The 144,179-nt window shown below is 35.8% G+C and overlaps 1 protein-coding gene across 26 annotated transcripts; it reads left to right on the top strand.

Annotated features, from left to right (window-relative positions):
- The first annotated feature begins 35,328 nt into the window (after positions 1–35,328).
- Positions 35,329–140,147, top strand: CSNK1G3 (casein kinase 1 gamma 3). Of its 26 annotated transcripts, XM_070569388.1 has the most exons (16): positions 35,544–35,680; positions 37,562–37,701; positions 39,884–40,100; positions 70,394–70,819; positions 77,375–77,415; positions 81,863–81,932; positions 96,089–96,237; positions 97,777–98,011; positions 110,709–110,794; positions 110,915–110,999; positions 113,158–113,306; positions 114,586–114,681; positions 118,606–118,701; positions 128,327–128,433; positions 128,939–128,962; positions 137,728–140,147. In XM_070569388.1, the coding sequence occupies exons 4-16, from the start codon at positions 70,642–70,644 to the stop codon at positions 137,780–137,782; spliced, it is 1,371 nt and encodes a 456-aa protein (XP_070425489.1). In that variant the 5' UTR covers positions 35,544–35,680; positions 37,562–37,701; positions 39,884–40,100; positions 70,394–70,641; the 3' UTR covers positions 137,783–140,147. The 26 variants fall into 26 exon arrangements, with proteins under 26 accessions (XP_070425510.1, XP_070425504.1, XP_070425501.1 ...); XM_070569393.1 differs by lacking the exon at positions 39,884–40,100 and having other exon boundaries at positions 113,161–113,306; positions 118,606–118,695; XM_070569390.1 differs by lacking the exon at positions 39,884–40,100 and having other exon boundaries at positions 113,161–113,306.
- Positions 140,148–144,179: the final 4,032 nt, after the last annotated feature.

Here is a 144,179-nt window from a genome sequence, read left to right as displayed (position 1 = left end):
ATGGGTGATTTAAACATCCATATGGATATCCCATCCAACATTCTGGCCTCTTGGTTCTTGGTGATATGCACATATTCCATTAGCTTTTTCTTCAGTTCATCTCACCCACCTGCTCCCACAGCCATATCCTAGATCTTGTCGCCACCCCCAAAACTGTTTTACATTCCAAGTCATTAACTCATATTTCTTGTTCTCTGACCACAACCTTTCCTCTTTCTAGCTTGCTGGTTTACTACTCTCATGTCAACTTCTTCTTAAGGTTCTTTAAGGAATCAAAGCAATTCAGAGTTTTCTCACAGATTCTTGTAGTCATTTTCTAAAGATTTTTACTCATCCATCTTTCTTTTTTTATTGTGGTAAAATATACATAACATAAAATTTAGTATCTTAATCATTTTGAAGTGTACAGCTTAGTGGCATCAGGTACATTCACATTGTTGTGCAAACATCCATCTCCAGAACTCTTTTCATCTTGTAAAACTAAAACTCTGTACCCATTAAACGCTAACTCCCTGTTCCCTCCACAACCCCCCACCCCCAGCCCCTGGCAATTGCCTTTCTACTTTCGGTCGGTATAAATCTGACTACTCTAGGTTCTTCTTGTATGTGGAATCATACAGTTGTCGTCTTTTTGTGACTGGCTTATTTCACTTAGCATAATGTCCACAAGGTACATCTGTGTTATAGCATGTGTCAGAATTTCCCTCCTTTTGAAGGCTTAATAACATTCCCTTGTATGTATAGACTATATCTCGTCTATCCATTCATCTCTTGATGGATACTTGGGTTGCTTCCACCCTTTGCCAACTGTGAATGATGCTGCTATAAACATGGGTGTACTCATTCATCTTTCTTGTTGCTGGCAGTCTCTGAAAGGCTTTATAACTTACTCATTTACAGAACAAAACAGTGCTAAAATAATTCTTCAAATATTTGCCATTTATCTTCCATCCTTACTTTTTCTAAAAATGATAGTGATAATTCAAACCCACCTTTTGATGGTGCTTTTGACTAAGCTATTTTATACTTCTGAAATGCTATTCACTGATTGGTTATGCCATCAATAGATATGGTACTCTATTTATGCTAGCTAGCTAACATATGTTTATTGAACATGCAAAGGTATGTGGAGTACTTCCTTAAGAGGGTTTAGACTAATAATGTGGCTTTCAAATCTAGTTTTTAAAAGTATTTTTAATTAATTGCGTAGCCAGCTTTCCTCTCCTTCAGACATATAGGAGATTTTTATTTCCCTCCTTTGCTTGCAGTTAGGAGAGGCCAGAGACTAGTTCTGGCGAATGGGTTGCAAGAAGAGTGTGTGCATCTCTTTCAGGCTGCAGCAATGTAGGTTTACTTCTGGGTCAAATCTCTCTCTGCCTTTGCTGCATCAACTAAGAAGGCCACTTATTCCAGATGGTACAGCTATAGGATGGTGGAACCACTAACAAATGATCACTGAGTAGCCATATGGAAGGAATTTGCCATGGACAGTTGCCCAGAACCTCAATAGATATTTTGTAAGCAAGACTGTAAGCAAGATATAAACCCCTGAGATTTGTGGCGTTACTTGTTTAAGTAACATAACCTACTCTATTCCAACCAATACAATAGTGGACTCAAACATGTAAGAGGAAGACAAATTGCTTAGTGTGGGGGGAACCCCTTTACGTGTAAGCAGCCCAATTCTTTCTCCAAATAAAGGTGGAAGAGGTGCTGAGAGTCCTCACGTAACTTGATGAGGCAGAGGGGATCACCTTTCTTGTTCACAGGCAAACATAGCCCAGTGACCTAGAAAGGGATATAGGAGGCATCCCCCGGTCGCAGAGCTCTGCCTCCCAGCAACTGTGCCATGGGCGTTGGTGCAGGAGAAAGCCTACCTGACTCTGTGGATTTCTAGGTTTGATAATTGCTGATGCCTGGGCTGAAATCAAGAGGCTTTAACATGCTAAGCCGCTACCGTTACTCAGCCTCTCTGCTCTGGTCCAGAAGATTTCTGACTAGTGCCTGGTCCTGCATGGCTTCAGTGTTTTCTGGGCTGTTCACATACCAGACAGCTGGTACTTTTGGCATCTTGTGTGAACTCTACTCAGAAAGCTTTTTCCCTTACCCTTCCACTTTCAGATTTATTCCTGCTTTCCCAGCATCTGACCGCATTCATAACTTTTTCCTCATTGTTGACATCCCTCCTCCATAATTATTTATACTCACTCCCTTGATTATGCTGCTTCTGGCTGCTTGGGGGAAATGCTCCACCTCTCCCTGCCAGGCCTCCACCTCCCCTTAGGCTTCTGCAGGCAACATCTTGCAATTTACCCTGATCCCTCGTTTAGAATCTAGACAAGTAAACAGGAGATTTCAATACACTGCACCCAAGAAATTATATAATTAGCCACCTCCAGTATCATAAGGAAACACAACAGTCAACCTGTCACTGCATTTGTCAGCATTATATGATATTCTGCCCCCAAATGTTAAATCTCATTTCAATAAATTGTAAGGGGTTGTCAAAATCCTTTTGCAACATTGGAATTGTGTTGTCTTGAAACAAGACTGTTTTAAATATAAATTGCTTCCATATAATCATAGATTTATTTTTAAAGACTTTTCTGTTATTTTACTTGGAGGTTGACTTAATTATTTTTATAAACATACCACATACTAATTATAGTAGTGGTAGGTAGTTGATTTTTTTTATTGTCTTTTTGTGGGGTTGGGGGAAGGGCTTCCAGGATCTCAGTCCTCTGTTATTTGTGCAGAATCCCCCATTGTGCAATCGCTTCTATTACAGAAGCCACAGTAATCAAATAGTCCATCTTCATGTGCCTGGAGGCTTTTATTCAGACATGTGACCAAGACTCTGTTTGTCAGAAATTTTTCTTGAGGAATGTGGGGACATCTGAAAATCATTCATAGTGATTTATTTGAGAGATTTATCTTAAAAGAGGAAGGCAGGGGTCGGCCCTGTGGCTGAGTGGTTAAGTACATGCGCTCTGCTTCAGCGGCCCAGGGTTTCACTAGTTTGGATCCTGGGTGTCCACCTAGCACTGCTCATCAAGCCATGCTGAAGCAGCGTCCCACATGCCATAACTAGAAGAACCTGCAACTAGACTATACAACTATGTACTGGGGGGCCTTGGGGAGAAGAAAAAGGAAAAAAAATAAAAGATTGGCAACAGATGTCAGCTCAGGTGCCAATCTTTAAAAAAAAAGAGGAAGGCAATTGTCCTAGTGCTGCAGCCTCATCCAAACTCGTTTCTCCAGACTCGTAAAGACAGTCAAGTTTCAGAATGCTTTGGGGGGATTATAACGGCGTACACAGAAGGAAAAGTCCAACACGACTAAAGATTTGCATGACTAGAATGCTTCCCAGATGTCTCTTGTGTTGCATCTAAACACCTCTTTACCCTCTTGAATGGTAGCAACTACATTTACTTTTGATAGATTTTATTCCCTAATCATCACTGTAACCAGGGACTCCACTTGTCTCTGTAGTGCCTTTGTATAAATTAAGAAAAGATGCTCCTGCTCCAAGATACTTTACTGACATCTATCAGAAAATTGTTATAATATACTGATTTTATCAGAACAAGACACTTTACTACCATAAGCCAAAAAAATTGACATAATATATATACAAAATTTCATAATGTGAACAACATAACTTATATGTGACAGACATGATTATAACCTTCTTCTTAGCTTGTTTTCCAAGGGCATGAGAAATCCCAAATTGCTAGGTAGAGGTTGTTGCTTCCAATTCAATGGAATCATCACTGCTCATCTGGTGGAAGAAGTCTTTGAGTACTGAGAATTTTGTATCAGCAGAGCACCAAAAAGGAAGGACAGTGGATCATTAGGTTTAAGAGTGAGAGGCGTCACTCCCAATTCCATCCATTGGTTCTTGGACCCATGTATTATTGCTGTAGGAGAAAAGCAGCAAATATTTGCCTCTGGTTCAGAGCACACACTGTGTCTACTCAATAGCACCAAGATTGGCAAGATATCATTTCCTAAGCTACGTAACTGAATATTCAACAGGCATTCTGCTATTCTGTAAGGCAAACTGCTTTCAAGTGATGGCACTTGAGACCAGTGATCCCATGGGCATCAGTATATTGCCTTATTTCACTAAAAAGTAAACTTATTAAAAGCAATATTTTGAAAGAGAAGTTGCTAATGAATAAAGTGTTTGTTAAATCCATAGATTGTGCTGCTGGCAGATGTATGACAGTCAAGAAAAGCAAATTCAAATCCAAAATAAACGTCTATTCCAATGAAACAAAAACTGCACTTTCATGAAGAAATGTAATTATCCTGACACCAAGTGCCTTTCTGGTCCCCCTGGAGTTGGATCCCACACTGGAGGCTCATGTCTGGCTACTGCAAATGTCAAGTTGGACATTCAGCAGTGGCAGGAGGCAGGCCAGCCTTGGTGAGGAGAAGTTCATATAGTTGAACTCATGCATAGGTTCTATTTGTCTCAGTGTGACCACTTTGTTTATGAGCTCATCAAACAAGCACAGAGTATCTCAGGGATTGTCCAATTTTATTGCAAATATCTCATTTATGATGGGAAGTTCATGAATGGGGTCCTATGGACAGGTGTTCAGTCTCTACTAGAACCCAACAGCAAGCCAAGCTGTTTCTCAAAAGGAGAATTATTATTTGGCAAAGAGGATGTGCTTATGCTCAAACACCCTATGGGTCTCTGCTGTGATTTGTTTATTGGAATTTTCACTGGCGTTTAGAAAGCATTCCAATCTGCTACAGAAATTTTGAGCCCTGTTGGATTTACTAGGTCATAAAAGCCAAGTAGCAGCGCTGCCTGCAGTGAAGCCGCAATTGCCTAGCCTTCTCAGGTCACTGGTTACACTCAAAGCTTGCAGTCATTTGGGTCACTCTGTAAACGAATCAAAGAAGCACGTCTATATTATATGTTGCTTCCAAAATCCAATGAGGCCTATCAAGTATTATGCCTCTTTCTTTAATGGTATTGGATGCAAGGTGTATTAACTTGTCCTTCACATTGGCAAGGATATTCGCAAGTGCTTCAGACAGGTGAGAAGCCTATCTAAAGTCACTGCTACTTTCTATTCCTGGGTATTTTCAGCATGAAACGATAATGTATTAGACTAGCATGATGCCGTATGAAATGTGAGACAATCAAGTACCCTATGGGCCAAATTGTGGCACAGAGTTCTCGAGTCGTTGTAATCCTGAGACAAGATAACTATTTTGTTCAGGTATATACTGTTATATACAGATATAACAGAAATATACTGTTCCTGCCAGACGAAAATAAACTTCTGATTCTGTATTTATCAAAATAGCATTTGTCAGGCCCATAGATGCAAAGCAAACACTCTTCTTATTTGGTGCAGTAAAGAAACCATATCTGGATTGGCCACAATGATTTCAAAAACAGGTTAGGTTTATGATAATCAACTGGATGAGAATATTTATGAAATATTTCGGAGTCCTATATGATTTCTAAATAGTCAAACAAACTACTTCTGCATTCTTTAAGTCTTTGAAAGTAGCATTTAACTTTGTATCTGCACCACTCCTCTCCCAGCCTCCTCCCAAGGATGTGATGTGGCTTTTGGTTTACTTTCTGACAAGGAGGAGGAGTTCTAAGAATTTTCCTTGATCCATTCTACCATAATAGCTAGGGTTACCATATAATTTATCAGTAAAACTAGTACTAAAAATATTTTTAAAGTATTAAATTATCATTAAACCAGTATACTTTTGATAGGGAAAAAGAGTTCTATTAAAAATAGAGATCGGTGGGGAGGAGGGCAAACAGGGGGATTAGGCTCACATGTGTAGTGATGGACTATAACCAGTTTTTGGGTGCTGAACATGATGTAATCTACACAGAATTCGAAATATATTACAATGTACATCTGAAAACTATATAATGTTATAATCCAATGTTACTGCAATAAAAAAATGGGGAAAAAAAGAAAACATAAAAAACAAACAAACAAAAATAGAGATCAGGAATCCAGTGTGGGGATTTGGTCATTTACTGCAGTTATCTATGCTGATATTGCATTTAGGAACCAGAAAAATAACCATCAGAAGGTTCAGGAACCCACTGGGCCTCTACAGGCTGGATTTGGCTTATGACATATTCATTGCCTGACCTCTTTAGCCTCTGTTCGAACCAGTCAATCATATTGATGATCTATCCTCATTCCCTGGAATGACTGTTAGCCCAGAACCAATGTCCAATAATCCCTGAAAGGTCTGGGTATTTTCCTTTCCCTAGTCCACAGTTACTCTGGTAAATAAATAATTTCCTTTGCGGAAAGCTAGAAAGAAAATCATAGAACACGCTTACGAAGTTATCACAGGGTGATTTCTTAAATTCATCCTGCCTCATCTCGATACTAGAGCAATGCTAGGGAGGTCTGTGGGCGGACTCAGGTCTGAGAATTAGGTGGAGCGGTGACTCTATTGTGTAGCTGAAAGCAGGCCTCCCTAAGTCTAGAGGGGTGTTGCTGCTGTTGTTTTATGAATCAAATAGGGCCTCCATGGGCTACTCTCTAGGGATTCGAATTATAGGCCTGGAGACAATCAGGGTCAATGGAAGACAGGCACATGGACTCAGATTTGCCATACAACTTCCTCAAGTAAGTCCATTACCGGGTCTTCAACCAAGGCAATTACGGCCTTGTCCAAAAACGGAGAAGAGACTACCCTTTGAGACATTCTATTCCTACTGAATATTCCTATAGATCCTCTCTTTTTCAATAACTGGATCAAATTTTGAGTTTTACTTTTGGCCATTTTAGCCCAGCAACTTCAAGAGATAAAAGGTTTTGCGTGTTTATTTGCTTGTTTTTTTAGACATTGCTATAGATGTCTGTTGCCATTCACTGACTTCAAGCTATCTTGTAACCAACTGAAGCAACTACTCAATCCAGTCTCCTCAATCTCCTCATCCTAGGTTGAACATAGGATTTATCATCCACACCAGGACACTCTGGAGAGTGAAAGGGGGTGCTATTAAAAACTATGATGATACAATAGGCGTAAAATATCCAGGAGAAACTGGACATATGATCACTCTACTCTTGCTCTTTATGTTGTCTTATGGCATTAGCCCAAAGTCTTATCTTTAATGGATATTTCATTCATAAGCCTTAATACTAGCTTAATTGTATTGTTTTTAAGTCCAAGCATACCAGATAACCAATCCCAGATTCCTCACATTTCCATCAAGGTCTGTTTCCAGAAATTTCCCCATACTTACTCATCTTAGCAATTTCTTTCCAGTCATCGTTCTTAGTATCAAATGATACCTAAGAGAGACTGTTTGGGCTACCTTGATTTCCATTATTTCATAGGATGCTATACTCTGGAGTGCCTGGAAGATCTGATGTAGGGTCATCTAGCTCAGTGGTATCTGATACCAACATCAGATCTACCATGAAGACAGCGTAATAGCTCTCTTGCAGTTATATTTTGATATCTTATTATTATCATGTGTTCCAATGGACTGTAGCTTATTCAAAAAAAATTAACACTAAGCATTTTCTTTCTACGTTGATGAGCATATCCTACCTAGTCATTTAAATGGGTGTTTTAGTTGAGGCAATATATTTGTGTAATTTGCAGGGTTAATTGTATAGTTTAGAGCTAAGGATTTCTTTTACTACCCAGAATAAATTAGTGATTCCAGTGTGTGTAATAAGAGAATAAAGAACAATGCCAATGGAATGGCAAATGTGGCAAAAAGTGATCATTTTCATGGTTTGGAGGAGAAGGGGCCCAGGATCAATCCTCTGGCTCCAGGACAGAATTTTGTCTCATCAATAAGTGAAGAGTTGGATTAGGTAAACTATAAAGTAACTTCCAGCTCCATTATTCTATGCATTTTTAAAACACCAGCATGGAAAAATATCTGAATAATTACATATCACTTGAATGTGTATGCTTACAAAGTTTAGGGTGCTTTTTTGTTTTTTGTTATCCTGCTTGCAAGAGAGGTGGGCTGAAGGGAGAAGAGCTGTTGGGCTTATTCTATGCTTTGGCAGAAGGAAATCAGTGTAGGCATAGTTCAGGAAATCACTCTGTCACCAGTCTAGAAGATTCTGAAAAGAGGTGCTTGACAAGAGGGTGGGCATGCCAGGATAGAGGGAGCCACCCATGTGGACACTGCAGATTTCAGTTTGAGTATGGTGCTGCTGTTGGCTTTCTCCTTTTTGACATGGGTTATACCCTTTACATACCAAGCTGAATTTCAAGCCTTTCCCACTATTGGACTCTACCATTTGCAACAAGATACACATTTCCTGTGTGGTTACAAGAAGTTTTGCTTTGTGCAAATGAACGTGACTCATGTCCTAAATGTTGCACTCTAGAAAATTAAATAATGTTTTCATATTACTATTTTGAAAAGTTCTTTGACAGTTATTTAAATGACTCGTCTTAGTACCTTTGATGCCAACTAATTGTTACCTTCTCTTGAGTGTAAGCCTTGTTAGACAGTAAATGTTTTCCAGAAAATACATTTTAAAAAAGAAGCTGAAGAAAAATATTTAAAAGCAGATGTTTTACAACTGCTTTTGTGATCTAGAGGCAGACAGTTCATCTTCTATCACGTTTTCTTTTTGTGTTTGTGTGACTCTTGGATTTGATTAACGATGATGAAAAACAATACTATAGGATCAGGAAAGAATACATTTGTCCTTTGAAAGTCATTATTATTGAATTGCTCAAAACTCCTGAAATTATGCTTATCCAGTAAAACTCTGTGGTTTGATGTTCTTTTGTTTCGAATCCAGTTTTCCCAGTTGAAAATTGGGGCTTTGATCTTTACATGTGAATTACTCAACACAGGCCTCAACATGCTCAATTTTGTAAGAAATTATTGTGCTTTACTTCTGGAATGAATTTCCCCAGGGCTTCTTTAATGGTTTGTGCTTTAACACGTGATAGTTTTTAAGTTTTTTTAATTTGACCGATTCCTTTTAAATTTGAATGAGATTCTGCTGTTCCTCATGTACTCAGATGATGCTATTAACTCACGGCCAGTAGGGCACGCACTTCAAGTAGATTTTATAGTAGTGGTGATGTGAGTGCATTGAGACCCAGAGGCTCTTGGCCACTTCTCCTTGTGACGAAAGATGCTCCTGAGTATTTAGGATACTGGTGTAGTCTTTAGCTGTAAAACAGCAAACCTGGAAGTTCACTCAGGGCCTACTCTCAGTCTGGGTCACCTTGGCACCATCTTCAGACCAGCTGAATTAACTGACGACAGACAGTTATTTTCATCTCGGATGTATATCTAGGCTTTTGCTGTCTTGTTTTCTCTTTCTATTTCCTTAGGTTGGAATTGCTTTATTTGCTAACATTTCCTAGCTTAGGTTGAGTTTCAAGCCAAGGACATTACTGCAAGAGTAGCAAGAATAGAAAATCAATACATTATTGATTGCCAGTGAAAATGATTATGAATAACTTCAGTTACCTCTTTATGGTTTAAAGTCCATTGTTCTATCTCCCTCATTTATGGCTTTCTGAGTTTTCATAATGAAAATTTTGTGATTGAATCAAAGATCTAGCAGAAATTATCATGTCTATACAAGTTTGTGATGTGTGTGCCTTTTTTTTAATCTTTCATCACAGACATAAAAAGGATTATTTTCCTCTTTAACTTTTTAATAAGAAAAGTATCATTTTCTTGGTGACATTTATAATAACATGGTCATCTTTAGCCTGATCTAATTTAAGGTAAAAATATTTATCTGTCCACAATAATTTTTACTCAATTTCAGTACATTGAAAAATATATTGTTAGTATGATAATATATTTATTTTAGACCTGACATTTCCTTCAAACTTTGAACATGAAAGAAAATATTTAGCAAACCTATTAACTTAGAAATGTTTTAAATTTTAGAGAAATTACAGAGAACTAGGTCATCCTTTAAGCATTTGGGGCTTAGGAAAACGTATTCATTAGCTGTCAGAAAGTGGGGTGGGTGGGGGTTAAGATGGAGGAAGCTGCCTGGCTTGGTAGGCTCCTGGAGAAATATGACTCTGCAGACAGAGGGCAGCCCTTTGGGGCTCTCTAAACTGCAGACTCAGGAACATTGATTCTGACTCTACCTTTGCAAAGGCTGATTCTGAAAAGAACCAGAATCTTGCTGTCATCTTCAATACTGAATCACTTACGATACTTCGGTTGCAGGCAACAGAAATGGCCTTAGTTAATTTAAATGAATGAAGTAATTCGCTAGAAGGATATGGATATTTCCAAAATCCAGGAAATACTGAAGACACAGACTTCAGAAAAGACTGGAACCAGAACAATTTTGCTGATCTAGGTGTCCATTGAAGTCCAGACTAAGGAATGAAACAGCATCAGTTGTTTTCCATCCCTTCTTTCTTTCCTTTGTGACTCAAATTCTGAGAGAGAGAAAGTACTATTTACCTGTCTGGGGTCCTCGACCAAGGGTGGGCAAGACTGATGAACATACTGCTATGCCTTTATTCACTGGGGATGGGGAGGGGTATCAAAGGGAAACTAGGAAGCTATTAGCAGAAGAAGGGCAGGAAAAAGATCAACGGATATCCCCTGTAGGCAGTATTTTTCTCACCCTAACATTTTAGGACTTGTCATATGTGTTGCCCCAATACGCTCCTCTCTCCAAAGCTCTGTACTCTTGACACTATTCTCCTTTCTCCACAGCCCTATACTCTTGACGCTATCCTCAGTGATTCTCCACCCTTTCCATTATAGGCTTACCCCCAAGGAAGGACTTTAAAACTCTGGTTCAGCTTTGAGAGGACTGTGCATTGAGGAGCTCTTACTTTGGTTAGGCTATGCCTTATGGTTAAGTTCTAGCACAGGCTCTGCTTTATTCTTGAGATCCAATCTCCTTGTTTCTGAGACTCCAGTTCTGGTGACCAGGACCTTATCTTACTTCCCGGATCTGAGTTGGACTAGATCCTTGCTTTACTTCTTGCTTGTCCCTCATCCCCACCATAGGCTTGGATGCTTTCTTTCACTTCCATTGGGTGCTCAGTACCCTGTTCCCTACTGTCAAACTCCCCTGGGGCTCTCTGTCTGATTGCTTCTGGATTTCCCAGTACTGTGCTTCTTCCATCAGAACACTTTCAATGTTCCTGGTGGGATCCTGCTGATGCCAACTGACTGTCCGCCAAATTTTTCTCTGTTTTTTAAATTCAGAAACACCTCTTCATACAGTTCTGGCTCACCCAGGATTCCCATTTAACTCTACCTCTTAAATTTATTTTAGTAAATATTGAATAAACACAAAATCCTAATGATAATATGTGTAAGGTTTAAAGACATGACAAATAATGATCTCCAATGTACCCACCACCCAGTTTAAGAAACAGGATACAAGGCCACCTTATTAAAGTAACTCTCTGCCTGAGTGGTTAGGATGGGCCTATCTCACCTTTGAAGTCAGGAAAATTGTGTTAGAACCTCAGCTCTCATACTGCCTGTGTGATCTTAGACAGGATACTGCAACTCTCTGAACCTTTAATTGGTAAGTTTGAATTAGATGACAGCATTGTTAGCACTCCATAGATAGAAATGGACTTCCTTTATCCGAAGGGTCTCAGTGAGTATCGAGCACTCTGCCCCTCCTCTTACACCTACTCCCCATGGCTATAACCAACATGTTTAAATCCACCTTGTCCTGAGGTAGGATGCTCACTGGTAGTTGAATCAGAGATCCTTAAATGCTTTGCAAGTGAATAAAAGATTGACCTTAGAGCAGAGCCCAGTGGAGAGCTAGGGGTCCTTACTATAGAAAAGAAGGGTATACAGAGGGTCACACTAATTGAGGATTCAGTATCCACACCCCTAGGTTACAAGGTTACATAAGGAACTAAAAGTATCAACAGGAAATTATTCATCCTTAACCCAACCATTTAAACACTGATCCCATTTAAACATCCTCTGTCTTAATACCGGTGTTTACTCCAGACTCTTAAGTCATCTACATTGTGAGTCAGGCTTTTCTGGAGTACATGTCTCAATTATAGAATTTATTATTCTAGATGTTTATTATTCATTTAAATTTGTCCCTTTACTAGACAGAGCTCCTCAAGTTGTAGGGATATTTCTTGCTTTTATTATCTTATCTCCCTGTCCTCCGCACCATGACTGAGTCTCAGCAGGTGTTCAATAAATGTTTGAGTTTCAGGAAAGGTGCAGAGGCAGGGTTCGGCCTGCCCAGCCTTTCTTAAAGACCCAACTTTGATCTAAAAGTAGCGTTTAAGTATTATATGTGCAAAGAAACTAGCTCTAAGATCGCTGCTTTGATACTTTTGATACTAAAAAGAACCAATTTGCACATGTGATTCATGGAAACATGCAATAATGTCAAATCGCCATTTTGTACAAATTAAAAAACCTTTAGACTTATCCCAAACTTCTATCTTATTATTCTAACATCATGTACTCTGCCATTCTGATTCTGTGGTTCAGGCCTGGTGGGCTCTTGAGTGGGCAGGGAGAATACTTGCTATTCAGCTGAAACAGTGAGCAGGAGCTCTTAATGGGAACACTGAATCTTCTCCTCCAACCACACCCCACGTTCCCTACCCCCTGTGTGCTAACTACCACATTATGAATGTGGGGAATGCTCTATAAATGTTGGCAGACAAAATCACACCCATAAGTTAGTTCATTTCAGCTTAAATGGATATGTCCAAGAGAATTGCCACCCACATATGAAATTCCTTGGTTTTTATAGTACCAGTTGTTTTTTCTTAAAAGAAATCCCATTCTGCTAGCAATAAAAATTACTCAAAATTTCAACAATTGTGACATTGTCTTGCAAAGATTACTAAGGGTCTTTTAAAATTCAACTTAGGAAAAAAATCTGTAAATATGTAAAATGTTGCATTTGATTAGGGAAAACAACAGAATTTAACATGTCAGATTCTAAGGAGGACATAATAAGTACTTTAGCAGTTACTGTGTGTGGGTTGATTCTGCAGTGGCTGAACAGCTCAGAATATTGAAAGAGCAGTACTTCTGTGCGTGGGCAGTGGGCGGGAAGGGATGTCCTATATGCAGGCAGCTAAGTGGCAAACATGTTCGTCATTGCAATACAAGGGAAAACATTAGGATAGCTTATCAGTGTAGAACAATTACACATAGACTTCGTGTCAGGCGACATGCATTAAAGCAAGGGACGGTAACCCAGAAGCCATGGTTTAATTCTGGCTCACTTGTCCTAAACAATCCTTGGTCTAGCTCTCATCAGCCCAAGTTAGATCTGACCAGAGACACGTTGGTCATTTGAGGTACCGTAACTTTCCTTTTTCCATAACGTCATTGGGACCTAACCACCTCTGTACCACCCAACTCCATCGTAGTTTCCTGAATTTAGAATTCACTGAAGTTGGGTTTATATGACTAAGAAGTAGCTAACGGGCATTTTGATGAATAAATTCCAAAATTTATCATTCTTAAAAAGGTGAATTCCTGGGTTTAGGCATACTGTGCTTTTAGTCTTTCTTCTAGTATCAGTTCTCGTGTGTTTAATGGCCTTAAGAAAGTGAAACCTATTTTTTTTTGGAGATAGGGAAGATAAAATCACATTTGAAAGCAATTTGAATCCGGAAGTTATTTTTAAGTGAGGATAATTATTATTAAGTGCAGTAGAGAAAAGAACAATCTGAAATTGAAGCAGCCATCACATAAGAAACATCAATCAAATAAAAACTTTTAAATATAAGAAAATGCTTGAAAATGTATGGAGGTGGGACAACAAGAGGAGTATCCGATGGCAATACTCTAGGAAAAAGGCCAGACTCTAGGAAAAAAGGTGATAATCTTAGGAAAAAGACAGTTTGGCATGCCAGGAAACTCATTCTTGGAGGCAATGGGAACAATCACTTTCAGAGTTTAATCCTAAGAGTTCTGGAAAGGTTTGTCGACAAGAAAATTCTCACCCACTTTTCAGTATCTTTTCCCTTTGAAATCCCTCTGGAGAGATTTTTGGGGGCAAGGAATGTGAGGGGTTGTGTCCAAGAAGTGTTATAAGTTGCAAATATCCCTGGAAGTGGCCATGCATTATGTTATTGTTAATCTTGAATTATTTTATCTAACACCTAAAGGAATAGAAATTCAGTAAGAACTAAGAAAGGTAGATAATTTTGGAGCAAGGACACCTGCCCTGGGAGTATGAGAGCACTTGACTGGAGTTGGAAAGATGGGAAGGATTCCGATGCATTAGGGAATGTGGAAGTAAGGATGGGGAGAGTTGGGAGAGGAGGAAAGAAGGCACTTTATTTAAATCACATTTTTCCCTGGATGAGACTATTTTCATTTTAATTTTCTAATGTTAGGACAAAGATGGTGTTTTATATTAGCTGGCAGTTTCCCTACTTGACACAAATTAAAGTGGAAAGAACACAAGCTTTAGAGTCAGAATCTGATTTTAAACCATTCTGTACCTCAGGCAAGTTACTTGAACTCTCTGGGACTAACTGGGGCTGGCAACATGTCTAGTGGATGTATATGGATTGCCTACCCAGCATTCAGTTCTCTAGTCTCCTTTCCTAAGAAAATCCCATATTTCCCAGCCAGTGGCAGTTTGGCAAGTATTAAACCCAATTCTAACTCTAAGAATTGGCTTTGATGGGTACAAGCCAATCATTTCATCCAATTTAGGCTAAAGCTGTACTGAGAGACATTTTGGGGTGGCTTCTGGGATACATGCTAACTCTTCTAAGACATCTGCTATAAGAGATGCTTTCTATCCCTATATGCGGTGCGATGTGCTGTAGTACATCTTGTAATGACTGCAGCCATTATACCACCAGGAAAGAAGTCAGCTGAAATTGAATTTGACACATGAAAGAGGGCAAAGCTGAGAGAACTACAGAGAAATGCAGCCAGAGAAGCATTGAAATTGTGCTTGAAATTTCACCTACGGCTGGACTTTTTAGTTACATAAGCCAATAAATTGCCTTTCTTACTTAAATTAGGTTTTGATTTACATTCTCTATTATTTGCCACCAAAATACTGCTAACAAATACATGAATCTCTTTTGGGTTTTGTGAGGTTTATGGCCTAGCACAGTGCTTAGTATATGAATATCAGTTCAAGTAACATTGCTCCATTAGTTCCTTTAAAAAAATTAATTTAACATGGTGAACACCCACTGTGCTGTTATGTATAAAACATGGTGCGCACTTCCAGAGCTGTGCTGAAAAATAAGGCTGGATCCTTGCTCTCAAGGAGTTCGCTGGTATAAATTAGTGTACTAGTATAAACTACTAACTGGTATATATTAGTCTTTCAATAATTTCTTGTCTATCACTAGAAAAGTGTAAGCAAGCGGAGACTGGGTTCTTCCATCTGCAATAGAAAGTTGAGTTATCCAGAACTTAACAAGTTAATTCATAAATATAGAAATATTGACTATTAGGTTAGGTTACCTGAAGATGTTAATATTGACTATAATAAATAAGGCAATCTAATCATTTCTCATAAATTCCAATAACTGTCAGGGTTCCCTTGATATCATTTAAAAATATAAACATTCTTCTGTGATTCAAGAAAAAATCTAATAAGTACACCACAATTTCTAACATGTCCTATTCAAGTAAATTTAATATAGCTCTAAAGAATCTGCAGATCTTGCATAACACAGAAACATTTTTTTTTCAAGATTTCCAGTTGAACTTCTGCTTCTGCTGCTAGCATATTCTGAGTGGGAGAGTGCTTTTTTTGGAGTCAAAATACAATTGCTATTATGAGCATTTTCTTAAGAGTAGTAATGTCCGTTAGTAAATATTACTTAAAATTCAGTTGGATTTTGTAGTGATTTAGATTTGCTTCTTAATAGTTTTGGGAACACTATCTTGTATATTGTTATGATTCTATCTAAAGTACTTCTTACACTAGCATCATACTGAATTGGGTATTAAAACAATTATTTGTAGAGTATAACTTAGCAAAGTTGATCATAGTAATTTCCCTCTGCTATGTCATTCTTTGCAAATGGGAGCACCTACCCTGAAGTGGGTGGATCATCCTCAAAAGTAAGTTAGAATGCACCAATAAGGTGTTTAAAAATTATCATTGATGTAGTAACTGGGATGGTTTCCAACAAGCACAGGACACAAGTTATGTCTAAAATAATTTTCTTTATTATTTCAATGTCATCCACTTGAGCCAAAGAAAGTACTACTCTCTTTAAGAATCTCAAATGTTGGCCCATTTAAATGAAATTTCAATAAGGAATTTCAATAAATAGTATTTTTCACTTTCACTGGCAGAATTTGATCAATAATAAGTATATGGAATCAAAATAGTTTCTCTTCAGGGTACGAAATAATACTCATGTAACGCTTCTTAAGGAAGCCACGTGGGTAATCCACACAAATGATGACTGAAAAGAAAAGAAGGAAGATAAGGTAATAAGGAACAAACACAGGTTATTGCTAATCACCATCCTGATGTCTCATTTAATCTACAGCTGGTGAATGATATAATGTTCTGTGCTTGCCCAACAGTTTGAGCCAAACTTCTTTTTGAATCAACTGTTTGATTGAACTCTACAGTTGCTGTCCAAGTTTCACAAAGTTTTCGCAATCCATGTAACACAATGTTAGATATAAAACATAAAGCAGAGAGGTAAATATCAAGAAAAGACAAGCTGGCCAGCAGCTATTACAAAGAAAAGAACTTTGTTCCCTGTTTCATGTTGTTGGTTTGCTTTTCCTCTTTGTCCATTTGTGCTGTATCAGGTTGAGATCAAGTCAATGATGAATGGTTCTGTCTCCTCTTCTTTCTCATCTTCATGTTAAATCCTTGTCTGCTTATACAGAATTCAAGTAATTCAAGACCTTTTGGAACTGAGTCAGTCCTTGTGCATCTGTGAAAAGTGAAAGTCACTTCCAAGCAGGACAAGATGGTGTAGACTTGCTTTTCCCTGCTTCTCCCTGCTAAGTACAACTATAAATCACAGAATTGGTGTAAAAGACAATCAAGGGAGAAATGTGAAATGTGGTTAGAAGAATGCAAGGTGGTTTGGGACCCCAGGATTGCAGGAACAACACAGTTGCAGGGTGTCTCATGTACCCCTACCCAACAGAGGAAGGCCACACAGACCAGGAGTTTCTTAAGTTTCAACCTAGAATAGAAGGCAGCCCAGATAGGCTCATTCCTTCCCCAGATCACACTGGAGGCCCTCTGATAACATCAAGTGAACCTGACACCACCAGCAAGGGGGATGGATTGCCAGAAATATGCGACCAGAGGAGGTACTCGCCTTCTCTGCTGGTACTCCCTTTTTCCATTGAGAGATCCTGAGGTAGGTAGGCAGAGTTAGCAGGAGAGACCCAGTAGACTGGTCTGGGAAGCCTCTTTGTCCCTACAGGCCTGAGACTCTCCTCCCTCACCCAGAAACACCAGGACAGCAGGTAGAGGTGGGGATGAGGAGGGACCAGTAGCAGTACCTCTTTTAAAGATGAATTAATACCAATTTTACACAATCTTTTCCAGATAACAGAAGAGAAGAGGACAATTCTCAACTTATTTTATGAGGCCAGTATTTCTCTGATACCAAAACCAGACAAAGGCAGCACCTAAAAAAAAAAAAAACCAAACAAACATACAGTCCAATATTTCTCATGAACAGAGATGCAAAAATCCTTAACAAAGTATTAGCAAACCCACTCCAACAATGTGTTAAAATATTATACACCATGATCAATAAGTATTTATTCCAGTCATGCAAGGCTGGTTAAATACATAAAAACCAGTTAATGTAATCTACCATATCAACAAGTTAAAGAAGAAAAATCATAATGTCATAACAAGTGACGCAGAAAAAGCATTTCGCTGCAAAATCCAATACCCACTCCTGATTAAAACTCTGAGCAAATTACGAATCATGGGTAATTAACACAACATGATAAAGAGTATCTACAAAAAACCTACAATGAATATCATACTTAAGAGTGAAGGCTTAAGATCAAAGTAAGGATGTCCACTCTCATCATCTTAATCAACACGGTACTGGAAGTTCTAACTACTGTGGTAAGGTAAGAAAAAGAACAAAAAGGCATACAGTTTGGAAAGGAAGAAATAAAAGTCTATTGTCAGATAACATAGTTGTCTACACAAAAAATATGAAGAAATCTACAAAATAAAACCACATAAACTCCTAGCACTAGGAAGGGTGTTTGGCAAGATCACAGGGTACAAGACCAACACACAAAAATCAAGCACATTTCTATATACTAACAATGAATATGAAGAAATAACAATTAAAAACACAATATCAGGGGCTGGCCTGGTGGCGTGGCAGTTAAGTTCACATGTTCCACTTCAGCGGCCTGGGGTTCGCCAGTTTGGATCCTGGGTGCAGATGTGGCACCACTTGGCAAGCCATGCTGTGGTAGGCATCCCACATATAAAGTAGAGGAAGATGGGCACGGATGTTAGCTCAGGGACAATCTTCCTCAGCAAAAAGAGGAGGATCGGCAGCAGTTAGCTCAAGGCTAATCTTCCTCAAAAATAAATAAATAAATAAATAAATAAAAATATAATATCATTTATAATTGCTCCAAAGAAAACAAAATACTTATATGTACACTTAAGAAAACATGTACGGAATCTGTTTGCTGAAAATCATAAAATGCTAATAAAGGAAATGAAAGAAGAGCTAACTAAATGGAGAGACATACCATATTCATAGATTGGAAGACAGTTGAGTAAAGATGTCATTTCTCCTCAAATTCATCTATAGGTTTAAGGCAATTCCTATCAAAATTCTAGCAAGATTTCTATAGACATAGATAAGGTTAATCTAAAATTTATATAGACAGTCACAGGCCCTAGAATAGCTTAAAAAATCATGACAAAAAATAATAAGGTGGGAAGAATATCTCTACCTGATGTTAGCTTATTGTATAACTCAGTAATCAAGAATGTGGTATCGACCAAGAGATACACACATATCTCAACGGGACAGAATAAAAAACCCAGAAACAGACCTACACGAACATGTTCAACTGGTTTTTTACAAGGGGGAATAATCATTTAAAAGAAGAAATGGTAGACTTTCCAACAAATAGTGTTGGAGCAGTTGAATAAGCAATTGAATAAGAAAAAAACTCCCAAATTAAACCTCATACCTACACAAAAATTAACTCAGAATGAATCATAGCTTGAATGTAAAAAGTAAAACTGTAAAACTTTTAGAAAAAAATAGGAGAAAGTCTTTGGGATCTCAAGCTAGGCAAAGAGTTGTTAGACTAAACACCAAAACACTTTGCATACAAGGAAAAATTGGTAAATTAGACTTCATCAAAATTTAAAAATTTGCTCACAGACAGACCCTGTTAAGAAAACAGAAGATAATGTAGAGACTGAGAGAATATATTTGCAAATCACATTTCTGACAAGGGACTTGTATCTAGAATACATAAAGAACTCCCAAAACTCAATAGTGAAAAACCTAACAACCCAGTTAGAAAATAGACAAAAGACATGAACAGGTATTTCACCAAAAGAATATACGGATGGCAAGTAATCACAGCGAAAGATGGTCAATATCATTAGCTTTTAGAGAAATGCAAATTAAAATAACAATGAGATGTCATTATACACCTATCAGAAGGGCTACAGTAAAAAATAATGACAACACCAAATGCTGGTGAGGATGTGGAGAAACTGGATCACTCACACAGCACTCATGGAAATGTAAAATGGTTCAGTCACTCTGGAAAACAGTTTGGCAGCTTCTTAAAAAATTAAACATCTGACTACTATACAGCCAAGCAATTGCATTCCTGGGCATTTGTCCCAGAAAAATGAAAACTCACATTTACACAGAAACCTGTACTCAAATGTTCACAGCAGCCTTATTCATTATAACTAAAAACTGGAATCAGCTGATGTGTCTTTCAACAGGTGAATGGTTAAAAAAACTGCAGTAAATATATAGCATGGAATACTACTTAGCAATAAAAAGGAATGGACTGTTGATACATGCAACAACTTGGATGAAGCATCAGAAAATTATGCTGAGCAAAAAAAGCCAATCCTAAAGAGCTACATACTGTACGGTTCCATTTATATAACACTTTTGAAATAACAAACTTCTAGAAATGGAGGACAGATTAATGGTTGCCAGGGATTGGGGTGATGAGGGTTGTTTTGGAGGGGGAGGTAGGAGAGGAGTGTGGTTATAAAAGGTAACTTTTGTTAAAAAAAATAGGGATCCTTGTGGTGTTCAGTATCATAACTGTGGTGTGTATATGAACCTACACAAATGATAATATTGTAGAGAACTTCACACTCACATGCACACACAAATAAGTACAAGAAAAACTGGGGAAATCTGAATGAAATTGGTTGATTTTATTCAAGTCAATATCCTCAGTGTGATATTATACCATAATTTAGCAAAATGTTATCATTGGGGTAAACTGGGAATAGTGTACAAGAGATCTCTCTGAATTATTTTGTATAATTGCATGTGAATCTATAATTATTTTAATAAAAACTTCAATTAGAAGAAGTGAAAGCCAGTTTTATACCTTGAAGCCTGAAGTTGGTATATTTAGGACAATTAAAATGAAGTCAGTTGCAAATTTATAGACCTTATTGGTCTAATTTCAGAAGCTGAAAAACATGGACAGAATAAAATAGTTTGAGATGATTTTATATAGATGATCCACCCATAAGGGGTTCCTCCAGGTAATTAGGATATTCATCACTACACCTAAGCTTTAGGGAAATTCACGCCCTACCAAAAATGTTCTTTGGTGCCTCTGACAGACATTTAATATAGTGTTTGGAAATTGGCTGCTATCATTGCTACCATCAGTGACTGACAATTTTTTGAGGTGTTTTTGAAGGAAAGATTCCTGTATAAATTCAAGTTCCTCCAAATATTTTTAATTTCCCAGGAAGAATCTCTCATTATATTCAAATTTTGTGTCCTCAAGAAAACATAATTTTTAATAAAAGTACAAATTATAAGAAAAGCATAGCCATATATTACAGCTATTTTCCATTTTTGTGCTGAACCAAGTCATGATGTAATCCATTGGGACATTAAGTTCTCTACACTGCCAACTTTATCCTGTTTATAATAATTAACGTCATTGTAAGCAATGTGTAACATAAGTCATTTCAAGACATACAAACTCTCACCTGTCTGATGCTTCTTTCAGCACATTTTCAAGAGTCTTCCTATAACCAACTTTCAAACATGAATTTTTAGCGCGATGCTTTATAAGATACCTTATCTTCTATTGTCTCCCCTAGCATGGATTAGAAGATTGGAAGAGAGATGAAAGGGGATAGATTAAAATATCAGTTTGTGCTAAGAATCTTTTTTTCTCCAGAAGATGAATATATAGAACAGACCACAAATAGATAAACTTATGTCTGACAGTAAGCCACATAGTTTGGTAAATCAGTATGGTTTTCACCATGATGTCGTAATATGATTTCCATTTGGGTTTAGTTCTGAGGTTTTAATCTTGTTCATCCCTAGTATATAGAAATTTATTTAAGGGTTTAAGTCTAATCTGGGGTAGGTCTAGGGGGGCAGTAAGGATTCTAAAACAACAACAACAACAATAATAAGTTAATGTATAAGAATGCAGTGGAGTTAATTCACACGCATAAGCAGACCAGAAATTACAGGCCTAAAAGCCCTTCAACTTGGAAATGGTCTGAGTCAGCTAGAATTCCCCTGGCACTCTCACCTCCAAGAGTCAGAGGGAACCAGATAAATTCTCAGAAGCACATATGCAATTGGAGCGGTGGGCATGTTGCCAACACAATCTCTCCATGGTGATCATCTTGTAACATCAAGCATAAGAGAATTGTCAGCTCATGAAAGACAAAGCAAATGTGAAGGGATGCTTCAATATCCAAAATGCAGAGATTTTAGTTAGTATTTTAAAAATACATGTTAATATTAGATATTTTGTAGTTGGTACTAATTTTATAGGCATTGTAAGTTCTATTACTATTTTGACTTTTAACAGTCATTGTATTACCTGTTAATCTTTCCAAAATGTACTCCATGACCTTTAAACTCTTGAGAATTAATTAAAATAAAATTAAATGGTATCTTCAGCATCAGAGAACAATTTCAATAATAAGGAAAAATAAAAGAAGAGCCTTATTTTCAGGATTTTTTGTTATCAAAAGGATATTATTATAGAAAAGAATATTTTGTGATCCCTAACAGAAAAAAGAGTAAAGGAAAAAAGCTAATCTTGGTCAGCATCAATATCCAGAATTTCTTTCCTAGAACATACATTAACACCAAGAAATATTCTTAGTATGGTAATAAGGCAGATTAAAACAGTGGTGTGCTGGACAGCCAATTGTTAAATAATGAGGAGTTTTGTAAGATGGTTGATGTCACATTGGTAGCTTGGAATTGGCCATAGTGGGAATATTTACACCATAGAAATTAGGAAATTCTACAAATTATAGCTCCCCTCTCATCCCCAGAAAGCCAGTTGTTAAACATTTACTAAGATTGTTGGAGAAGTGGCCTCTTACTTTTGTGATTTTGAGATGAGGAACTGAGGAGGGTCCTACCTATCTTAAAATAACTTCTTAACTAGTTTGCCACGATAAGCACTGGGCTGCTCTTAGATAGAGAATTGTATTCAGAAAGTCTGTCTGATAGTGAGCTATGATTTGGAAAAGTACAATAAATTGCTTGTATATAGTCTTATATAGTGTACAAAGTTCTCAACATGGTTGGTGTCATTTGATCTTTACAACAATCCTAGAAAGCAAGTTTCATTATTGTTCTCCTTTTCCAGGTGTGGTAACTGAGGCTCAAGTGGATTTAGTATCTTGTCCAAGGTTACATACCAGTGACGAAACAGACAAACTTTGGTCTTCTAACTTCAGAATACCTTCCGCTACTTCATGTTTCAGAAGGAAAAGTGCACTAAGTTGGGCATATAGGGCTAAGTTGGTTTGGATTGGAAAATCTGGGTTTGAGAAGGGTGTAGAGTATAAACCTCTCCTCCAATAATGGGTAAAGCTGTGCCAAGTAACCAGCGAACAATAAGATGGCACCAGGTGCTTAAGTAGCGAATTGCCCAGAAGGAGAAACTATAATATCAAAAGAAGGCTAGGAATTGTGCCAAAATCAAAGCTGTCAATTAAAAAAAAGGAGCCAATTTTGAATGTCGGTTTAAACCCCAGGGAGTTGCATTCATCTCAGGCACTGCTTTAGGCCTCTATCAGTCAGTGTCCAGTCAGGAAAATAGAAATCACTCTAGGTATTTCAAACACAGGTGATTTAATGAAGACATTTTTTAAAAAATGAAAGTATAATAAGATCTGGAGGATAAGATAGGGAAGGTGATGTCTAGAAATTAATAATTGAAGGAAGTTGCACTGACTCCTAACCTTGAAGATATTTAGACAGCTAACTTTGTTCAAGAGTCACCTTAGCAATTCATATCATTCTAGTTAATTGAGTGGTTTGTGTAATGTATTAAGGTGGGTCTGTTTGGCAAACAGGAAAGGTGACGATCGGGGAGAAATTATCCTAGGGGTTTAGTTCGAATGTAGAGAGACCACGATGAAGATAATTTGAACCAAAGAGTGATCTTGGAATTAGCTCAGGTTCTAAAAGTGGGATTAATGTGGGATTAGTTTCAGAACACTTAGATAAGCTTCTAAAGACAGAAGTTCCCGTTGCTTCCTGTGCTTTACTTCCAGTAATTTTACCAATCTGGTCATCGTCACCCAATCTGAGAGCATGTGAAATTCTTCAGGATCTGCTTCAGAGTGATCTGGAAGTCCACACCTTGTAAAAAGACATGGAATTAAAGGTGAAAAAAATCCACTTACTTCACCAAAGATCAACAAAACTTTACTCTGAAAAGCACGTGGGTCCAGAAAGATTTTTTTTTTTTTTTGAGGATGATTAGCCCTGACCTAACATCTGCTGCTCCTCCTCTTTTTGCTGAGGACGATTGGCCCAGAGCTAACATCCGTGCCCATCTTCCTCTACCTTTTTATATGTGGGACACCTGCCACAGTGTGGCTTGATAAGTGGTGCATAGGGCCACGCCTGGGATCTGAACTGGCAAACCCTGGGCCACTGAAGCTAAGTGCGGAAACTTAACTGCTATGCCACCGGGCCAGCCCCCCAAGAGATTTTTGAAGGTTAACGTGGTTGAATTTGTTTGCTCATATGAGGTAATATAGAATCAATGTCACTACAAGTGTGTGCGTGTTAGGGACGGTAGTGGTGGATGGATATCATACAAAACAACTACACTCCACAACAAAACAACTACATATCTTTCTATTATATATTATGTACATAAACATATTTATATATTATATATATTATGTATGCATATATACACTATATAACATATATTACATATTATCTAAAGGCATATTATGCATACATACACATATATGAACACACAAACACACATATTTAGAATGTAGATAGTTATAACTTATAGTGACACCCTTTATGACTGCCCACCCCATCTTGGATCTTGTTCAGGCTAGCCCAATAGTATGGTGGCAGTCTCATGCCACATTAGAGAATCCATAAGACATATAATCTACTTGCAGACAGTAGAGAGATGTATGGGAAACTCATATTAGTGAGACCACAATGAAGAGATCATAAAGAGAAAAAATAAGTTTGAGGCAAGAAAAGGGTAAGAATTAGAACTTTGGGGGCACTGGAATGTCTACATCACCGTGCTAGGTCATTTTGAAACACATTTTGTTTTTCAGGAGCATGGATTTGGGAACCGACAATAAATTCATCTTAGTTACACTGCTCCAGCTTGAGACTTGACAAAGATTTAAGCTGATTCTCACATTTTTACCTCGGACTTTTCAGGCTGTTAGAATCTCTGCCACTCTACATGTGAAATTTCTGTATTAAGTGGGGGAAAGCATACAGAGAGAAAAGCCAAGAAACAACTAAAACGTCTTGGGATCTCAATTTTACTTACAAATTTTTGACTCTCTAACATCTGCTCCCCTGCATTCCTCAAGACAGTGAGTATGGGGATCTGCTCAAAGGAGAGGTGACATGGCATTCACCAAAAGGGAACAGAATGAGGAAGGTGGCAGTTTTCTTTCACTCTCCCCACAACAAAACCACATCCCTTCGTTGGAAGGCAGTCTAGCTGAGTAGCATCAAATCGTCAGAAAAAAGACCCTGACTTCACCCTCACTGTGGACTTTCCAGTCCATGACAGGGGAATTTTAAATTCTGATCATTTGACATTTGATAATCTTCACTTAGCCTAGGGAAAGGCTGCTGGCTTTGAGAAAGAAAAGTTGTGTCACAACACACATACACACACTCACTCACACACATTAATTAAAATATATTCTGAATCTAACACCTCTCATCACCTCCATTATTACCTCGCTGGTCCTAGCCATCACGTGCGTGCACTGTTACAACAGTCCCCTAACACCTGCCCTTACAGAGAGATCTTCAGATGTAAATCAAATTATGTCAAGCTCCTTCTTAAAGGCTCCAGGGGCTTTCTTTTACATTTCTCTTGTGTAAAATGGATTTTAAAAAAGTACCTACTTTCTGGGATTCTGAAAATTAAATAAGTACTTGGTATATAGTAGGCACTCAAATGTTCAGTAGTATCATTGCTGTTATTATTATATTTATTCAATGTGGAATGAGTTGACAGTTATTTTGTACATATATTTTTTTCAATTACTAGTCATGGTTCCATTGATAATTGCTTGGGAGAATGATTAACCATTGCTAAATAAGTATTTCCCTGCTACTACACATTTTGGAGCAATATATATAGAATGCCCATGTGAAAATCAGTTTCATATGCAAATGATCACCTGCCCTTGCTTCTTTGTTTGAGCTTATATTTGAAAATACTGTCTGTTTTCTCTGAGCAAAATATCTTAATTTAATAGCACATTTCTCCTACTTGATAGCCATATGGGGAACTCCTTGTACCTCAGTTTGGGCTGCTCGAAAAGATGAATGCATTTCTCCTTGAAGTGCCCCTCAGGAACCCCTAGTATGAAATCCAGGAGTCCTGTATTGAGGTCCAGACAAAGCCAAATATACTCCCCAAATCTGGGGAAAAAACCTAACAATTTTCAGGGGATGTGCTAAATAGATAGACAAACAATTTTTTTCCACATACTTTCTGTACTCTTCTTCATTATCAAAGGAACCAAGGCAGTTAACAAAAATACTAATAGTATAGCAAGAGAAAAATAAAAAGGGGAAATAAGAATATAGAAAACAAGATTATTCCAGACTTAGCTCACCAACATGCATGTCATAAGGTAAGTGGACTACCTAGAAATGGGCTCCCAAGTTAGCTCTCGGCTTCCTGGAAATCAGCCCCAAGAGTAAATATGAGTTAAATGACTTATGACATTTGTAGGATGAAAACAAACCAGCTGTTTAAAAGAAGCATAGTTCTTCCTGGCACTGTAACTTAAAAGAAATTTGTTCCTTGAGTCCTCATGTAGAAGATATGATGTGATGTAGGAAATATCCTTAAAAATATTCCTTCAGTAATTACTATAATGAGTTTCATAGGGCTGTTTCTTACAATGTCCCTCAGTATAAGCCATGTCATAACAGAAAGGAACAGTTTGGTAAAGCAAGTTTATGAAGGTGTATTTTGGGGGTATGGAGGAGACACAAAGTAATGTGGGCCGTATACACTCAACTAAATCCAATGATAAATTGAGAGTAACGGGAGAAATCAGACTGCACATTTTTTAGAAAATCCTCCAAAAATATTTTTTAAGATAAATTTTCAGTATTATGCAACAAGGTACTTTAAAATTATACTCTCAAACAAACACCTCTCTTGCTAATTAATGGTAGACTCATTAATTAGATTAACATCCTCTTATCAAAGCTAAGCATAATGAGGACATGTTAGAATAGACAGTATCTAATTTCAAACAGTGTAACTTCCTATGGAGTCCTCAAGGATAAACTAGTTGAAAAGAGTGCCTCGTCTATAGACTTGTAAGCAGTTAAAAGTTGGAGAATGTTTACTAAAAATAATTATTAATAACTGTTTGTGTACCTATATGGCTGAAAAGACCAATATATATAACGAAGCCAATTGTAGACAAGTAAATACTGATTCTTTGGCTTTAAGAACCTCTCATTCTTTGGGACTTGACATTTGGAATAAGAGTTGATTAAGAAGTATCTGACAGGGCTGGCCACATGGCCAAGTGGTTAAGTTCGCATGCTGTGCTTCAGCAGCCCTGGATTCACAGGTTCAGATCCTGGGCAGGGACCTAGCATCCCTCACCAAGTCATGCTGAGGTGGCGTCCCACATAGAAGAACTAGAAGAACCTCCAACTAGGATATACAACTATGTACTGGGGGACTTTGGGGAAGAAAAAAAAAAGAGGAAGATTGGCAACAGATGTTAGTTCAGGGCCAATCTTCCTCACCAAAAAAAAAAAGGAAGAAAAGAAGTATCTGACTAGAGACCCTAGTAATTCTCTGACTGGTGTTGTTTCCTGTGAGTAGTATAACTCTTGAGGCTGTGCTTCAAAAAAGGTCTTAGAGTTTTCCTTCAGCCTATTCTTCTCCATTCCTCTCTCATACACATACTTACAGTTGCTCTAATTCAGCTTGACATAAATTACTAATTTAGGATCCCTCTTCCCCTCACTTTCTTCCTCCCTCCTTTCTTTCTTCCTTCCCTTCTTCCTTCTTACTTTGCCCAAACAGGTTCAATCTGGCGGGGTAGTACTGTAGTAAATAATCCCTCAGTCTGATAGTATGTGCCAGGGTCTGCTTATTCCCATCTCCCGCTACTTTATGAAAAGCAGCATAAATACATGGACTTTGGAGTCAGACATACCTGTATTCAAGTCCTAGCACTGCCACTTGCTAGCTGAGTGACCTAAACACTTTGCTTAAACTCTGAGTCTTCCCTTTCTCATCTATGAAAAGGAGAAAATGATACCCCACCTATGATAATTAAAAGAGATGTTTTCTAGAAAGTGCCTGAGACTCTTTAGGCATTCAGTAGTTGTTCATTTCACTCTATGCCATTTACTTTTACATAAGGCTTGTAGGCAATACTGATAAAATTATTCTAAGAGTGACATCTGTAAGCAGTGGGTCCTTGTCTCAGCAACTGGGCTTAGGCTCTACCTCCTTTTTAAAAAACTCAAACCCTTCTATTTGCCTTGGTACTTATGTTAGGCACAATAATGGTCCCCCAAAGATATCACATCCTAATCCCCAGAACCTGTGACTATATTATCTCACAGCAAAAGGGGCTTTGCATTAAGATTAAGTCGAGGATTTTGAGATGGGGAGATTATCCTGGATTATCCTCAGTGGACTCAATGCAATCACAGGAGTTCTTATAAGTGAAAGAGGAAGTGAGGAGAGTGAGTCAGAGGAGACGTGATGACGGAAGCAGAATTCAGTGTGATGTGATGCTGGCTTTGAAGACGGACGAGACTATAAAACAGGGAATGCAGGAAGCCTCGAGAATCTAGAAAACACAAAGAAAAGAATTCTCTCCTATAAAGTGTCCAGAAAGAACACAGATCTGCCAACACCAAGACCTTAGTTCAGTGAGAACCATTTTGGACTTCTGATCGCCAGACCTGGAACATAATAAATTTGTGTTGTTTTAAGCTGCTAAATTTGTGGTAACCTGTAACCGCAGCAATAGGAAACCAATCTTGTGCTGTTTTCTGCTTGTCTTTCTTCCAAAGGCTCTGCTATTTGTAAAGTGTAGGGGCTAAAGGTGCTCATTGCAACCGAGTTGGGCTTGTTTCTCGGCCTTTTCAATGGACTGAGTTAAGAAATTTCTATATAAAATACCTGTGAGTTCATAATGATATTTCCCATTTGAATTCAAGATTATAGGCTGGCTAGTTGGTCTCTTTTTTGATCAGCATCAACATCAGGGATGGCAGAATTAGAATGTACCATAATTACTCATTTTTATTTATCCCACATTACACACATAACAGTCTGAGAAAAACATCAACACTACCACCAAAAATATGATTCCTGAAAAGTTAAAAAAATCTTTTCTGCAATTTTTTCGTCCTTAGGATATATCTCATGATAGACATACAGTCAAATTACTATATTTTGAAGTCACTTTGAATTATGAGTTTTTAAAAAATCATTTTACATGTGTAGGATAAGATCATCATTCTTTCCCTCTATTTACCAATCATCATCCCAATATACGGTAGATAATTATTTTTATTGTTTTGAGCAATGTTTTAGTCTATTGAGTTTAATAATAATAATAATGAACATTTATTATAATAATCAGATTGGGTTTTCTGGTATCTGGAAAAGCATTTGAAAGCCAGTCTCTATTTTCTTTTTTGCAGCGTTGATCATGACTCAGTAGCCTGTTCCACGCCACTGATAGATTTCCAGTGAGATGTTAATGTCTGGCTTAAAGGCATGCAGGAGGAGACTGAGAACTGCAGCTCTGCCTTGTAGCCCAAACAACGAGATTTTCTTTAATATTCCAAGACCAGGACTAAGTTGATTAGGTAGCTCGCGAAGAACAAGGCCTACCCTATCACTAAGTACTCAAATAGCTGTAGTAACTTTAGAATACGGAATTTATTTCGTTGTAAAGAGACCAAGCTGATTTCTCTTTGCTGATGATAGTCAACAAGATCAGGAGAGCACAGGTAATATACGGAAGGGAAATGAGACACAGGGCGATATTGGCTGTCATTATCATCAATATAAATTGATGAGCATACACTAATATGCATCAGAGTAACAATTCTAGAAAGCAGCAAGTATGGACATTTGGTTGAAGTTTCTTCTCAGTTAGATCAGGTCACCCAAGCTGGCAGAACACAAAGCATTAAGTCACAGTCCAAAGGGTTAGGTCTGCTGCAATTGGCAGGGTATCAGCCAGAAGCTGAGGTAGGGCTGCCTGGGGACTGAAGGCAGCTGCATTGGAATACAAAGCTTTGGCAAGGTGTGGCCAGCTTTGTCAGTTAGGAGAATACAAACCTGAAGCCAGGGAGCCTCACATCACAGTGAGACAGTCAGAGATTCTATTAGGGTCAAGCCAAAGAAGTGAAGCAGGACTGAACTACTGCTTGGAATTCAAGTGTTCATGTGGACACAGAGCCAGACCACACAAGAAAGGATACAAGTAGAAGAGACAGCAGCGAGCGGAACCAAAAGCCGGGAAAGAAAGCCTAGTGATCAGGATTCTTCAGCTGCAAACAACAGAAATTTACTCTGAGTAAGGCAAGAAAAACAGAATTGAGGGAAAGGCAAGGGTCGGGGGGCGGGGTGGGGGAGTCTCACAGAAGTGACAAGAAACTGGAAGTCCTGGTTTGGGCAGAACCCAAAATGTTCCAAAGGCTGGGAAGTAGGATCATAGCCACTGTCCTATGGCAGGAACTGCGTGGTCAGGGTGCTGCTCTGGGGATGGAATGCCATTCCACCTCTTTTTAGATTCTACATCCTTCTGCTCACCATTCAAATCTAGGGAGAGAGCATCCATTTGGCATTGTTTAGGCAATATATCCCCCAATACTCCTCCCCCACCTCATAGCACACCTAGAGGAAGGCAGAGCCCCTGGTCATGGAATACAAGGAAAAGGAGAAAGTTCATCAAAAGGAAGTCTGGGTGCTGTTACGAGAGGGCAAACAGATGCTGGGCAGCCAATATACCACAAATGTCCAAGTATACATGGTAAAATCAAGAAAAATAGGGCCTGGAGCAATTTTAAATAAAGCTTTGCCTCAAGACCACAAATCCAGTTCCACAAATCTCCGACTTTTAAAGCTAGGAAACAGCTTGGGACCTGATATTTCCAACTTTTGATTACCATTCATGTTGGACAGAAAATGCAGGTTCCTAGAGGTCACATAGTAACAATAAACATATATGTAGTTCTTACTGTATGTCAGACACTGTGGTGACTGCATTACAGATATATCATTGCATTTAATCTTCCTGATATCAACATGATGTAGGTACTACTGACTCATTCTGTAAATAAGCCAACTGAGGTTACGACTACTTAAATTGTGCAAGGAAGGAAAAGAGAAGGCAAGTGGTATAATCCTAATTATAGCAGAAGTAGAATGAGAACTAAATGGAAGTGAGTGTTCTAAGACATCATCCTGCATCAGTTTTTAACTTCTGTTGACCTTGTGATCTTGTTCAGTCAGATATGGCATCAATAGCATAATAGGAACAGGTGGGAGGACGAAGCCATGTGAGCCTGGTGAAGAGAGGGATAGAGTTAAGACCAAGCATGAGAGAGACTAAAGAAATGTAATTAGACACAAATGCTGACCCCAACAAGTCCTCTGTTCACTGTCCAAAAGGCACATGAAGTTCAGACATGGCTTAGGCAAGCTTTGGCACCAATGCGGTCCTGACCAGAAGGATATCGTAATCCAGTCATCCTAGTCAGTGGGTGACATTTGAAGAAGTTTGGTAGTTTGAAGGTAATTCATTATAGCAGGACCCTAGCAGTGACCTAGGGTCTGGTCAGAACTGGGACTAGTGAACAACTATCTAAACAAGCTTATACCTTCTCCACATTGGATGGGGTTCTGGAAAAGGCTGAAGTTCCAATTAGAACAGGAAACCAAAGGAGAAGTCCAGTGCTATAGAGTGGAAAAGGATTATAGGGAATAACAGATACGGGAGTTAGAAGCCTACACTCTAATCCAGAGTTCTTACTTGGCACTCTGCTTCGTCAGCCAGAGGCCTGCATGATTCCTATGGGTCAGGATTGATGAGACACTCAGGCTTGGTCAGATTTGGCTTGCAAGCAGGGATGGGCTCTTGAGGTAGACATCAAGAAATATAACTGTGGGGAGGAAAAGGGACCGGGGAGGGAAAATGGAGCAGGGACTAATCTTTATGATCACCTCCAAATCTTAGATTCATATATGGCCCAGAATTAAAGCTGTTTTTGAAACTATTACCAAAAAAAATCACAGCTTTATCTAACTCTTCCATTTATCACAAAACAGCATTCTTTGGGTAGTCAAACTTGCTTAAAAGCTGCCAAGATTCAGACCTGCTAATGGAAAAAAACAAATTAAATTGCCTAGCTAGAAATTTAGCCACTTTTTTGGGCAAGACACTTCTACACTTTTCATAGTGTTTATAGCTTTTCTCTATAGACAGTTTTATTAAAATTCGTTAAGAATGTATTCTTTTCCTCCACAAGATTTTAACATTATGTTGTCCACAAATTGTTTTCTCTCATTAACATCTTGTCTAACTTTTACTTCCTTTTTAATTTATAGATAATATACACTGTACATAGAAAGCATTCCTTTGAAGAATTCTATCGATTGAATTGTGTACCCCCGTAATTCGTATGTTGATGCCCTAACCCCTAATGTGATGGTATTTAGAGATGAGGTCTTTGGAGATAATTAGGTTTAGGTGAAGTTTAGGGTGGATTCTCATGATGGGATTAGTGCCCTTTTAAGAAAAGGAAGAGAGACATCATGTTTGGAGGAAAGGCCCTAGGAGCACACAGTGAGAAGGCAGCCAGGAAGAGAGCTATCACCAGAAGCCCACTGCGCTGGCACCCTGATCTCAACACTTACAGCCTTCAGAACTGTGAGAAAAAAATTTCTGTTCTTTAAGCCACCCAGTCTATGGTATTTTGTTATGTCAGCCCCAGCTAAGGCAAGGAATCTTAAAGATGTGATTTTATTAAACATTACCGAAGATTATTATTATAAAATACAATATAGTCTCTCAGAAAAGTTTTGTGATTTTGTCCTTTCATTTTTCCATCTACAAAATACTTGAAATCATCATTCCAGGGATGCATAAACCAGTGTCTTGACCTTCTCTAGCTGTACTCATGAAACAATCCAAAAGAAAAGTTGCTAAGTTACAGCTTCCCCCAAACCTGACCTAGCTGCTGTCTATGCCTGGCTTTCTCCCAGAATGCTTTCTTTCTCTCCCCTTGACTGCAGGCTTGACTGGGGAAGACATTACTTTCCTGGTTTTAGTAAAACATGTTGCTCTGCTCCCAGGTTCTGGCTATTGTTGCAATGTCTCATTTTGCATCTTTTCTGTTTCTACTTGACCTTTTACTTTTTCTTAATTACATCTATCCTCCAGTTAGTTTACCTTAAGGATAATACTAAAAAAGAAAGAGTTTGCCAATGCCTCAGGCTTTACTGTGTGTCAACCCGTAAATCACCATGCTAGGTTTACCATTAGAGTTAAATAAAATATCTGGAAGAAAAAAATGAAGGTTTCTCCTATTTTTATTTTGAAAAGCTTTTTGTAAATATCTTTACCTCATAATTTTGTGTTTCATATTTAGCAAGTTATCACTTATCACATCATCTTGGGCAAGTCACTCTCTTTGAAACCATCATTCCTCATTCCTAACGAGGGAAAAATAACAATAGCTGCTATATTACTTCGGTTACGGTATTATTACGGTTGTGAGAATCAGATGGAATAATATAGACCAGAGTTTGTACAAATGTTGGTTGTTAACATTGTTAAGTGGAATTATCTGCCTGTATTTAACTCAGGAAGATTGGCCACATAGTTGATACAATGCACCAACATAGAGTGCTAGTTTAATCTTTGGTGCTTATTTGTATTTCAGGGGTATTTCTTGATCAATTTGTGCAAAACAAGTTTGGCTTAGGAGAGTATTTTAATAGTATGAATGAGGGGTGAGGGGAGAAAATGATTATAGGACAGATTCTTAGTTCTCTCATAATCTTTAATGGTACACTGGAAACATTTATCAGATTTCTCTTTTGACAAAATGCTTTCTTTTCACGTCCTACAAGTGTTTTGTTTGAAAGAGAGAATGGTAGGTATATTTTGTGGAAAGTAAAGCTGCCCATTTTCCCTTCTCTGTAAGCAGTTAGGCTTCAAGTGGGAGAAAGAAGGAAATGGAATAGTTCTCCTGCTTCAAACTCTAATTGAAGGCCTTAACCCTATACTCTCTCCATTTGGTGTATGTGTTGTGGATGCGTGTTTTGGCGCCGTTGGGTAGCCAAGGTGAGTGAGCAGAGGGGTAAGAGGAAGAGAAATAGCAACAGAAGTAAAGAATCAAAAGATGTAAGGGAGACGCGAACATTTACAATGTCTCAAATGTGAAAACCAAAGGCACCAGAAATTTTGCTTTCTTCTTCTTCTCTCCTCAAACTCCCACTTGATAAATTCTGGTTTTTTCCCTAAGAAATTCATGATAGTCTTAGACTGAAGTCATTTCGAAGTAACTTCCCCCCTCATTTTAATAGAAACATGAGTCTTTAAACATAGTGCAGGGTATGGTTTTTCTTCATGCACACGTTATTGTCCAACTTTTGAAAGGACTTTAGAAGTAAGAATAACAATTTTTTAAAAATTTATGGTTTGAATCCTTCACAATGCCTTCATGGTGGATCGATTTCCATAGAGGTCTTCCAAAGTGCCATATCTTCACTCCAGTTAACCAACTATAAGAGGGAGGAAGAATGTAATCTTCTGACTTTTCTACGTGGGCTGAGTGGACTGGAAAGCATCCTCAGAAAATATGGGTTCTAGTTTGAGTTCTACAACTTGATGATTTAAGTAATGTTTGTCCTTTTGGAACTTCCGGACGTTCAGTGGAAAAACTACCACCTTATACAGTTCAGAGGATTACCTGAGCTCACAAATGTAATTCTCTATAGACAGAAAATGGAATGCAAACGTGAACCACGAGTCATATTTCCAAGCAGTCGAATCCCTGATATTAGCACTCGGGTTACACGAAAGTGGGGGAAAATGTCAACTCTGCGATGTCTCTCCCTTAGACTGGGCCCTAAAATTCTTTGGCACCTGGAGGGCTGTGCTCGGCACCCTTACTCGGCCCAATTGCGCCCTTTGGCTCTTTGCTCACTGAAGCCGCGGAATTTTCAGCAGCTCTCTTAAACCACGGGAGCGTTTTCTTCCAGTTCTCCCCGTAGACCTCCCCAAGCCTCTCCTCCCATGGCCTCACCCATAGAAACGTACTACCCGTATCCACGATTACTCCACGTTCTCCCTCACGCACCACTGGTGCGGAGGTGGGGAGAAAGGAGGAGCTTGGATTTTAATACCTTGCCAGCCAATCAGCGTGCTGCCTTTCTTCCGGTCGGCAAGCCGACCAATCCGAGCACGTCAGTGTAATGTTCGGCTCTACTCGGCTCTTTTCGTCGATGCGGGCAGCTCCGGGGCCGCCGCCGCTAGAGAGACGCTTTCCTTTTTTATTTTTTTTTCCTTGTGTTCACTTCCGGGTCCGGCGCCGATCCGGATGCCCGAGGCAGAAGGATGTTTGACCTCCGGATAAGTGAGGCGCCGCTGTGCATTCATTCCCGGCTGCATCGGTGGCGACAGCAGCGACTCGGGCGGCGACTCTCCGGCCAGAGGCGGCGGTAGGAGGCACCGGCAGTAGTGCAGGGACCGAGTCCGAGCCGAGCGGCGTTCCCTCCCTCGCTCGTTCCTTCCCCCCTACCTCGCTCTCTCGCTCGCTCCCTCCCTGCGCGGCTCGCTTTCCTCCTCCGGCCCCGGCGGGTGTGATGTGCCGTCGCCGCCGCTGCCCCCGCCGCCGCTGACGGACGGACCGGGGGGCGCCGCCCGCGCCCGGGACCGACCCCGCTGCTCGCGGCCGCGCCTCTGAGGTAAAGCCCTCTCCGTGTTGGCGCCCGCGGGCCCCGGCGCGGCCGCGGCTCCCTCCTTCCCGGGTGGGGCCGGGTGGGCTGGGGTCCCGGGCTGGGTGGGGTGCGGCGGGGGCGGTGCCGCGGGCGGGGGCCTCGGGGGAAGGGGGCGAGGACCCGAGCGGGCGGCGCGGAGGCGCGGGCGGCGCGGGGGCCGCGGCCGCGGGGGAGGGCGCGGAGGGCTCGCTGGGCCGGGAGGGGGTCGCGGGCGGCGGGCGGGCTGGCTGTAGAAGTTGCCGGAGTGGCGCGGCCCGAGAGGGGCCGGCAGGGAGGTGGGCGAGCTGGGAAAAAAGGCGGGGGCTTCTTTCGGGAGGGGTTTTGAGGTCGGAGCGCAGCCCCAGCGCGCTTTGCTTGTGTCCAGACAATTACCTTCGGAGTGGGGGATTGGGGCCGGGGGGCGGGGGAGGCAGCGGTCTGCTGGAAGGAGGTGTCAGGGGCCGGCGTTCATTTCGGGGGTAAACTTCCCGTTGGGGTGTTTGTTTTAAAGGGGAGGGGCAAGGATTTACCTTTTTGTTAGAGCTTTTGACTTAGCTCAAAACTTAACCAAGCCATTAGTCGGGGGTAACAAAATTACTCTATTGGTTACTGTTACTGTGCTGGTTTGTTTGTTTATCCCACATGCAGGGGAAGTGACACACAGAAGCGTCGGTTCTCTTGGTCCACAGCCCCCACATTCTTTCCTGCGGGGCGGTGATGGAGATGTGTGTTTGCCCGTGGGGTGGGGGTAGTTAGGCCTGTGTTATGATCCTTCCAGTTCTCCCAGGGAAGGAGGAAAAGTTAATGGGTGGGAGAGAGAGTCTCTTTGTGGGAGATGGCTACTGTTGCTACACTGTGCGAATTAGTTTTAACTCTGTTGTAATGAGTACCAAGGCTGGTCAGTAAGTGACCGACCCCTTTTTCACCTTTTGTTTTAGAACATCGACTTTAATTGGAAAATTAAAAACCTGCTGATTTTTAATAAGTAAAAAAAAATAAATCAACACGTTTCGTTTACTTTCGCAATTATTTCTTGTGATATGAATGACATTTGCCCACAGATAGTAAAAGATGTTGAACTATATCTGTTGGAATATCTTTTAAAATTAAAAATACCTAATTTTAAAGCCTAGTATATATTTATGAAGAATATTTGGTATCCCTAAAATATATAAGAAGAAAAATATCACAAAGATTATAATAAGAATGATTTAGAATTAGAAAGATGTGAGGCCGGTTCAAGAAAACATTTTTCATCAAAAATCAGACCTGATTTGTGACATTCCTAATAGCTACTTTTGAGGAGGGCGTGGAGAGATGTGCTCAGTATAATTTTTGGAATAATTTTATATTTATTCCTAAACTTTGCTCCGACTGTATTCTTAGCTAAGATAAATTATCTTCATATTTTGTATACGTTAGCCTTTATAATTACACAAAAGATGAAAATTATATTTATGGGCATTGAAGAAAGATGATATCAAATAAATTGCATGACTTTGGCATAGATTCTTAGAGTGTATAGACACTTGCTTTCAGGGAGCTTGTATTTCTGGATATGCATCAGGTATAAGTAGTTCTTAGGATGGAGGACAGAAAGGTTAATTTTAATGTTGATACATATGAGACTTTTTTGGGGGATCTTAGAAAATGATTATGTTTACTGCTGATTTATTGTGCTCATTGACCTGCCATTCATCAACTTAAAAATTAATACATTATGTAATTATTGGCATTTTCATTATTAGATTTGCAGGAATTAACTATTAACAAAATCTTCAACTCATGAAAATCATTTATTCCTTCAAATAAAAGGGCTGGGATTAGAATCAAGGGATAATTAATTCAATCTGGACTTTTACTCCGTAGAAGGGACCTTTACTATGTGGTAAGGATGGAAGCGTGGGTAGAATATGAAGATGAAATGAGACCCAGTAGCTGCCTTCAAGGGAGAAGCAGACATTCACAGAAATAATTGCAACACAAGACTCCTGTGGGTTTTACCAGAGGTGCGTGGAAGCATGGGGGGGTGTGTGTGTATGTGTGTGTACGAGACAGAGATACTAATTTTTGACTGGGGAATTATGAATGAGTTTAGAGCTGGTAACACTCCATTTGGGCCTTAAAATATTTTAATAGGCAAAATGGGGGCATATGTATGGGGGTATTTTTCTAGGTGAAGGAACAGCCAGAGCACAGGCGTGTTGGTTGGGTATTACGGGGCCTGTTGAGCTGGACATAAGGCTGCTGTGCCAGGACGTCTTTGTGGGAGGGGAAGCTCTGAAAGTAGGTGGAGATCAGGCCATGGAAGTCCAGAATGCCTTGTATTTAAAAATGAGTCAGTTTGAGGTGTGAAGTGTATAGATTCTCTGCCGATAGGGAGTAGGTAGGCAAATAAGAATCTAAGTTTAAAGAAACAGATTATAACAGAATAGTCAGCTTGTTATCATGCACGCTAATGGAGGAAAGCAGAAAACTATATAATCTAAAACAGTTCATATGTGGCTTTGTCATATTTCTTTACTTGTATTTGCATATGGGTGTGTCTGGTAAGCTGGTAATTGGTTTTATATGAAAGAAATCCAGATTGTAAAAATGTGACTCAGGAAGAAACGGGAAGCTCTCTATTTACTTTTCTGTGTCCCCTCTGTAATCCCCCCCATGCTGGGAATAGACCATTATTCCAGTGGAGTTTATTGGTTCACATTTTTTTCAGAATGAAACAAGTAGTTATTTAGTTTCAAAGGGTTTCCCAAAAGGATGTATCTAACTAAATAGAATACTGAAATATTAAATAACAAAATAAAATACAGGTCACTGGAGAGTTATATTATTGTTAATACATTTGCACGTGAGATTTGTTATGGATAATGTGAAATGTAAGGAATCTACATACGAAGGGAATTGACTATAACAGTGGGATGATAAAATGAGAAGCTCCCACAGTTTCAGATAAATATGTATAAGGTTTTTAGTCATCTTAAATATCAGATGACCCTAAAATAATTTAACCCCGAACTTAATCATTATCAAAGGAGTGCTTAGAAAAATATCACCCTCACAACACCAGTATTTAAGTCCATGTAAAATAATGTTACAGGGAAGACTGTTTGACGGTTTTTACTAACCATTCCCCTTTTAGTGTTCAAAAAGGACTTACATTATAACAAGATTTGTGTTATCTTGAACTTCTCAATAACAGCAATATCTGTTACAATTTATTAAGTGCCTGCTTTGTATAGGGGCCATAAATGATACTGTTAAGACAACTCCATGAGTTAGGTGGTGTAACCCTGGCCCTTGACAGTAGGAGATAGCGTCTTCTAGAGTTTAAGCAATCTGTTTAAGATATATCTTACAAGTATCAGAATGCATATTTCAATCAGTTTTTTTCTCACTTCAAAATCTTAAACCACCAGTGATCTGTTTTTGCTAATCTTCCGTCTTCCTTTTTTGTCTTTTCTCATGCACTTGGCACCTGGTGGTATTCATTGGTGTTGTTAGTATATGTCTGGGTGTTGGTTCTTCAAGGTGCAGTTTCTTTGGAAATGGCAGTTTTGGGGTGTCTGTAGTTCCTTAATTGTAGAGATTCTGTAGGAGCAGACAGTATGGTTTCAGTAACTTAAGCTACCTCAGAGTATCACTTTTGTGCTGATCTGCAGGACAGAACCATACTTGGGATTCTTAATGTGTAGAAATCAAGTGTATATTATCCATTAATGTGAAGTGACTTTGGAGAGCCTGTGAACTACTCAGAATATATGGAATGAGAGAGAGAGGTGGGATAGATAAGTTTTAGAGACACAGTGGAGGCTGCTGTTAGCCTTGTTTTTTCCAGCTCCCTTCTCAAAGCTGAGATTTAGAAACTATAAATCTTTGGGTTTCCTCCTATTATGGGACCTAAGGATGTGTGTAGTGATTTGTTCTTAAACTATGGTAAGTGACTGGTTATATTCTTTCCTGCCACTCCCTGCCCATCTTTTCTAAGAAAGAATTCTTAACAATGAATTTGAAGAGTTTATGTATTTGGTAGATGAGACACATTTTGGTCATTTTCTTTACTAATGATATGTCACGTAGTTTTAATTTAATGAAAATCTATAGCTATATGTTCACATATAGCTAAATCATGTCTACTTTTTTTTTTAAAAGATTTTAAAAATATTTTTTTTTTTCCTTTTCTCCTCAAAGCCCCCCAGTACATAGCCGTATATTCTTCGTTGTGGGTCCTTCTAGTTGTGGCATGTGGACGCTGCCTCACCGTGGTTTGATGAACAGTGCCATGTCCGTGCCCAGGATTTGAACCAACGAAACACTGGGCCGCCTGCAGCAGAGTGCGTGAACTTAACCACTCGGCCATGGGGCCAGCCCCTCATGTCTACTTTTTTATAGCTTTCACTAGAATTAGGTAAAATCTCATGATAGATATTCTTTTTCCTAAACACAAATTTCTAGTGTTTTTTCTTTTAGTGAGGTAATGTCATACTTTTAGCTGTATTCAGACTTAGTACGTTTATTTAGCTAATTTTGTATTGAACTACTTTTTTAAGCTGTTAGTTACATTTGCAAAAAAAAAAAAAAATTGGCAGAGAGTTATTCTGCCATTATGCTTTTCATCAAGATTGAGAAATTTCATGTAAAGGGCCAAGGTATGATGTTTGGCACATAGTAGGCACCATGTAAATCTTCTCTTACATTCAGAAGTTGCTGGTATATATATGAGTTGTTAGAGGGTTGATTGGTGGGTAGAATAAGCAAAGACTCTTGGGAATGGCCTGTTACAGGAGAATCTCTTTTAATTTACCTCTGCTGAACCCACTCAAAAGATTAAATGATACTTTTCATTTACTGCTTGATCCCCATGCCAGACTGAGTGGCAGCAGACTACTCCCTAGTTTGTTCTCGAACTTATATTCTCACCACTATTGTACACTAACAAACAGTCATTTGCGTTTGTAACCCACAAATTGTTAATGGCAATTATACTTGATATTGTAGTTACATAGTTTAATAAAACATTATTCACTGAATTGTGAAGGCAAAAAGGTGTTTGTATGAGAACCAGTGTCTGCTTTGAAAACAGGCGAGTAGCTAAAATCAGTTACAGTTGAAATAGGTGTAGGTGAAATAACTTTAAACAATTAGGGAAAAAACCCTAAAAAATCTAAAAAGATCCTTTGACTAAGACTGCTTTTAAATGTTTGTGAGATGTCTTTCCATGTTTAAGAAACAGAAACTGGAAGTCACAGGTGATGTACTATGGGTGTGATTTTTGCAAGAAAAAATAGAACTAGAATCCATAGACCCATACTTGAAGAAAAGGCATTAGCCTTGCATTAAAAGATTGTCTGCTGAATGTACATTTTTATGTTTTAGTTGCAATAAAATGTTGAAGGCACGTACTTTTTTTTATGATTCCCCTTTTTAACTAATTTATGAGCTGTTGGTTAATAATAACATATTAAAGAGGGTATCAGCTTCTAAACTATCACCCAGTTTATATTCTCTCTTAGAGATTTATTTGACAGCATCCTCTTTTAAAAAAGAAATAAATTCTGGTATTCCTGAACCTATAGTCATTCATACATTAGGGTGAATTTTTAAATTATCTACTCGTGATCAATCTACAGTTCTAACATATTTCCTAATATGGTCCCTCATCTGATTTCATATGCTACCTTTCAGCTTTTATACAGGGCCAGGCTTAGAGAGGAGCCCTCTTATAATTCCAACATCTCTTCACCCTGAGTAGGGACTGCTGGACTGAATTGGTAGAGGAAATTGTCCCTTGGAAGAGGAAATGCCATGCCCTTGATGTGTAGAGCACTTTAGTTTGGTGCAAAGCATGGTGGTCTAACAGCTTACAGTAGGTACCGCAGCCTAAATGGAAAGGAGAACTTTTAGGTGTAGGAGAAGGAGGTCCAGGTTGGGGAAGGAAAGGTAGATGGAGTATATTATTTATCTCAGCGTTGCCACATTACAATGCCTGAAATATAGTAGCTACTGAAAATGGAACACTGACATATGGAGGTAGGGCTAGTTTTTCAGAACTTTGGTCTGCTGCTCTGTGATTTTCTTGGCTCTGCTCTGCTCTGTGTATTGGATTCATCCTCTGGCTAAGAGCAAGATCACATCTAGGTGTGCATTGGCCAGGAAATCTTTTGCACAAGCCTACCAGCATACTTTTCTCTTCAGGTTTTATTGACCGGAATTAGGTCATGTACACTTCCTAACCAGTTATGGCAAGGGGAATAGTGTTATCATGGTTGGTGTCTACTAACCAGGATATATCCCCTGCAGTTGGGAACGGAGTCTTATTTCCCTCAGTTACATGGTGGAGGGAGGATATTTAAAAAAAGTGTGAGAAGGAAGAATATGGGGGAAATGGATGTTAGAGAGGCAATCAATAGTGAGCACTACATCTACTTGTTTTGAGAATGAAAATAAATAATGCATAGAAATACACTTTGAACTTTAAAGCATTGTACAAGTGTAACGGATGGAAGATTAGAAAGCTGCTTCTGTGTTACTATCTTAAATATGCTCAGGTATGAATGAATATTTTAGGAGGTAAAAACACTGCTGGTTTTCTTATTGACTGAGTCAAATAAAATCAGTTACCTAAGTTGTAAGATTATACATTTTTTCCATGGAGCTCATAAAGTTAACTTTAAATTAAAAATTTGTACCTGTAAACTTACTAAAAATTTTTTCTGAGTTGCTGCTCCCATTCAAAAATTGCCCACACCTTTGATCTCATCAGATTTTTTTATTTGTCACACTTAGAGGAGAATAAGCACATTGACAGAGGAGAATAAGCACATTGACGAAATGGGAGTTTGTCAGTCAGAGGAGGGGTTTATTTTGAGTCATGGAATCCCAGTGAGATAGGAGGAGGAAAGAATGGTTTTCACGTATCTTTAAAGCAGCAAAAAGAAATCACTGGGGAATGGGGAGGCAGGTGAGAATCTTCGAAGTTTAGAATTGAAATGAATCCTGGGAAGGTTAAGTGAAATGCTCAAATCCCACACCTGGTTGGTAGAACTCTCCTATCTTGATTGCTAGTGTGGTGCTCTTTCTGACCAAGAGGTAGGAGGCCGTGAAAAGATTTTGTCTACTTCGCAGTTTTGCTCAGGTCCATGCACTAGTTCTGTAAATCAGTCAGCCAGCTGCCTTTAGTATAGATATCTGTGTTCTCAGGCTTTGGAAAATTGTAGCCAGAGGATTTTTTTTTTTGTGGGTCAACAGACAAATCTTTTAATCTTCCCTCAAGCAGTCAACAACACTACCACCAACACACACACACACAAAGTAACCTCAAACCTAGCCTGCTTAAATGAAAATGCAGAAGCAGAATGCGTACTTGGAACAATTTATATATATTTTTATTTTCAAAAAAGTATTCTTAAAGATTTTTCTGCCTTGAGTGTGTGTGAAAGAAAAGAGTAAACACACACATATATGTAGATACATATATGTATATATACAGAATAAATATACAGAATTAATTGTAATTCTTGTAATTGTTGCAGTTGTTGTAAATATACAGAATTAATCCATCCATTTCTTGGAAGGATATTTATGTTAACAGTTATTTATAAATAGTGAGTTTTGGGATGATTTTTATTTTTACACTTTTCATACTTCTGTGTATTGTTTGGATTTTCAGCTATGATTATGCATTATTTTTATCATCAGTAAAAATAGCAAATCTGTTCTTTTTTTTTTTTTTTGAGGGAAGAAAATAAAATCCTGGGGTGGGATATTTTCTACTAACTTAGATTTTAACATATAATTTTTCTTTTATTGTATATTATATATATTGAATGCACTGATACTTTGTAATTGTCTTTATTTTTAAATTGGACTTATTAAAATTATTTACCTTAAAATTTTAAGTTGAAATTGGCCATATGACACTTTTTGATACAAGTGTACTTTATAAAAGTCGTGGACTTCTGAATATTTTGCAATTATTAATTGTGTTTATCTGTTTTTTAACTTGTTTGATTTTGACTTTGGGTGGTATACTTGGCAGTATATTAGAGTCAGAGTTATAGTCAGAGTTTCCTTTAGTAAAAAGGGAAGTGAAAATGTTTTTTTCCTTACACCCAGTCTGTGTCTTGTTTATTTTCTATTTCTGTGGAACACATTTTATATTCTAGCAATGAATACTTTCAAATGGCAATCAAATGTAGTAAGTAATGTAATAGGGAGAAGAGAGAGAAAATTCCTGGTATTCCATGAGTCTTATGTTGTATAAATATATGGCTATGAGGTGTTTTAATAAAATCCTAATTTGGCTTGCAAAAATAGCTTAGTATTGTTTTGGAGGTGAAACTAGTGGGTATCAGTTGTTGGTGACTTTTAAAAAAACCTGGTATTTGTAGATGCATATTTTTATAAAATATTATTTTATTTTCTCCTTTTATTCCAGGGATCTGAAAACAATATAAACCAAAAAAAGTGTAAATCTTCAAGATGTGGAATCCTGTAATGCCAATTTTCATTAAAAAAATGGTAGATTATTTACTGAGTTCTTTTTCTGTCATAGGAGTCTCAGGGCTTGTTGTATCTGATATTTCTTAATATAGTTTAGATTCTGAAAATAATTGTAGTTAATAAAATATCAAAATGTAGGGGCCGACCCCATGGCCGAGTGGTCAAGTTCAGGTGCTCTGCTTTGGTGGCCCAGGGTTTCGCCAGTTCGGATCCTAGGTGCAGACATGGCACTGCTCGTCAAGCCATGCTGGGGTGGCGGTCCCACATAGTACAACCAGCAGGACCTACAAGTAGAATATGTGACTATGTACTGGGGGGCTTTCGGGAGAAGAAGGGAAAAAAAAATCAAAATATAATCACTCTTTAAAAATCATTCTTTTAAGTATTTTCTGATAATTTGTAATGTGCATTGTGTGTTTATTGTATGCTCTGCTGTTTATCTAAATATCCTATTGAAGGTGATTTTTTGAAGACTGACTGAAAAATAAAATTCTTAGCATTGGGAATGTGAATATCAAATAAATTAAAATAAATTTTACTATAAGTACATGTTTAAAATCTCCCAACTGAAAATTAGTGAATTTTTTTCTGTGGCAGACTAAATCAGAGAAGAAAAACAGAGAATTTTAAAGATAGTCCTTGCTATAGGGTTGGGAGTGCTGACACTAACAGATGAGAGGAAAGGTTTTGTGGGGGAGGCAGCTTGTACCAGTGGTTCTCAGCCTTGACTTCACATTAACTTTTCTGGGGAGCTTAAAAAAAATGGCAGTTATTGGGATTCTACCTATGCTAATTTATATTTCACTCTGGAGACGGGGCCAGGACATGGATATATTTTAGGATTTCTATAGGTGATTCCAGTTTGCTGCAGGCTTGGAAATGACTGATTTTTCCTTCTCTTTATACACATCTCTTAGCTCTTTTTACTCTCAAGTTCTCTTTTTAATTGGGGATGGGAGTCTGAAGATGAGATAAGAAATGCATGAAAATATTTGCAGGAGGACCAGGTTAATGAAGTGACTTCTCTTCATAGTTTCATACCCAGAATCCTTAGTGAGGCCACTATACTCATTGCTCGTTAACAGTTTTTCATAAGTATAGCACCAAAGTTAGAGGATTTTTGAAATTTGAAAAATTTGTGAAAGGGAAATTTATCAAGAATAAATTAAGGCATCAATTCAGATGCCCCTAGAAATCTTAAGAAACCTAAATGATAACAACAATCATATCTTTAAAGTTACTATAAATTATAAGAAGACAAGAATTGTTGCTAATCAAAGTCTTATTAGTTTTAGGTTATATTTATCATGTTTGCAGTATCATTGAGTTGAGTTTTCATGGACCATAAGGACAGAAGGGACTTTAACAGTTATTTAGCACTTCTACTCTTTTACTCTGTCTTATACCTTTGTTGATGAAGAACTCGGTTTGTCCCCTCAGTGGAAATAGTTTACTTCAGTTATAGTATATTGTGTGTATAGAATATTGTCTGTATTGCATATAGTCAGTAAGTATAAATAGTGCATTTATATGCATTATACATATAAATGCACTATGATAATAGGGTTTTATGGTTATTGCATCTTATCATTTATGACAGGTCAGTTTCCTTTTTTGTGACTCATTTGATGCTTCTTCCTAGATCAGGAACACCCTTCCCAGTTATATAGCATTTTTCTTCTGACAAAATGAGAGCAAGCTCTTTTATGATGTATTTGATATGTTAAAGTCCATTCAATGAACATTTTTTGCAAGGTGGCAAAATTGGATTTTGCAGTTCTAGTATAAATTTCAAAGATTAGATTTCTGTAAACTGCCCTAGTGGGAGAATTTGTGGTAGAGAAATTTAAGATTGGATAAGGTTTAGAGGACATGTTAGGGTGAACCTATGGAAGACTTTTAGAATTATTTTGAGTTTACCAAAATTATACAATAAAATCAGCACATGATAAAGAGGTTACCAGTAACATTTTGCATATACAATTAGTAACGGAGTAATGGGTTCTGTTCTACAGGGCCATAATTACTTATCAACAATTCTAACACCCAAAATACTCTGAAAACCAAATTTTTTCTTGTATTTTGGCATAAATTGATTTTTTCACAAAACGTGTGAACTGTTCTCTTTATTTCATGTATTTGTAGGTTTCACTGCAGAAATAGTGAATACTTGATTACAGTGTACTGACTTAGACTTCTCTGTGCCGTCCCAGCCTTCTCTAGGGGTGTTACACAATATATGGTGTATACACACTGTATCACCTATCAAAAATACCTTAAAATTCTGAATTCTAAAACATGTTTGACTGAAGGACTTTGGAAAAGGAACTGTGGAACTGCATAAATTTGCTTCTACCCCTTGTTTCTTGATAGAAGCTGCTTAGCATCTTGCTCCTCTGAGATGGGGTTTCAGTAAGATGCTAATACGTACCAAGAGGCACTTTATTTTAATCTGTGTTTGTTCTTTAACAGTTGTTGAAAGCTTTTCTAATTTTTTGACACTAAGTTATTAACCTTGGTCCTGTGGGCCCCACTGTGGTCTCAGCAGGATTGTGTAATTAGGATGCTTGAGATAGAAAATGTTTCGGGTAACTTTGGTGTAGCTCAGTGTTCATAACACTCCTTAGTCCTTGGGGTTATATAATTTTACCTCTGTACATGGTAACTTCATGCGACAGCACCTGCAGGCAGCCCTCTTTTTACATATCTTGGCTTTCTTTTTCATAACAGAAAGAAGCAGGGGTGTGGTTGCAACGTCTCTGTTTTAGTTTCCTTAAACTTCCTTAATTTGTTTTTAAGACTTCACTGCAAAAATCTTTATACCTACTTTGGCTTTCTTTTTTTTCCTATTCTCTCTGTTTTTCACCTTTTCTTTATTATCCCTCTTCTCCTTTAAAATAATATTCCTCAACAAGAGAAGTTCATAATTATGGTGTTCTGAATCAGAAAAGTGTCCTGCTTGCGGGAAAGGTGACAGAAATAAATCAGCATATTCTGGTATTTCCTTAAGAGGACCTTACTGTAGGGGAATGGTCATTGTACTGCTTGTGCAGGGAAGGTGTTCTGTGAGTATGGCCTTTGCTTTCTTTCCATCCTCAAACGCTGAAGGATAGCAGGATGGTGAGCACTGCCGTACATGCTTTTTAAGCTGCGTTTTTGAGTTCACCAAGATACGAGGCACTTTAAGGTCTAGATCCTAACGGGGGTTTCAGAACTCATATAATTGGGCTATGTGCGCTTGCTGTGTGCTCTGAAAGCACTGTAATTCTCTTGTAGTACAGGTGATGCTCTATATTATTGCTTAAGCTATGTGATGTCGGGGATGTGATTGTCTTGTTTGCCATTTGTATTTCCTGTGTTTGGCACATACTAGGCCTCTAATGATTACTTATTTGTTGAATGAATGGATTAATCATTTTATGGTTTTTGTTAGGGAGAATTTTAATGTGTAGGAGCCTTGATTAAAGGCCTCCTGAGGCACCATGCTCACCCCAAACCAATGTAGTTTGCATCCTCACAGTTGTATGAGACAACTATCAAACAAATCACTTGGCCCCAAGATAAATAAAATAATAAACACAAGCATCTGACTGAGTTACTCAGGTTTAAAAGTAGAGAAATACATTATAGAAAGATTTTTTTTTTAAATGGTAGAAGTGAAATTAAATGCATTTGTGGGCTAGCCAGAAAAAGTTAAAGGAAGTATTACATTTTTTGAGACTTTCTGTTAATTTTGATTTTGTTGTCAGATATTTTTTATATTAGATAAACAGTTCTTCTCTTTTTCTGTTTTAAATTTTCACATACTAAAATTCTGTCCACCCACAATCAAGATACAGAACAATTCCATCACCCCAAAATATTCCCTCATGCTGCCCCTTTGTAGTCAACCCCTTCTTCCCCTCTTGGCCCCTGGCAACCACTGTTCCTATAATTTTGCCTTTTCCAGAATATCATATAAATTGAATCATGTGGTTTGTAGCCTTTTGAATCTAGCTTCTTCCTCTTCGCAGAATGCGTTTTAGATTCATGTGTGTGGTGGCGTGTATCAGTAGTTTCTTTCTGCTGCTGAGCAATATTCCATTGTGTGGATGTACCTCGGCGTGTTTATCCAGTCACCAATTGAAGCCCCTGTTTCTAGTTTTTGGTGATTTTGAATGCAGCTGCCTTAAATGTTTGTGTGCAGTTTTTTTTGGTGAATCTAGGTTTTCACTTCTCTTGGGTAAGTTTCTAGGATTGGAATTGTTGGGTCATATGGCCAGTGTATGTTTAACTTTATAAGAAACTGCCAAACTGTCTTCCAAAGCAGCTGTACCATTCTGCATTTCCACCAGCAATGTAGAAAGAGTTCCATTAGTAAGCAGTTCCTAACATTTGAGTTGGCTATAGTGGATTACTTTTTAGTAATTAGTTAGTTTGATTGCACACCAGAATATCGTGACAATCACATTAATTCTGAATAGGATATTTTTATTGCTGTGGGTCTGTGAGAGACAGTAATTTAGGGGAGCTTCACTTTTCAGTGAATGCAGTCTTTCGTACGCTTTGGACCTGTACTCTCTTGCTCAGATGATGCAGCCTTGATCTCTGTAAGAAAAACCAGTCCTTCACTCTGGTGTTCATATTGGGGATTAAGGTGCCTTTGGACCAGGTCTGTGTCCCTGTCTTCGGGCTACAGCACTTGCTGTGGGGAAGGATTCTCTTGGTTTGGATTGGGCAGAAGGAAATCCTTCTCCTGGAGAAGTGGTTGTACTTTCAGCTTGCTTCTATCATTTGTTGCATGTTTCACTCTAGAATTTTGTGGAAATCAACTAGGTTATTTATGATTTACTGACAGTTACACTATTAAATCTTTTCTATGATGAGTTGACAGTATTAGCTTCATAATTAAAATTCTCAAATGTTAGTACCCTTGAATGAGCCTTTTAAATTTGTGACCTTTGCCTACACTAGACTGTTATTTGTAATTATATGTTTTTATAAATGAGGAAATTAGCAGTTAAGAAGAAAGAATATAACTTTGTTGTAAGAACCATGTATAAAACAGCTACTAACTTTTCTGAAGGACTTTCTTGTTTATCTGGCATTATCAGGGAATGACCTGTTAGATAAATCAGAGGAATAACTTTATACTAAAATATTTTAAAATTAAAATGGAGTTTAGGGGCTCTTGCTGGTCAATGAACTGAATATGCATTTTGTGACCTCCTGTAATAAAGTTTTTTTCTCCTGGTTCATAGCTATGTTTTGGAGAGTTGAACTACAGTATAAATGACCTTTGATTTGTGAAGTGGTATTCCACTGCTTGTGGTATCTCTTAGAGCTATAAATTGCCTGCCTGCCCATACCTTTTTCTTTCCTCCTTTATTTGAAAAAGAGATGATCATATACATTGACATTCCTAAACTTCTAAGAGGTAGTTCATTTGTTCATTCATTCATTCATTCATTCATTATTCAACAAACTTTTAATCAACGTCTGCTGTGTGCTATGTATTACAATAGATAATGGGGAGACAGAGTTGAATAAAATATGATCCCTGCCCTTGAGACATCAGATTAAAAAATTGATACTCTATCTTAAAGAGTAAAAACATTGTCCCCTGTCTTTTCTGTAAATTGGTAGTGAGATGTAAGGGTTTGATCAGATTCAGTTTCAAGTTTTTCTTCCATCAAAAGATCAAATGTTGTCTTTCTTTGTGTGTTGTTAGCAGCAATTGATGATCCTTGCCTAGTTCCATTAGTTCATTAGGAGTTGCACAATGATGATACTTGAATTCTTTCATTTCTTACTTATTAGACTGGAAGACCTTTAAAGAAAAAATTCCCCTCTTCAGTTAGAGTTGATCCTCATTATTGTCAGATTCCATATTTTCAAATTTGTCTACTTGCTACAATTTGTTTGTAACCCCAAAATCAGTATTGTGGGTGCTTTCCCAGTCACAGACATGTGCATGCACAGAGTGGCAAGAATTTGAGTCACCTGATGGCATGTTCCCTGCTAAAGTCGAACAAGGTGATGCTCTGCCTTCTTGTTTTGCTTTTCGGGGCTTATTTAGTGCTTTTGGGGAGTGATTTTGCTATTTAAAATGGCCGCCAAGCATAGTGCTGAAGTGCTGCCTAGTGTTCCTAAACTCAAAAAGGCTGTGACTCCCGTTATGGAGAAAATGAGTGTGTTAGATGAGCTTTGTTCAGGCATGAGCTTTAGTGCTGTTGGCCGTGAGTTCAGTGTTTATGACTCTACAGTATATATTAAAGAAGGTGTCTCTAGACAGAAACATACATAAAAACAAGGTTATGTAGTGATCAGTTGATGAAAATATTGTGACCAGAGGCTTGCAGGAACCTAACCATGTATTTTCCCTAGGAGCAATGATTCACTGTTTGCTATTTCAGAGTTTGCAGCAACTTTATAGAGTGTAATTTCTGGGAATCAATTGTCTTTGGTTTCGCTGAGGTACAAAAGAGTATCTTTTTAAATCGATATAAAAAATATACTGCAGAAAGTTGGAAGTCATGGAAGTACATAATTATGAGGCTTATTCTGGGGCAAATTTATTGCTATATCCCTGGCACCTTTGACTGCACCTGGTACCAGGTACATACCTGATAAATCTCTGTTGAATGAAAAGTAAGTGCCCCAAAATGGAACATGACTTTCCTTGATGGCTTAGAGTTTAAATTTAATGTAATTCCTATGTTTGGGGTTTGCAATCGAGTTGGTGTTTATAGATAGTGAGATAACCTGCTCATAGAGATTGATATGGTGAATATCTCAGTAACGTAAATTTTGTATGACCTCTGCTTGACTTTTGATTCCTACCATGCTTAAAGGGGCAGGAGATGAGCGTGTACATATCATAAATGCTTAGGGAGCTGGACTTTTTCAAATTAATCATTCCCTCTTCTTCCAACTATTGAGACTCATTAGCTATGATAAGGGGTATTACCAATGGGAGTATAAATTCACCTGTGAAACTGAAAAGAGGAGGCACAAAAGACAGTCACATCCTAGTTACTGGAGAACAGTCAGACCTGAATAATTAGAAAATTTATTTAATTAGATTTTCAGTAATATTTATGTATATTAAGAAAATTTAGATTTTAATAAGATTTCTCATTTAAAAATGAACTGAGTTATAACTGATTATAAGATAGTATGTTTTGATACTCTTGTGCTGCTATGTATTATACAGTTGCCTTCAAACAGAAATATTTTTTGACCACAAGTCATAGAAATATATTTACCACAACCTATAGAAATATATTGTACATTGTCACCGAGTGATATATGTGCATTCATATAGAGGACCAAAACAAAATCTCCTTAAACAGAACTATCCTCATTACATGTGTGCTTCATTTTCTTTTCTGTTCGATACTATTTCATTTAAAAAACTGCTGCTTGAGACTCATTGGTTTAATGATCCACTAATGGGTCATGATCCACAGTTTGAAGAACACTGCTCTAATAGAACTGGTGGTAATTTTCAAAGGCTGGAATTTCCTGAATCTTAATAGGAATATACAAAGGACATGACTGAAATCAACTTTCAAAAATGTAAAGTGTTGTGGATGATAGTTACTAAATATTCTGAGACAAAATAAGTTTCTGTGGTATGTAATTAGACAAATTGATCTCCATTTTTGACATTATGGTTAATGATTTAGCTTTTAAAAATAAAGCGTTTAGTCTTTTCTTAGACAACCATAGTTGAGCTCATGCCAGAAACCAGTAACTGGGACACTTGCTGCTAATAGAAGCATGTGATGTAACGGCTAGCTATCACATCACAAATATTCTTACTCATTTAAATTTTGGAGAAGCCAGGAGACATGTAATGTAATTTTTATGTAGACTGAATAAGGCATTTGAAACACTGAATGGCTCATTTCATATAGTAAATATGAACTTTTTCATTTAAGATAATGAAGCAGTGAGAAATCTGTGACAAGTAACGTGAAAAATATAGTTTTAAAAATTTCTGTTCCTTATTTGCAAAGAACATTGAATAACATGCTGAACATGAAAAGAAACCTACAGAAACTTTTGATACTTAATGTTACAGGTACCTGGAACAGTTGTTGCAGCAATATTTTGGAAGCTTGGTAGAGTATTAATAATCATTTTTTAAAATTTAGAACAGGGGGACAGCCCTGTGGCCGAGTGGTTAAGTTGGTGCACTCGGCTTCGGTGGCTCAGGGTTTCACTGGTTCGGATCCTGGGCACAGACATGGCACCACTCATCAGGCCATGCTGAGGTGGCGTCCAACATAGCACAACCAGAAGGACCTGCAACTAGAATATACAGCTATATATTGAGGACTTTAGGGAGAAAAGAAGAAAAAAAAAGAAAAGAAGATTTGGCAACAGATGGTAGCTCAGGTGCCCATCTTTAAAAAAATAAATAAATAAAATTTAGAATTGCTCATTAATGTTTACTTGAAAGCTTTAGCTCTGCGTGGTTTATTATGAGGTAGACCATGCTATACTGATATGTTCTCAGACTACTTACTCTATTTTATCTAGTTGCAGCCTAAAGGAGTTCAGTTGGCTCTGTAATGTCCTAAATTATTGGACCATGCAGATTAGGGAATCTGATTTTCTATTTTATGTTTTGAAGATTCATCAGTGATCATCAAATTAGAAGTAAGCCAGTGGCCTACATTTCTACTCATATAATCAGATTATGTCTGATGTTTTCTGTATTTAGCAGCTCATTTTTATCTGCATTAGTGGATGTTATTATGTCAAAATTGTAATTGTTTATGAAAGCAAAGCAATTGATTATTTGTATTTGCTTATGTATTCTCAAGGATAATTTAAAAATGCATCCTTTTGCCTTTTAAATACAGATATTTAAATAAGTCAGAATGCTGAGAATAGTGATAAAATTGAACATAATTTGTAAATATTTTGTTACTATTTATGCACATTCACGTAGCTTTATGCACATTAAATGGATATCCATTCTTTTTGGTTGTAGAAGGTTTAAGATTTCAGTTAAAGGGGTAATAGCTCTTATAAAAATTAAAATCTTCTTAAGCCTTATAAATCATTATTTTATTTGTGTTATAAGAATTGTAAGCCAGGCTTATTTCTGTGAAACTTTCTCCTTTCAATAGTCTTTATTTCTATGGATGCCTGATTTTTAAGTTTTCAAGCTGTTTTTCTGTTCTCTTCTTTGCAACTTTTGAGTTTAAAACTTCTGAGAGAAATTTTCAGTTATTACTATTGATTGCATCTATAGGTATAATACAATGGTAGGATTATTTGTGGGCTTTATAACAAATGGTTTAATTTTAATGGACACTGAATCTTCTGTCTACTCATATGTCTGTTTTTACTTGACTACTAGAAAGCAGAAAAATAAATTTAAGCATGGGTACTGAACTGTATGGTATCCATTTTTAATGTTAGTATTACATAGTTTAATTTCTAACATCATTTTACTTCTCCCCTAATTTCCTTACTTAAAACTTTTGAAAGGGGCTGGCCTGGTGGTGTAGTGGTTAAGTTTGTGCACTCTGCTTCGGTGGCCCGGGGTTCGCAGGTTTGGATCTCAGGCACGGACCTACACACTGCTCATCAAGCCATGCTATAGCAGCGTCCCTTATACAGAGTAGAGGAACTTTGGCATGGATGTTAGCTCAGGGACTATCTTCCTCAAGCAAAAAGAGTAAGATTGGCAACAGAAGTTAGCCTAGGGCCAATCTTCCTCCACCACACACACACACACACAAAACAAAAACAAAAACAAAAGAAAGAAAAACTTTTCTCAGTCTTTTTGCAATCTGTGTATTGTAAACTGCCGTAAATTCTTTTCTGTAACAAGGTTAGCTTTTAAATAAAGTCCAGATGTTACGTAGTTTTTAGGATAGATTGTTTTTAAGAATGTATTTATAAAGTAATTCAGTGAGAAAATAACAATATACTTTTCAGTGGTTCTTAACTTTTTTAGGATCATAAAACCTTTTGGCAATCTGTTGAAAACTATGGATTTTCTCTTAAGAAAATGATCAGGAGGTCCATGGATTTCAGGTTAAGAACTCCGTAACTGTCTTCAGTACTGTCTTCTATTTTCGTTCAAAGCAAAGCAAAGCAAACCAAAACAAAAATTAGGATTTGTAGAGGCACTTAATACTTTACTATTCCATCATTTGAAATGTTCTTATAAAGTTTTGACAATGGTTTTCTTATTTATTTTAGGATGAAAGTTACCTGTTCATAGTAGAATTAATATTTTTATCAAATTAATACATATATATGGTAAAGTATTAAATTAATACGGAAAGATATATAAGTAATAGTCTCTTGCCTCATGTCTCTAACCTTTGAATTTTTCAATAGGTAAAACCACTTTTTTTTTCTTGTAGAAAAGTTAAAAGCCTGTTTAAGTCATAAAAGGAGAAAAGAACATTCCTTTGAACAGGATCATTTAGTCAAGATCCTCAACAGAAGAAAATTCGGAGTTTAAATGATGGGTCATTTTGATATTTTTCTGGAAGGAGTATTCCTAAGCTAAAAAGCAATTTATTAAGTTTTCACAAACTTTAATATTTAAGTATGTAACTGTCCCATGTCTAGTTCTAGATTCCTTCCTCTCTCCCAAACTCTATAGCTAAACTATCTCTGAGTCTGTGGATGTTTAAAACCACTTGTAATTATTTCAGTTTTAAATGCTTCTGGTGGTTATTTCCATAACTTAATGTGTCTACACTTTTCTCTTTGATTCTATGTCAAATTTCACATTATCTTTTTTCTAATTTTAGTTTTTATTTTTTCAAGCTTTATTGAGGCATAATTGGCAAATAAAATTATATATATTTCAAGTCTGCAATGTGACATTGTGATTTTTGTATACCTTGTGAAATGCTTACCACAATCAAGTTTTTGACACATTCATCAACGCACATAGTTACCTTTTTTTTTGTGGTGAGAACAGTTAAGGTCTACTCTCTTAGCAAATTTCAAGTATACAATATAGTATTGTTAATAATAGTCATTATGCTGTACATTAGATCCTCAGAACCTGATGATCTAATAACTGAAAGTTTGTGTCCTTTGACCAGCGTCATTTCTTTCAGCCCCTGGCAACCACTATTCTATTCTGTTTCTATGCGTTTTGACTTATTTTTTTAGATCCTACAAATAGATGATCATACAGAATTTGTCTTTCTCTGGCTTATTTCACTTAGCATAATACCCTTTAAGTTCATCCATGTTATTGAAATGGCAGAACTTCCTTTTTTATGGATAAATAATATTTTATTGATTATACCATATTTTCTTTATCTCTTCATCTGTCGACAGACACTTAGGTTGTTTCCATATCTTGGTTATTGTGAATAATGTTGCAGTGAATATGGGAATGCAGATATCTCTTTGAGGTACTTATTTCATTTCTTTTGTATATATACCCAGAAGTGGGATAGCTGGATCATATGGTAGATCTATTTTTAATTTTTTGAGGAACCTCCATTCTGTCTTCCATAGTAGCTGCACCAGTTTACATTCCTACCAACAGTGCACAAAGGTTCCATTTTCTCCATATCCTCACCAACATTTGTTCTCTCTTATCTTTTTGATAATAGCCATCCTACCAGGTATAAACTGATGTTTCACTGTGGTTTTGATTTACATTTCCCTGGTGATTGGTGATGTTGAGTATCTTTTGCTATAGCTGTTGGCCACTTGTATGTTTCCTTTGGAAAAATGTCTATTCAGGTCCTTTGCCTATTTATTAATCACATTATTTGTTTTTAGGCTGTTGAGTTGTACGAGTTCCTTATATATTTTAGATATTAACCCCTTGTCAGAGATATAGTTTGCAAATATTTTCTCCCATTCCTTAGGTTATCTTTTTGCTTTGTTGATGGTTTTCTTTTAGTACAGATAACTTTTAGTTTGGTGTAGTCCTGCTTGTTTATTTTTAATTTTGGGGTCTGTGCCTTTGGTATCATATCCAGAAAAATCATTGCCAAGACCAATGTCTAAGAAGCTTTTTCCCTATGTTTTCTCCTAGGAGTTATGGTTTCAGGTTTACATTTAAGTCTTTAACTTATTATGAGTTGATTTTTTTTTTTTTTTAAGATTTTATTTTTTCCTTTTTCTCCCCAAAGCCCCCCAGTACATAGTTGTATATTTCTCGTTGTGGGTTCCTCTAGTTGTGGTATGTGGGACGCTGCCTCAGCGTGGTTTGATGAGCAGTGCCATGTCCGCGCCCAGGATTCGAACCAACGAAACACTGGGACGCCTGCAGCGGAGCGCGCGAACTTAACCACTCGGCCACGGGGCCAGCCCCAATTATGAGTTGATTTTTGTGAGTGATATAAGATGGGGTTCAATTTCATTCTTTTGCCTGTGGATATTTAGTTTTCTCAACACCTTTTATTGAAGAGATGGTCCTTTCCCCATTGTGTTTTCTTGGTGCCCTTGTCACGGATCAGTTGACTGTATATATGTGGATTTATTTCTGGTTTCTCTATTCTGTTGCATTGACCTATGTGTCTGTTTTTATGCCACTACCATACTGTTTGGGTTATTATAGCTCTGTAATGTAGATTGAAGTCAGGAAGTGTGATGCCTCTATCTTTGTTCTTCTTTCTCAAGAGTGCCTTGGCTATTTGGTGTCTTTTGTGGTTCTATGTGAATTTTAGGATTGTTTTTTCTATTTCTGTGAAAAAAACAATTGGAATTTTGATAAGAATTGCATTGATTCTGTAGATTGCTTTAGGTGGTATAGTCCATTTTAACAATATTAATTCTTCCAGTCCAAGAACATGGGGTATCTTTTGATGTATTTATCTGCCTTCTTCAATTTCTTTCATTAATGTCTTATAGTTTTAGTGTACAGGTCTTTCATTTCCTTGGTTAAATTTATTTCTAAGTATTTTATTCTTTTCGATGCTATTGTAAATGGTATTGCTTTCATAATTTCTCTTTCTGTGAATTCATTGTTAGTGTATAGAAACATGACTGACTTTTGTATGTTGATTTTGTATCTTGCAGCTTTACTGAATTTGTTTATTATATCTAACAGTTTTTTGGTACAGTCTTTGGAAACACATCATATCATAACTTATGGGATGTAGCAAAAGCAGTTCTAAGAGGGAAATTTATAGTAATAAATTCCTACATTAAGAAAAAAGAAAGATCTCAAATAAACAAACTTAACTTTGTACCTCAAGGAACTAGAAAAAGAAGAAAAACTAAGCCCAAAGTTAGCAAATGGAAGGAAATAACAAAGATCAGAGCAGAAATAAATGAAATAGAGACTAGAAAAACTATAGAAAAAATTAATGAAACTAAGAGCTATTTTTTTAAAAGATAAAATTGACAAACTCTAAGCTAGACTAAGAAAAAAGACTCAAGTAAATAAAATCAGAAATGAAAGACGAGCTGTTAACAATTGATCCTGCAGAAATACAAAAGATCATAAGAGACTACTATGAGTAGTTATATGCCAACAAATTGGATAATCTGGAAGAAAAAGTTAAGGTCCTAGAAACATAGAAGCTACCAAGACTGAATCAGAAAGAAATAGAAGATTTGGATAGACCAGTAACTACAAAGGAGATTGGATTAGTAATAAAAACTCTCCCAACAAAGAAAAGCTGAGGACCAGGTGGCTTTACTGGTGAATTCTACCAAACATTTAAAGAAGAATTAACACCAATCCTTCTTAAACTCTTCCAAGAAATTGAAGAGGAGGGAACACTCCCAAACTCATTTCACCAGGCCAGCATTACCCTGGTACCAAAGCCAGATGAGGGCACTACAAGGAAAGAAAATTATAGGCCAATATTCCTAATGCATATAGTTGCAAAAATCCTCAGCAAAATACTAGCAAACTGAATTTAATAGAACACTTAAGAGATCATACACCATGATGAAGTAGGATTTATCCCTTGGATACAAGTAAGTTTCAACATAAACAAATCAATAATTGTGTTAACCATAGTAACAGAATGTAGGATAAAAATTGTATGATCATCTTAACAGGTGCAGAAAAAGCATCTGACAAAATTCAACATCCTTTCATGATAAAACTCTCAACAAATTAGGTATAAAAGGAATGTACCTCAACATATTAAAGGCCACGTATGACAAGCCCACAGCTAACATCATACTCACTGGTGAAAGGTTGAAAGCTTTTCCTCTAAGATTAGGAACAAGACAGGGATGCCCACTCTCACCACTTTATTCAGCATAGTACTGGGAATCATAGCTAGTGCAATTAGGCAAGAAAAATAAATAAAAGTTTCCAAAATGAAAAGGAAGAAGTAAAATTGTCTTTGTTTGCAGATGCTTTATTTTTTAATTCTCTGCTAAGAGTGATGAGATTCTGGCTCACATGCTCCCTCTTCCCCTTCTGTCTTTAAGTGTTTGGATAGTCATTTATTTATTGCTTCTCTATTTTTTGTTCTAGCAAATTTACATCATCTCTTCACTCTGTACTTTGTAAGGTGCAGATATTATCTCTATCCTTCCTTCTACCTCTGCTACTTCCTCTTAACAGCTGAGCTTCTGTCAATTGTAGTGTTATTTTAACACTATCAAGCTTGGAAAAATTTATATTCTCTTCTATAACATTTACCTTGCATTTTTTGGGTAAGATTGATTCTAAAAGCTGAAAATCAATTAACCATACTTACGCTATTAGGACTTTGGTAGAACCAAGTAGTATGCTAGGGTTATTTATTTATTTATTTTGATTAGCTCTCTGTGGGCCCTTTTTGCCGTAGCTCCGGAAAATTTTCTTTGAAAATTTCTTTCTGTTAATTTTCTATGTCTTCCCTGTTAATTTCTATTATTAGTTGGAAGTTAGAGGTATTGGGTGGTTTCTTTCTGTGTCTTTTCTTTTAGTTTCTATTTTTGTTTTACATTAGGATTTTTCCCCCACTTTATCTTTGATTATTCTATTTAATGTAGCATTATTTTCTTTTTCTATGTATGTATTATTTTCTTCTCAAAAGCCTGTGAGGATCTAATTGTTTTTCTTTTTTCTTTTTTTTTTAACTTCTCTTCTGTTTTTGAATGATCTGCTTCCACCAGATTTTTTATTTCCTTTTTTTTGTGTATTTTTCTTTTGTATTATTAGCTTTCTTTACGAATCTAGAGGTTTTTTTTTTTTTCTTTTGAGGAAGATCAGCCCTGAGCTAACATCTGCCAATCCTCCTCTTTTTGCTGAGGAAGACTGGCCCTCAGCTCACATCCGTGCCCGTCTTCCTCTACTTTATATGTGGGATGCCTACCACAGCATGGCTTGCCAAGTGGTGCCGTGTCTGCACCTGGGATCCGAACTGCCAAACCCCGGGCCACCAAAGCGGAATGTACGAACTTAACTGCGGTGCCACCAGGCTGGCCCCAAATCTAGTGATTCTTGATTGTCAGTTCATATTTGTGAATGAGGAATTAGGTGAAGATTTCTGGGTAAATGGTTTGGGTTTTCTTTGCTGTTTTGTCTGCTTTGCTGTCTTTTTCTTCATCAATCTCTTGGAGCCTTGTGTACGTGGATGGGGTTTTTTGACTAGCAGATTCCACATAGGGTTAACACAAAGTGCCAGATGGGAATGGATTTTATTCTGTGATGTTAGCATATATTTCTCCCACCCACCTCCACATTCTCATTTGGAATTTCCTTTAGTTTCTTTAGAGATTTGTTTTTGTTTTTGTTTTGTTTTGTTCTTTTACATAGGAGATAGTAACAATAGTTAGTAACAATTATTCCACTCCTTCATTTTTGTCTCTGCTTCCCTTTCCTTTTTTACTCCTGCTTACCATTTCATCTGATTTCCTTTAAGAAGCCTTTCTGGACTTCTGTATGGCAGATCAGCTTTTTACTCAGCTATGGTCTTTTCTGGCACTTAGTTTGGGCATTAGCTTCCTTCATTGTTTCATCTGTCAATACATGCTTCTTTTCTTCCTATCTTCCAAAAGTTTGGTAATATTTCTTGTCTACCTCTAAGTTTATTTATTGATATGGATATATAAAATTATAGTTAACTCTTTAAAAAAATCTAATATTGCCACTGAAGGGTATATCATAGTAGGAAAACACACTGCAGTTTTGTAGGTTAATGGTTTGTTTCCTCTGCTGTCCTGTATGTATATGGTCTTTTTGTTCATAAATGTCTCAGAGCCTTGTATACATGAATGGGGCTTGTTGATTGGTGGGAGACGTCTTGCCCCCCGCAGGTTGGTTCAAATTAGGGTCTGGCAACACTGAGGTGTTTAGATATGTAGAGTATAGTCTGACAAGAGGGAGTAGACTGACGCTGCATATCCAGATGGAAAGGCACAATCCAGACTTTGGGGTGTAAGAGAATTGACAAGAACAATGCTAGAGGTAAAGTGGGTAAGAATATGAACTCAGGAATCCAACTTTTTGTAATCATATTCTCGTTATACCATTTACTACATTTACTAACTTTATGATGTTGGTCAAGTGGTGTAATTTCTCTGAATTTTAGTTTCCTTATTGGTAAAAATAGGGATTGTAATAGTACCTTACAATTGATGAGAATTGATGAGTTAATCTATTTAAAGTATGTAGCATAGTAAGTGTTCAGCAAATGGCAACTAGTGAGATTTTACACAAAAATCCAGGTTTCTGGGTTTTCTTGAAAAATTAGAAAATCTAGTATTCCTGAATGGCAACAATTGTTTATAGCCGAGTAGTAGCTGCCTCTTTTAAATGGAGTATTTGCTTTCTAGTTTGCCATAGCCCCCAGTTTCCCTTATTGTCTTACACTCCTCTTGATTAACTCATTTATGTTACCTGCCTTGCCTATTTGCACATTTGGATTTCTGACTCCTGGTCTACTGGTATTAGCTATAGCTAAACGAATATCTGCAGTCTTCAAGACTGATTTTTCTTGGGTGTTAGGACGAATCAGTATGGAAGGCAGAAGCACAGACAATATGAGAAAGAGTAATTCAGGCAAAGGATTGCCGTCTCATCCAGGAAATTCTTGGGAACGCTTGTAGCATATCGGTTGGCATGTGAGGTTCAATGATGTGCTTCAGGTGAATGAAGAGCCTGATGTTAGGAGTTTTGGTGATGTGTAACTGGGAGGGCTCTAGGTAGGAATCCTACAACAAAAACCTGGAAGTGTTTAGAGATACAAAGAACTCATTTATTAGTCTGTAATAACTAGTGACTGTCTTAGGTGCCTGGCTAATGTGTGAGGTTCAGAGATCATGAAGTTACATATAAAAAGAGTCCTTGACATCAAGAACAACAGGCAATTATAATACTGTGCACAATATAGGAATATTCTTAGAAATCTCCTAGTCTAATCCTTCTATTTTATAATTATTAAAATAAACTTAGACAGATTAAGCCTTGCCCAAGGCTTCAAAAGTCGTTGAGATTCCAAAACCTATTTTTTTCTAATCCTGTGCTCTTTTTTGTACTTAGACATGCAGGCAGCATCAAAGAGGTCTGGAAGCAGATAGCTAGGATCAGAAGACCTGGGAAAAATGGTGTATTGAGCAGGGTACAAAGATTGGGACTTACGTGTGAGAGAAGGTTATGTTACCTTATATAACACTTACTCTTAGAAGACTGGAGCTAGAAATGCTTCTCAGGGGCTTGAAGAAGTAAGTGGCCATGTCAGAGAAGCCCATGTGACAAGGAACTGTAGGCACCCTGTAGGACTGGAGGGTGACCTCCATCTGAGAGCCAGCAGAAAGCTGGGGCCCTCAGTTATACACTGCGAGGATATGAGTTCTGCCCACAACCTTAAGGAGCTTGAAAGAGGATTCTTTCCCACTTTAGCTCCAGATGAGAGTGCAGCCTAGCTGATACCTTGAATGAAGCCTGTGAAACCTTGAGCAAATGGCTCAGCTGAGCCGTGCTCAGACTTCTGATCCACGGAAATTGTGAACTAATAAATATGCATTGCTATAAGCTGCTGAGTTTCTGGTAATTTGTTACACAGCAATAGAAAACTAATACTTTTGGTCATGTCCAAGTATATTGTATTCTTTAGTGTAGTGTCTTTATATAATAAACACAATGCTTTGACATCTAATTTGGAATGCATAATCCATACTCTCCTGAGCCTTAAAAGCATGACAGTCACTGCTCTGGGCAGCAGTGTGAAATGGTAAGAGTGCCACGTATGGCCTCTCACAGCTGCTTAACTCTTTTCTTAAAAGCAGCCATAACAATATGTAAACAAATGAGCATGAATTCATTCTTATAAAAATTTACTTATGAACACTAAAAGTTGAATTTCATATACTTTTCGTGTGTAACAAAATATTATTATGCTTTTAGTTTTTTCCCCGAACCATGTAAACATATGAAGACTGTTCTGAGTTTGCAGGCTCTACAGAGTAGGCGTGGTCTAGATTTAGCCTGCTGCCTGGAGTTTGCTGGCCATTGCCATAGACCAACTTGTAGGCAATTCTAATCTTGTTTGCTAGGTGCTATGATAGGAAAAGTACTAGCACTATTTGAAACCCTTAAAAAGAAAATATTTTAATCGAAAATGTAATTTGTTAAAAATATTTTTAAAAACTAAAAAAAGAAATCTATTATTACAAGTTTATGAACAATTTCCTGAATGTGATGAACTGGATGCAGTAAAATAGGAAACAGCTTCATTTCTCACTAACCAGTATTTTCATATATGTATATACTTTATTTTCCCTTTCCCACTCATAGATATTATCCTAGTGAGTTTCCATTGACTTCCTGTCACATATTTTAAGAATAAGTTCAGGGCCAGCCCTGTGGCCGAGTGGTTAAGTTCGTGGGCTCCACTTGGGTGGCCCAGGGTTTCGCCAGTTCAGATCCTGGGCGCGGACATAGCACTGCTCATCAGGCCATGCTGAGGTGGCGTCCGTCCCACATGCCACAACTAGAAGGACCCACAGCTAAAATATACAACTATGTACCCGGGGGGATTTGGGGAGAAAAAGCAATAGAACAAAAAAAGATTGGCAACAGTTGTTAGCTCAGGTGCAAATCTTTAAAAAAAAAAAAAGAGTAAGTTCAGTTTTGGCAATGGTCTTATTTTTGTGTATTAAGAATACCTGTCCCACTTTTGAGGTTCAGTTTTAAGCTAATTCATCGCTTCTTCCTGTCTCTCTCTCCCCACCTCTCAGTTTCGGGCTAGGCCCTTGGTTCTGGAACTTCTGCTGGGGAAGGGATTTGGGCTGTCTCTCTTTCTCTCTCTCTCTCTTTTTTGTTAAATTATAATTGACATACAATACTATAATTAGTTTCAGGTGTACAACATAATGACTCTATTTTTGTACATTAGAGAATCACCACGATAAGTTCAGCCACCGTTTGTCGCCACACTAAGTTATTACAATATTATTGACTACATTCCCCATGCCCTACATCACATCTTGGCGCTGTCTCTTGACTTTCTTCCCCCCATTCGTTATGCTGGCCCTTGTTCCTCTAGGGTTCATGTTGGGTAGAAGGCGGTATGAAAGGGAAAGGGCAAAAGTCCTTCAATATATGATATGCTTTCAAATGCTGTTTCTATTGTGGGGCAGTTTTGGTTCTTCACAGGCCTCACATGGACCTCTTCTGTAAAACAAGCAAACCTACAGATATTGCTATACATAAGTATATGCATGCACAGGCATTACAAAAAAGGTCTGGAGCATACACACTAACTGAAAGTAATTGTTATGTCTGAGTAGGGCAAGTGGAATGAGAGACAAGGCTCATGGTCATCCCAAGGGGTATTTTTACTTTATATTATTTGAATTCTTATTACATGTAGAAGGTGTTTGGATATTTGATTAAACATAAGCAAAAAACTATGTATTGAAAATAACAGAAATTGCAAAAGGAAAATTAATTCCTCCTAAATAGAAAAAGTATAGAAGGGCCCTTTTAAAAAAGTCGTCTAAAATAAAATACTGATATGTTCATTAACTGTTTAAAAAAGTAGCATTTTCAGATAAGTTTTATAAACTTACAAATTTCAGAAAAGTTTTATGATAATGTTATAGTAGGGAAAAATGTACTTTGAGATATAGCATTATTTGTTTGGTTATTTGGTGTGGGTTATTTCTAAAAATCACATTTTGAAGTGTTATTTACATATAAGGCATAGATTTTGTGTAGTTTGATGAATGAGACAAATGTATACACCCATTTAATCACCTCCCAATGAAGATATAGAACATTTCCTTCCCCCAGGAAATTCCCTCATGCCTGTTTCCAGTCAAACTTCCCACCAGCCTAGGCAACAACTGATTGAATTTCTATCACCACAGCTTATTTTTGCTCATTCTAGAACTTTCTATGACTAGAATTGTATAATATGTACTCATTTTTGCGTAACTTCTTTCACTCAATCTAATATCTGAGAGAGTCATCCATATTGTTGTATGTATCAGCAGTTCTTTGCTTTTTATCACTGAGTAGTATTCCATTGTATGAATATACCAGCTTGTTTGTCTGTTCTCCTAGTAATAGACCTTTGGATTGTTTCCAGTTTTTGGATATTATGAATAAGGCTTCTGTAAACACTGGTGTACACGTCTTTCTGTAAACATGTTTTCATTTCTCTTGGGTAAATACCTAAGAGTGATATTGATAGGTCATAGGCTAGATGTATATTTTAGTTTTTTCCCCAAAGTCATCCTATTTTACACTCCCACTAGCAATGTGTGAGAGTTTCTAGTTTTTCATTCTTGCTTGGGCTTTTGTTTATTGGGAGGTTTTTGATTACTGATTCGTTCTCCTTGTTATTGGTCTGTTGAGATTTTCTGTTTCTTAATGATTCCCATGGATTCCCGCAGTGATCCCTGTGAGATGAGACCTGAGTGGGTCTCCCAGGAAGGGTCCCACAATCTGGGGGAGCTGGATGTCCTCCTTGGACTCTCTTTTTCCCACTGGAGACACTGTAGGCCCAGGGGGCCCCTCTAGGTGTGGCAGTGTGCTGGCCTGGGGGAGGGATAATGCAGTCAGAATGTAGCTGCTCCTCTTGCCCTTCTAATGTGGCTCCTTCTCAGTCTCTGGTCCAGGCGAGTGTTTCAGCCTTATCCCCAGGTTCTGGGATTTTTTTCAATGGTGTCTTGTCTGTGGATAGTTGCTAGTGGGTCTTCTTGTGAGGGGGACTGAAGTTGGGAGTGACCTTTGTTGCCATCTCGATGACTTCACCCTGTAGGGCTTTCTGCACACACAATCATGATGTCTGTGAATAACAACAGTTTTGCCTTTCCCTCTTCAATTTTCGTGCTTTTTGGCATCCTTTCTTGCATTATTGCACAGGCTGTTTCTTCCATGCAATGTTGAATAGAAGATCTGAGAGCAAACGTTGTGGTTTCCCTGTCTTGGTGGAGAAGAGTTCAGTGTTTTGTCATTAAGTATAATATTAGCTGTAGATTTTTTTGTACGTTCCTTTTAGTAGGTTGAAGAAGTTCTGTTCTCTTTCTGGATTACTGAGAAGTTTTAGTCATTAATGAGTTGAATTTTATCAAGTGCATTTTCTTGTCTGTTGAGATATTTTCTCTTTTTTCTGTTAATTTGGTGAATTTATTTCAAATAGTAAGTCTTACATTTCTAATATTAAACTCTGATTCTTGCTTATTAAACTTTTTGTGCATTTGCTTATGTTTTGTAAAGAATTTTTGTATCTATGCTCATGAGAAATACTGGTCTAATTTTCTTTGCTTCAGGTGTTTTTGTCAGGCTTTTGTATCAGGGTTCTGCTGACCTCACAAAGTAAATTGATCAGTATTCTTTATTCCTGTGTTTCTGAAAGAGTGTAATAATAGTGTTTTTTTTCTTTAAATATTTGATAGATTTCACCAGTGATAGCATCTTTGTGGGAATATTTTTTTTAAATAATTAAATTTTTTAAGTAGATAGAGAGCTATTGATATTTAGTTTCATCTTGTATCCCTGTGTTGGATTTTTCAAGGAATTTGTCCATTTTATCTAAGTTATCAAATTTACTGATATGAAGTTGCTTATAATAGTCCTTTATCCTTTGAACATTTATTAGATCTTTAGTGATATCCTTTCTTTCATTCTTGTTATTGGCTATTTGTATATTTTCTATTTTTATTCTTGATCATTTTTGCTAGGAGTTACTAATTTTATTGACTTTTTCAAAGAGTCAACTTTTGGCTTTATTCATTTTCTCTATTGTTTATTTTCTATTTTATCAATTTTTTTCCCCGGATAATTTCTTTTGAGCTTCTTTCAGGTTCATTGACACTTTCTTCTGCTTTATCCAACCTACTTTTAACTGTATCCAGTGAAATTTTTCAATTCAGATAAGATCCTTTTTATTCTAGGGTCTCCATTTTTTTTGTTTGATATTTTCCCGTTTATCTGCTGAGAGCTCCTATGTTTTCACTCATTGAGATTACTTTTGCATGTAAGATGGGATATTAACAATAGCTTTATTAAAGTACTTCTTCCAGTTATGTCTGATTTGCTCTTTTCTAGATTTTTTTTTTTTAAAGATTTTATTTTTTTCCTTTTTCTCCCCAAATCCCCCCAGTACATAGTTGTATATGTTTTTTTTAGTTGTGAGTCCTTCTAGCTGTGGCATGTGGGATGCCCCCCCCAGTCTGGCCTGACTAGTGGTGCCATCTCCACGCCCAGGATCTGAACCAGCAAAACCCTGGGCTGCTGGAGCAGAGTGCGCAAACTTGACCACTTGGCCACAGGGCCTGCCCCTAATTCTATTTTGCTCAGAGAGTATACTCTGTAATATTTCAGTTATTTGAGACATAGTATATCTTTTCTATTCTTTGACTTTCAGTCTGTGTCTTTGCATTTAAAGTTGTGTCTTATAGATAGCATGTAGTTGGATATTGCTTTTTTACACTGTCTGACAGTTTTTCCCTTTTATGGAATATGGTTCATTTTCATTATATATGTATTTTTAAGTCTACTGTGTTACTGTTTCTTTTTGTTTCATCTTTTGTTTCTCTCCTTCTGTTTATTATTTATGTTGTTTAATGTTTATTATTCCATTTTATTTCTTGTCTTAGCTTTTTAGTTATTCCTATTGCAGTTAATTTAATTTTTAGTGTTTGGTCTTGGTATTATAATATGCCTTTTTTTAAATGCAATCATTTTTTCTTTTTTTAAGATTGACCCTGAGCTACCATCTGTTGCTAACCTTCTTTTTTTTCTTCTTCTCTCCAAAGCCCCCCCCAGTACGTAGTTGTATATTCTAGTTGTAAGTACTTCTGGTTCTGCTATGTGAGAAGCCGCCTCAGCATGGCTTGATGAGCAGTGCTAGGTCCGCGCCCATGATCCGAACTGGCAAAACCTTGGGCCACCGAAGCCGAGCACATGAACTTAACCACTCGGCCATGGGGCTGGCCCCACAGTGTGCATTCTTAGCTTGTCTTTGGCTACTTAGAATTAATATTTAACCACATGATTCTTCACAAATATAAGAACCTTAAAATAGTGTAATTCCATTTACTAACCTCCCTCCACCATTTGTGTTGTCATATATTTTACTTCCACTTATGTTACAAATGACACTAAGAAATTATTTGTGCTTCAGACAGAAATTTATCTTTTAAGGAAATGATTTCTCATTTCCAGCATTCTTCGTTTCTTCTTGAAGTTTCGCATTTCTATGTGATATCATGTGATTTAATTCAACCTAATGTGCTATTTAAAAAGTATTTCTTGTGGTGAAGGTATGCCGGTCACTAATTCTTAGCTTTCTTTCATCTGAAAGTGGCTTTCTTTCACTTTTGGTTTTAAAGAATAACTTTACTGGATGTAGAATTCGTGGTTGAAAGTTTTCTTTCTTCCTTTCATTGCTTTCAAAATATCATCCCATTTTCTTTTGGGCCTCCATTGTTTCTAATAAGAAGTTAGAAGTTCCGCTGTGTGTTGTGTAGTTTTTCCCTCTCTGCTTTCAAGATTTTTGCTTTATTTTTGGGTGTTAGTACTTTGACCATGATATACCTAGATTTAGTTTTCTTTGCATTTGTCCCTTATGAGATTGCTGAGTTTCTTCAATTTGTAGGTTAATGTTTTTCACTGAATTTGGGAAATTTTCAACCATTATTTCTTCAAATGTCTTTTCTTTCTTCAATTTAGTAGAACGTTAACAGCTATTTAGTAGTTTTAAAGTTTTCTTTTCTAATGCCAGTATTACAATCATCTTGGAGTCTGTTTCTTTTGATAGCTTTGTTTCCTGGCTGTGGGTCACATTTACTGCTTATTTGTATGTCTGGTAATTTTTAGCTTTATTTTGGGCATTATGAATTCAACATTGTTGAAAGTCTGGGTTTTTTGTCTTTCTAAGTATGTTGAGTTTTGTTCTGGAATGAGTTAATTTCATTGGAGCTGTTCTTAATCCTATCTAAGCTTGATTTTGAGCATTAGTCGGGTCAGTCTAGAGTACTGCTTACTCCAGGGTATGGTCCTTACCCTCATGACCTGGTCCTTTGTCATGTCTTAGCTGAATTCCTGGGATATAATTAGGTTCCTGCACCAAGAGTAAGATAGGAACTCGAAGCTCTCCCTTTAGTACTGAGGAGTCTTTAGTATCTCTGTTCTTCATTTAACCCCATAGTAGCCATTGTCTGCTGTATATTTCAGAATATTGTGCTACCCACACATGTAGCCTATCCTTCTGCCCTACCCTCACTTACCCCAACACTGCACAACTGCCTCACCTTCAGTACCATGTCCTGTGAATTCTATTGACTTCAACTGCCTCAAATTCTGTGATTACTGAACTTTATCTCCCTGTGCTGGTCAGAAAATTGTCCCTATCCAGAAAGCTTGGATGAATGTGGGACTCACCCCACGTGTTTCTCTTTTCTCGCAGATCAGTCTGCACTGCCTGTATCCAATGCCTGAAAACAGGTGGTTCATGTGTTCTGTCCAGTGTTATAGTTATTTACAGCAGGAAGGAAGTTCAGTATCAGTTACTCTATTATGGCTGGAAACAGAGTAAACAGTGTATGTTACTCATTTAGTTTTACATATACCAAACAGATGCTTACAGTTTCATCTGCAAAATAAGGGTATGGCAAATATAATAAGAAACTTTATAAATAGATTGCATGTTAAGACTAATTGCATATTTGGGAAGTTGCTGAACATTAATCAGGAAATACTATTTGTTTCAAGCCTTGTTATAATTGCCTTTTATAATCAAACAGTTTCAGAAATAACAATTGGAAATCCTTAATGGTGATCCTGGTTTCTTTATTAGTGACTGTCTTTTGAAGTCAAAGCTTCTTTAATTGCAAAGAACTAGAATCCACTCAAATTGTTCAAACAAAAGTAGGCGGATTATTTCAACTTGCAAATTTACTACAGAATTGAAGTATGTTTGATGGATGAAATTCCTGGAGAAGATGAATGGGTCAGGCTCCTCCAAAAGCCTTCAACATTTTTTTGAGCTTTACTGTTTTCATCTGTATATTAGAAAGTTTAAAACCTACCTTCAACTCATAGGGTTGATGCCTGACAACATTTCTTAACCTTGTGAAATTATATTTATTTTTTATTTATTATTTTTATTATTTATTTATTTTATTATTTTATTTATTATTTTATTACTTATTATTACTTATTATTTATTTTTTTATATTTATTTTTTAAGGCCTGGTTTAAATGTACGTAAGAATTCATTGTTTTCCTTCATGGGTAGCAAGATTGTTCTTTGTATTATCGCTTCAGAGCTCCATTCCCATATATAGTTAATGAGTAATAAATATTTGAATAAATGAAGATCAAATGAGAATGTATATCTGAAAAGACTTTGAAAATTATTAAGTGTATGACCATGTGGAAGATATTTTTATTAAGATCTTTTATTGATTTGCAAAACTTATCTCCTTTTTCTGCTTTTAAATTGAAAATCTTATATTGACTTATTGGAATTTTTTGAGTATTTTTTTAAATTGAAATGATTTTAAGTTGGAAGGTGTGGGTTAATGAATGTATATCGGCTTATTAAACAATCAATACATTCTGTAGTTTTTTGTTTTTAAGAAGTAACCAGATCCTTGATGTTTTCTTGTTTTGTTTTTGTGATATCTTTGGTATTAAAGTTTAGGAATAAAGGGTCATGGCTAATTTAAGAGTCTACTGTGGTTTGATTTTAGTGGGCATCAACAAATAGCAATAATCCATTGCCTAAACTTTTGTTAATTTCCCAAACATATGTTTTTAAATTCTCTAAGTTTACTAATTTTATTTTCTTAATATTCTAGCTCTCTATCAAAATCAACTCACATCATTGAGAAGATAATTTTGATGACATGTTTTGCTGAAAAGACAACTGAGAAAAATTTTACGAATGGGATGAACACGTGCCGGTTGATTGACTACCTACTGCAATTTGAATGTTAGCATTACCCACCTGGTACAGTTACCTAGTGATGTACCTGTTCTCACAATACCCTATTTCAGTGTGCTTGTCTTGATTAAAGAATTCAAAGTGGAGTACCGCAAACTTGATATGGATAATAAAAAGAAAGACAAGGACAAATCAGATGATAGAATGGCACGACCTAGTGGTCGGTCGGGACACAACACTCGAGGAACTGGGTCTTCGTCCTCTGGAGTTTTAATGGTTGGACCCAACTTTAGAGTTGGAAAAAAAATTGGATGTGGCAATTTTGGAGAATTACGATTAGGTAAGGCTATTTTGTTTACTACATTATGTTGGAAGAATTTTGATTTTAATGAAAGATCCTTTCTAATGAAAATGATTTACTTATTGTTTAGTTGTTTAATTGTTGTGGTAATTTTAAAGAATATAGATGTTGGGAATTTCTTATGTGCTTGTATTTTCATTTGTAAGGAGTTCCCTAGTATAGGAATGTCTATTTACTTGAAGTTAAGTATCCAGAATATGGGAGAAAAGGAAGTAAATTAAAAAGCCCCAAGAGGCTAAAATAAGTGCCAGGAGGGCCTTTGCAGTGTATTTTTTAGAATGATATTTAGGCTACTTTTTCAGATTTGAAAACATTTAGTAACTGATCACTTTAGGAGTATATATATGGCTTAAAGTCAAGGTAATATGCTGAAACCACATAAAAATCAGTGAAATTTACATTGTTGTAATTAATCCCCCACCCCTCCCCTGCCAGTGTATCCAGGGTGCTGCTCGGGAATGTATGTGCTTAACAAGTGATACAAAGTACTGACTCAGTTTAATCTTATTTATAAGCAGGCAAGTTTGGGAAACATTGGTCCAGTTAAACCTCCTAACTCTACATTTAAGGCAGTTGAAACTCAGCGAGGGAAAATTACTTGCCAAATGTCGCACAGCAATTTAATGACAGACTTAAGATGAAAATCTAGTTTTTTAACTTCCCGTACAGTAGAGATGTAGCTGTCTTCATTGACGAGAAACAAGAAGGAGGGTAGCACGGTTATATGGGAGTCAGTATTGAAGTACCTTGAGGATTCTGGTCCGTGGACTGCCAAGAGTGGAAACTTGAGAAGTAAAAAAAGAAAACTTGGCTTCACAATCTTCCTTAGATCGAACTCCGCTTGTTAGATATAAATCCAGTTATGTTATATCTACTCAACTGCTTCTCATTTTCATCTTATAAAACACGCTAATTTGTAGTTGACTCCTTCGTTTTATTACCGTTTTGTGTAGTTAATGTACGTGAAATCTTTGAATGAAGCAAGCCAATAAAAGGCAGTGACATACTTTGTACATAGCTGTAATATGATGTGACTGGCAGACTCTTTTGCATGTTGGTAGGGACTCAAATACTTGAAAGGTAAATGTTTTACATTTTGCTTTTTGAAGGGTATTGAATTAGATCTTTTGAAATTCTTAAATTGTTTCTGATTTTGAAGTTAGGAAAACCAGATTATTTACTTGTCTAACTTTGAGCACCATTCATCCCTTCATTCAAAATTTATTGCATGTCTGTCATGTATGAGGCATGATTAGGCACTGATAATAGACTGAAAAAATATAAAAATTGCCCATGCCGCTGTGGAATACATAAGTCATTTAACTACTCGGGGCCTCAGATTCCTCAACTTTAAAATGGGATTATTTCTACTTCCTAGGTCATTGTGAAGATTAAATTTAGATGATAATGTAAAAGGACCAATACTATACCCTCATATTTTAGGAAAATAATGATTTGCTGCTCCTTTAGAAGACAACATCAAGATATTTGCTCACTTTTAGAATTAAAATTATAGCATATTGTTTGTATATTTATTTAAATTTATTTATATAAATTAGCTCTACAGCTATCTATTATGTCATATATATATTTGTACTATATCCATCTATTGCTCTCTGTGTGTATGACTATAGTACTTTGGCCATTTTTATTCAAAATTAGTTTCATATAATTTATGTTAAAATAACTACACATATATACATATATATACAAAATAACTACATATATATATGTGTGTGTGTGTGTGTCTACCCACACAAAACAAATCTAGTAGACCATTTTAACCAGGGCAATATGAGAAACCATATGTACCAAATACTGAAACTTTATATGCTGCTTACTGAAAAAGCAGTAAAATACCCCTTTCTTTTAGTCTGTGAATAAGCAGGAATAGGAGTAAGATGACTTCTTAGTCTACCTATCCATTCATCTATTTGTATCTATCTAATCCGTTTATGGATGTTTATTGTATATTTGTATACATTTATTTATTTAAATATATTATCTATATATGTATCTGTGTCATATATATTTTTAATATATGTCATGTATTCTTGTAGAGCTAATTTAATATGTTATTCTTTCTTATTGATAGACTATTAAATAAAGGGGCATTTTACTCCTTTTTTTAAGGCCCCAAATGATTTCTCTGTACAGAAAAAGTTATTATAAGCATCATTCTTTGTATAACTGGACAAACTTGCTAATGTTAAAAGCTAGTTTGAATTCTTAAAGTGCTTTCTTTAAAACTACATTAATATACACATCTTGAACATTTGATTCCTGGCGCTAAAATGTTTATGGTTAGTATTGGGTAAGAAAGAATATAAGGTATACATGTTTTAGGTAAGTGATTTTTACCAAAGATGCTATCGGCAATTTGGGCTGGACAGTTCTTTATTTGTAAAAGACTGTCCCACAGATTGCATGGTGTTTAGAACTTCAGACCTCTTGGGCACTAAATAGGAGCTGCCCCTCCATCACAAACTCAAATGCATTCCCCTACCTACCATTTCCAGATGCCCCAAGGAGAAGACAGTATTACCCACTGTTGAAACTTCTCTTAGAGGTAATTATTAAAAAAAAAGTTAGACAGATGTAAGAAATTGGCCTTGAGATTTTTAAAAAATAGGTAAACATTTTAAATGATAATGTAAAATTAAATTTAAGTAAACGTATTTTACTATCATTTTTATCTGTATTTTTTATTGTAAAATGATGAATTGATGTATTTTTGTTTCTATTTTATCTTTATATGTGTTGGTGGTAAGACTTGCATTCTGCATGTTAGTAGATGTATTTCTAGCTTAGACAATCAACCAAAACCCCTAGAAATGTTTTTAACAGGCACTGAATGAGACCAAACATAGCTAGTTAAATATAAGGTTGTATTATACATATTTTTTATTTTTCTGTATATTGTGATGTTTTGACATCTTACAAAGCCTTTCTGGCTGGGGAGAGACTGCTCCTCCTGGGGCTATCAATTATTAGAGTAACAAAGAACCTAGTTGGGAGCATGCCGTTGATCTGCAAACTAACCAATCCAGAACCATACCTCCTCTGTGTGGCTGGTACACTGCAGGAGGCAATCTTCCTCTTCCTTAGTCATCCATTGGCCAGGTACAGCACAACTAGAGACCAGCTCTATAGCCCAGAGGCCACCAGAATTATTCACTACCAGAATTACTTGCCACCAGAATTATTCAAACTAGCCAGTCCTAAATTATTTACCTGCCCTACCTTGCCTTTCCTGTGGAAACTCCAATAAAAGCCCTTGGTCTAAGCTCTCCCCTTGCTCCTGTCTTCTACTACCTGACCAAAACGTGGTGCTTTTCCTGTGATCCCTCTCCAGGATCTGTGAGTATAATAAACTTTGTTTTCCTGAGCCTCTTATGTGTCCCCTCTTGTGGCTACACCTGACTGCCTATCGCATGAAAGAACACAGAACAAGAGTGTTATATATTGCTTTGTGAATTGCTACATCTGAAATAAGATACTGTAACTTTGACATAATTAAGTATGCCATAGGAATTTTCGTAACTTCTCGTTTTTGTTTCTTCTCTTCTTATTCCTATATATAGCTCATAACTCTTCTTATTTTATTTATATTTAAGAATTGTTTTGTTGAAAATTCTGCAGGCCTTACAATATATATCTAATAAATATGCAGATTAGAGTGGATTCATCATTTTTGTTTTTATTGATGATTTTCTACTGTTGCTAACTGAAGCATATTATAAAACTAAACTGAAAAATGTGATAATTAGCAATAGACTATGATGCTATAACAAAGAGATCCTACAATATTGTGGTGTTAAACAAAATAGTTTTTCTTTCATATAATGAACCAGAGGGAGAGTACCCAGGGCTGTCAGGGTACCTCTACATCCGCAACATGAGGCTTCTGTGTGAGGTGATTGCTCCAGTTGTTGCTATTTCCCAGCCAGCAGGAAGAAGAAAAAGGGCCAGGAGAGCACGCATTCATTCTTGGAAGTGGGGAGTGACATACCTCATGTCCACTCATATACAGAACTTAATCACATGACCACACCAAGCTGAAAGAAAGGCTGGAAATGTAGTCTCTAGCTGGACCACCACTTTAAAACTTAGGCATTCGATTATAGAAGAGGAGCATGGATTTTGGTGGGTGACTAGTAGTCCCTGTTATGAATATATATATATATATATAGTTTCTGTAGAACTTACTTTTCTGTGATAATTACCATCCAAACACAAAAAAATTGTTAAAACCATATTTCCAAGGTCAATATGGCGCAAAGCTGTGTTGGAAATGTCTTTTGAAATTGGATTAAAACAACAGTTACCTGGAACCAGTCTACTTGGAGCCTTCTCTTAACTGGATTCCTTCCACACAAACACTCCTTCCCTCTCACTCATATTATACACACAGACACCTACCTTGTGCATCATTTGTTCATGCATATAACAAATATTGATTAAAAGCCAACTATGTGTGGCTATGCCTATGGTAGATGACAAAAATGCCTTGGTAGTATTGTTTGATCATTGTTCATATGTTTTTAAATATGACCCTCAAAGTTGAGCAAAATCTCTAATGTTCAAAAAAAGGTGATGCTTTTAGGATTTAGTGCTTTCTGCTGTGATCTACAAGAAGTCATTTTACCTATAAATGCCAACAAAAAACAGTACTTTTAGAAGTATTTGGTGTATTTTGGTTCTGTGAAATCTGTATTTAACGAAACTTTTCATCTGTGATTATTTTTCCCTTGTGTACTTGTGAATAAATAGCATATTCAAAATAGTTATGAAAAGATGATAATATCTTGAGGAAATATAAATTCCATCTGTGAACTCAAAACAGAATTGTTCCTTTGTTAGACACCAGTTCTTTAAGATTAAGTGTCTCACTGTTTCATTAAATTTTTAACTATACACTTACTCTAGAGGATGCCTAAAATTTCATATATAATATATTCTTGAAAATGTATTTGAAGGTACATCTAAATTCTGAACTAATTAACTAAAAATATGTGTTTTCTAATATTAATTTTTAGTATTTATAGGCTCAATGAGTACCTGTATACAGCTTAACATTCACCCACTTTTGGTACTCCTATTGAGTTCCATCTTTGTGTCATCTATAATGGGTTTAAGAGACTTGGTATGAATGCTATTTTTTTAACTTACTTTTATAAAATAAGGACAAAATTCAGAAAAGTATTATATGTTTTAACAAACCCTGCTGCACAATGGTGGCAACATGTCTGAGACTGAAATTTTGCCTAGAAGTTTTACTGCCATTCATCAGCTGCTGTATGAGAGGAAGTTAGGGGTATTATGCTGGAAGATCACGTGTGAAAGTTGATGATTGCCTATTCTGTGTTCAGTAGCCAGTGTGACCAGGGTCAGCTACTATCATGGTTAAAAAAACAGCTATCATTATTCTATTTTTCTTATAAAAATAACACATGCTTATTGAAAAAATATTGGAAATTCTGAAACCACATATGGTTCTATTTTTTATTCTTTTTACTGTGCTTGTAAAGAATCACATTAATTTATTTATCAAATTGTCTTCATATTCTTATTGCCTCAGAAATTCTCCATAGTATTTTACTTAGGCTACAGATGCTGACCCATTGGAATTTTGTAGATTATTTTCAGTTTGCCAATACCAAAGGTTTCTGTAGTTCATTTGGAGTTTTTACATATTAATGATATTAAATCTTTGTTCTAGTTTGTCATTTACCTGTCCTTTGTATATGATACAGTTTTTCAACATACAGAAGTTTGAAATATTTTATGCAATCAAGTCTGTATAAAATCTTCTGATATTTTTATCTTTTTCTGTTTTTTTTTTAATGCTCAGAAAGCCTTCCATACATTGGGCTGATAAGTATATTTTCTTGTTTTATGGCTTATATCTAACTCTTAAAATATCTGGAATTTAATTTGGTTGTAAGTTGAGGTGCTATAACCCTTTTTCCCCTTGAAGCTGTTAACTGCTTTGTCAGAGCCAATTAATGAATAATACTTTTCTTACTTTATTTCATTTTTAATGCATTCCAGATTTTGCTATGTATTTGGAATATTTTCTAGATTACATTTCAGCCCTAATAAGATTTACATCCCATAATAATGAAGGATTTAAAATGAAGTGGTGATTGGGAGAGAAATTTTGTATTCCTGTTTTTATATGAGAGTTCTGATTTTGAAATTTAGTTTAGCATATGTTTGACTATTGATTACTTTCTGAGTTATGTACAGTATTCCAATAAAATAAGAATCTTTCCATTTTTATGTGGGCTAAAGTATTTATTAGTATCACTTTCTATTCTGAATCCAGGTGAAATGCTAAATACATCATTGAGTTCATCATAAGTTTAATATTTCCTTGTCATTGAGGTTTTTGCTAAATAGTTAGAAGCAAAAACCTATGCTTGATTTAAATATACTGTGTGCTTTTTTTTCTCTCACAGAACAGTTTTATATAATATTTCTTTAAAAATTAATTACCGGTAGAATCTGACTCCTTTTTTCTTTTTCAAGGGAAAAATTTATACACAAATGAATATGTGGCAATTAAACTGGTAAGTTCATGTTTCTTATTTTTCCTTAAATATTACTGGGAAATTGATGTGCATAACTGATCTTTTGTTATTAAGTTCCTAGCATCACCATGCCCCTCAAGTGTATGATAATGTATAGCATGTCTGTGTCTTTCTATGCCATGAAAACTCAATCCCTGTACTTTGTAATCAGATAGAATACTGTACTTTGGAAGCATTTTAGAATTGAATTTTTGAATTTGGCACTATTTTTAATTTAAGGAAGCTGGCATATTGGCATTTTTAATTAGGTAAAAATTAGAAAGCAAGATTTCTCTTTCTGATTCAAGCATTTGGGTAAAAGTGTCCTTAGTATTCAGGATTATGTTGTTTGAAAATATATTTCCAGGTAGCTTCCAAAATCTCTTTTTCTGTTGATATTTTATATGTGGTAAAGCTGACTGTTGCCTGACCTTCAGGGCTTTATAAATGCTTGATGTGGGTGGAGGATAGCAGGGAAAGCAAACTCCCACGGGACTATTCTGAAGTCCTAAATGTGCCCAGTACCACAGCTGTAGGGCAGTGTTTTTTTTTTTAGTAGAGTTGGGATCTGGGAATTTTTATAAGACATAATTTCTTCTGGCACAACTTTTCTATCTGGTTTGCCAGCCAGGTTTCCCTGAGGTTAAGCATGACTTGGTTTTTCCAGTCTGCCTGCCATTGTCAATCTTCTCTCTGCCAATACAACCACTATTATTAGGGTAATGTGAGGTTAATGTATAAGGAGAGACCATTAGAGGAAGAGGCAAATGGGAGAAATAAAAAAACTTTTGGGATCAGATAGAATACTGTACTACTTAATTTTAAGTATCTTTGTGAGAGTAGACTGAGTTTCACTGCAACAAATGCTGTTTATTTTCACTGGGAAATAAAGATGCACAGTAGGGTTGTAGTGCCACCAGGAGAGAGTGGCTGGTTGACATGTGGATTGGGACTGACATTTACCTAGATAAATTCACCTTGGTTTTAAGGTTTGGTCCTTGGCTTTATGACAGAATATCTGGTTGGTCATCTCATTAAGACTGTCACTGTTACTCAGAGGTGAATTCACAGTAATCAGTTCACACAGTTCAAGCTCTCAGAGTTGTAAATATTTAGAAAGATTTAATTTCTAATTTATAATGAGATATTTTACTATTGCAGGTCCAGAATGCCCCAAATTAGTATAAATAATATATTTTCTTTCTATAGGGATTACAAATTTCCCTCATGAGCATGAAATTAGGACAAGGGGAGTTAGTTTGTATGAGTCACAATAGGGAGGATGCGGAGACTGGACAGTGTTTGAATGAACATTGCTGCTTTTCATTTCTTTGGAATTCTTCCTTTTCCCATGTTCTAGGCCAGTGGTCTGGGATCTAGACATTGTACAGTGTTAGGAGTGGGAGTGGCACGTGAGGGTAGAGGTGTGGTAACACCCGTATTCTGAATTACTGATGCAGCAGCCTATAGTGAGCAGCTCCGCTCATGGGAGCATGTGAATGATATTTAACCACTATGTTACGGAGAATAAACCATTGTGTCAAAACAGGAGCCACTGCTTTAGTGTGACCTTTCCTTCTCTGTTTCAGTCCTTAAGTGGTGACCCCTAGGTCCTTTTATTTTCCGATTTGGAGCTTGTTTACCCTGTTGACACCATTGAACCTTAGTAAACATTTATTATGTCATCTTTCAGCCTTCTTATATATGCACACATATATTACTCTTTTTAGTTTATCTTTGTGCCATATCACTATCCACTTAATTATTTTTCTTCTTCTTTTGTTTTTTGAACATTCTTTCTCTGCTCTGATTTATCCCTTTTTAAAGCACAGTCATCACTACATATAATAGTTGTGGTTATTCAGTGTTCTTTGTGGGCACTGGGAATATTTTCGTATCTTTGTTTAGTATTTTAAGGTTGAAGTATGATATAGAGTCATGTTCACTTCAAATTTATCAAAAAAGTATATTGGCAGGACAGAAAAATTTTCACATAAACTATTGGACTGTATTTGGTACTTAGTTTACTAAATATATATATATATATATATTTAGTACATACATAGGTACTAAATACATATTTAGCATATGTATTACTATATACTATACATATACTATATGAATAGTATACTATATATACTATATATAGTATACTATATATATGTATACTATATATACGTACATACATATGTATATATAAATGTAAAATGTCCTTATATATTTTTTGTTTGTATCTGTTGTATCTGTTTATAACAGATAACATAATTTTGTTCAAAACCTGCCTTAAAAGTGATTACTTGCAAATGTTATTTCTATATGCCTTCAGTGCTGATTTTTGTACTTTGGTACAAATGAAGGCTTTATTTGATAACAGTGACTGCTCTCAGCTCTGTTATCTCTTAGAAAGGTTTTTACATTTATTTAGTGTTGTCCTAGTTCAGACTGATAACTTGTTCAGGGTAATTTGTTAATTCACTCTCAGCCACTACTTGCATATCTTGTTGTTTGCACTTATATAATAACCTGTTGTCCGTGAATAATGAAAATGTCATCCTGTGATGAGGTGACTTCTGTTTGTACTGGAATCAAGTGGAACTGACTCAACTAAGTTAGAACTGGGTTTCTGTTTTTACTTAAGGAATATTAATGATTTAATAAGTTATGTATTTAATTTCGCTGGTGATTGCATAAGTGACCATCTTTTATTACATGTTATGGTTATGTACTATTATATAGTTAACTGAAAAATTATTGGTAACATAGCATTCATTATGTAGAAGGCACTGTTTTAAGTCATATATGTGTATGTGTGTGTATATGTGTATTATATATATGTATAATGAGAAAGATAAAGTTTTTCTCCTCTTTTATAGATGGGGGAACTGAAAAGTACAGAAAGGTTAAGTTGCTTGTCAAAGTCACACAGCTAGTAACTAGTGGATTTAGGATTCCAACCCAGTACAGTTTAGATTCAATGTCTGTGCTTGTAACTATTCTACTATCCTGCCTCTCAAGAACTAGGCTGATTATTTTCTCTTATAATAATCTTTATGATTGTAATTGTTCCATTGGGCTTTTACTAGTCTTTGTTGAAGCCGTATCTGAAGTCTTTGTTGTTGGTTGTAGTTTCATTATGATATGTCTTGGTATAAATTTCTTTTTAGTTATTCTCTTTGGCATTCACATTCCTTTTGAATCTGTGGTTTGTTATCTTTCATCTGTATAGCAGTTATTTCTTCAGTTCTTGCCTCTGCTCGCTTTTCTCTCTCGTTTCCTCCTGAGACTCTTATCAAATGCATATTAGATGTTCTCATTTCATTGTCCAGATCTCTAATCATTTTTTCTGTATTTTCTGTTTTTCTTCCTTAATAATGCATTCTGTATAATTTATATAGATGCATTCTACATAGTTTTCTAATTCTGTAGATGTTTTTCTGTGTCTTACAGTTTCCAAATTATTTTCTCTGTTGTCTCAATCTACTGGCAAACTAAATTTTACATTTTGGTTATTGTAGTGTTTTTTTATTTCTTGAAGTTCTGTTGGTTTTGTTTAAATTTTGTTACCTCTTATACTTTCCTGTTGGATCTTATTCAAATTTCTTATGTCACCCTGTTATAGTTTCCTGTATTCTGCAGATGTTTTCACACATTCATTATTTATTTCTTGTTTCTAAAATCTATGTTGCTTCTGTTTATGTTGTCTCTGTGTATGTGTGTGTGTATACATAAATCTCAAAAATGTTGAGTGCAAAAAGCCAGAGACATACATATAAAACATATACTGTCTAATGTCATTTATATGATATCCAGTAACAGAAAAAACTAATTCAAAGGTGATAGAAGTCAAAAAGTGGTTACCTCTGAGCGAAGGGAAATGTTCTGAAGATTTTTTGAGGTGGTAGTGGCAGGGATATATACAGTTAATAAAGCTCATGGACCTAATGCTTACGAAGCATGTTTTTTATTGTAAGTTATGCCTCAACTAAAAATTTTAAAAAATATGTTGTTCCTACCATCAAAACTTTCATATCTCCATCTTTGTTCTTTCTTTCTTTTCTATGACTTCACTTTAACCTAGAACCTTTACATCATAAATATACAGTTCAGAGGTGAATTCTTGGGAACAGGAGAAGTAGAGTAAGGACACCATTCCCCTAGTCATGCATGTTCGGATTATACTTTTCTTCGGGGTCAAAGAATCAAACATAGATTTTCCTAATGCTTGGTCTAATAGGCACTTAACCTTATGTACATTTATGGCATCAATTTACTTTACAATGAATGTGAAGTTTATTTTTATATGGCTCTAACTTTTAGAGAGACAAAGATGCCTAATAAAATATTACATTATATATATGTGTTGATACCAAGATTTAGAATATTTGGAAGTGGAACCTAGTGTTCTTTTAATAACTTAAATATTTTTTGTTGTTTCTTTTTTAATTAGGAGCCTATGAAATCCAGAGCACCACAGCTACATTTGGAATACAGATTCTACAAGCAGTTAGGATCTGGAGGTAAAGTTTTATATTCATTTTAAATTTGTAATAAAAGGGATTGATTGTCATGATCATAACTCATTAGTTTCAAAGAATAGTATTTTAAGTTTCATTAAAATGCATCACTTCTTAAGGCCATGGTCACTAGCCGTTTTCTTGCTAGAATCTTGATGTTCCCTTTTTATTTTAAATTTGACATTTTTGGAGCTTTTTGTGTTGGTGCTAATATGAGTAGAGAACATTGTGAAAATATTTAATTTGAGAATATAAGATGCATATAACTTCCATATTCTTAGCCTTTTTGGTGATATTATAGTTATTGGAATGAATTATAACATTGTGGTAGGCTGGAAATGGCCCCATAAGAGATACCCATATCATCATCCCTGGAATCTGTAAATGTTAGCTTATAGCAAAGACTTTGCAGGTGTGATTAAATTAAGGATCTTGGGATGGGGAGATTATTTTGTATTTTCTGGGTAGTCCCTAAATGCAATCACAAATATCCTTATAACAGAGAGGCAGAGGGACATTTTACAAACACGGAAGTGGTGAAGGTAAAGTGGCTATAATAGAGGCAGAGGTTGGAGTGATAGAACCATAAGCCAAGGAATGCTGGTGGCTGCCAGAACCTGAAGAGGCTTCTAGGATTCTCCTTTAGAACCTTCAGAGGGAGTGTGCCCCTGCCAACACCTCGATTCAGCCTAGCAAAACTGATTTCAGATTTCTGGCTTCCAGAACCATGAGAAAATCAGTTTTTGTTGTTTTAGGCTACAAGTACGTAGTAATTACAGTGACTATAGGAACTAATACAGATATATTTTTACATAAACTCCAAATCTAAGTGAGAATGGATATTTGGTGCCACTGGAAAAAACTAAGGAGAAAATTTCTTATTGTATGTTGCATTTCCTTTATGGTAAAGCTTCTCCCAGCTCTACTTTTTCTGTTCGCTCCTATTCTATTACCTGTAATGATTTTATATGTACAGTTTCTTACGAGGTAGGGATATTTTGTTTCCCAGATTTTATAAAATGGAATTTTTTCATGTGTCTTTTCGTAAGCACATGTTTATATTTTAACTGGTAGAGCTGTCCATTTCTTAATACATTTTCAATTCTGCATTCTTTTTTTCTAAGAGCATACTTTCCAAATGAGTAGTCATTGTGGGGACAAGAAGTTAACATTTTGTATTATTAATCTTTTTATCACTGTAGACTTCTTGTAATGCATATTTAAGTCTGATACAGACAGGACTCTAGGAGTTATCAAAATTATCATTGACAACTGAGATTTAAAGGATAGGGAGATAAAACTAATTACATGTGGACCTACACATATTAGTTAGGACTAGCAAGTGACAAAAAGCTGAGAAGCTAAGTGGAAAAAAAAGTTTATTGGCTCATGTACTGGACATTCAGGGAAAGGACCTATATATAAGGCATTGCTATATCCAGGACTTGCTGTCATCAGGGACATTTTTCAGTTTGTCTCTATGCTCTACCTTTGTGTGTGTGTGTAAACTTCATTCTCTGGTTGAACCTTCTTATGAGAAAGTAGAGGTGGTTACCAATAGCCTAGCTTAGCAATTGTAAAAGCATCCTTTTCCTAAAAATTCCAGCAAATGTTCTAGAATTGAATCTTACTGTCTTATTTTGTGTCCCGTGCCTTTCCTTGGTTTAATCATTGTGAATTTGCTTTCCCAGACTTAGCTCTTGTGCTCATCCCAGCAGCTACCTGAAACTCAGGGACTGGGGAACGGGAGAGGTGGTTGCCTATTGGGAAATTGAGGTGGTATCAGAAGGAGGAAGATTGCATGCTGAGGAGATGGCAACAGGTCTATCTACTTAAGTAGTAAAACTACCATTTGGAAAAATAGGATTGAATACTTTAATTGGATAAGAATGAATAAGTCAATTTAGAGTTTAAGAAGTCATTGAATTGAATACCAGATTTGCACTTACTTTTATTATTATATTCTTTGGCTTTTTTAACTTAAAAAATTATTCGAAAGATAGTAATAAAAATGAAGCATGCATCTTTTACCACTTGAATGCCATAGGACTACGGTGTTGCACAACTCCAGGGACCACCGTTTACAGGGAAGTTTATGTATTTGAGGGTGCTCCCCTGTGCTCTACGGCATAGCATTTACATAGATTGAAATATGGATGGTATTGCCTGAAGGTGTGCATTGTGGTGGCTCTGAAACTCTGACAAGTGTGGTTATTTTTGAGTATTTCATATGAATCATGTGAATTTTGGTTACTTGTTAGTGTTTTTATCATGAATTTTAAAAACATTTTTGAGTACCCATGTGAGCCTAGTAGAAAAACAAGAATGATTAATTGTCTGGGGAGAAACTGACAACTTTAAAATAATTTGATGAGGCTGGCCCTGTGGCTGAGTGGTTCAGTTCGTGCATTCCACTTTGGTGGCCCAGGGTTTCACCCATTTGGATTCTGAGCACGGACATGGCACCACGCAACAGGTCATGCTGAACCGGCATCCCCCATAGCACAACCAGAAGGACCTACAACTATAATACATGGCTGTCTACTGGAGGGCTTTGGGGAGAAGAAGAAGAAGAAAAAAAGATTGGCAACAGATATTAGCTCAGGTGCCAATCTTTAAAAAAAAAAATTGATTTTGGAATTGATACTTAAAAGGATTATGTTTTCAGACTGCTCTTAATCATAAATGGGCCATTCAAAGTAATTTAACCTATGACTCTCTTATGGTATGTTATTTCTTTTAAGTAGCAACTTGCTTGTCAGTGTTAACATTAGATATATTTAATCAATATCCAGAATATATAAAGACCTCCTAAAACTCAACAATAAAATACAAACAATCCAACTAAAAAATGGGCAAAGGACTTGAATAGATATTTCTCTAAAGAAGATATACAAATGGCTAATAAGCACATGAAAAAAGGTCAGTATCACTAATCATTAGGGAAATGTAACTCAAAGCCACCAAGACATACCACTTCACACCCATTAGAATGCCTATTATCAAATAAACAAAAAACAACCCACAAACCAGTAAACAACAAGTGTTGGTGTGAATGTAGAAAAATTTGAATCTTTGTGCATAGCTTGTGGGAGTGTAAAATGATGCAGCCATTGTAGAAAATAGTATGTGTCTTCCTCAAAAAATTAAACATAGAGGTGCCAGCTGGGTGGCTGAGTGGTTGAGTTCGCATGCTCCACTTTGGCAGCCTGGAGTTTGCTGGTTTGGATCCTGGGTGTGGAACCATGCACTGCTCGTCAAGCCATGCTGTGGAGGCAGCCCACATAGAAGAACTAGAATGACCTACAACTAGGATATATAGCTATGTACTGGGGCTTTGGGGAGGGAAAAAAAAGAAGATTGGCAACAGATGTTAGCTCAGGGCTAATCTTCCTCAAAAAAAAAAAAAAGGAAATTCTGCCACATGTTACAATATAGATAAATCTTAAGGACGTTATGCTAACTGAAATAAGCTAGTCACAAAAGGACTAATATTGTATGATTCCAGTACCCAGTGAGGTACCCAGAGTAGTCAGATTCATAGAGACACAAAGCAAGAATGGTGGTTGCCACGGGCTGAGGGGAGAAAGGAATGGGAAGATATTGTTTCATGGGTACAGAGTTTCAGTATGGGATGATGAAAAAGTTCTGGAGATGCATGGTAGTGACGGTTGCACAACAATGTGAATGTACCTAATGCTACTAAACTGTACACTTAAAAATGGTTAAAATGATAAATTTTATATCATGTATGTGCTATGATATGCATATGAGGGGCTGACTCTTTATATTGCTTAGCTTTCCATAGGATTAGAATATTGTTTTATACCATTATCACTTTCTATGATAGCAGAAATTTAATGTATTGAATAGTCTTGTTTTGTCAAGACATCCACTCAGCATTTAGTGAGTAAAATGAGGGTCTAGATTTGGGAGTCATCAGCACCTGGGTGTTTTTAAAGCTAAGGGAATGGGTGAGGGCTCCTGGGGGGGAGTGTAGAGTGACAAGAGAAGAGGAACAAAGACAAAACCGTGCTGCCCACTGCATTGGGTAAGAGTAAATTTCACTGTCAGTAACAAAAAGCATGACGGCAATAGCTTAAACAAGTAAGGGGGTGTTATATGAGGAAAAATAAACAAGGAGTCCCGAGGTGGGCAGTTGTAGGGTTGATATAGCTACTCAAAAGTAAGGAATCAGGCTCTCTCTAGCTTCCTGCTCCTATTTTTAGTACGTGACTTTCATCTATACAATCCTGGATTTCTTGTAACAGGAGGGAGGAGGGAGGAAGGAAAGGATGAAATTACTATCTATAGAAGGATAACTTCTAATTCTTTATCTCCTTCCTCCATTCTTAAAATGGTTATACATGTATGTCCCTATTGGAATCAGAAATTCTCTGTACCTAGAATTACACTCCCTACCTTCTTTTTCTGTCACTTTTCCAATGATTTTTCTCTCTTCCGCAAGACCTGCTTGCTCTTCTGAATTACTTCGTTCTATTAGTGGCACACCCATTCAAGCTGAAGGTGTTAGTCACCTTTGATTTTGGCCTATTGGGATAATCAAAAGTTCTGTCAGTTCTGTCTCTTAAGATGTCTCTTTCTCTTCTTCTGGTCTCCACTGCCGCTTTTCTTTGAATTGGGCTTCTTTTTAGTGCATCTCACCTCCTTACCTCCAGTCCTCATAGAAGCTCATCATTTAGCGTAAAGTCCAAATTTCTTTCTCTTTCTACTAACTCACTTTTGTACTAAACTTACTTTTCCTTGAATAGATCTTATTATTTTCATATGTTTGTATTCGTGTTCTTCTTTCTGGAATGTCTTTTCTTTTCCTCAATGAATTCCTTCTTTCTTTAGGCCCCAGCTAAATGTCAACTTTTTTTTTTTTTTTTGAGGAAGATTAGCCCTGAGCTAACATCTGCCACCAATTCTCCTCTTTTTACTGAGGAAGATTGGCCCTGAGCTAACATCTGTGCCTATCTTCCTCTATTTTTTTATATGTGGGACGCCTGCCACAGCATGGCTTGATAAGTGGTGCATAGGTGTGCACCCAGGATCTGAACCAGCAAACCCCAGGCCACCAAAGCAGAATGTGCAGACTTAACTGCTACACCAACAGGCTGGCACCTGTTTTGCAGTGCATTTTCTGACATCTGTTTGTTTCTTTCCAGAAAAGCTGCTTCTTTAACCTGAAATTATTTTGAATATATCTTTTTCTTTTCTCCTATCATAGTATTTGCTTATGTCTCTCTCCTCCACTGACATTTGAACTCTTTGAGGACAATTAAGTGATATTCATCTTTTTATTCTGGAAACTGAGCAGAATGATTGACAATTCTAGGTCCTTGGTAAATGATTGAAATGATAAACTCTTAAATGAGAATAGTAGACTATTTTCTTTCATAGATGTGAAGTTGCACTACATAATCTTCAAAATTTCCTATAGCTTTTTAACTCCTGTGATCATATGTTTAAAGTTTGATATTTTAATATTATACAAAATTGTTATATTATTGAAGTTTGTTTTTCCTTTTTTTTTTTCTGTTTTTTCTCCCCAAATCCCCCAAGCACATAGTTGTATATTTTAGTTGTGGGTCCTTCTAGTTGTAGTATGTGGGACGCTGCCTCACCGTGGCCTAATGAGCGGTGCTATGTCCACGCCCAGGATCCCAACCGGTGAAACCCTGGGCCGCCGAAGCGGAGCACACGAACTTAACCACTCAGCCACGGGGACGGCCCCAAGTTTTTCCATTTTTGACAGAGAAGTAAACATAGCCATACAATTTCAAAAAATTTACTTTAATTAATTTCATTTTTATTATCCTATTTTAGATTAATTCCTCATTTTAGAGATCTAGAAATAGAAGGAAAAATATCAGTGATGAGAAATTTTTTAAATTAATGGAAATAGTAAACCAAGGAGATATGCAGATAGTTTTTTAATTAACTGAACTGTACCATTCAGTCATCTAAAAATAATCACTTCCCAGGGAAGCGTAGGTTTTAATTATTAGAGTTAATTCATTTTTTTTATTTACTTGCAAAAAAGATCACTTGAATTGTTGATACCTCATGAAAACGCATGGGACATATTTTGAGATTTATGGGGAAATTTTCCTTGAAGATCTGTGATTCTGAGTAATGCTTTTTTTATATAAAATTATTTTCTTGATAGCAGATGGTTTATGTTATATTGGGGGAAACTGCAATTATTTTTTCGTTGAAATTTCTTTATCAGCTGATATCTTTACCATAGAGAGTAAAATAACCTTTTTTCTGTCATAAATTACTGTTCTTGGAAATCTCTACCTCTAGAAATTATATTAAATATACTGTTTGAGACAATGCATACGTTAAATCATTGTTTCTCAAGTGAGTGGCTTGACTTTTTGATGTTCCCTGAGCTCCGTAGTTCTAAATACTAATTTGATAATAGCGACAGTGGCTGTTTCTAAAATTATACATCTTCATATCATTGCCTTCTAGGAGCCGTTAGAAAAGCTTCTCTTCCTGCTTTATACTGACCCAGCTGCCTTCTTGTTTGTGCCTTGCTATAAAAAGTCAGGATTTCTGTGTACCCTGTGTGTTTTGCTCTGGTTTATTGATGCCTCCATTTTCGCATTCTTTTCAAGACTATTTAGCTCTGTCTGCTAGCTAAGTGAGCGTTGGTGATTCTATGATGTATGCAAGTTTTATCATACTATTCACTTTTGAGAAAGATTGTGGGTAATAGTATAAGCCTTTTAAATATGGGTATACACAGTCAGTAGTATCTAAAATTCCTTTTATTCATAGAATTTACAGATCAGAGTCTCTCTGACCATTTGTTAAGAAATTCTGCTTTTTCTAATTAAGTGTCTGAGAAAATGGAAAGAAAATAATATAAAAACCATGAAAGTTGAGTGAATAAATTAATTAGAATATTACCTATTATATTTTAGTTTTAACAAAAATAATGAAGAATCCTATATGGATGAGTTAGTGGTTAGTGTAGGCTTTATCTCAGCTGGAATAACCAACAGTTTATGTAGCAGCTTCTTAGAGTTCCTTTTTCTATCTTAATGTAATTGCTTTTAGAAGACGCCTTAAGTATGTGTAATACTTCTAATTCTTTATAGAGGCCTCTCTGTATGGGAATTGCTGTAAGTTGTGCTGCGCTAAACATTTAAGAATGCTGTGCATGAGCGGTATAGGAAAGAAGGGTTTAACTGAGAGTGGTTTCAGTTTGGTTTATATGGTGCAGGTATTAGGATGGTGGTTTGCTGTGTGGTAATTATATTTTCAGTGGTTAATTAGCCACATAAGAGCCTTAAACAAAAACCAAATCATACTTTTGAAGAGGATATGACTAAATGGTGATGAGGAATTTAATTTTCTAAAATACAGCATCATTTTTGTAATTCCCTACGTAATAGTAAAAAGGTACAAAGTATAAAGCCATGAAAAAATATGATGATTTCGTGTTTCGTTTTTATTTTTAATTTAAATATAAAGTAGCACATTGTGAGAAGAAAAGGTTGTAAGCTTGCACCTTAGGGGTAAGAATGATAGATGGATAATCCATTTTTTTCTTTAATTATTTTGGCCCAAAGAGGATAATAACTGAATAATGAATAATATAATGTAATGAACATAATATTCAATATTCACGTAGTATTCAGTATAATATAGTAAATAATTACTTGTTTATAGGTGATATTATTTTTTAATGTTCTTTGAAATTTAGAACAATTTCTAAATGTGTAAGTAGAATTATCATAGAAAGGACTAGTGCTTCTTTTTTTTTTTTTTTTTTTTACAGTGGGGTGGCTTTATTCCTTTTATTTGGGGTTAATTGGTAGAGTTTTACTACTAAATGTGGGTGCTGTGGTATTTTAATGGAATGACTTTTACCAAGTCCGGAACTCAGTGCACCTGTTTATTCATATCAGAGCCCACTATTCAGCTAGGACAGTGATTCTCAAACTTTTGGGTCTCAGGATCCTTTTATACCATTAAAACTTTTTGAGGATCCCAGAGAGCTTTTGCTGTTATGGGTTATAGCTATTAATATTTGCCATATGGAAAATTAAAAGATATAAAAATAACATTTTTAAATAATATTTTAAAATTACAACTATGTTTTCCAAATCAAAAAAATGTGAGAAAAGTGGCCTCATTTTACATATTTTGCAAATCTCTTTAATGTCTGACTTAATAGAAAACAGCTAGATTCTCATATCTTCTGCATTCAATCCATTGTGATAACACGTCAGGTTGGAAAATTTGACTCTTCACTTGTGAGGGAACGAGTAAAAAAGGTAAATAAAATTTTAGTGTTATTATAAAAATAATTTGTTGTCACTGACCTCCTGAAAGGGTCTCATGGACTACCCCCCCTGCCCTAAGTGTCTCCAGACCGCATCTTGGCAACTGCTGAGCTAGGAGTATAAGCATTTGTGCTAAAGGTTAAGAATGCCTTAAAGCAAAACTCCCTTAGTAAAGAACGGCCTGTGTGGTAATTCTGTGCTTAGTATTTCTAATCAGATTTTAGGTTTTCTTATCTAGAGCTATAGAGTTTAGTTTTCTAATAAGTATGTTAATACTTTTGTTCTAATCCCTCCTATTTAACATTTTACTTAAACAATCCCAGACCTGAAAATGGAAAGAAACATCATGATGTTATTTATTTTAATGATATGCTTAAGTGTTGCCCACCTATAAGGGGCTGATACTTCAATAGCTGGCACAAAGACTGAGCAGTGTTTAAGAGTGTTAGACCTCCTGTTGTTGTTTTGTGACTTAATTAATGTTGTTCTGTCACTTAAATGGAATGCTGAAATATAAAATGAAGTGTCTAGTAAAATTTATTTTGGGAGAGTAAGGATGAGACTGTATTTTCAAATATTATGTGAATTTTGTATTCTTGACCAGTCTTACTTGAGCTTTTCTTGGGGAAAAAATATGCTTGTCTTGAAAATTAGGGATGTTAATAAGCATCCTTGAAAAATAGCGATGTTGGAAATGATCAGAACTAACTTTCATGAATTCACAATGAATGGCTTTTTATAGTAGTCTCGAAAATAATTTTAAAACAATTGGAATTGGGTGGAGTATATGTTTATAGTTGAAAATTCACTGGGATATAAGAACAAATACAAAACCTTGCCTTTGCCCATGAGTTGAATTGCGTTCATGCAATTCAGTAGCCAAACAGACAAAGCTAGTAACTTAATACCTCCATTACTCTTCCTTCTAAGTCTTTCTGAGCTTCTCTTGCCCTCTTTTCCCTCACCTCTCCCACTTCTAAAAACCCTCCTCCTTGTGGACTTGCCTACCTTATTTGTATTGCTGTGGTTGTTTTGTTTTTTCTTAGGGTACTCCCCAGCCTGTGTTTGTTAGTTGCAATTTTTCCTAACTCTTAACAATTTAATTTGTTTGCTCAGTGTTAGAAAACTGCCCATACTTGTCTTGGGAAATGAAATGCTAGTTTGACTGTCACGGTGTTTGCTTTACATTCTTGATTTTTAAAAAAATTATCACTCTTGATTCTATACTTAAGTGATTTAAAATTTGCGTTGAAATACATTATTAATAGTTATCAAAGAAGTTTCTGCATTCATTGACTCGTAAAACAGTATGTACCTCAAAAAGTCATTTAGAGTTAGATCATCTGTATTTTTTCAACCAAAAATCTGTGCTGAGTCATATTTTAGGGTAGAATGATGAAGCTGAGGTATTTTCATTCAAATTGTATCCTAAATGTCTGTTTAATTTACTCAGTGAACTGTAGTGCTATTTATGGAATTTAACCATTTTGGATAGGTAGACATATATAATTTTGAGACTCTTTGAAACCATTAAAGAAAGGAAATTTTGGAGAAAATTGAAGCAGTTTCCTCTTTTCCCTTTACTGATCTTTTTCATGATGTTATTTTAGATACCCAAGGGTATATGTTTATAGCTTGATTGAATGTCCATATTAGGTGCACAGTAATTCTCCCCTTAATGGTGAGTTGGCTTATATGAAATGTAGCAGAACAGATTTACTTATGCATATCCCTCCTCAACTATGAACATTTTTGAGTGAATAATGATGAATTTTCAGTCATGTTTAATAGGGATGGTTTGAAAAGGGAAGACTTGAAGCTTGAGTCAAAAGAAAAGTTGGCAACTTGGGTGGCAGAACTAGGGTAGAAATTCTGAAATGTAGCCTTAGAAGAGCTCAAACAAAGTGAGGCAGAGTAAATCTGGGCGTTAGAATGGACCTATTTCTTCTGTTAGGGAGGTAGGGTGGGGAGGAGGAGGAAGCCACACTTACATTATAGAGCTGACAGAGTCTGAACAGTATACTTGGCTTTGTTCCTGGGAGCTCCAAAATGAAGTTAATGGTGAAAGTAGAGGTAAGCTATATAACTTTGAATATTAGGGAGAGTGTTTGATTGATTATACTTAATACATGGGTTAAATAAATGTGGTCTAAATCTTTTTCTAATTCAAGTTTTTCTTTGTGGTCCCAGAAGAATTTTAAAAATGTGCATTTTTTTCCTGATTGCAAAAATAGCATATATTGTCCATAACAATTTGGAAAAGTTTAAAAAATATGAAAGTGAAAGTAGAAATTACCTGTGCTTCCAGTAATCTCTGTTAGCTTTCTGAGTCTTCCTTTTGGTATTTTTTTCTACTCCTATGTATGTTTAATGATGTGTTAAAAACATTTTATTTTAAAAGTAATACATGGTTGTTGTAAACAACATACAGCATCCTTTTGATGCTATACCAAAACTTGACAAGTGGTAGTTTCTTAAAGGTGAGATGCAATGTAGAGTTAGGAGCCTATTCTCTCTTACATTAAAATCCATTGTACTTTAATAGATCATTTACCTGTGCATGATTTTGTAAATACGTGCATTAGCCTTTTGGAAAATACTCATTCACTGAGTTGTACAGATTTTCAAGTATTGACACATTTCATAATCCAAAATTAGATCATAATCACAAAAAATTTTTTAAGTGTTGGGAAGTAAGGTCATCCTGGTGGATATAAATGTTGCAAAATTCTAATTTTTACTCAAAAACTTGAATTTATTTTATTATAGTGGCAAATAGGAACAAGCAGTTATTTCAGTTTCTCTTGAAGTAACAGATTCTCTTGTTCGAGAATGCCTTTTATTTCTTTTTTTTTTGCTTGATTGCACTGTTGAATAGAAGAGGCGAAAGTGGACATCCTTGTCTTGCTCCCAGTCCTAAGTGGAAAGCATTCAGTCTTTCACCATTAAGCATGTTGTGAGCTGTGAGTTTTTCCTTTTTTTTCTCCCAGTTTTATTGAGATGTAATTAACATACAGCACTGTATAATTTTAAAGTGTACAGCCTAATGATTTGACTTAGATTTGTAGTGAAATGATTACTACAATAAGTTTAGTTAACATCCATCATCTCATATAGGTACAAAAAAAACGAAAAAGAGGAAAAAAAAGTTTTTTCCTTGTGATAAGAATTTTTAGGATTTACTCTCCTAACAACTTTCAGTATACCATACAGCAGTATTAACTACAGTCATCATGTTGTACATTACATCCCTAGTACTTATTCATCTTATAACTTGAAGTTTGTACCTTTTGGCTACCTTTCTCCGGTTCCCCCTCCTCCCACCCCCAGCCTCTAGTAACCACAAATCTGATCTTTGAGTTTTTCTTAGATGCCCTTTACCAGGTTGAGGAAGTTATCTTCTATTCCAGATCTGCTGAGAGTTATGTCAAATGCTTTCTTAGCATCTGTTAAGATGATCTTATGGATTTTCACATTTATTCTGTAATTATGGTGAATTATATTGGTAGATTTTTGAATTTTAACCCTGGGTTAAATATTCCTTGATCATGATGTCTTGTTCACACTTATATCCGTAATATCCAACCCAGTCTCATTAGTATGTAGTGAATGTTCAGTAAGCATTTGTTGAATTAATTAACACAGTGAGATTCCTTAAATGGTTTTGTATTTTTGGAAACCTTTCAAAATGTTTGAAAAAATCAGTCACTTAATAAACCAAAATATATTGCTAATCTACTCAGAGATCATTTCACAACTTCAACTGTTAAGAATATAGATGGTGACTCAGAAGGAAGTAGAAAAGCCCTTACACAGAATCTCAGAACCTGTTTATTTTTACCTTCTATATATAGTTCTAACAAGCTTGATGATCTGGTTTCCTTGCACCCTACACATCAGAAGTAACAAACTAAAGAGTGGAAATGAGTTATTAGAGATTGCTAAATTAAGAGCCTAAAAGTTAACAATTTTCAGTGGCATAGACAGGAAGAAAGCATTGTAGAAATAATTTTAAAAGCTTAGTAGCTCAGAACTTTTGATAAGTCTTAATTGCAGTTCCAGGCTCTTAATGTATATAGCCTAGTAAAAGCAGTATTTCAGAGTTAGAGTAAACTTTAGTGAGCCTCTCATCCGCTATTTCTGAGCCTTTTTTCTGCTTTCAGACGTATGAGGGGTAAGAATGGCTCACGCTAAGATAATGATTCCTAGTATCAAGGAGCAATGTTAGGAGGCAGTGCTGACATACCACATGGGAGTGTATGAGAATGTCTGTTTCCGGGGAGGGGCCATGTATACAATTGGAACTTCTCTCCCTTCCCCCACCCCTGCCATAGTTATATTTTCTTACCTCCCTGTCCCCAGATGTTCTGCTGCCTCACTCATCTTCACATTTGAGGAAAACTGGTCTTATCCAAACTACTGATATTATAGATAAGCAAACTGAAGCCCACTTGAGAGGTCGAATGGTTAATATCAGGCCAAACCGTGAACCTAGATGTCCTGGCTTCTAGTTAAGTGTTTTCTGTTCTGCCCATGCAGTAATTAATACTCAAAATGATAGAGTAAACGACAAAAATGAAATTATATTCTCCAAACTCTATTTTAAAAAGAGTGAGAAGGTTTTATCATATTTTAGAAAGATTTTTTTCCCTTCTAAAATTACTACAAAAAAACCCACTTGGAAGTAAAACTGAGACATTTAAGATGGAAGTTCATTGCCTCATGACAAATAAATAGATAAATGCAATGTTAAGACAAATTGATCACCTATTATATGTTGGTTTATTGGGAGTCTGTTAGTTCTGAAAATAAAATACAGATGATTTCTGTGCATTTAGACTTTATATTTGGAGTTTGTTATTTTGTATTGTCACATAATGAATTATTTAGTAATTAGTGGCATAGAACAAGAGACTTTATTGTCTCCCAGTTTCCATGGGTCAGGAGTCCAGGCGTGGCTTAGCTGAGTCCTCTGTTGAGGGTCTTGCCGGGCTGGAATCACGGTGTAAGCCTGGACTGCGATCTTATCTGAGGCTGAATTGCCTTCCAAGTTCACTGGTTATTTCCAAAATTCAGTTTCTCATGGCTGTAGGATTGAGGCTGTCAGTTCCTAGGGCCTGCCCACCGTTCCTTGGCATGTGGCCCCCTTCAACAACATGGTAGTTTGGTTTTTTAAGGCCAATAGGAGAGCTTCTCTTGCTTTGTGTATCTCTGACTTCTAGATGCTCCTTTTAAAGGGCTTACCTGATTAAGTCAGGCCCACCAGAATAATCTCCCTTTTGATTAATTTGAAGTCCACTGATAAGGGCCTTAGTTCTATCACCTTTGCCACATAACATAACCTAATCACAAAAGTGAAATCCGGGAATCTTGCCCACACTCGGGGAGGGCATCATACAGGGTGTGTACACCAGAGGATGGGAATCTTAGAGAGTGATCTTAGCATTATGCCTACTGCAGGGTTATTAAAGAGAATTCCTTTGTTCAGTAAAAATTGAGTCTTTGCTATGTGCCAAGCATTTCTCTAGGCCATGGGAATCCCAGGCTAGAATGCCTAGTTCCTGTCTGTGGTAAGGTGGTGGAGACCAACAGTTTAGCACTGTTTATAATGAAGTTCAGTAATGCAGCTGCAATAGAGGTGTAATGTGGCTACACTGTGAACATCCAGAAGAAGGTATAGAGAGGGAGGAGGTTTGGTCAGGAGAAGTTTATTGTGTATGGAAAAAGTAAAAATACTGCTATAGTTCTTGAAACTACAAAATTAAAAGAAATTGTTTATTGATTTTCTAGGAAGAAAAGTTTGATATTTAAGATGAAGAAATTATTAAAATCCTTTTTCTTTTCCCCCAGATGGTATACCTCAAGTTTACTATTTTGGCCCTTGTGGTAAATACAATGCTATGGTGCTGGAACTGCTAGGACCTAGTTTGGAAGACTTGTTTGATTTGTGTGACAGAACTTTTTCTCTTAAAACGGTTCTCATGATAGCTATCCAACTGGTAAGTAAAGCAGGATGTTTTGAAGTTGTTTGAACAATTTTGTGGCTCGTTTGGTCACAAATTTATATTAAAAGTTTAAAGTTTTGCGACATTATCTTACAGGGCATTCAATCTAATAAAAATGTTTCTGCTTTTCCTATCATTGCCTTTTTAGAATGCATGTAACTTAAAATAACTGAATTGAGTGTTTTACTTGTATGAAAGAAGACTTTATTTGAATTTTGTTTATGATGAGCCGGGACGTCATCAAAGAGTTGACACTTTAAGATCAGAATGCTCAGTTTGAGAATTCACTTGTTTCCAGCATTCTTTTCATGTAGAAGATAAATACTTAGAAAAGAGATCCGTGAGAAATACAGATTCTTAGTCTTGGTAATAAATTCTAACAGCCCAGAAAAAGAAGGAACAAACTAATGAGAGAGTCTTATAAATTATTTAAATTTCAGTGAACTTATGGGGAAACAACTTAGAGGATGATTTTAAGGCAGATTTGAAATAAATGCCAAAAAAAGTATGCTGCAGAAGTCTTAAAATTGTTTGTATCCATAGACTCATTAATTCCACCTCTGCAAATGTATCCTATGGAAGTATTCAGATGTACTTAAAACTTTTTGTGCAAAAATGTTTATAATAAGATGGGAAATAACCCAAATGTACGGAAATAACTGAGTTAGTGGAATAAATTATTAATAGCCATAAAATAATAGGCAGCCATTAAAGAGTGTGTTTTAAAAGAATGTTTCATGACCTTGAAAATCTTCATATCATTAATTAAAAATATAGGTCGTAGAATATTACATATTACATAATCCAAAATTTATTAACAAATAAAATGGTCTGACTGTTTACATTGCATTGCCAACCAGTATTATCATTAAATGAAGCAATTTTATTTATTTATTTGTAATGTTCTATTTTGTGACAGTTTATACAATGAATGCTATTTGAGAACATGTAAAGCAATTAATAAAAATGTACTATATTATAATTGGAGTTGTATTCCAAAATTTTCTAATTTCAAGATCTTTTTAAATGTTTAATACCTAAGGAAAAAGGTAAAGAAAGCAAGTTATAAAAAAGAAAAAGAAAGATATACTGAAGGGTGCTGTTAATTGTTTTTATTTAACAGTTTAGACTCTTTAAGTTTCTTTAATATAGTTGTGAAAGTTGCTCGATTATTGAACTGATAAGGAATAATAAATTGTAACTTTATCAATATGTCTGTTTATACTTTTCAGTTCAAGATTTTGTATCAGTAAAACTTTTGATTTTATGAGGTAGCATCATCTCAGTGTTGATTGTATCAGACTTACTGATATGAAAGGAATTCATAAAATTCAAACACTTTCATTTACAAGTGACCATAATGGTAAAAGCAAAGATTTTTAGTCATAATTGGATATGTATATTTGAGAAACTATACACAGATAGCATGTTACTTTTAAAGGGTTGAAACAATTTCTGATTTTTTTCTTGCCTCTATCGTGCTTTTTTATGCTAATCAAAGCATAAAATTTTCTTTTTTTTTTTTGAATCCAGATTTCTCGCATGGAATATGTCCATTCAAAGAACTTGATATACAGAGATGTAAAACCTGAGAACTTCTTAATAGGACGACCAGGAAACAAAACCCAGCAAGTTATACATATTATAGATTTTGGTTTGGCAAAGGAATATATTGATCCGGAGACAAAGAAACACATACCATACAGAGAACACAAGAGCCTTACAGGAACAGCTAGATATATGAGCATAAACACACATTTAGGAAAAGGTATGTGTACCTTTCGTAAGTATGGATGTTTGAATTCAGTAACTATGCTAACAGTATGAGTTTTTATGTTATTATGATTCAGTTTTTGCAGGTTACAGTTGCATCTATTGTAATTTTTATTTATCACATCTAACTAGAATTTACTTTTATTTATATTTAATAAAACTCTTAAACTTGGTCACTCTGTAGTAAATTAATGACAAATCTTTACATTCACTATCTCTTTTTTTCATATGATAACTTGAAATGTTCAACTTTGATACAGTTAGGGTAATGCATTTGATTATTTCCTATTAAAGAATAAGAGAGAATACTTTTTAACAGAATTTAGTGTGTACAAAGATTTTAGTGAGACTAGAGCTCTCTGATCCAGCTATCCAGGGAGATAGCAACCTGCCTTCATACATTTACTGCTAAGAGTACATAACCTTCGAGATACTGTTTACTGTGTACTAGCTGTATGATTTTGGGCATATTATTAACCTTTCTAAAGCTGTTCTTCTTTGTAAAGAGGGTAAAATAATATCAACCTCACAGGGTTTCTTATGTTTTTTTTTTGCCCTGGTCCAGGATCCAATCCAAGGTCACACATTTCATTTATTTGTCATATCTCTTCAGTCTCGTCTCATCTGGAACAGTTCCTCTCCTCTCTTTGTGGTTCATGACTTTAATATTTTTGTGGAGTACAGGCTATTTTGTAGAATGTCCTCACTTTGGATCTGTCTGATATGATTATATTTGAGTGTGCATTTTTAGTACAAATATCATAGAAGTGATTTGTTCTCAGTGCATCATGTCAGGAGGCACATGATGTCACTTGGTTTCTAGTAGCTTTGATTACTTGCTTAGGGTGGTGTCTGCTAAGTTTCTCCACTTTAAAAGTTTCTTATTTTCCCTTTGTAATTACAAAGTATTTTCTCAGTAAATCTTTCAGATTATGTAAATGTGTTGTTACTCATCAAATTTTTGCCCACTAGATTTAGCATCCATTGATGACTTTATAACTCATTTTATTGATATTCTACAGTAAGCAAAAGCTTTTCCTTCTTCCCCCATTTATTGACTTATATCAATATGGACTCATGGATTTTTATTGTATTGAATATATTATAGTGCATTACTATCATTATCTATTATGATGCTCAAATTGTCCCAGATTTGGCCACTGGTGGTTCTTTCAAGTTGTCTCCTCTGTCCTTTTGGCATGTTCTTATGGTTCTTTGAGAACTTCTTTACTTTCTGGTGCAACAAGTTTTTCCAGATTCATCTTGTAGTTTCTCTGCTCTAGCCCAGAAAGAGACATTTCTCCAAGAAGCCCTGGGTCCTTTTATTGGATAAGGGTATGTAGAAACCAAGATTTGGGCACTGGGTATGCATTGCTAATTGGTATGTTATTGCTTCTACGCCCGTTTTGCAGCAGAACTAGGAAGTGTGTGTGTATGTGAATATACACATACCTACACATGTGTATGCACATATATACATATATTAATCTATCTGTTAAAAACCATGAGTTTATATTGATACTTCTAATTTTAGTCTAATACCACAAACTAGTGTCCCCCCTTTTCGTATTTGTGATTCCCTCCCCTTTTCTATATTTATCTCTTTCTTTTCCAACAGTGAGAAATCTGTCTACCACTACTCTAATATATGCACTCATTTTTAAGAAGCCAAAGTTACTCAGAATGTAGTTTCAGATTTGGTAATTGATAACACTTTGTAAAGCGAGGTTACTAGAATTGCAATATTTGTAATTCTTATTTTATTGAAGAGTTCTTTTTCAAATAGAATTAAAATTTACAGTGAATAAAGTACACAGTATGTGAGTATATAATTTGTAAGCATTGACAAGTGGACACACCTGTAAACCTATCAAGATTTAGAACACTATCATCACCCTTTAGATTTCCTTCTTGCTCTTTCTTAGAAATCTCCACCTTCTCCAAAAGCAACCATTGATCTGACTTCTATCACCATAGATTAGGTTTTCTGATTCTCTTACTTCACATAAATGAAATCATCTGACTTCTTTCCCACAGTGTAATATGTATGAGATTCATGTATGTTGTTGCAAGTATCAGTAATGTGTTCCTTTTTATGGCTGAGCAGTATTCCATTGCATAAATATACTACAAATTGTTTATCCATTCTAATGTTGTTGGAACATTTTGATCATGAAGTTTTTTACTATTATAATAAAACTGCTGTGGCATTCTTGCAAATCTTTTAGTGAGCATATGTTTTCAGTTCTTTTGGGTAAAAGCTAAGATTAGAATTTGTTGCGTCATATGCTAGGTATTGTTTAACTTTATAGGAAACTGTCAATCACTTCCCCCAAAACGTTCGTATCATTTTCTGTTTCCACCGGCAATGAATGAGAGTTGTTTGTTTCACGTTCTTGACAACATTTGATGTTGTCAGTCTTTTTCATTCTAGCTGTTCTTTAGTGGATATGTAGTGGTATTTTATTTCCTTGTGACTGATCATTTTGAGCACTGTTTCCTGGGCTATTGACCATTTGTATATCTTTTGTGACATGTGTCATTTATTGTTGATTTGTAGGAATTCTTTATATATTCTGAATATAACTCCTTTGCCAAATTTATGCTCTGAATATTTTCTTCTAGTCTGTGGCTTGTCTACTCTTTCTTAATGGTGTCAATTGATGAGCAACAATTGTAAATACTTATGAAGTCTAATTTATCAGTTTTTTCTTTTATGATTACTACTTTTGAATCCTAAGAAAATGAAGACATTTTATATCTTCTTATATAATCTAGAAATAATTTTTTGTATGGTGTGAGATAGGGGTTGAGGTTCTTTTTATGATACCATATTCCTTCCCATTGAATTACTTTTGTGCCTTTCTAAAAAAATAATTTCTAGATTGTGTTTACAATAGTTCAGTCTTAAACCACAGTCAGTTTTCATATCAGAGGAAGTCTGGCTTAATTTTCTGCTTTTAGATTCTCTCTCTGCCATCTCACTCACAAGAGAGAATAGACAGGAATGTAAACCAACCAGTATTTGTCCATCATCCCTGCTCTAACCGTACCTTACAGTATGCAGTCACAATTTGTATAGCACCATAGAAGTCATCTAAGCTAATCTTTAACTCCTGGTCTTAGCTGCTTCTCTAACCGTTCTTCCCAGACTTGTCTCCTATACACTGCATGTCCTTGCTTCTCTTCCTCTCAGTCAGGACTAAGTAGACTTGGTATCTTCCCTGACAGCCTGCCTGACGGTAGGCTCATGGTATTTTTTCCTTTCAGATGTCAGAAATGCCTGAAAAATGTAAATTTGCCTTTCTTTAAGAAAAGCAAGTTTCAGACTTCTAAAATTATAAAGCACGGTTGTTTTCAGGTAATTTTGGGGGTAGTGCCTTTCAATAGCAAATTTTCCCTCATAGATTTAAAATATGATTGGGTAGATATTACAACTTTCAGGATTGTGTCCTCTATTAAAACCAGGCACACCTGTATTTACATGAACAGTATCTGTGAGAAATTTTTGTTTCATGGTAGTCGTTAACAGACTATTTTATAACAACTAACAAAGGTTCACCACTAATTTATTGTGAGACATGAAGTCACAACTTCCTAATGGCCTAGTGTTCTTCATCTGAACAATGGTAAATGTAACAGCATTCTATTTGTAGCAATGGCAAAGTGAGTCTATGTTTGTCCTTGTTAGGAAAAGCCTTCAGAGCTTGGGAAATGGCATTTAACTATTGTAGTAATCTCTTTTCACTCCTCTTTCAGGAAGAAAACAGAAAATTATTTCTTTGGGCAGTATTGCAAAGAACAAAAGCTTTAATCTTTATTTTCTCTCATTTATAAAAGTCTTGCTTCTCAGTTTTTTTGGAGGAAGATTAGCCCTGAGCTAACTGATGCCAATCCTCCTCTTTTTGCTGAGGCAGACTGGCCCTGAGCTAACATCCATGCCCATCTTCTTTATATGTGGGATGCCTACCACAGCATGGCTTGCCAAGTGGTGCCAGGTCCACACCTGGGATCCGAACCGGCAAACCCCGGGCCACCGAAGTGGAACATGCACACTTAACCGCTGCACCACTGGGCCGGCCCCCTTCTCAGTTTTGATGTAGAACTTGGGAGTAATATTAACAGAGAGAAAATTTGTTTGCCAGATGACGTGAATTCCTATTTTTTAAAAAATTAAGAGTAAGCTAAAGTAGTGTGGGTTTGCGTGCTGAAGAGGTAAAGCATCTGTAAGTGTGAGATGGTTGTGAACATGGGATATTCCGTGGTGTTTTCAGTTTTGAGTACTTGGCTTTGTGAGGAGTGAGGAAGAGAGAAAAAAGCAAAAGTAGTGAAAATGTGACCTTTTTGTAGTGGTTTTATTTGTGTATATATAATTTGTTCCCTCTCTGCTTTGCCTGGACCGTGGTGATTACTTTTGAAGCCTTTTACTCATTCATTCGTTCTTCTGCATTCAAGGACTTCCTACTCACATGAACTTTTCAAAATAGAGAATTTGGTCAAAGGAACATTTGTACAGGTTTCTAAGTATTTTTGTTCTGTGGAGACTAACACTGTATCAGATTTAAGAAGAAAAACGGTGTTCCTAATACAGTAAAATGGAAGAATAGTGTAAAATCATTTGGCATCTTTATTTCTGTGGTATATGTCTATTGATCCTAATTAGGTGATTTATGCTCACGAGACAGATGCAGCAATTCACTTGTACCCTTTTCTCATACCTGCTTAAGTCACCGTTCAGGATGAAATCTCAATAAAGCTGTGTGTAACAGATGTGGATTTCCATGGTCTGCTTTAATGGAAGCTTTCTTTAGTATTGTCACGTTGAATTGTTATTTTTACTTGTGTCTGATCAAGGGTCTTCTTTTTACTATCTTTTTAAAGACTTTTTTTGTCAACTACTTTGAACCTCGTGTTGTAATCTTCCTTGGGCTCATTTTCTTTTCCTTTTCTGTCTTCTCTTGTTGGAGTCATTTGAAATTAAGTAAATTCTGTATGTTTCTCTTTAGTAAGTAGACTTAAAATTGTCTTTTATTTTTTAATTATTATTGAGTATTCACAAATAAAGAGACTAGGATTTGAGGAATAAGTTGCCAGTTGCTTTGCAAGTGTTAATAAAAATCTGTGTTCCATAGAAGAATGATATTTTAAGCAATCCTCTAAGTAGTAAAGCTCTCTGAATAGGAGAGAAGGAAGCACAGGATTATGGTGTTACAAAAATGCCCTCTTTCTGTGCTATCATTCTGTGATATGATTCGTATAATGTAATTTCTAGGTTAATTGTCTAAATTCCTTCCCAAACACCTTTTAACAGTTTAAAAACATATATTTACATTTTATAATTACATTTTAACAGTTTAAAAGTGTAGTGCACAATTCCTTGCTTTTTCTAACAAAGTGTGATGAGCATAATTGGCATTTTCTTGATGGTTCAGGGTCACCATTTTCCTATGATTCTTATTATGTAGTGATACCCTCAAGGTCAGTAGGAGAGTGTTAGGATGTTACCTTTATCTAAATAAGCATAGAGAAAGTGCAGTTTAAATAGTAGTCTACTTTTTAAAATAGGCATTTTTTTAGAGCAGTTTCAGATTGATGGCAAAATTAGGTGAAAGGTACAGAGATTTCCCTTATACCCACTACCCCAACAAATGCATAACCTCTGCTATTATCAACATCCCCCACCTGAGGGGTACATTTGTTATAATTGATGAACCTACATTGACACATCATTATTGCCCAGAGTCCACAGTTTCCTTTAGGGTTCACTCTGTGTGTTGTATCTTCTTTGAGATTGGACAAATTTGTAATGACATATATACACCGTTTAGTATCATACAGAGTAGTTTCACTTCTCTAAGCATCCTCTATGCTAATCATCCCTCCCTTCCTGCAATGCCTGGCAACACTGCTCTTTTTACTGTCTCTGTAGTTTTGCCTTTTCCAGATGTCATATAGTTGGAATCTTTTAGTATATAGCCTTTTCAGATTGGCTTCTTTCACTTAGTAATATGCATTTTAGGTTCTTCCATGGTTTTTTTCGTGGCTTGATAGCTCATTTTCTTTTAGTGTTGAATAAGATCCCATTATTAATGGAATTAATATTCCATCTGAGGACCACAGATTATTTATCCATTCACCTGCTGAAGGGTATCTTCATTGCTTTCAGGTTTTGACATTTATGATGAAAGCTGCTATAAACATCTGTGTGCAGGTTTTTGTGTGGACATAAGTTTTCACCTACTTTGGGTAAATGCCAAGGAACTCAATGCTGGATTGTATGGTAGGAGTGTGTTTAGTTTTATAAGAAACCCTCAAACTGTTTTCCAGAGTGGATGCACCACCAGTGAACGAGAGTTCCTGTTACTCCACATCTCATCAGCACTTGGTATTCTTAGCGTATTGGATTTCTACCATTCTAGTAGGTGTGTAGTGGTATCTGATTGTTGTTTTAATTTGTTAAAGATCAGCTGACTATATTTATCTGGGTCTATTTCTGGGCTCTATATTAAGGTCATTGATCTATTTGTCTGTTCTTTCACCAATACTTATTGTAGCTTTATAGTAAGTCTTGAAGTAGTGTATTTTTTAATAGATTTTTTTGGAGACTTTAACTATATTTTCGCTTACTTTTTATGATGGTGTGTAGCACACCTCCTGCTGGTGACACTTTGCTTTTCTCTTCTTTTGATTTACTTCCTCTAACCTGATAGCCAAACTTCTTGGAATTACATCTAAAGTAAGGGAACTAGATTTCAAGAGAACTTCCTTAGACTCAAATGAACGCATATTCTGGGTTCCAGTGCTCAGATACTTTTTTTTTTCTTTCTGAGCTCTTGATATTGCTAGATGAGGTATCTGGATCCTTGAGTTGTTGCTGCGAATTGTCTTGCATAATTGTGCCGCCTCTTTTCCCTTTCAGGTTGTGTTCTCGTTTTTAAAAAACCCATCTTAATTATGTAGTTTTGAAAAATGTAAATGAGCTCAGTGAATCTTGAAGAAGCATATTTTTGTTTTTTTGTTAGGTGCCAGGGAGAAGTAACTTTTAATATTTTAGAAGGAAATATAAAGTGAAACTTTTACTTGTAGTAATTTTTGTTTTTATTTTTTGTTTATATATAAAGAATTACTTAAACTTTCTTCAGGGAGAATTTTTGTTGTTATTTGAGCTCTCCTCATGCCTATGTTTAGCTTAACATGTCTTTTGGCCTCATTGCTTTTTATTTTTGCAGGAAAATGCAGTAGTAAGTTTATTTTTGCAAATATACATATGTATATTAGGAAGTTCCCTGCTTCTAAGCAATGCGTTTAATGTATTTCTTTTTTGACAGACGTAAATTTGAGTTAATGGAAAAGGGGCTATTTTCTGTTGTCGAAAATTGAATTGAAATTCAGTTGAAATGGAAACAGTGCTAGGCACGTGAGGAATAAAATCAGATTTAGAAAGAGAAAAGTAATGTTGAGATACAAGAGTTGAATTTTTAAATAGAAAAGCATTGTAGAAGGGTTTCAGTAAATATTTGATTAATTGATGGGTTCTACCTTGCTTTCTGAAATGAAAGAAGTACAAACCTGTGGTTTGAAATCCTGTCTTTACCTTTTTAGGTATATAGTTTGGGGCTAGTCTCTTAACCTTTTTGAGCCTCAGTTTCCTTATTTGGGATTACTAATACCTACTTTGTAGCTGTAGTTTTAGAAGATCACAGACGCATGCTAGGTTCTTAATATGTGTTGGTTGTGTTTATTTTATAATACATATATTTTTGAAGAGCAAATTTTAATTGACTCTACATAACTTTAAAATTTATTAAAGAATCTATTTAAAAGAATCTTTAATGATGTCTGTTCTAAAGCAAATCGTCACTTTCTAATTTCTTAGTTGCTCATAGCAAAGCTCCCTATAATAATGATTCTTGGCTTTGAAGAAAACATCCATTTCCAAAAAGACTTTTGTAGTTAAGTGCTTCAAAAAATGCGAACAGAGTTTAATAAGGGCCAGATTACCTTTGGAGATTTTTTTCCCATGTAACAGAACTGTTAAAGCCCTGAGGAGGTATTCTTTAGTTACTGTGTTTCAAAGAGAAAGCCTTCTCCCTGACCTATTTACTACATGGTGAAATTTACTTCCCAGTTTGTCAGTTGGTCAAAGAACACAAAGAATGGAATTATGAGGATAAGGTGCATTTCAGAGTGAGTTTCAGTAGTAGGTTTATTTTACTAGCTTATATTTATAGCTTGAATTTTTAAATACTGTGTGGGTTGTGAGACTAATACTGTTCTCTGAGACAACCATATAGGCGAGATCACCTTGTGATCATGGCTTGTTGACACTGTGGTAACTAAAGCCCCCTTGGATGAAATTCAAAGGGGAATTGCCTTTTATACTGAATTCCTCTCCTTAATAAAGAACCCTACTGTAGGGTTCAGGGTATATCGTTTAGTCTTTTAAACTACATACTATAATAGTCAGGACTTGCATATGTATTGATAAATTTATTCCTACATATTTCATGTTTTTTCAATGCTGTTGTAAATGGTATTGCTTTTTAAATTCGTTGTCCAATTGTTCATTGATAGTAGAGAAATACAGCTGATTTTTATATAGTGACCTTTTATCCTGTAACCTTGGCTAAAACTCACTTATTCTAATAGATTACTTAGGATGTTTTACATATGCAGTCATATTGTCTACAAAGAAAAATAGTTTCACTTCTTTATTTCCAATCTGAATATGTTTTTTTTCTTGCTTTTTTTTTGTGCTGAGAAGAACTTCCTGTACAACATTGAATAGAAAATGTGAGAGTGAACATCCTTGTTTTGTTCTTGATCTTAGGGTTGCCTTTCCCCACGTAAAAGCTATGTTTGTTGTAAGTTTTTTCTAGAAGTCTTTGTCAGAATGAAGAAGTTTCCTTCTATTCCTTGTTTGAAGAGAGTTTTTATCATAAATGCATGTTAGATTTTGTCAAGTGCTTTTTCTATATCTGTTAAGATAATCATATGATTTGTATCTTTTTCTCTATTAATATGGTGAATTATATTGATTGATTTTTGAAAGTTAAAACAGCCTTAACTTCATGGGATAAACCCTACTTAGTCATGGTATATTACCTTTTTGAGGATTTTGAGTCTGTGTTGAGGGATGTTTCCTTTGCTTGTAATGCCTTTGTCTGGTTTTGGTAACAGGGTAATGAAATGCATTGGGAAGGGTTCCCTTCTCCTCTACTTCCTGAAAGAGTTTGTGTAGAATTGGTATTGTTCCTTAACTATTTAATAGAATTCACCAGTGACGCCATCTGGCCTTATGTTATATTTTGGGAAGATTGTAAATTATAAATTAAATTTCTTAAATTGTTATAGAGCTATTTATGTTTTCTTCCTGAGGCAGTTTTAGTAATTTGTAACTTTCAAGGTGTTTGTCCATTTCATCTAAGTTGTTGAATTTATTGGCATAATGTTAGTTCATAATATTCCTTTATTATCCTTTCAATGTGTGTAGAATCTGTCCTGATGCTCCCTTGTTGCCCCTGACATTAGTAATGTGTGTTTTCTTTCTTTTAGCCTAGTGAGAGTGTTAATTTTATTAAACTTTTCAAATACCAACTTTTGATTTTGATGGTTTTCTCTATTGATTATCCATTTTCTCATCATTGGTTTCCTCATTTATCATATTTTCTCCTTTCTTCTACTTATTTTGGGTAGTACTGGCATAGACATAGGATAAATGGATCAGAATACAGAGCCCTGAAATAGACCCATACGTAGACGCTCAACTGATTTTTGAGAAAGGTGCAAAAGTAATTTAAGGGGGAAAATGATGGCCTTGTCAAGAAACTGTGTGAAAATAACTAGATATCAGTATTGAAGAAATTGAATCTAAAACTTCACCCCACACCAAAAGCAAAAAGAAAAAAAAAAAATGACTTCAAGTGAATCACAGATTTGAATGTAAGAACCAAAACTATGGAATTTCTTGAAGATAAAAAAGGAGAAAATCTTGTGACTTTAGGGTAGTGAAAGATTTTCTAGATAGGACATAAAAAAGTGTAAACAATAAAGAAAAAACCCCAATAAATTGGTCTTCATCAAAAGGTAAACTTCTGTTCTTTGAAAGATACTGTTAAGAAAATAAAAAAAGCAAGCAACAGTGTGGGAGAAAGTATTTGCAAAACTTCTATCTGAAAAAGGCTTGTATCCAGAGTATACAAACATCTCTTACAACTTTATAATAAGACAAATACTACTATTTAAAATACGGTTAAACTCTTTTAATGGATACTTCACAAAAAGATGTGTGAATGACAGCACATGAAATGACATTCAAAAACATTAGCTACTAGTAAAATTCAAATTAAATCAACAAGCTAACACTTCATGGCCACTAGCATGGCTAAAATTTAAAAGACTGACTATATTAAATGTTGGACAAGCTCTCTAGCAGCTGGAACTCTCATATATTGCTGGTGGAAACAGAAAATGGCACAACCCTTTTGGAAAACAATGTAGAAGTTTCTTATAAAGTTAAACCTACACTTTACATATAACACAGTAATTATACTGCTAGATATTTACCCTAGAGAAATGAAAATACATGTTCACAGAAAGACTTGTATAAGAATGTTCATAACAGCCTTATTCACAGTAGCCCCAAACTAGAAGTTACACAAATGTCCATCAGTAGATGAATGGAGCAATATATTGTGGTATACTACTCAGCAATAAAGAGTAATGAACTACCGATACACACAACAATGTGGATGAGTCTTGAAAACATTACACTGAGTGAAAGAATCCGAACACAAGAGTCCATACTATATGATCCCATTTGTGTGAAACTTTATAAAAAATCAAATTTGATACAGAGTCACAGAAAGCAGATAAGTGGTTGTTTGAGGCCAGTAGAGGGGGAGGATAACAGGGGCATAAGGGAACCTTTTGGAGTGTTTGAAATACTTCTTGACTGTGGTTGTACTTAGGTGTGTGTGTTGTCCAGATTTTTCAAACTGTACCCTTAGAGTGGATGTATTATTTTATTATATGTAAATTATACTTCAATAGAAGAAGTTTCTTTTTTAGTTCAGAATCAGCTGCTGAGCTTTTTAAAAAGTGCTTTTGCCCACCCAGCATCGTTCCCAAGGAATCAATCTCCAGCATTAGGCCTGCTCATTTGAGGATTTTAAATGTTTCAGAGGTGGTTCTGATCAGCAGGACTTCAGAAATAACTTTTTCTTTGCATGACTTTTATTCTAAAGACTCCCAGGATCTAATAAAGTGAAATTTTAGTTATAAAAGGCATTACTGATTTTTTTCATGTTACTCATATCCCCACTTTGATTAATGGCTTTAAAAAGAACTTTGTCTATTTTACTTATTTTAAAAGTTTGCTATTTTTAATAATGCATGCTTACGTTATCATAATACAAAATATAAAAAAAGATTTTCTGTTATATCACATTTTTTGAGTATTTTACTAATGATTTGATGCATATTCTTCTAGATATTTTCCTTTCCTTATAGAGAAGGGACATATATTTTCAAATATCCATTTATGTATTTAGATAGTGTGTGTTGAGTGCCTGCTCTGTGGCAATTGTTATACTAGGTCCTGAGGATAATGAGCCAAAGAGACATCTGCCTTCCTGTGACTTGCTGTGGGGGGATACATCTTAATTAAATAATAACACAAATGTGTATTTTTAAATTGTAGCAAGTGTTACAGAAGACAATTATAGAATGTTATGAGATTACATAGTAAAAACTAAACCCTTTTCTGACCCTTTCACCCTAGTTCAGATCCATGCTTTGAAATGTTTGCTTTTTTGAAAGCATTTAGTACTGCTTAGATAGTATGATTATTCATTTGGATGAAACATCTTGCACATAAACATCCTCTTATTAAACTTTACTGTTTTTCCTTTTATTGTTAGTCAGCATTTGTGTATTATTTTAAAACATTAAGAAATCTCAAGTATTTAATTTCGGTGACAAAAAATTGAAAAAAAAATCACACAGCAAATATTTATAAGTGTCTCCCTGAGTCTTAGTCTGTGACTGTCACTCAGTTATTCTCTGTAAAATGTTTTGCTACTAAAACAACAATAGCAACTTTAAAAAGTGGCAATCTGTTCTAGCAGCATATTCTTGGTGATAGCAGAGAAGTTATTAATGTTGGCATGTGTCAAACACAAGTGTTTTTTAAAATATCTTAACACAAAATACTAATTGTGTTTAATATTGATGGCGAGTATGTGAGATGGAAATTTTCTGCTTATATAAATTTAGGAAATGCAGCATTAAATGAAGTTAAACATTTTTGTCTCTAGGGTTTTTCAGAAGCTTTAATATGTTACTTTCTCTGAATCTTTAAGATGGAGCTTTAGTACACAGTGACTACTTGACTATGAAACCCTTTCGTGCTTGCCTTCTACTTCTGTGAACAGATATCTAAGGAGAGAAATAAATCTCCAATAGCATCTAAAAAAATCATAGTGACATATTTTAAAGATGCACAATAATTTTAATGTAAAAACATCGTTTAACTAGACATGATTTTGTCACTTATGAACACTAGATCTGTATTTTATATTTATATACTGAACTTTTGGGAATTAACTTTTACGTAACAAAAGAATCAATTCTCCATTTTGCACCCTTAACTGGGAGAGGAAAGTGAAATTTATGTTTTTCTTGTATTTCAGAACAAAGTAGAAGAGATGACTTAGAAGCTTTAGGTCATATGTTCATGTATTTTCTGAGAGGCAGTCTTCCTTGGCAAGGTTTAAAGGTACTTATTTTTGTGTTTACTTATTGAAGTTCATAAATTATTAATATATTAAGATCTTCTCTTCTAAGTATTTAATTTTAAAGTCACCTCTTTCTCAAGCTTTTTTCCTTTCTGTTTTAGGCTGACACGTTAAAAGAGAGGTATCAGAAAATTGGAGATACAAAACGAGCCACACCGATCGAAGTGTTATGTGAAAATTTTCCAGGTAATGAATAATGCCACGTTGGTACATGGACTTATACACAGAAAACCAGAACTGTTAATTTTCATTGCTTAAGTTATAAATACGTTTTTCATGCTTTCAAAAAAAAATCTCAAAATATGATTTAAAAGATGTCAGCACTTGATACATAGACTATAGGAGTAATTTGTATATTTGCTTTTTGTAAGATGGTATTAATAGAAGAAAATTCCGTCTTTTAATAATGTTGACCCATACTGCCTAAAGTAATGTTTTCTTCAGTGACATACTTTTAGTAAGTTAAACTATTTGCTAAGAAATACCAACTGTAAAGTTTTGGTACAGTGTTAATAATTTTAGTCTCATTGTCAAGCTCAAGGGAGATGTGTGAAGTATGATTTAGTCTAGTTTTCAAAATACAGTAAAACCTTACTAACCTTACTACTTTTAGGCTAATTTTATATTAGAGACCTTTATGAAAATAGATTAGCTTTCATGTAGATTTTTAGCAACTCAAAGTAAGTTGACAAAAATTTACTTAAGATTCCTAAATCAATTAAGAAATGAGAATAATGTGCTGCTAATGTATTAAAATAAGTGCTGTGATTTGTGCAATAATAATAAATAAAAAGAGAACCAAAGTTGAAGATAGAAGACTGAGTTCATATCTGACTTTAGTATTCACAGGTTCTACTGTACAATGCTGGCATTATCATTATTTTAATAATAGCAGCAGCATAATCAGTTTCTTTCTCAAGTTTGGTATATTATTCATTGACAGCAAACGTTAATTATATATTTTTCTTTCTTGTTTTAATATCTAGACCTGGAAGGTTAAAAGAAAGTACCGGTTGATTGTATTAGTAGTTTAAGTGTAGGCAGATTGACTGCATGTTGTTAAGAAGCCCATACAAATTTCTGCAGCGAAAAATGGGGATGCCAAAGTAAATTAACCAGGTGATTAGCTAGAAAGTGGACTAGCGAAAGAGTCACCATGTGAGGAGGGTCACTGGGTGCCACTTTTGTTACCGGTTGGGTTGTGCGTGATCCTATTCTTACTGGCCGCCATGAATGAATTGGATCAGAAAAGCAGCTAGGTGTTATTTGCTGTCCCTTACTACAGTGATTTTCTGTGCCCTGATGGTGAAACACTGCTTTATTAATTGCTCACTATTTTGCCTGTTGATTTTTTATGGCTTTTTCCTTCTTGTCCTTCTGGAAAGTATGACCTTTTAAAAATATATGTATCTCTCTCTAATAATTCTGAGAATTATAATAGCATGCAGAGATTTATATACTACCAAATAAATTGTTAATTATATGACCAGACATTAAAAGAAGATTTAAACTGTACTCCTGTGTTGTATTTCTGAGATCTGTTTTAGCTTTATTTTGCCAGGTCCATTAGTTGGAATACCGCTTGTAGCCAAGGTTAGGAATTTGAATCCTCTGTTGGTCAGTGAGTGTGTGTCACTGATTCTAAAGGGAATCCAGCAAGCTAGTGCAAATGCTTTCGCGTGAAAATCAATTCCCACCAATATTTAAAATTTATGAACTGAGTATGGTGCTTTGTGAGTAAATAATTATGCATTATTAAGTTGCTAGTTCAACCACTAACACTATCTAAGATTTCTATTAAAAGTAATATTGTAAAATAAAAATTTTAGCTTTTCCTATTGAAATGAAGCCAAAATAATGTTTGTTAAATTAAACTTCTCATTTCTCTTTTGTCCCTATTTCCTCCCTTCCTTTTCTCTTTACCAATACTCTTTTTTTTGAGGAAGATTAGCACTGAGCTAACATCTGCTGCCAGTCCTCCTTTTTGTTTTGCTGAGGAAGACTGGCCCTGAGCTGACATCTGTGCCCATCTTCCTCTACTTTATATGTGGGATGCCTGCCACAGCATGGCTTGCCAAGTGGTGCCATGTCTGCTCCCGGGATCTGAACCGGCAAACCCCGGGCCACCAAAGTAGAACGTGTGCACTTAACTGCTGTGCCACTGGGCCAGCCCCTCCTTTTCGCTTTTTTATTCCATTGAAATTAAACCCCTAAAATTTTAAATTGCAATAGAATTTTGTTATTTTTCATGTTTTTATAATAATTTGTGCTTTTAGACATTTAAAGAATTTTATTAACGAGTATATAGGAAAGTATAATCAGAATAATTTTTACTTCCTTCTAGAAGAAATGGCAACATATCTTCGTTATGTAAGAAGACTAGATTTTTTTGAAAAACCGGACTATGACTACCTAAGAAAGCTTTTTACTGACTTGTTTGATCGAAAAGGATATATGTTTGATTATGAGTATGACTGGATTGGTAAACAGTTGGTGAGTACACTGTGCTGTATAATAAAAGATTATTTGTAGCACTTTTCTTTTTCATGGTGCAGATCCTTGAATTGAGTTCAGAACAAATGATTTTTTAAAAGAGTTCATTTTATTTCCTTTCTATGGATATTTCAGGTAGCATAATACTAAAATTATTCTTTGAATTTTATAAAAACCCCACATTTGAACTCCCTGCTTTTCAGAGTGATGAATTATTTTGAGCTCTTCGTTCCTGATTTAGTTCTTAATGTAAAATTTACTTTTTAAAATATTCTAGTGATTACTTTATGAAGTCAACAGGTTTTGTTTTTTGTTTACTTCAGCCATCTTTCGAAACATTTGTAGTTTAAAAATATGTTTTAATCATTCTAGCAGCTTTAGGTTATCTCTTGGAATAGATCGATACTTAGAAATTGGAGCATGTGTAGGTTTTTAAAACTGTACCTAAGTTTTATAATAAAAAAGTTGTCTTGATTGTAACTGTGAGATTGGCGCTCATCGCTTAAAGAGACAAATTCTTAAACTATTTCTTTGAAGAGATGACTTCTATAAAAGCAAATAATTATTCTCACTAGTCTTGTTTTTTAATAAGTAACAATGTCTTACAAAATTTTCTTCACTTGTGGCTTACTCAGTGAATTTTTATCCATGTTTGGAACTACTGAGCTCTCAGATTCAACTAGTTTTCAATAATTGACTTGCTTAAGTGTTTAAACTATGTTTTTCTTAAATCCAAAGTGATTTGAATATATATGGTATCTATGATGCAAATCTGAATAAACTTTTGATCTTAACTTTTGAATTATATTTGAAAGTTAAAAAATTTTAAGCCTCTTCTAAGTCAAAATATTGACAATAAACAGTTTTGTTAGCTTAATTAAAAAATTATTTCCTTAATTTTCTTAAAATACTTTATTCTGTTTATATATTAGCTTTGAAAATGAGAGACATAAACATATTTAAACAAACATAAACAAGGAACTTTCTTTTTTTGATATGAAAATGTAACCTAAAAGTAAGGACAGATTGGAAGGTCTTTTGTTGATATACAAATAAATACTTGATAAAATATTTAAATATGTTGAAAAGACTTTAAAAAGTAGCTATGTTCTCTTTGATTTAATTTGTTAGCTTTAACAACATGTTTTGAGAATGTCTTTTCTTAAGGCCTTTATTTATGTGTCTTTTATTTTTCCCTTGACTCTTTTAAGCAGCTACATGATTTTAAATAAGACTTCTGAAATAGAATGTATTGATCCTAATTGTCATTGTATTGTAGCCGACTCCAGTGGGTGCAGTTCAGCAAGATCCTGCTCTATCATCAAACAGAGAAGCACATCAGCACAGAGATAAGATACAACAGTCCAAAAACCAGGTTTGCTGCCCTTTTAGATATAAAATTCTTAATTTGCTTCTGTTTTACTTTCTGATAGTCTATAAATATATTTGGTGTTTTCCTGTGCTCACATGACAGCTTTCTATGTGTGTATGTGTGTGCATATGTGTGTGTGAGTGTATACATACACGTGTGTACATACACATGTATGTACGTATTGAAGGATTGATGTACATATTTTTTTCTTCAGTAGATAAAACAGATTCTATATACACATATTAAGAATTGAAAATACATATATTTTCCATAAACTGTTTCCCCTAATGTTCACTATTACTTTAATAATCACATTAAAATATTTAATTATAAATTCCTAATTTGTGGTATAAATTAGTTTAAACTTTGAGCAATATTTGATATTCTATTAGAATGGAAGTACTTGGATACCCTGTTGGAATGAATTGTAATATCAGTCGATTTTTCTAACTATAGTCTAGTTTAGTTCAATAAATTATTTACTGAGTTTCTGGTATTTGAAAGCTACTGTTCTACACATTGCAGAAATGCAGAAGTAAGGAAACAATATAACCTCTAAGAAATGATCTTTTAACAGTAGCTAAGAGCTCAGTCTCTGGAATCAGACGTACCTGGATATGGCTTGACCCTGGGCAAATTATTCAATCTCTCAAAGCTTCAGTTCTTTCATCTATAAAACAGAAATAATGCATGTTAATTCCTAGCATACAGTTAAGCTTTCAGTAAATCTTAACTCTTGTGGCTGATGTTACTGTTATCATGATTATTATAATAAATTCACAAATAACTATAAGGCAGGATAAGTTCTATTGCATGAAATATATTAATAAAGTACCATGGAGGATCAGTGGGATATGTGGGATCTATAAAGATTTTGTGGAGAAGATGGCTTTTGAGATGAATCTGAGAAATGAATGGAATTGTTTTTTTTTTTTTATGAGAAAGAGTGGCCCTGAGCTAACATCTGTGCCAGTCTTCCTCCATTTTGTATGTGGGACGCCTCCACAGCATGGCTTGATGAGCGGTGTGTAGGTCTGAACCCTAGATCCGAACCTGCATATCCTGGGCCACTGAAGTGGAGCACGTGAACTTCACAACCATGCCACTGGGCTGGCCCCGCAAATGGAATTTTTAAAGGCAGATGAAGGAATAAGAGCATTTTGAGGAGAATGAAGAGTACAAAATATGAAGCAGAAATTTTTAAAAATGTAGAATTTGAGGACTAGCAGGCAGTTTGGAGAGTGGGTTCAAGATAAGGCATAGAAGGTCTATCGAGAGTGAAAAGTTTGTATTTCCTGGGTAAGGTAATTGAAAGCTGTTGCAATTTTAAGGAGTGTTTTCACTTTTCTCTTTTTTTGTAAAAAGAAGGTTTATTGAAGCCATCTTTGACATAAAAAATTTTGCTATCACCCCAAGTTTTTAAACAGTCTTTAGGATTTTTGGTTATAACCCTTTTTGGAGAAGGATAGTGCATTATCTTTTTTTCCTTTTACATCTTTTATCCCATTAGAGCTCAAGTGAGGGTTAAACAAGAGATGGACAATCAAAGGGAAGAACACAACTTATTAAAAATCATGGCAAAATGAAATGCTACATTTAGGAGATATTTAAAAATATTATGCTTTAAAGTACAGCCAATTTAAAAAGATTAGTTTTAGAATTTTGCCTTAGGAAAATGGGGACAATAAAGGGTCTTATGTATAAATTACTTCAAATATAGATGACAACTAGTTGATAGCTTGAGTACTCTGATAAGATGCTGTATATAGAAAGAAATGGCCAGAAGTCAAGACTTGGAGTTTGTGTTTTATAAATCAGAGTTAATTTTTCAAATGTGCTTGGAATAAAATCAATAATTCATGTTCCCTGAAGATCTCCACTTGAGCTGATAGGTATTATAATAAATGAATCTCTTCTTTTATTGTTGAATTAAATTATAATTTAAATATTTTAGAGTTTAACTTTCTACATATTTCAGACATGTCTTGCTGGCTAGATTGTGAGCTCACTGAGGGTGGAAACTATATTTGTGTAGTCCTTGTTGCACTAAATGTAGGGAGTCAAATTTTTTTTTCTGTAAATTCTTTAGGATAGCTTATATATTGAATTTGAAACCTGGATATACAGACGGTCATCATAACAGAAAAGTTGTATATCTTGGAAAAATTTCTTAAATATCTGTGAAGCAGTAAACAATTTAAGTTATATGGAAAACCCATAGTTCACAATTCCAATGGAAGAAAAGTTAATTCTTGAAATGACTGAAACCTTTGTAATGGCCCAGATAAACAATTTGTAACCTAGAGTCAAAGCTTGAAGTTCAGGGGATCCTGAAGTTTTGTAGAAAGTGTTGGGTGCCTGTAAATGTTTATTCTCAGGGGAAGTTGCATGACTTTTACTATCTTCTAAACGAAGTACGTGACTCCCAAATGTTGCCTGGTGTCCTAGGCAACATTTAGATATTTGATTCAATTTTAGCATCATTTTCAGTCTTTTCTCTTCTTTACATTTGATCTTATCTAATTTATTTCAGTTTAAGCTATAAATTTGCTGAATTCTGGTGATGAATTTGGAGGGTTTAGTGAAAAGACTAATTATAGAACTATCGTAATTGTTTTGGTGACATACTTCATGCCACACAGTATGTCATTTTGCATTGTACAATTTAATTTAGGAAGCTTAGTGCTGAAACTTTTATTCATTGTGTCTACTTGGATTTAACTTCTCTTCTCCCAAAGGATTGGTTAGGTTCCCAAATACTTAGGCCCCCTATAGCCCAATGTACTTGGCACTTTGTGGCAAGATTTTCTTGACTTTGGTTGAAAAAGAAAGAGCCCTGAAGGCTTTAGAACATGTGATTGTGGTAAGGAGCTAGGTAGTATTATTGGAAGAGCAGTAGGTTCTGAGTTTGAATCCCTGTTGTACTCCGTGCTATTTCTCTGACCTTAGGGAAGTGTTTAGCATCTTGATGTCTTCATCAGTAAAATGAAGGTGATACCATCTATCTCAAAATGAGATACACATGTAAAGCAGCTAGTGCAGAACCAACATGTAAGAGAAACTTTAAATATTGTGTTCCTTCCCCTTCTTTTTGTTAGCGCTATCCACATTTTCCTGAAATATAGAAATTGACCCCTATTCAGCCACTACTCCTAATTCTGCCAATAGAGTACTATTAGTTTGTGGTTATTGCCATGCAAATTTGCCAAGTCATCTAAAAACAGAAGGAATTATCAGCCTATTTCATGGAAATGGGTTCTGTAATTTGAACCAGATAAAAAGAGATCAAGGAAGCAAAGCGATTCATGTATGTAGGATTGTCATTTAAAAAAAAGTGTTTATCATATCCTCATAGTACTCTGTATAGCATTTCTCACTTTTCAAAGAACTTTTCTGTCTTCTCATATTATCCTCACAATCAGAAACAGCATCCTAAGCAGGAGAGACAGTTTTCTAGGATCCTAAGTACAGCTATTCAAGGACTATCATTTTTTATCTTGCCAGAAGTAGTTCCTCATCAGAAAACCAATGGGGACCTCTACTGTAAGAAAACGTAGTGGATGGCTTTTTAGTACTTTTATGATTTATTTGAAGTGCTTTCTTGGGCACGTCATTTTTACCTCCCTAGGTCTTTGTTAGCTTCACTTATAAAGTTAGTAGGTGGAGTCTATGATATCTAAAGACCTTTCATTTCTAAAATTCTATGCTTCTATTTTATTTTTATGATTGATCATTACATAATTGTAGAAATTTAACTAAAATCTGTCCACATACAGTATGCAAAGATAACTACATCTGTGATTCAGAATAGTCAGGATATTTTAAATTTCCTTTTATACGTTTGTTTTCTATATTACAAGGATGAGATGTTTAACATATTGGGTTTTTCTTCTTCCATGCATGCCACATGCATTAAATAAATGGCAGTCGGCAGACCACAGGGCAGCTTGGGACTCCCAGCAGGCAAATCCCCACCATTTGAGAGCTCACCTTGCAGCAGACAGACATGGTGGCTCGGTACAGGTATTTTCTGATTTTTGCATGAGTGATTATTTCCCAAATTTTACAACTAACCCTTTTTTGGAACTCATGGCATGATTTCATATCCTAATGAGAAACTTGTTGCTGAACTCTCCATAATACTATTCCTTTGTATTTAACCAAAAAGCAAAATTAACATGGTCTAGAAAGACCACCAAGGATACTAAGATTTTGCCTTTGTTCATTTTTGCAAGTATATGCAACAATATTTATGTCAGTCATACACAACAGGTTAGAAAAACAAACTGTATTACTTGAAATATATGTTAAACTTGATTTTCTAGTAATAAGCTCACTCTTTTTTAACGTTTTAAGTAATAGAACATTTTTAGGTCTTTTCTGTTTCATTGATTTTGCCTCCTTCAAACTTAAGTCAGTTAAATAGATATCTGACTTTTTTCATCCTTAGTTCTCAGAATGTACTTTCTGATTAATTGGTCAAATAAACATGACCCTAATTTTTATAATGGTGTATTTTATTTGTGCTTGTAGAAAATATCAAATGGAGAAAATAATTTCAAAGGCAAGTATTTATTAAATAATTCCCACAATTTTCTGGATATTTACAAAAATTTAAAGCAGTTCTTTATTTTGTGATGTGTTTCTTTTTTTCCCCTTTTCTATACACTTGAGATAGTTAGTATATTCTGCCCTCCCATGCCCCTTACATTTTAATCTTTTGTATGTATTGTAGAAATAGGAAAGGATTACTGAGTCTTACTCCTTTTAAAATGTTGGTTTAAGGTAATCTAAATCCTGGTTTAAAGTGATGGAAAGGATAAGTATTGTCTCAATCCATTTCAATTTAGAAACTTTTTGAAAAAATTGATCTTTTTCCTCCACATATTTTCACTTGAATAATTTTCCATTATGTTTTTATGAAATTTGCATTTTTCTTAGTGTGTGTATATGTATTTAATCTACTGAATCTATGCCCTGGATTTTATTCTTTCTTGATTTACATTCTAAAAAAAATCAATTCTTGATGAAATCTTATGAGTTTTCATGTTTTTCTTACCGTTAAATTTTAGAGATCATTTAAATTATGTAACCAAATATTTTTATAGAACTTTGTCGTCTGTGGAACTTTCAGTCATGTGTAATAGAAGTATTTAAATAGTTCTATAAAAGTCTAGACTGCGGGACTCAGAGGCAAGGGTGCCTGAATTGTGAAATTTTTTATGACCTCAATTCCTATAATTGGAAAAGTTAATTGAGCAAATTATATTTCATTTGCATAACACAAACTGGATTGTGTATATATCTGTATACATTTACAAGTTTCTAAGTGTTATATGTTATTATTGCAAATCTCTTGCTCAGTGTTCAGGGAAATCCACAATAATTAAGACACTATTTGAAAGCTTTCCTACCACTTCTGTACCAGTACCACAAATTTACTTTCTTAGCTTCTTCTTACTCCGTTGGATTCCTAAAGGTGGCTCATGGGATCTCTTTGGACCATCACAGGGTGAATGAGTTTGATTATTGGCTCATCGCTCCAGTACTTTATGTTCTACTTTTTCACGTGATTTCAAAGAGTTATTTCAATTCTGCTCATTTCTCATCATCTCTTTAAAACTTTTCTGCCTATAGAGACTATATCTGACTTCATTCTGAAATTCAATAAGTGATTAATTTTACTTACGAGAATTCTAGTAACACATAGGTCAAACAAAAAATTTTACACTGTTTTTATTGGCTTCTTGAATATATTTTACAACATTAACTAACCTGATATGATGAATATTAAACAAGTTTGACTGTCATGAAAACTTAGTAGCAGCCTAAGTAAAAATCATGCCTGAATCCTGCCCCACCCCAAAATATTGAATTCATAATTTATATCCTACCCACTTTCAAAATTTGAAAAGTTATGTGACTAATGAAATTGTATAATTAGACTAACTAAATTATAATTTAAAACTAGTAAGAGAGGAAAGAAAATTACCTAAAATCTAAGCTAATATAATTATTATAATAATTAAATAATACTACATGTGATTCTGAACAAAGCAAGGAAGGGAACCAATGTGTTCCATCATTCTCATCATCTGATAAAGGGTATAGATCAAAGAGAGAAAACCTTTCTACTAGTAGAAAAGTATGAGAAGAATTTGCCTTGGGGTTCTTTGTGTGATGGTTGTTAAACCACCTATTGGACAAAGTTTCAGGCATTTAATTTGCAGGAGATGCAGAGACTTTATATGGCAATTGAAAAACTAATCCTCAGTACTAAGGGCATATCATCAAATAGTTTCTTTGGAAAGACATTTCCATAGTAAGTAGATAGCTATCTAGTAATAAAATGTGGCACAGATTTAGCATATTCATAGGCAGAGTTAGCAGTTACGTAAAACAAACCACTTTGGGCCTTGACATTGCTCTCTCCTCTATCGCTGCACTCTTCCATGTGTCTGAGAATTGCTGTTAGTGTGGCAGCACAAAGCACTCCAGGCTGGTTCCAGTTGGCATGCAAGGTGAAACTTCTTGCCATTTTGACCTACAGAAAGATCCTCAGATATTTATTATTTCAGATGTGCTTTTATAGGAACCAAATAGTAGAGTTTAAATTTGAACTCCTTATCTTTCTGGAATTATTATGTATATTACAGATCAGATATACAGGTTACCATTGATTTCATTGTGGTTGAAAGCACAAGCTCTGGAGTCAGATTTGAGTTCAAATTCTGTGCCTTTGATTACTCATCAGTGAAATGGAAATATTCATAATACTTTTACCTCATGGTTTTGTTGTGAGAATTTAATTTTTTAAAGAAGTATTTGGCATAAATGCTGGGGCTTAGGAAGTGCTAAATAGTAGAATAATCTATTGCTTTTGTGAGAAACTTGACCAGTATTTTTATCCATCTCTGGGAAGTGAAGTGAAAAGGTGCAGCCAAAAGAAAACATCATCAAATGGAATTTATCTAATTTTATTCTCTCTCTTTAGTGAAATCATGTTAATTGGTTAACCAGAGGATACAGCTATACATTTGATAAACTTTTCCCACTCAAGAGACTAAGAATAACATTTAAACATCTAAAGAATTTATTTTGAATCTTTTCTTGGCTTGTATGTGTTAAGCTTCTAGGGGACTCAACTGTGCCCCTCTCTGCTCCCCTTAGTGTCCTTGGTAATAAGAAACTTAGACCTTCCACTCAGTTTCTTGGCCAGTCATTATTTGGCAAATATATACATATATATAATAAAAATATATACACAAACACTCACACTCACTAATGTCTACTAGGTGCTAGGCACTGTGCTACTTTCTTTGAATAAAAAGAATAACAGAAATATGGTGCCTGTCCCCATGGAGCTTTCAGTCAATGCAGAAAGCTAATAAGTAGAGTGATAAGTGGAGAAAGTACAAGGTACTATGAGAATGTATAGGAGAAGTACTTCACCTGGATTTAGTGGGTTAAGATTTCCTGGAAACAGTGTTATCTATTTATATTCTACTTTTTTGCGTGTTTTCAAAGTGAGGAATCGGTAGGAGTTGGCAGTTCAAGAATGTAGAAGGGCTCAAGAGAGGAGTGTAGCAGGCAGAGAATGAAGTCTATGTAAAGTTGTGGAGGAGAGGGAGACATACTGAGGAGCTGAATAAAATTCAGTCAAGCCGGTATGTGCTGAGGAAGGAGGCTGAGAGGTAGGGAGGAGCAAATCAGGAAGGACCTAACAGGTCTCGTTATAAAATTCGGACTGTATTCTGAGGATACTGGGTAGCTATGGAGGAATAGATAGAGAACTGACTTGATTAGATTAGTGTTTTCTAAAGATTGCTTTTGCTGGAGACTAGGTTGAAGGGAGACAAGTCTGAGGCAGGGACAGAGCTATGAAAAGGCTATAGCTGAGGAAAAATGATAGGTAGTGGAGAGGAAGAGAAATAAAAAGGACTTGAAAGATAATTAGGAGGTAGAATTTAGTTGGGTATGGGGGCTGAAGGGAGAGGAACGGTTCAGTTATCCCTTTTTGATATATTTCTACCTGGCAAATCTGGATCTCCAAAATTAGATTTTAAAATGTACCACTAGCAACAGATAGTGCTAATCTCTAATTCCTTTGTAGCTGTGCCTTTGACTGTGGCGCAACAGCATTCAGTTCGGTGCTAACTGAAAACCTGATCCTATAAAGCTGAGAGGTAATTGCAAGCAGAGGGAAGAAGACAAATATTAAGAACCCTATTGAAAAGCTGTTTTACATGGTATGGTATACCTCCTGATTGTTTGGAAATCTCCTCTAGTTGTACAGCCATTGGTTTGCATTTAAGAAATAATGTGACTGAGTGCCTGGGGAAAAAGGGCAGAATCACAAATGTTGCAGATGTGTTGTGCAGCCAGGCACTGCCGATGAAAATGAAAGAATAACGTTAATTATTGTAATAAGAAGTCTGGTATTTTAGTTAGTATAACTTTAGAAGTGCAAGTACAGGTGATGATAACAGAAAAAGAATCAGACAAATGTATCTTGAAATGGTAAGAAAATGTGTAGTTCAAAGTCAGAGGGGTAATAGATGCTATATCTCTGTCAGTTCTCCATTATGCTAATTATTAATGCTGACCTTTCTAATACATTTCAAATAACAAATTTTCTCTATCAAATCTTTGAAAATACAGAGGTACTAACAAGGAGAAAAACTCAGTGATTAGTACAATTATATCTTTCTATTCATCATTTTCTGGGGTACTGAAATCTGCAAAAGAAAGCTTGTAGAGGAGAGTAGTTATGTACATGCCTTTGTTACATGAATAACTTCCAACTCTTCTCCTTTAGTTGACTTTAGGAAATTTGTTGTCTGGTTGTCATTGGGGTAGATCAGCATTGCAAATTTCTTTTGATATATTATTTTACAGTAACATTGTAATAGCATCTCAGAAGACTGGAATACTCAAGAACATAGTGCTCTGCTCTTTCACTTCTGTGAGTGAAAGTTAGGTTGAAAATCTGTTTTGGTTTATCTTTGTTGAAAGTTGAATGAGAATGTCACTATGCCTTCAGGTCGTGAGTTGGAATATCAAGAATATCAATTATAACTGTAGCTGTAGATTTTAGAATGTGTAAGAGAGTTGGTTTCCTATAGTACCTGTGAACCCTAGCAAAGGTCCAATAAACTCATTGGGAGTTACTCTTAACTATATCTCATTTATCAGTATACTTTCTTAGAGGTGACTTTTAGCAAAAGCTGAGTGTATAAGGAAAATATATAATGTTTTAGTATTTCTAATATGTTTATGGATTAGATGGAGATCTGGTTAATTACGTATTGAGTCTTTACCGAGCACTTGGTAATATGCTTACAAGAGCTCACATAGAAATTAGGAAGATAGTAGTAAAACTAATTTGTATGAATTTATTGTATTTGGAAAGTATATTAATTGGCCTTTTAAGATCATTGACTACAAAGATACTGTGTGTTATCTTTGTACTCAAAAGTCTATGTGAATGACTTTCTTGGGAATTAGATTGGCAGACAGCCATTAAGTGAACCATCATTTATCTCCCACACTTAGCTGCAGTCTGTGCTCCTCCACTCCCTTAAACCCTGGTAAACGAATAGTAAAACTGCAGTCTGGGTGCCTTTTTTTTTTTTTTACCTCTTAAAATAAGAAGTGCACTAAGTTTCTTATCAAAGTGGGAATATCAGAGAAAATTTCTTTAAAAACAATAAGAACAAAAAACCCTGTAAGACACCTGAATTATTTTTTGAAATGTTAAGCCTTGAAGCATGTCATTTTTACATATACTTTCGTTAAGGAAATAAGCCTGATAAACACTTACATTTCAGAGACTGTTATGTTTTAGTTCAAGTTATAATTCTAGAAGTGTCATCTAAATGGAATTACTCTTTAGAATTTGACTTATAAAAATAATTTGTATATATTTGATTGATTGATTTAGATTTCCAGGAATATAGTGACATTATTTATAATATTATGTCTTTGTTTCTTCTTTGTAAAATCCCTTTGGAAAAAAACCCACTAGTTTTCTTAAGTGAAAACCATTTTAATGCCATGATACACTCTCAAGTCACTGGTGTTAAGTAGGCTAACTTTCCAGGAGAACTGTGTTATCACATTGATTCCATTCTGACCCTGGGATATTGGCTTTGACTCAGAGGCTTAGGGAATCTGGGAAACCCAGGAAAAATTACAATAAAAATTTACATAAAGGAAGTTATTACTTCCTTCTGGCCTGGTTCTGGTCAACCAGGTAAAATGGGATTTGAAACCTTTCACTAAAATAAAGTTTACTAAAGTCAGGTATGACTGTGTGTGAACTGAAGTAAGTCAGATTATATAATTACAATGCATATGTAATTGCTGTTGCTGAAAATTTAGAATAGCTGGGTTTTAAATTTTCAATTCTATGACTTAAAGTAAGGGAAGACACGTTAGAAGAGCTGCCTGTAATTCAAGATGGGGTTCCTCCAACTATGTGGGGCCATTGAAGAAAAAGGAGGAAAAGAAACCTGTTGAATATTACGTTGAGGGAAGAGCAGTGGAAATTGTTCAGTGAACTGTTTTGATTATCTACTACATGTGAGGCACTGCTAGTTAAAGGTAGTGAGAACACAAAAGTGTAAGGTAAGAATTCTGCTTTCTAGCTCCTTTCCAATTCAGTGTAGGAGCTCTGACATTTTAAAAATTGAGAATAAAGAACCAAATTATGTTTGATATTTAGAGCAAATAATTGTTTTTAAATGTTTTCAGAAAGAGAGAGAAATAAAGAGAAAAAATTGACACAGAGCTCAATAAAATAACAGAAAGGAGGAAGTAGGTGCCCCAGAAGCAGAGAGTCAGACTTAGATGTAGGTCTGTTCCTCTTGGGAACATGTCCCAACACGTTCCTCTCCTTGGATTGTCTCTAAAGATGATCAAGGCAGTTTTGTGTGTTTTCAGCTAAGGCACAAATGCAGTGTTCATTTTTAAGTACTTGTTCCACATCGGATAAAGGAAAATGAACTTCCATAATTCCTGCATTAATTCAGATATATTGGTTGGTTTCTAGTTACTTTCCTTGGCGGCAGGGGAGCCTTTTTCTCCATGCTAGAATATCAGGTCCTTGAGGGCAGGGATGTTTGTCTTGTTTGTGGTATTCTAAGATCCTAGAACACTGCCTGGCACATTGTAGCCTCTCAGTAAGAAATTTTGAGTTAATTAAGTTTTAGAAATATGGGGCTCTGTAAATGGTACTCTTAAGTCTAATGATCAGCTGTCAACTCTGGTGCCTAGGCCTTTGATATGTTAACATTTTTTTTCTTATGAAGAGATCAGGTAGGGGAAGCATCTAAGATGATTCTTAGATTTTGAGCCTGGAGATATGGGGAGATGGTAGGGCTTTAATAGAAATTGGAACCACAGGAAAAGTAACAAATTTAAGAGGAAGTGTGATAAATTTTGTTTTGGAAATATTGAGTTTGAGGTGCCAGTGTTGGTCTAGCTAAATGAACATGTGGGTGAGTGGTTAGGCTCAGGGAATCCTTTACATAGAGGTGATAGATGAAGCCATGATTGTAGGTGAAACTGACAGTAATAATGGTGGCCACTGTTTATTGAGATCTTACTCTATGCCAGTCATGGTGCTTTATAAATTGATTTCATTTCATCCTCATATCTACCGTGTTAGGTAGATACTGCTGTTTCCCATTTCATGGTTGAGAACACTGAGGTTTAGCAAGATAGGTATCTTTCCCAGGATCACCTAGCTAGTAAGTGGTAGAGCCAGGTTTTGAATCTACCTTACTCATCTTACTCCAAAGTCATCAGCTGCTGCCAAGTGATACAGAAATGTACAGGAAAATCAGGACTGAGCAAAGACCACTGAATATATTTCCTAGGAATCATTGGCAACCTTCCTAGGAATCATTGGCAGCCTTCAAGAGAACTCTTATTAGAGTTGTAATGTGGGGACAGAGTACAGAGTGCAAGGAGTTAAGGAATAAATGAATGGAAAATTTTATGAAAATGGAAGTAGTAAATTAAAAAGGCAAGTTAGGGGAAAGCAAGAATAAATAGGACAGTAAAGTGACTTTGCAGGACCAAGAGAATTTGGGAGTTTTCTTAGGGTTTTTCTCTTGTCTTAAGATTCATTCATGCATGTATGCATTCATTTATTTCAGCAAATATTTATTGAATGCCTGTTCTGTGCCAGGTGTAGTGGGGAGATACAGCAGGAAACAGCACATGGTTTTGCTGTCACAGAGCTTAATTTTTCTTTTTTTTTTTTTTTTGAGGAAGAGTAGCCCTGAGCTAACATCTGCTGCCAATCCTCCTCTTTTTGCTGAGGAAGACTGGCCCTGAGCTAACATCCGTGCCCATCTTCCTCTATTTTTATATGTGGGACGCCTGCCACAGCATGGCTTGATAAGCCGTGCATAGGTCCACACCGGGGATCCAAACCAGTGAACCTCAGGCCACCAAAGCAGAATGTGCAAACTTAACTGCTGTGCTGCCAAGCTGGCCCCACAGAGGTTAATTTTAATGGAGGCAGGGATGGAGATGTGTCAAGAAACACGTCAATCAGTCAGTGAGGAAAACATCAACATGGATAACTGCTATGCAAACAATTAAAAACAGAATATAACTGAATGTGACTGAACAGAAGCTTTAGATTGTATGATGGATAATGCCTGTTTTAGAGACATTCTCTGAGAATCTGAAAGATAAGAAGACAGCCAATAAGCAGGAAAAGAACAAGGCCTTAAGGTGTAAATAAGCTTGTCATTATTGGTTGGAAGCTAGAGAGCAAAGAGGAAAGTGGTATGAGATCAGAGTAGGCAAGATTCAGATCTTGTGGGGCTTTGTAAATTAGGGTAGAGTATGGATCTTTATTCTAAACAAAATTAGGAAATCGACACTTGAAGAGTTTTAAACAGAGAATTATACTGGATTTAATTTACATCTTAAAAGGAGCACCCTGGTTGTTGTATGGACAATATATTAATGGCAGGGGATATAAGTAAAAGCAGAGGACCAGTTATTAAGCTTTTACTCGTATTTACACGAGAGAAAATGGTGGCTTGGACTGAAGTCCTGGTAGTAGCAGAGTAGGGAGAAATGATTAAGTTTGAGATGTGTTTCGCCGGAGGATTTAATAGGACGTGCTGATGGATTAGATGTGGATTTTAAGTCAAAGAGAGGAATCATAGTGACTCCTGGATTTGGGGCTTGAACAACTGGGTGAATGAATGGGCAATATGAAAGGGAGACCTGGGCATGATTACAGATTGAAGTGAAGGATCCATTGGAAGGAGCGTTGTTGAAGTTTGCAAGGAAAGTAATTCGTGTTGTAGCCAAGTACCAAAGGAGGTGAGCACATAAGAGGGAACAGATTGAGACGTAAGTGTAAGAGTTAGCCTATAAAACCAGAAGGAAGGAGACAGAGATTTCAAGATGAAAAGGAAATAAGTTGAAAAGCAAATATTGGATAGCCTTGATCTTTAATAAAAAGCTAGATCTATTTGTATATTCAGTTATGTACAACTACATACTAATTGTTTTATGTTCCTCATATTAACTTTCTCATTTAAATGCTTTAACCTTAATTATGTTTAACACTGTGTAACCAATTATTTTGTGTATATATAATTTTTTTTTTTTGCAGGTTGTAAGTTCTACAAATGGAGAGTTAAACACAGATGATCCTACTGCAGGACGTTCAAATGCACCCATCACAGCCCCTACAGAAGTAGAAGTGATGGATGAAACCAAGTATGTGTTTGTTCTGCTTCTTTTAGTAACATTTTGTTCTTAAACTGCATGTTTGAGATTTATAGTCATGTACAATTATTTCAGGAAATTTTTTTCAAGGAGTAAGTGCATGTAAAAAAAGTGGTATGTTTAATTGTTTTGATCACTCAGTTTAAAATAGTGCTATTCCAGTAAATATTTTAATAATACAAAAATAGTTATTTAAGAACTGTGCTCAAACTCATATTTAGAATAAACAGCATATTTTTAGCTTTTTATTTTTAGGAATGTTGATGTATGAAAGTTATTGCTGTACTATAGATGCTCTTTTATTTCTGTAAGCATAAGTATTAATTTTATAGTATCCTGCATGCATTAATAATTAGTTTTAAATCTTTTTGTGAATGTAAAGTATAATCTGCTTGGAAAAAATTAAGCATGAAAACCAATGTGATAATTTCAATATGGGCTGTTTCTGATGATCTCTCTCTCTCTCTCTTTTTCCTTGTATTTTTTTTGTGTATAGCTGCCAGAAAGTGTTGAACATGTGGTGAGTTCTCAAGTGTAGGCAGGCAGAAATAGCTCCGCTGACTGTAATTTCAAAGATTTAGCACCATTTTGTGTTTTTTAAAAAAAAACCTTTCAACATAGAAATCGTAATTGGTAAAAGTTGTTCAAAAGTATTTGATGTCATTTATGTTACCTCTGAAAAGCAAGAAATAATTGTGTGAGGAGCTCTTTTGCCTGCTACAACTTTTTTGCTTCAAGTGATGTAGAATTGGGGCACTTTTTTATTGAGTGGATGTTGATACACCAACCCTGCTTGTGCTTGTGCATTTGTTCTGTAACACAGAGGCTTTGTTTGCTATTTTATTTTAAATAGAAAGACAGGTTTTTGAGTTAAGCTTCCTTTTTTCCTGTTTGTAATTGTTAAATACACGTAGCAAACCCCCATGCCCGCCCCGATAGTATCACTAAAACAGTATTTCATTTACTAATTTTATTGCCATTGAATACACATGGTACACAATCGATAAATTTCATGATAAACTATGGTGAGAGAGTGTTACGAAAAATCATCTACATAGTTCCTGCTAATTGCAGATATTATGAAAAATAATATTCCTATTAGTTGAAATAATGTTGAATTTAAACTATTTTCTGACATTTGCCTTTAGATGTAATGCTGTGTTTAAAATGCTTCTCTCAGTGTCAGAACAAATTCTTAGTCAGCCTTGGAGTGAATAAAGAAAGTTGCTTAGATTAGTAAATTTTGGAACATCCTACTCATATCCCAAAGGAACCTAACTTCCAAAATAAGGCTTATTTGCTGGCTGCAAGATGAGGAAACTTCTGTGGATATTTCCTTTTAAAGAGTAATGATCAAGTATCAATTTTAGTCAGTCTTGTCTATGGAATTTATTGACAGTATGACTTAGTTTAGTGGATTTCAGGATATAATTAGTCATCTACATACTTGTGCATTTTTACATCAAAACTAAAAACAGCAGTTAATGCTTATTTGTGTGCGGTTATAACTAAGGACAGTTATAAAAGTAGGGTGGCAGTGTGGCTGATTAGAATGCACGTGTCTTTTGCAGTTAAACATAGGTTATAGAATCCTACTTCTGCCCCTTACTTGTTACCTTCTTCAGGCTTGTTGCTTTTTCTGTAAAATGAGGCTAATAATACCTACCTCATAGATTCTTGAGAAAATTAAAAGTGATAAAGCACTGGTATTTTGTCTGGCACATGGCAGGTACTCAATAGCTGTTATTACCCCTATTTTTCTCCACTTCCAGCTGCCAGTGACCTTTCTCATGTTCGTTGGCCCAGGCTTGTACTTCTTCCGTCACTGTCCCCAATTTTTACTTCTATACCCACATTCTTCACTGAAACTGGCTGTTCTGGTTTACATCCTCCTAGAGACCTGCCTTCAACTGGATCTATTACGTTTTTCCATTTATTCATTCAACAGTTGCACTGCTTGGATTTCAGAAATATCTAATACTGTCCTTGCCCTTGAGTAGATTACACATCAGCAGGGAAGATTGCGATTGTATTAGTATATGTCACTATATGATAAATACTATGAAAAAATATATAAAGGCTTTTTAAAGATAGAAAAGTATGAAAGAGGATGTTAGAGCTTGTAAAGAAAAAGACTACTTACTGGCAAGATGATGAGAGCATGCTTTATGGAGGTGTTTTTGAAGAATGGCATAGTAATTTAGTTGAGGTGGGTGTAGGGGTGTATGTTTATGGGTTTGGGTTTCTATCTGTACGTGCTGGAAGATGAGAAAAAAGGAAGTGATAGGAAGGCTATTCCTGAAGGAAAGCTTCTCCATTGCTTGGAGCATCAAGTCCAGATTGCTTGGTGTGGCACCAGCGCCCCTCCTCCCTTTCATAGTGCGGCTCTGCCTGTCTTTCCCATTTTCCATTCTGAACCCTTTTTTCATTGGTTCCTTAAGTCTGCCATTGATATTTTATTCTCTTTATCTATGTTCCACTTTTTGAAACTTCTTGAATTTCTTGAAAATAAGGCCTTTTTCATCTTCAGATCCCCAAGGCCTGAAATAGTATGCCTCAATAAATTATTACTAAATAATTGACTAAATAATGTAGTGTATCCATACATTGGACTATTAGTTGACAATATAAAAAAATGAAATTGAAAACATTATGCCAAGTGAGAGAAACCAGATTCAAAAGGCCATATATATCATGTGATTCTGTTTCTATGAAATGTCCAGAATAGGCAAATATATAGAGACAGAAAGTAGACAGTGATTGCCTGGGGCAGGGAAGAGGAGGATGGGAATGACTGCTAATAGTAAGGTGTTTCTTTATGGGGTGATGAAAATGGTTTGAAGTTAGATAGTGGTAATGGCTGCAAAACTCTTTGAATATATTAAAAACCACTGAATTGTACACTTTTTAAAAGGGTGAATTTCATGATATGTGAGTTATATCTTAATAAAGCAGTTATTTTAAAAAAAATGGATGGCAATCCATGATTTCAGTAAAGGTTTACTCCAGATGGGTTACAGAAATCCTCAGAACTTCCCTAATTCTTCATTACTTAAAAACTTTCTTTAGACACATAACAGGTTGTCTTTCCTTTGATCAGGGTTAGTCGAACAGTCTTACAAGTTTATTATTGCATTCCTCATATCCTCTTGGTCTGTGATTAAGAAATGTGAACAGGATTTATTTTTCTGCTTTTTATTCTACAGTGGACATTTTAGAGTCTCTAGTTTCCTAGAATAGTACCTCAGAAGGTAAATATATGATTTCCAAGTGCTAGAAAGTATTCTATTCCCCCAAGTATGAAGTGGCTCTTTCATTAGTAATGAGATTTTGCTTTCCTCTTTTTCTGTAGCGGAGAATTTTTTTCAAGACAGATAATACAAATGGATCATTTGTTCCAGGAATTTAGGATAACACATCTTGCTTTAGTGTAGTTGTTGAGTTTTTAAGTAGTATGAAATTATCATTTTTTTTCTTTGTTTCTCTTTCTTTCCCCTTTCCAACATTTACTGGATAGTTATTGTGTGTTCATATATGATGATTATGCAGATAAGTCAAGGCCCTTGTGTCCCATTAGAGAAGATAGTAAGTACACCAATGACTTTTTCATAGTGGTTTCAACCCTGGCTTCCTATCACACTCATCCAGGGAGTTTTAAAAATATGCCAGTGCTTAGGCTGCACTATCAGAGTTTCTGATTTAATTGATCTGTGCTGGGGTCTGATTACCAGTATTTTTAAAACGCTTTTAAACTGATTCTAGGGAACAACCAGGATTGAGAATCATTGGTCTAATACAAGGCATTATAGGATTGGCACTATAGAATACAATGTTTGTTATTGGAGTTTAGAGACTGGAGTATGCACTTCTAGCTGGGAAGATCAGAGAAGTCTTCACGGGTAAGGATATATTTGCACTAGTTTTCCAAGATGAGTATGATTTGGCAAAGGAGGTGGATAGAGGGAGTCAGAGAGAAGAGGTAGAGCAATGATGTGGAGCAAGGAAGGAATGGGGTGGGTCTGAGGAGTAAGCCATGTGGGGAGAGAATGTGTGAATACATTGATGGGAACTGAGATCCAATAAGTGTTCAATCTCAAAGGGCCTTAGTAGCCAAGTGAAAAAAACCAGACGTCTTTTCACAGCACAAGAAAGCAAGCTGTGGATATCAAGCCAGTAAAAGATATAATCAGATTGAACCATAGGAAAATTAATTTGGCAGCAGTTTTGAGGCTTACATCATTTCCTGTAGTTCATCAAATTTCAGAAAATCTTCCTTTCTTTCTCCCCTAGGATAGGCTGCCTGGAAAGGAATCCTAATGGAGGGTGAGAGAAGAATGGAAATAGGTTGGAACCAAATTTTAGGAGCTGTGGGGACTTAATGCCTTAGACGGTGGAGAACCGCTGCTGAGATTAAGGAGGATAAGGGCATAGCCATATTTATGATGGGGGAAGTTTGGATGGCGGATTGGAGAGAGGAGACACTTAGAGTGGGAAGTCACTTAAAAGGCTCTTAGCAATGGTGGAAGTGAGAAGTTCCGAACTAAGCCAGCATGAGAGGATGGAAAATTTTGAAAGTCGTTTCAGACTGGAGGGACTAATTGGATGTGAATGAAGAGGAAGAAATTTACGATGAGGTTGAGTCTGCAGGTTCCTAGTTAGAGTGGTTATATGGGTGGTCTTGCTCTCTGATCTAAACTCTTCTTGCTTAACTAAAGAGTTCCTCATTTTAAATCAAGAGATCCAGAGATATAAATTACATTTTAGGTATACATTTTAAGGGGAAAAAATCCCTTGTCAGAGAATTAAAGATTAGATGTCATAAAAGATATTTTCCATATATTCGTCACCCCAGGTGAAGAGAGGATAGATTCTAGAGTCTTAAGTGGATAGCGCCTGGCAGGTCCCAGCAGTCTCTCAAGTACAGGATGAGCCGGTGAGTCTTTGTAGAAGGACAGATAAGAACCTCAGATCCAGACAGAGAAGCATGCTTCAGTTTCTGGGTAGGTCTGTGAGAAGGAAGTATATGTCAACAATCCAGGAAGACAAGCCAAATTCTACATGAAGAAGAGGACAATGAGTAAAAGGGACATGGTGCAATATCAGTAGCAAAGTCTTGACTCTCACTATGTATGTTTTCTACCAAGTTAGGGCTTTGATCTGTTATAATTTCCTGTTTTCTACCTAAACTCTATTTAAAGCAACAACCTTAAAGTTCATCAGAAGCAGGACTTAGTGTTTACTCCCAAAGGATTTAAGAGTAGAGATGTGGCTTCAGAGCTTTTAGGCTAGCTGCGGAATGATCATGTCAGAAGCATGAACCTGACTTGTGGGAGCGTAGTGGCTCAGTGGAACCACATAAGCAATAATCAAAAAAGAGCCAAGGAAAAGAGAGGCATTGACAAGAATGTGATTTAGATGTTTGGTAAGCTTAATCAGTTTCCCCAAGGTAATTGTCAACAGTCCAGATCTGAAGAGACCCCAAATGAGCTATGAACTAATGTATGAGAAAATGTAGCCACTGAGCAGCAAGGGGCTAAGATATATTTAAAAATTTTAAAGGTTTGAATAATTTTTTAAGACCAGATAATTGAGTTTATTGATAAAAATAGCTTGCTCACATCATCTCTGAGAACCTCTGTATCTGCTGATTCCTGGAATCTTTGCTATTATTTGTAGTTATTATTACCAATAACTTTTTCCCCCTTTCATGTGTACCAAGTATTAAAATTACATTGCCTCTTTTTATGCATTTGCCTGCACTCATATAAATTCATGGCATGATGTCCACTCAGTATCTCCTGTGCTCAGCTCAGAGCATCTGGGACAAGGCCTCATTGGAATTAGAGAAGCGGGAGGGGCGACCTGGCTGCATCTAGAGAGCAGTGCTTCTGGGGATTGAGACTCCCTTAAGAATCTAGTGCAAGCCATTTTTCACCAGAAAAGCTTCCACAGCCCCTAAAATCGGCGTTTTTTGAGGTTTCACTAGGGTTTGTGGTTTATGGGTAAGAACTTTAGCTTTGGAATGTACTTTAGAATCTTGACTAGGTTCTTACTCTAGGAGTTGCATTTATGAGGCAAATCATTTTTTCATTAAGTGAGGAACCTTGTGCCCATTTGTAAGATGTATCTGTGAGCAGGATCTTATGAAGCTTACGTTCTATGTGAAGGCAGATAATAAGCAAATAAATAAAATAAATTCAGATTAGTACTTAAGTATTGAGAGGGAAATAAAACATTTATGTGACAGAATGGCCATATGGCAGCAGAACTATTTTAGATTGAGTGCTCCCGCACAGGAGACAATTGAGATGAGACCTAACTTCTTGATCACTAAGACTATAAATGAGTCGTTTTGGTAATGACTTTTAAAAAACCAGCCCCGAAGTTAAATATCAATTTCCTTCTTAACTTCTGTAAGTAAGTATATCATATTTTGAGAGCATCTGTGTTGTCTCTCTGTATTTGGATGCATTCATATTGCATAAAGCAAGGCTGCCCTCTGGTGGTAGTCTGTTTAATAGCATGCCAGCTTTACTTCTGCAAATCTGTTTCAAAGGTGTGCTCTTAATTTAGTGGGATTTATTTGTGAAAAATAGATATCTTTTTTTTAGATTGCTTTTGAATTTAAAAGGCCTTTACAATTATAATTTATTTGAACATCTTATTTAGTCTCAAATAAATGCTTGGAGTGGTTTTCTCTGTTCAATGATTTTTACACGGTTGAAGGAAAGATTACCTAAGAAATGGGAAGAAAACTCTCAGAACTGAAAGCAGATTAATGATACTGGAAAAATAAGCAAGGTGAATTGCTAATACAAGTGTAGGAAATGTGAGACTTGAACTTGTTTATCGAAACATGTATTATATTAAATTCCCCATTCCAAAAGGCTTTATACCTTACAACACTTTCTCAGTAGAAAATTGTTAGAAAAATGTATTTTGGAATTTGAAAAGATAAACAACAGTATTTAGGAACAGCGAACATTATTAATAGGACTTTACATTAAATGGTTAATAAATTTCCATTAAAATATCATATTCTTAAATTTAATAGTCTAAATATTTGGTCTGTTTCCTCTAAATACTAATTTTTTAATGTTTTGGTTTTTGCAATATGGATGTTTTCGCTTTCCTAAGTCTTTAATTGAAAGTTTCTTTTTGGAATAATGGTTTTCATCTCTTACAGAGTAGTTTGACGAATAATTTTTTGTTTTGCTTTTGTATTTTAGAGAATTCATATAAGAGATTTGAGAAAGTATTAGGTAGCTGACAGGAAATAAGTTTGACTATTTTTCTAAAACCAGGGAAAATCTATTTTACCTATAGTCTTCATTTACAGTGTTAGCTCTTTTCAAGGCCTTTGATTGGGCAATTTATTTCCATTCTTTTTGGTAGTAACCTCAAAGGAAAATTCATAAAGATTGATAACTGCACGTGTTTCTAGTTGAATCTTTATCAGGTGATATATATAATTTTGAATTATTCACATTCCATGGTCTAGTCATTATGTGCTGTTTGAGTGCAGTTAAAAATGCAATTGTGTAATTTGGTTTTGAAAGCCATGTAGTCATTCCATAATCATGGCATAAAGCACAATAAATGGTCTGGAATTATTTTGGACTAAAGATAGTGTGGATGGAGAGATTGTGTAATTTAACTGGACAGTGTGGATTTCTGTTTACCTTTATTTCACAGAAAGATATAAAAGATATCTAGCAAGCATTTCATTTTTCATAATCTTTTACTGAATAGGACACTTAAAGCTGTACTGTCTCTATTAGGCTTAGCTTGAAAATGTTGAGTTAGGGGCCGGCTCCGTGGCCAAGTGGTTAAGTTCATGCACTCTGCTCCGGTGGCCCAGGGTTTCGCTGGTTTGGATCCTGGCATAGACATGGCACCGCTCATCAGACCATGCTGAATCAGTGTCCCACATGCCACAACTAGAATATATAACTATGGACTGGGGGCTTCTGGGAGAAGAAGAAGAGGGGAAAAAAGAAGATTGGCAACAGATGGTAGCTCAAGTGCCAATCTAAAAAAAAAAAATGTTGAGTTAATATCCTTTTATATAGATGGGCTGATAGGAATTACAGGAACATCTTTATAAGGTCACATTATATACAGGCTTTGAATTGGCAGCGTTTTGTTGATGGAATCACTGTGTGTATAAATATGCCTTGCTTTTATTACAAAATATGACTTACACATTAATATACATACGCTGGGCTTCACTGCGGGGAAAAAAGAGCCTCTCTATGTGTGGAGCCTGTTATCCTAATGTTCTGGTAGATTGATTTCCTTTTAAGTGTGGAAGGGTAAAAAAGCCAGGTTTCTAGAATATATATATATGTGTGTGTTATATATTAGCTGCTGATCACAGATTCTTAATTAACTTTCAGTGCGTACCAGCGTCAGCGTTGTTCTGCATGTGTTACGTCTTCTCATGACTGGGAGAGTTTACTTTGAGAAGAACTAGTTCTCTCAGGGATCATCTCTAGATTTTTTTCACTAGGAATAAAAATAAGTAGGATATTTCCTTCATAGACTGCAAAACTGAATCAGTTTTCACTTACAAAACTGGGTCACCTTGATTATGCTATTTTAAATGTTAAGCATAATTTTTATCTCAATTAAAATAACTTGTGATAAGCTTGTCCTTCTTTAATCTTTAAAGATTTAAAAAGTACCAGTCTTGACATTCTTATTATATTTAGTGTATTTTCTCTCTTTCTTCTTTCTCTCTTCATCATAAATATGATGGAACATGTTGAAGGGTGTGTTTGGGATTTCCCTTTTTATTTTTGGAATCTAGACTAATTCTTAGTGAAAATAAAATCCCCAATATTGGGATCATTATTGCTTTTCTCACAGTGGCTTCAACAATCATATATAAATATCAGGAGCACAGGGAGCGAATGCATAAGGTGAACTTTATAAAAGCATGTCACTGCCAGAAAGTAATAGGTATCCAAAATAAAATGTAGTGGGTTGGTTAGGATTCAGAACTCCATAGCTTCTCAAGTAGACTTGGTGTAAAGCCTTTTCAGTTTAGTTGCTCCTTTTCATGTGCATAGAATGTCTTGCTATTCCTAAAAGGCATGTTGATGAGACAATAGCAATAACTCTGCCATAGTTTCACTAATATATATGCTTCATTGGCATGTTCACTGTTTATCTTGCACTAGCCTGTTGCTTTTTATGACCATTTAAATTAATATGATAGATTCAGCCTTTGTTACGTTTTAGTGCTTTTATAATAAAAGGAGTTTCTCCCTCCATCTGCAGGTGCTGCTGTTTTTTCAAACGAAGGAAAAGGAAAACCATACAGCGCCACAAATGACTCTGGACACAGACAGATCATGGGGAGTTACTTACGTGTTCATCTGCTGTCTTGTGACTAAAATCATCTCTGTAGTGACCACATATATTTTCAAGGACTCACTCTTAGAAACAAAAATGTCATACTTTCATACTTCATTTTGTGGTTGTCTTACATTCATATTTTTTCGAATTTAACTTTTATGGAAGCTTTAAAGTTTTGTCAAAACATGAGTGCTTTGCCCATCAGTGAATGGAATGGACCAATGAGGTGGTATTGGTGAATACAGTTCTATAGAACATTTTCAGAAGCTCTCCTCCTGTTGTAGAAAGCAGTACAGTATCTTCAGTGTCAACCAGTTATCTACCGAATCTGGCTTTTTATAACTTCTGTAAGAGCATAATCAAACAGGAATTTTCTCCCCAGTGGATAACGCAACAGAGAAAACAGAGTTGCCCACATATCTAAAAGAAGTTATTCCTTGAGAAGTTCGTTTTTTGTGTGACATCTGCATTGATTTCAGTCTTACTGATGGTACTGCTGTTCATGAGGCATCTTAACATTCTCTCTCTGAAATCATGGTACAGCCACTGCCCAGAGGTACTGAGGAAAAAGCTCTGTGGGTTCGGCGGATGGTAGTAGTAAAATGAATTGCGAGTAGTGTGGTAAATATGAGCTCTGCTTTTGTTGCACCACTATGTGAAGTACAGTGTTGCCGAAGTGGCAAAAGCGCTTATTTTAAAAAATGCAAAATATTTGTATAATGTAACTTTTTGCTTCCAGATAATAATGTATGTTAGACAGCAAGAAATGAATACTTCAAGAAATAAGACATGTTGGAGTTTAAAAAAAAAAATACACTAAGGAGAAGAAATAAATGTGAATCTCATTGCAATGTGTAAAGTTGAAGTCTAAGGAGATCCCACTGAAACCTACTGCTGAATGATTACGTTCTCCTTAAGCAGAAAACTTTCGATGTGCCATGTAATGGTGTCTGTTTATTAATTATTTGCTCTTTGATAAAAAAGAAAGACCCCCAGCAATAAAAACTGGGTCACTCTATTGCCCTCTGTGCACATTAGTCTCTTGTATTCAACTTTGCTGGTTCTCGGGAATTTTCCTACTTTTTAGCAGAATTTTGATGATTGAAAACTATTTTGGAGAGGAGGGATCAGGTGCTTTGCCTCCGTAGTCTTTTGAAGTGCCTGCATACGAACAAAGCGACGGTTCTGTAAACAAGGAAACCCAGTCCACTTTTCAAGTATGCTTTGTTTTAAACCATAAAGACACAGGTGTACTTTGTCACATCCTACTAGCCAGGATTTTCAAGAAGAGTTACAACAAAAAGACTGGCTAGAAATACAGTTATGTTGCCCAATCTCATATCCAACTTTCATTTATAAAATGGTTACTTACTCCTTCCGTGCAGCCCCTTCTTTGTCTTTAAGTGCCTGCCTCCAGGCGTGCTTATTTATTTTTATTGTCTCAAGGTAACATTTAAAATGTGTAATTAAAGTAAATAAATCTACATTTTTGACTTCATTATTGCATTTACAGGGATTTAATTGTGCTTTGTAATTTATTTTTCTTATTAGCCAAAAGCAGTGCATTGTTTTTGATGAATTAGGCACCCATATGAATACTGTAAATCAAGACATTGTTCATCATTGTTGCTCTGAATCCTATGAATGATCTTTTTAAGTTCTTGATTTTAAAGACCTACACTCAGCCTAGAAAACATTTGCTGTATAATTTGGTCAACAGAGTCCATTCTATCTATTTGTATACTGTCATGATGTCTTAAACTACAGGAGTTACATACTGAGTTTTTATTTTTGTTTGCTTTGAGCAAGGTAGATGGATGTTTTGGCCATTATAATGTGAAACCACTTCTTTCTTTACAGTATTTGACCAAATTTGTGTGTCTATGATATTTGTAAATACATGCAATATCTGTATTTCTTATCATAAGCCTATTTAGTTTTATTCTCAGTAGGGTTTTTGGACTGTACAGTGTTTATATGATCTGAACTCCTTATACATAAGAAGGTGTGTATATTAATCCAATTATGGACTTAAAATATTTTAAAAGTATAAATACCCTTATTTGCTGCAAAGACCAGTGTGTAGACATTTGCTTTTTAGCAATATTTTTAAGTGCTCCATTTTAATGCCAAGGAATAAGTCTTTTGGCAACACAAACTGGTCAATAATAGGTAATGCAGGTATGTTCAGGTTAAGCCCAACAATGTTTTGCATTTTTATGCTTCTTTTCTGTCAACACTAATGAAGTCAACATTGCCTGAATGTCTGAATAATGAAACACATCCCTGTTTAAAAGTATGTAACTGAAAAAGAAATAAAAAATAAAGGTAGTTTTTTTAAACTTGCTCTTTCCCCTTTCCTCTAATCATGGGTAAAATAATGCCACTCACTAATTTAAGATCGGGATTTTAAAAATTCAGTTCATTTAGTTTAGTGTGTGTGAGAAGCAGAGCTAGAGGAATATGCTTTTGTGTTTTCATTTTTGTCTTGTTGGAACCCCATTGTGAAGAGCACATACCAGGAAGGATCTAATCTTTCTATAATGAAAGTTTAAAAAAATTTTTTGTTACACTTCTCTGAACTACTTAGTAGAGCAATTAATTAAAACTGATGCCACTAATAAACCAAGGGAAAAGGAATCATTTTATTCCTTTTGAAAAATGAAGTCCTACTATTATGTTCACAGAAATGAAACATTATTAATCCAACTTTAAGTGAATGACTTTAACATCATTGCAGATGGAGAGCGTTTACCTGTGACAGTATGTCACAGTTTCATCATGCTAGGTGCTTTAAGGGATTTTACAAAATGGTTTTAATGGCTCTGCTTCCTGAAAGATGCTACAGGTAAGATAAGGCGAAGCAGCACACACTAAGCCCATGAATAGTGTGTCCACTAAGCACCAGCATTAAGAAACTATAGAAGGATCTGGAGATGAAACATAACATGGGTTAAACTTACATTGAAAGGCTCTATCTAGGAAAATCTGACTTAAGATTGGGGTTCAATCTGAATGATTGTATAGTTGCATTAGTCAGCAGCCTTTGAAGTGCAGGTGATAGCAGCCTAACTTCGCTTAAGCAATAGGGGTGTACATTATGGCATTTAACTACGAAGTCCAGTGGTAGAGCTGGCTTCAGACATGCTTAATGATGTTGCAGAGTCAGGAATCTGCCTTTGCCTGTATCTCTGAGTTTTGTTTTCTACCCTGCTATTTTCATTGTCAGGGAGATGTTTCATGTGTGTTGGTGAAGTGGCCACCCAGCAGCTTCAGACTTCTACCCTACTGTCTTAGAACCTCCGCCAAAACAGAGCGCCATTTCTCTCACCAGTTCCAATAAAATGCTAAGACTGACGTTTATTCTTTCATTGCTTCCGTGCCCACCCCTGAGCCAATTACTATGCCCAAGGGATTGCTGTTCTCCCAACGGCTGAGCCTGAGTCCTCGGTCCATCTTCAGAAGACACATGGGACTGAGAAATGAGGTAGAAAGGTTGTTACCCAAAAGGAAATGAGGGTATTGGTATCAGAAGGAGAGTGAATGGATGCTGCACAGGCAAAATCAATAGATATCCACTATTATGATGAGAAAAAATAGAGCATAAAGGCAAACCTAATTGTTTTAAACTAGAACACATTATCATTAATATTTTGAAACTTTAATAAATCTGAATATATTATTAGAAATCACATACAGGGAATGAGTACATTTGAAAAATGTTTTGAGCTCAGGTAAAAAGGGAGTTCATAAGTACCTTATTTGACATATTTTTGTTTTTAGCTTTTCAGGGTTTTGGTGATAGGACTGGATTAGTAGAGTTAAAAGCTAATTTTTCTGGTAGAAAACAAATAAATCGAATATAAAACTGTGCTGATGTTCAGGTTAACTAGTTTCTTCTCTGCTAGCTCTAATATAGAACCACATGTTATTTTCTTAGGAAGTTTACTTCCTTACAATACATGGATCATAACCAAAGAAGGGACTGCATATAGAAGTATTAGCAGGTAATATTGCTAGGATCTGAAAATGGTTTTGTTAGAAAGAACAATTGTTCACGGTTTACCACAGCGTGATTTTACTTAAATGGAAAAACTCTCCTGCACTGCTCTAGACTAGGAGTTAGCAAAATTTTTTTGTAAAGTTTAGGTTTTGTGGACGAAGAGGCAAAACTGAGGCTTCTATATACCTGTGTGATGAGGAACAAAACAAATTTCCACTAATTTTGTATTGATGAAATTCAAAATATATATTAATGCTTGAGTGCAAAATTTTTGTAATACAGGTCTACTAATGATGAGTTGAATTATTTTGAGGGGACAGTATTTCACTTAATTGGGGTTTGAAATTGATTGCAAATGTTCATCTGTTGTCTGATCTGTAATGTGATTTTATGTATTTCATCTTTGAAAATGTCTTCACACAAATAGATACTACCAAGTACTGTTATCAGTCTTCAAGTGTATGATTTTAATTCAGCATATTCATCATTTGGGAGGTATTTATAGAACTCTATTAGATTCGGCTCTTGCTTTTGGCATGTCATTACATTGCAGATTAATCACTTCCTGTTCAAAGTTAGGTAGATGCTCCTCAATTGTACACTTAAATGGATTTTGAAATATGGACATTTCCTTTGCACTTGAATTGAAATCCCAAAGTGCAGCTGGAACTGTAGTTGAATTTGGAAAATATATCCACTGCAAATTAGTGTGGGGATGGAGATCTTGCTGCTTGTTTTAACTTGACAACGTGGGAAGTATATAAAGCAGCTTGACATGCCATGTGGTTTAAAAACAGTTATCATAATGACTTTGTTGCAGTATAAATTTTATGTATAAGTGCTGTTTTGCCTTGTAATTTTACGTTGAATTTATTAAGCAGTATCATCAAGTCTGCAGCAAAAGCTATAAAGCCATTCAGTGTTTGTTAACAGTAGGTGAGGGTGATTCCAATCAGAAAAATTTCCATCTTGGTCCTGAGCTCAAAAAATTGCAATAAAACTTTGCCACTGCCATCAAACTGCTGTGTGGTTCAGCAAGTCAGGAAATTCAGTTTCTATTTCTGACAGAACTTCCTGGAAACAATGATGGTTAAGACCACATGAGTGAATGAAATTCATCATTGACTTTGTTGCTGTTAGTGCCATCGAGTCGATTCTGACTCCTAGTGACTCTGTGTACAGTAGAGCGGAAGCTACCTTGTCTTTTTACGCTGTCCTCTCTCCTTCCAGTGCTGTCACATGATGCTCTGCTGCTGTTCTTAGGGTTTTCATGGCCAATTTTTTCAAAAGTGGGTGGCCAGGTCCATCTTTCTAGTCTGTCTTAGTCTGGAAGAATCTCTGCTGAAACCTGTCCACCACGAGGGACCCTGCTGGCATTTGAAATACCAGTGTCATAGCTTTCAGCATCATGGCAGCACGCGGCCTCCACAATATGACAACCAGCAGATGGGTGGTGTAGTTCCCTGATGGGGAAATGAACCTGGACTGCAATGGTGAGAGTTAACCACTAGACCACCAGGGCTGGCCCCATTGACTTTACTAGTTCAGTAATGGGACAGATTCAAATATTTCCCACAAAATACCTGCTGAAGGATAATACAATATATAGCTATTGACTTTAAACATCTTACATTTTCACAAGCTTTGTAAATTTGTCCAGTAAACCTTTTATTACACACATATTTTTACCACCATCAGTTACAACCCCTCTTGGCAGATTCCACTTCAGTTTGTGTGGAATTGGTATCTTCCCAAGTTCTTTAAAAATACTCTTTCTTGAAGTTGTCCCGTGGAGACTTTTCACAGAGGCTAATTCTTGAGTCACTTCAAACCCAGCATTGACTTCTCTAGTAAACAATAACACGGCAGTGTTAGTAACATCTATTGACTCGTCAGAAGCCAAGGAAAACTACTTGAAATTACTTGCCTTATTTTTTAGTTGACTATTGGTGTTCTCAAGTCTTCAAGTGACTGTCCTTGCTAAAAAGCTAGTGTTCTTAAATGAGTTTATTTTTTCAGGACACACTTTCTGGCTACTGCAGTCAAACAATCGAATTAACTGTAACTCACCATCACAAATAGTTTTCTTTGCTTGGCTAACAAGTGAGCCACTTGGAAAGGAACTTTGCTTGCGCCCTTGTTCTCATTTTTTTGTGTGTGAATAAGTTCTACTGTGACGAGATATTCTGTTTGAAGTTTTCTGATTGTTCTGACCGTTGTGCTTCTGTGAGTTGGGGACATTGTGATGAGTGCTTAGTTCGATAATGTCGGAATAGATTGTACTCTCTTAGCACAGCTAAAGTGTCATTGCATAGTAAACATGATGCCTCGCCATATAATTGTATAAAAAATAATCCACGTTCCACTGTGC

This window comes from Equus przewalskii, chromosome 13 (genome assembly GCF_037783145.1).
Source record: "Equus przewalskii isolate Varuska chromosome 13, EquPr2, whole genome shotgun sequence".
Classification (NCBI taxonomy): Eukaryota; Metazoa; Chordata; class Mammalia; order Perissodactyla; family Equidae; genus Equus; species Equus przewalskii.
This window is presented reverse-complemented; position numbering and strand designations above follow the sequence as displayed.

Excerpts from the sequence above, each read along its gene's own strand:
- CSNK1G3 (XM_070569386.1), top strand. The coding sequence starts at position 70,642 with ATGGATAATAAAAAGAAAGACAAGGACAAATCAGATGATAGAATGGCA. Across the intron at positions 111,000-113,157 it reads GTTATGTGAAAATTTTCCAG|AAGAAATGGCAACATATCTT; the intron begins GTAATGAATAAT and ends ACTTCCTTCTAG. Across the intron at positions 118,702-128,326 it reads GACATGGTGGCTCGGTACAG|GTTGTAAGTTCTACAAATGG; the intron begins GTATTTTCTGAT and ends TTTTTTTTGCAG.